Below are 117,544 nucleotides of genomic sequence, written 5' to 3' on the forward strand. Positions count from 1 at the left end.
ATCAGAAAGGCGCTCCGTTATCTGTGCCAGATTTTTGAAGGACACCTAGCCCCCACGCCCATGAGGTTCTTCCCTTCGGCCATCAGAACCCCAGTTTGGGAGGCTCGCATGCGAAGCCTGGAACGGCGCCATCATGAAGAAGACCCCCAGTACCAAGTGGCTACCTACCTAGCCTCCTTGGATCAGCTCTTTGACGAGCAAGCCAACATCCTAAGGGAGCAAGTCCATCGGGCCGAGCAAGCAGAACTCGCGGTAAGACTGCAATAGATCCGGGCGATCCAAGCCGAGGCAAGAGCCGCAGCCACGGTCAGTAGTGAAGTGGTTGCCCAAGAGAGCCTCAGGCAGGCCCGGGACCGACGTATGCAAGAATGGACCAGAAGTGGAACGCCAGTCCCGGCAATTGGGGAAGACCATGTCCTACTTGGGACGCCCGTCATAGGATGGGGACCACTCTTGGGAACTGTGACACCTCAGGTATCAGTACACTTAACTACAATCACTGTACCCATTTTATACTTAAAAGAAAAATGTGAGAAATTAATTCAAAAAGAAAGGGTCAAATAAAAGTCAAAATATACAAAATAAATTAAAGGAGAAAGAAAAAGGAGTGAAAAGCTACTCAAAATTCAATTCAAATTTGTGCACAAAATTTTAGTTGGCTCATGAGAGGTACTTCAATTGATATGTGCTCAATTGAACTTCAGCCAAAAATCAATCAAAAACAGAATAAAACCAAAGCTCTTTTGTGCAAGTTTGCAAATTTACAAATAGTTCAAAATGTGAGTTTCAAATGAAAATTTGCATAACACAAAAGTTGTAGATCTTGAAAAGTTAAGCAAATTTTGTATTCAACACTTTTTCATTTGAGCCCTCTAAGTAGGAGATATTTTTAGTTTATCAACAGGTCCCTGGAATTTCAGAAATCGCAGAAAGGCCCTCACCTCCATCTCTCTCCTCTCTGGTGCTCTGTTTCGCGCCGCCCGCCGTACGCCGCCGGTGGACTTCGTCCACCGCGCGCCCGCGGCCAAATGGACCCGGGGAACCCCTCTAGCGCCACCTGGCCCGCCCCTTGGCACCTTCCCACGCTCACACGTGTCCCAGACGCGCTCCCGAGCCGCCACGCCACCCCCGCCATGCGCAGCACCGCTGCCCGCTCCGCCCGCTCGCCGTCGAGTCGCCCAGGGCCAAATCGACCGCCCCCAGACGCCACTCCACTCGTCCAGGTGCTCTCTGGCCTATAAGTAGCCCTAGAGCCACGCCGTTGCGCCATGGCCGGCGAGATCTAGCTCGCGCGGACCAGCCACCCCGGGCCTGCATTGCTCCATCCGACCACCCCACAAGCTTCTCCACCCTCCATTTAAGCTCCACGCACGCGGAATCGAACCCAGACCCTTCCCGTCGCCGTTCCCCCTTCTGCGCAGCCGCCGGCGAGCTCGGGCTCACCGCGGACCGGCCAGCCCAGAGGGAGACCGAGCACGACAGCTACCCCAGACGCATCCTCACGCTCTCGCGATGCTCGTGCGTGCCCCGTTCCCCTACCCCGAGCCCTCCTTCACCTACAACGCCGGCGACCCGAACATCCGCTCCGCCATTGACGCCAACGAGCTTGATTCCGTGCACCAAGCACTCGAACGCCGACCAGGGTAGGTGTTCCTCGATCCCTACTCTCCCACGAGCCTCCCCGTTGCAGCCCCGGTAAACCCTGCCTAGCAGAACACCACCGGGCGAGCTGCAGCGGCGGAGAAGGCCGGCGAAGGGCCCGGTTGTAATTTCTTTTTTTCGTTCAAGGGTGTGTTTGCAAGAATTCCAGTGTATACCAGTGAACTTCTAAAATACAGAACAAATCGTAGAAAAATCGTAAAAATGTAAACTCAATGGATCTGGAATCCTTGTAACAAGATCTACAAATTTTGTAACAGTCACATCTATAGAAACTCAACCAAATTTAATCTGAGAAAAGGATAAGAAAATCACCCTATGCATGTTCAGGAAGTTCTACTCAACAACTGACCTTGATTTTTGAATATGTTATCACTACTGGAATTTTTAGCTCACAGTAAAAAGATGGCACCCAACCAAAACATTTATCATGTTGGAACAATCATGATTCTCTAATCTGTTGTTGGCTTACTTGATTTAATACTGGAAAACATATGCATGAACTTGCTCTAGAATTTTTACTGCGTACATGTGTAACTGAAACCTTGTTAATACAAAAATTTCAGATTTATTAGAGTTCATTTGCTATATACCATGTTTTATGCTTGTTTAATAAACTTAATTCATCATATATAGTTTTTGTTCTCAGAAAAATCTATTTTTATTTCTGAAGTCTCACTTTAGTTCTGTGGTCTTGACTAAAAATTTTGAGCTGAAGTTACTGAGTTTAGCTTGGGTTAATAATCATGCTTAATATATCATGGTTAGATTTATCATTTTTGTTCTGAGTAAAATACACCATATATGATCATGATATTTTGAAATTTTCTTGTTTAGAGTATTCTCTGTCTGTAATAAAAAGTTCACATGCAGTACTGGTCATTTGAACTGTGAGAAATTTATGCTAACTCATGTTAAATTAATTGCATAACTAATTTATCTGGTGAATATAAAGCTTGATAATTTTTCTGGAGTATGTTTAGGTTATGAATAGGCTCTGTTAAAAATTTGAGAACCATATCCCTAATGTAAATCTCTGTAGAATTAATCTAAGTTAAAAGCTTGCTAAATTTATTCTTTTTTTCACCTCTGCTGTATAAGTGTATAAAATATGGAAAAATTACAGTACTGAGTGTATGCTATGGAGTTGCTCTCGTAAAAGTTGTAGCACCAGAACCGATACAAAACGTTCTGTGCAAAAAGGTGAAGCAACTAGAGTAATCTACTTACATGGATAATAGTGGTAATTGCTTTATGGTTAGAGGCCGGAAATTATACCATAAATACTTAAGTTGAATCTGTGTTGCTTTAGTTTTTCATCACTAGCTCATGAGTAGATTTGTTGTTATGAAATAATGAAAGCATGCTATATGTTATAATGATAAAAAAAACCCAACCACACAGCTCTTTGATGAAGTAAAGTGAAATTAGAAACTACTCTATAAATGACTGCCCATGAAATGAAATGTTGAAATCATCACTAAATTAACTTTTGTTGAACTACAACTTTATCGTGAAGGAAAGAAAACCTTTTATCCATGAGTAACTCATAATCTCGCATTGCATATAGAAGCGGTTAATCTCGCGGACGGGGACTACGAATTGGTGCCCGCGGACTCTCGTGTGGATCAGGAGGTCTCTTTGAACTGTGCTAACTTGTCTCAAGACCTGGGCCAAGCCCCAGAGGCTTTTCTACCTGACAGTGCCCAAGAAGGCAAGCCCCGGAGCATAATCCCACTATTTTCCGAATTATTATTCATTTATCTACTTATAATGTGTTGTAATAGTTTCTTTATGCATTTAAGTTTTCTAGGCGTTGATCGAAAACCTTAGATGCAAGATCCCTAGGTACCTATGTTTGATCCCGGATCTTTTTATCGACTAGTTGCCATGCTAATTAGGTACGGTAGAAGTCGAGGGGTTTCCTGCCTCTCGCGAGCAAATAGGAATTTTGACTGACTTTAATTCCTGCTGAAATATAAGGACAACGGGCGAGGTTGTGTAGTTGTGATACCCCGCTGGTGTAGTAAAAAATGGCTAAGGTCGCGGTGTGTGGCTCATTTCGTTAAGCGTTTGAAAGTACTAGCCACATAGCGAGAAATATGGTAATCGGCAAGCTTAAGTACCTGATTGGACCGGCGAGTGGAACGATCTCGTACCCTCCTGGTAGAAGTAGGGTTTATATTTTTGTCGCGACGTACGGGTGCAGAGACATCGGGCTCTGTAATCGGGGAGGGCGTGCCGGATCCACGGACTGGAAAGAAAGGGGAACTATAGCGTGGGCGGGAGCGAAGTCGATCCCCATGCGTGTGGTCTAGGTTCCCCTGGCCAGGTTGAAATTCGATTCAGAATCGTCCGCCTCTCACGGCATGAGATTGCTTAATGTTTTCGGTCACACAGAGTAACAAGTGGAATATGATGATGATAATACTGCTGGTTGATTAAATGGTTGCTCTACCATGTTTGTGTAGAGTTAGATGCAAATTTAGAATGATTAATCTAACTAGAAGATGGCTAGATAAAATCTGAAAATAAGGACCAACTCTTAGGGGCTATTTTTGGCAAAAGAAACCCCACCAACCAAAAAGACTTGCATGTCTAGTATCGGACTATGTTATATCCGGAGACGGATCAGTCTTGCTGAGTATTAGTATACTAAGCCTTGCTTGTGGCACTGTTTTTCAGGTACTAACTTTAAAGATCTGTTCGCGAGTCTTACTTGGCTGTGTACCTTACCTCCGGGTTGGTCTGTGGAGTGGGATGGTCCTTCAGCTGGTGATGATCACCCTCCTGCTGAGTGACGCTTTCGTACGGGCTTTATCGATGCGTCACGTATCTCGCTAGTTATCTTTTTATGCTTCCAATGACTTTGAGACTTGAATAATTTGAGTAGATGGAACTCTGTAGTACTTACTATTCTGAACCTGGTTTGTAATAAATTTCCTTTCCGCTGCAATCACTCTGAGATGTATGAAATGTTCTGTGTTGTAATCTCTGGGCTCACCTTCGTGTGAGTGTTGTCTGCTGATCCTAGAATAGCGTGGCTTTTATCGAGGCTTCACTCGAGGAACTACCGGTGAGTGCCAATTTGGGTCAGAGTTGCTTAGCAACAAAGATCAGTGCACCCGGGCCCAGTAGTTTTGGGTGGTTCCGCCACAGGAACCCTACAAGCCCCACCCGAGAACCCTGAAGGGTCTACTGCCGCCGTTGAAGGAGAAGCTGCTGGACAACCCCTGGAAAACGGGAACCTAGAGAACGGCGAGCAAGGACTGCTCGTTCCCCTGGAAGCACACTCCGAAGAAGGCTCGCCCCGCGATTAGCATGCCCCGAAGCCACCCCAGCCCCTTTGGCTTAAGTTGTACCCTTATTTGTAACCTGACGTGTAGTACATGTTTGGCCTTGCCCCAGTGTTGTACCCCTTTTACAGTAACGAAGTTGGGTGTGCTTGTCGTTTGCTTGTCTGTGTGCTTGTTGTTAGTCTGTGTGCTTATCGGCAGAAGGTGAATTCAGCCTTTTCAAAAATACGAACTAAACAACTTAAACATCACTTAATCCTAATCTCAATCTCACAAACACCCTACCCAATCTACAGATGGCTTCCCGAAGCGGTACGAGGGCCTCCCGCAATCGGACTCCTGCAGCTGCTGGCGCGGGAGGACAGCCTAACGGACAGGAGCCTTTTCAGAACGAACAGGAAGTGAGCCAGAATGGAGGAGGAAACCAAGGAGAAGTGTCACTGGCACCACCTCCACCTTTCGGGGACCTGGCACAGGCAATAAGCAATCAGACCCTCATACTGGAAGCCCTGGCCAATGCCCTCATCAACAAGCAACAACGAGAACAGACCATGAATGACAAGCTGACAGCTTTCTTGAGGACCAAGCCACCCACCTTTGCAGGATCCAGCAACCCCTTGGAGGTAGATGACTGGCTGCGTGTGATCCAAAGGAAGCTCGAGCCATTCGAATGCCAAGACCGAGACAAGGTTCTTCTGGTAGCTCACCAACTCACCGGAACTGCCTTAGCTTGGTGGGAGAATTACTGTGTCGCCGCCGAAGATGCCACCACCATCACTTGGGACGAATTTGTGAAAGAGTTCCGCTGCTACCATATCCCCGCAGCCACCATGAAGCGCAAGGCGGATGAGTTCCGTGCACTGCAGCAAGGGAGCATGTCTGTGGAACAGTACACCTACCAGTTCATGGAGCTTGCCCGCTATGCACCAGAGGAAGTGGATAAGGATGAAAAGAAGCCGGACATGTTCAAGAAGGGATTGAGCCCAGAACTCTGGACCTTACTTACCCCTCAGATATACCCAGACTTCAATACTCTGATGAACATGGACATCCTCACAGAAACGGCCAAAGCTGAAGAGAGGAAGGAAAATAAACGTAAGTTCCTAGAAAGCAAGGCCCGCCAGCAGGTTCGCTTCCAGAAACCAAGGAGCTCCAGCTATACTGAACCAAGATCTCAGGCCCCAATGCAGTATAGGACCCAGTCACAGGTGACAGGATCTCAGGCCCCTAACACACAGTTCATGAGCCAGAACACCACGAAGGCCCCGCAGAGCAACGCCAGCCAAGTCACCACCAACAACAATAATGCTAAGGCCTGTTTCAACTACCGTGAGATGGGGCACTACATTGCCAACTGCCCATATGCCAAGAATAAGCTTGCTGCATCAGCCTTCTCCAACTCGGTGAATGGGCCTAGGCCACCGGTGTCCGGAGCCAACCGTATGCCCATCGGCAGCAACAACAAGGGCAACAACAACAGCCAGCAGCCTTATGGACGTGCCCGCGTCAACCACATCAACGCACATGAGGCTCAGGGTGCACAAGGAGTGGTACTTGGTGAGTTCCTAGTCAGCTCAACTCTGGCTACAGTATTATTTGATTCTGGAGCATCACACTCATTTATAACGTCAAGTTTTGTGGATAAGCATAAAATACCTAGGGTACTACTAAAAACACCCCTATTAACCCGGACGCCTGGAGGGGACATCAAGTGTCAACTAGGTTGTCTATGGGTAAGGATCAATTTAAGTGGGGTAGAGTTTCTAGCAGACCTAGTAGTACTTAAGTCTAGGGGAATAGACGTGATCCTTGGAATGGACTGGTTAAGTCTACACAATGGTCTCATAGGTTGTACTGATAAGGTGGTACAACTAACGAACCCAGAAGGAGTACGAGTGACCTGCCATACCCGGGGAAGTGGACCAGACCTGATGTTTTTAGCATGAAAGCTAAGTCCTTGGAAGAAGTTCAAGTAGTAAATGAGTACCCAGATGTTTTCCCTGAAGAACTCCCCGGAATGCCACCAGATAGGGATATAGAGTTTGTCATCGACCTTGTCCCTGGAACCTCTCCTATAGCCAAGAGACCCTATAGGATGGCAGCCTCTGAATTGGCGGAATTAAAGAAGCAACTAAAAGAACTACAACGAAGTGGCTTCATCAGACCAAGCTCGTCGCTTTGGGGGAGCCCCAGTCCTATTTGTCAAAAAGAAGGATGAGAGTATGAGGTTGTGTGTAGATTACCATGCACTGAACGAAGTTACCATCAAGAATAAGTACCCTCTCCCCAGGATTGATGATCTTTTTTATCAGCTAAAAGGGGCCAAATACTTCTCCAAGATTGATCTGAGGTCAGGATATTATCAGCTCAAGATAAGAGAAAGTGGCATCCCAAAGATAGATTTTGTCACCCGTTACGGGTAGTTTGAGTTTACGGTGATGTCTTTTGGACTCACCAATGCACCTGCTTATTTCATGAATCTCATGAACAAGGTGTTTATGGACGAGTTAGATAAGTTTGTCGTTGTCTTTATTGACGACATACTCATCTACTCCAAAAGTGCTCAAGAGCATGAACAACACCTTAGAGTGGTTCTGGAAAAGTTAAGAGTACATAAGCTATATGCCAAATTCAGCAAGTGTGAATTCTGGCTTGAGAAAGTAGCTTTCCTTGGTCATATTCTAACCGCAGAAGGAGTAGCAGTGGACCCCAAGAAGGTCGAAGCAGTTTCCAACTGGCAGCAACCTACCAATGTTAGTGAAATCAGAAGCTTTCTTGGATTAGCTGGGTATTATCGGAGATTTATTGAGGGATTCTCCAAGATAGACCAACCCATGACAGAGTTGCTTAAGAAGAAGGAAAAGAAGTTTGTCTGGACAGAATCCTGTGAAAGGAGTTTCCAGAAATTAAAGAGAAGATTGACAACCGCCCCTGTACTCACCCTACCGGACATTCATCGGGATTTTGTCATTTATTGTGACACATCCCGACAAGGTTTAGGGTGTGTCCTTATGCAAGATGGAAAAGTAGTAGCTTATGCTTCCCGACAGCTCAGGCCTCATGAGCAGAATTACCCAACACATGATCTGGAGTTTGCAGCCGTAGTGCATGCTCTCAAGATTTGGAGACATTATCTAATTGGAAATAAGTGTGAGATCTACACCGACCATAAGAGTTTGAAGTATATTTTCACCCAGCCAGATTTGAACTTGAGGCAAAGAAGGTGGTTAGAACTGGTTAAGGATTATAATATGGAAATTCATTACCACCTTGGCAAAGCTAATGTGGTAGCCGATGCCTTAAGCCGGAAATCTTATGGAACCAAAGATGCCCATCTGCAGGAAGAAATGGCATGATTGAATGTGCACATTGTCCCTCGAGGTACCATTCGCAAGATGAGCATTCAACCCACTCTGGAGGATAAAATCAGAAAGGCCCAAAGTTCGGACAAGAACTTGATGAAAATCTGAATGCATACTGGAGAAAATAAGGCACCGGACTTTAGGGTGGATAATGAGGGAACTTTATGGTATAAAAATAGGATTTGTGTGCCCGAGGAAGGATACTTCCGGCAGATAATTATGGATGAGGCCCATAACTCGGCCTACTCCATCCACCCAGGATCCACCAAGATGTATATGGACTTAAAACAAAAATATTGGTGGAATGGAATAAAGGCGGATATTGCACGGTTTGTTGCCCATTGTGATACTTGTCAAAGGATCAAGGCCGAACATCAGAAGCCAGCAGGATTATTGCAACCCCTACCCATCCCGGTTTGGAAATGGGATGAGATAGGAATGGACTTTGTAGTGGGTTTGCCCAGAACACAGAAAGTACATGACTTCATATGGGTAATAGTGGACCGACTCACTAAAACGGCTCATTTCATACCCGTGCGGACCAATTACGGTGGAGAAAAGCTAGCTAAGCTTTATGTGAAAAACATAGTAAAGTTGCATGGTGTGCCTAGCAGAATAGTTTCAGATAGAGGACCCAATTCACCTCTAGGTTTTGAAAAAGTTTGCATAAAGCCATGTGCACCAAATTGGATTTCAGCTCCGTCTATCACCCACAAACAGATGGCCAAACAGAAAGGGTAAATCAGATTATGGAGGATATATTGAGAGCATGTGTCCTTACCTATAGTAAGGATTGGGAGCAGAGTTTGCCCTATGCGGAATTTTCATACAACAACGGTTATCAAGCAAGCTTGGGCATGTCACCATTCGAAGCTCTTTATGGGAGAAAATGCAGAACCCCTCTGATCTGGTCAGAAGTTGGAGAATGTGCCCTAGTTGGACCCGTACTCATAAAGGAAGCGGAAGAAAGAGTGGTCGATATTAGAGAAAAGCTGAAGGCCGCCCAGTCTCGACAGAAGAGCTACGCAGATAAGAAGAGACGAGAAATAAGCTTCAACCCGGGAGAGTTCATCTACCTTAAGGTTTCACCTATTCGGGGAACTCGAAGATTTCAAGTACACAGAAAGTTAGCCTCTCGGTACATTGGACCGTACCAAGTTCTGAAGAAAGTCGGAGGCGTAGCATACCATCTGGAGCTACCAGAAGGAATGTCAGATATACACCCGATGTTCCATGGATCCCAGCTAAGAAGGTGTTTGAGGGTACCCGAGACAGAACACGTGCCAGTGGAGGCAATAGATTTGCAGCCAGACCTGCGATATCAGGAGATACCGGTCAAAATTTTGGACACTGTCACAAAAAAAACAAGAAACTCAGAAGTACGGATTTGCAGACTTCAGTGGAGCAGACACGGAGTAGAAGAAGCTACATGGGAGCGTGAAGATGCTCTGAAGAAATAGTTTCCCCATCTCTTTAGGAACCAGCCGAATCTCGAGGACGAGATTCATTTTAAGTGGGGTAGGTTTGTGATATCCCGAAAAATTTACCAAAATAAATCACACACTAAAAATAATTTTCAAATCTTTTTCATCGTTGAGCTCAATCCTTCCTTAAACCCCTTCCTGTCCGAACTCTAAATTCCATGGCGATCCCGCCGACCCGGCACCGAAAACAATCACCGTCTCATCTCTCTGTTCTCCTCATTCTGCGCATCGCGTACCGCCCGACCGCCGTGTGTGCCCGACCGACCCCGTGGTCGCCGCCGAGAATCTCGCTGCAACTCTCTTTTTCTCTGTCTCCTTTTCTCTCTCTCTCTTTTTCTTTTTCTTTTCCCTTTTATTTTTTTCCTTTTCCTTCTTTCTCCTTTCTTCCGCCCTCTCCTCACGCGCTCAGCCATGGGCAGAGCTCAGCTGCCGCCGTGCCCTTGCGCTGCACCGCCACCACCGGCCACCGCCCTTGCCACCACCCCCGCCTGCGCCACCGTACCCGCTTGCCCGCCTCGGCGACCGGGCTCTCGCGCTGAGCCACGTACGGTGCCCCGCCACTCGCCGTCAAGCACAGCGCCGCCTGCCCCGCTCGTGCCTGCCCGAACTGTCCCGTCGCTCTGTGGCCGCCTCGCCGCTCGCGCCGCCGCTCCACGACGCCGCGCTAGCTCCAAAATGCCATTAATGGCCGCCGGGATGCCCGCCGGCCAGCCGGCCACCATGCCCTTCCCAACCACCTTGCCTCACCTATAAATAGGCCCCTCGCGCAGCCTCTCGCCACCACAGCCACCTCAGCCGCCGCTCGCCGCCGGCTCCCGTGGACAGCACGCCCCGCTGCACCCCAGCCCTTGGTGGGTGAGGGAAAAGGATCCCATCGTCGCCCTCTCCCTTTTGCCCCCCACGGACGCCCGCCCCTAGCCGCCCCTGTCCGCGCCGCCTGCCCGCCGCGGCCATGGCCGTCGCACCCCTCCCTGCGGGCCCCTCCTCTGAAATTGAGGAGGGGAAATGATCCCCCGTGCCGCCTCCTCCCTTTTCCCCTACCCCCGACCGCCGTCGTGGCCCAACGGCCGCCGGCCAGGGCCACCGCCACCTGCCGGTCATCGTGGCCAGACCACTTCGCCCCACCTCCGCCCGAGCTGCGGCCGGGAATCAATCCCCCGTGACTCCCTCTCCCTTTCCCCCCTCCCCACGGCCGCCACCGCGCCTTGGCGCCCCGGCCAGGCCGCCGCCGGCAACCCCCTCGGCCCTCCCCTGTTTTCCAGCGAGAGGAGGAAGAAGAGAGGGCAATTTTGCCCATACCCCCTACTCTTTCCCTGTTTTATTTAAGAACCCCTTTCCTCTTTAGCTCTTTTCCAAAGAAGCCCCCCTCTTCTCCCTTATTACGGATCAGACCCTCCACCATACAGAAAATATTTATGTTTAGATCCTTACTCTTTCTAAGAGTGACCCTGATATTTTCCAAAATTCCAACCAAGCCCCTGTCATCTCAAAAATATTTACAAAAAGGCCCTTGAACCCCCTTCAGCCCCTAAACCTCTCTTTAACCTATCATTTCATGCATCAAACATTCCCTGATTGGCCTGAAACTTTATCACACCACTTCTAACATAATTTTGGCCATGCCATTAGAAAATCACTCAAAAATATTACTTCTATCTTCATATTTTAATTGTTTCCGATTCGAGCTCAACGATAAAACCTTTATTTATTATGTGCTTGTTGTGTGCGTCGTAGATCACGGTGTGAACGAGGCAGAACCCGTCGATGAGCAGTACCGCGAGCAAGCGTGCGTGGACTAGTTCCGCGACCCCGAACCCGAAGGACAGTACCTCGATCAGGACTTCCCGGAAGACTTTGAGAACAGCAAGTTCAATCCCATCCTTTGATGCATGTTTTGTCCTAGTTTTATAAACACAACACATTGACCTATTTTACAAAACTGCATATGTTTTGACTGCTGAAAACATGGTTGGATAGCCACCCATTGATTTGTTATAACCATTCCTTGACCACCTAGATTAATGTCTGAATATGATTTATTCTATTTGGATGTTAATCGGTGCTAGAACACTTAGGACCCCGAACACGGTACAACTTGTTTTATAAAAGAAAAATGTGTGAGTGTATGGGAAGGGAAAATGTGAAATTTTCGAAAGATGAGTTAGATGGGATGGATTGCACTTCGGTGTGAATTGCCAAATGGTGTGCTCGTACCTGTGTGGTTGAGCAAGATTGGGAGATATCCATCTCGTCACAATTAAGAACTGAGTTGATGTGTCATCTTGTCTAACTCCACTATCGTGCAAACCACTCGACCGTTGTATGTGGCAACGGCTTAGCATAAACCCCACTAGTTAGTCTGATAGCCATAAGGAGAGCTGAGAGCAACAGGTGACCAAGGAGAAGGGATAAGCTCTGTGTGACTTATGCCCCGGTTAAACCTCGGTGATAGGTCGATGACCCCTTGGTGGATCCCGTGGTGGCTAGTCAGGTCTAGCTAAGGTGGTTAAAGATTTTGTTAGGATCTGCACCGACACTAAGGTGATCGTGCTGTGGTACCCCGCTTGTAGGTAAAGTTGCACACCTCTGCAGAGTATAAAATCTATTCGAATAGCCGTGCCCATGGTACTGGGCGAGTTATGGTTTGGTCACACAACTAGTGTTTCTTCTGGGAATGTATGGGTTGGCGTGAGTTGTTTTAGAAAAGTGTCCGGCAGTTGTGCCGTGTGCTACGGCAAATGAGGAGTCCGGTAGCAACTTAAAACTAGGATCCTGTGTGGATCAACCCTACGTGTTACTCAGTGCAAGAGAATTGCTTTTGAAAACCCCTTTCTTTCAAATAAACCCATGCATAAAAATTTGCTTTCCGCAAATTAAACTCTAGTCTTATCCTTGATTTACCCTGTGCATTATATTCTGTTTATGCCCCCTCCGTGGGTGTGGTTAGATTTGCTGAGTACGTTTGTACTTACCCCTTTTCTAATTTTTATAGAGAAAGATCTAGACTTTGTTCCCGAGGACGTTGAGTAGGGGTTCCGTTTTGCACCCAACCTTGCCTATGGTGTTGGCCCTGTTCAGGATGCTTTCGCTGGCGCGATACTCTGAGCCTGAGCTGGATCCCATGTGGGTCGTGCTTTGGTGTATCACCGTAGCCTTTTTACTTCTTGTTGTTGTCTGTCTCGAGTGTCCACCTCCTCGGAGGTTTGTACGGTCATGTACCATCTGATGTAATAAATGTGTATCATCCTCCTGGGACTTATATTTGTATCACATTTAAGTTTTCTCTTATGAGTGGACGCTTCATCTGTTTTTGTATGCAGATGATGCTGCACTCTTCCTAAACCCACGCAAAGAAGAAGTGGACATAACCTTGGAAATCCTGGAACATTTCGGTGCTGCTACGGGATTGAGAGTTAACTTGGCCAAGAGCTCGGTGGCGGCAATCCGTTGTATTGAAATTAATCTGCAGACAATCCTTTCAAATTTTTCTGGAATGCGGGTTAATTTTCCATTATCCTATCTTGGCCTCCCTTTACCGTTGGGCAGATTAAAGATGGTACATCTGCAAACATCACTGGACCGAGTCAGAGCCAAACTTGCTGGTTGGCGAGGAAAGCTTCTCTCCGCTGGCGGCCGCAGAGAGCTAGTCCGCTCGGTCCTGTCCTCTATGCCGATCTACCTTTTAACTGCCCTCAAAGTTCCCAAAGGCTTCATCAGAGAGTTGGACAAAGCGCGACGTCGTTTCCTTTGGGCGGGCGACCAAGAGTACCACGGAGGCAAATGTGAAGTCAATTGGCCGACAACATGCTTGCCAACTGCTGCTGGCGGCCTGGGTATTTTGGACCTCGAACGTTTTGGAAGGGCTCTGCGGCTGCGTTGGCTTTGGACAATACTGATAGGGCTCTTTTTGCAGCCGCTACACGAGTACGGGTGAATAATGGAAAAAAAGGCTCTCTTCTGGCATTCAAGCTGGCTGGATGGTCACGCTCCGATCACCCTGTTCCCGCAGCTATACAGACACAGCAGAAGAAAGAAGAGGACAGTGTATGATGCTCTCACGGCTCACAGATGGATCAAGGACATCGCTGTAAGGAACATGGCACCATTTATATCATTTCGAGTGATTTTGGTGATCGAATGTCAACACAACTCTTGGACTAATATGATTGTTAAGATGATCATTATCAGGCTTTTAGGTTCAAGTGATGACAAAGAGAAAGAAAAGATAGGCGTAGCAAGGCCCGAAGGGCCGCCCCTACGGGGGTTCCGCTACCCGGTTAGCGGACGGGGGTCGAGGGGGAGCCGCCCCTCGCGGGTCTCAGGGCAGCGCCAAGGGCATCGGTGCATCTATTGTCGGAAGAACAGACGTCATGGCAAAAGGGAATCAAAGCCAAGTCAGCTTATGGGCACCGGATGAACCGACGGGTCAAAAAGGGGCATCGGTGCATTGGGCGTCCTATATTCCAGAGACGATGTCAAGAGCCCAGGAGAAGATTCTTCAGCACCGGTTGAACCGGTGAAGCATCGGTGCATACCATCGGTGTAATGACGTCAGCTGTCAGGAGAAGATTCTTAAGCACCGGATGAACCGGTGATGCATCGGAACAAAGCATCGGTTCAACCGATGATCACTGTGTCAGCTGTCAGGAGTTCAACGGCTACTTCGTGCTTAGAGAGACCGGATGAACCGACGATACCCATGCCAGAGGCATCGGTTCATCCGATGGTACGCAGAATTTTGCTGACCGTTGGAGCAACGGCTCCACGACTTGGAGGCCTATATATATGGCATCCCCCGGCCATTTGAAGATAGCTGGAGTTGCTGGACATCCCACACCCACCCAAGAACATCTCCAAGCCATACAAAAGCATCAAGATCATATCCTTAGCCCTTAGCACACTTTGAGAGTGTTGTGTAAAGGTTAGCTCTTAGTGAGTGTGATTGCAAGGCCTTGAGCCTTTGTGCTGTGGTTCTCTAATGAACCAAAACAAGAGCTTGGTGCGCCGGCACCTTGGAGCGTGAAGCTCGCCGGCAACGTCATCGACCCTCCGACTTGGTGTGGAGCGGCGACGACATCTTTGTGCTGGGGACGTGGAGACCCCCCATCCTTTGTGGAGAAGCTCCTTAGTGGAACCCGGGGCCAAGGTGACCGTGATTGTGTTCACGGAAGAGACTTGGTGGCCGAGTAGCAATACTCTTAGTGAGTGCTACAACAACATAGATGTAGGTGTGCCTTTGTGGCTAACCGAACCACGGGATAAACACCCGCGTCAAGAGTTTGCTATCTCCTATCCTGCTCATTAAGCTTCCGCATTTCATACTAGCAATTTGTATGCCTTTACTTTCATAGAGTAGTTTCTTGAATATGAAAGGCTATAGGTTGCTAAACTCTTTTGGGATAGGGGTTTCACACTAGAACAATCATAGTTGCACATCTAGATAGCTTGTTTTAGTTTAAGTTTTGTGCAAACTAGTTGGAGACATAGGTCTAAGTTTTTAGAGAGCCTAATTCACCTCCTCCCCCTCTTAGGCTAGAGCACCCGATTCCTTACAGCACATAATTTGACCAATGATCTGATGTCAGAATTCTTTGTTTTTTGGACCGGAATTGATGCTCAAAACCGGAACTTGGACTCCCAGGACGACGACCAGATTACTTGGACACCAACTGCCACAGGCATTTACTCGGCAAAATCAGCCTACAACCTACAATTGCAAGGCAAATGCAGATCGCCGGTGGCCAAAGCGATTTGGAAGCCATGGGGACCAAACAAATGCAAACTCTTCTTATGGCTCCTGCTACAAAATCGAATTTGGACAGCAGACCGGCTGATGCTACGGGAGTGGCCTAACTCATATTTTTGCCCCCTTTGCTATCGGAACCTGGAGACTGCTTTTCACCTGGTGGCTGAGTGCCCCTTCTCCAAACGGGTGTGGTCGGTGGTGGCAACATGGCCCTTTTGCTCTAACCTCTCTCCAGACGGCTGGACTGCTGATCAAGACCTTCAAACTTTTGACATCCGACAGTGGCCACCAAGGAAAGGGAATTCAAACTTTGGTACTGCTGGTTATTTGGTCCCTATGGAAGGAGAGAAACAATAGAATTTTCAAGCAACAGGAGTTATCGTCACCAAGATTCATTGCCATGCTACGCGATGAAGTTAGGACCTGGATTTTTGCTGGTGCAAAACACCTGGACTCACTAGTTGGTAGTATTTTTATTGAGTAATTAGCCTTGTTTTATGGCCCTCCCAGCGATCTGACTGGGCGGGATGCTGTATTTTGGTGTAAACTCTCTCCTCTCTTATCAATGAATGCTGGACATGACCTCGAAAGAAAGGAGACGCCGCCGCCGCCGCTTGCGGCCCCCGTTCCCTCGCCTCCGGCCTCGCTGCCGGTGGTGACGAGGAACGGGTCCGTCTCTTCAACAAATCGCTTGTCTTCGTAGGGTTTTAGTCGAGTCCACCTAGGTCTAGGGTTTGCTCGCCGTCGATGTTCGGCGGTGGAGTTAGGTTTTGCCGGAGGAGTGTGGCTCCTCTGCGGCTTGCTTTTCCTGGCGATGCCGGCGATGCGGAAGCGACGGCGGCGCAGCGGAATAATTTCTCCCAGCCTCTTCTGTTCTCCGATGGCGATCTACTCTGACGTCAACGGAGAGGCTGGGGAGACTTGTCCAGGAGTCGAGGCCGGCGCATCGTCGTCTTCTTCAGGTGATGACGTTGTTGACCCTGTTAACCTCGAGGAAGATGATCTTTGGTGAAAATCTGAGCTTTGCTCGGGTTGCCGGCGGTGGAATCGAAGGATGCGTCGTGGATACGAGAGTTGGCCGATGCGTCTGGGAGGCAGTGTACTCGGCTGATTCGCCTAGAAGTAAGCCCTCCTCTGCGGCTTCCACCTTGTGGAGTTTGGCTCTGGTGTCCGACGACGATTGGGAAGCGGCTTCGGCAGTGGTGACGAACGGATCTTTGAAGGCTTCGAGGAAGATGAACAGGAGTTTTGGACTTCTTTGTAATTTTCCTTTTTTTTGGGGTTCTGTTTGTGAAAGGGCCGGTGTAATGCGCTAAGATCAATATATTTTCCTTCTAAAAAAAGAATGCTGGACATTGCTCCAGGTCTTTCAAAAAAAAAATCATATCCTACAGCTAATGATTACAAAATCATATATAAAGCCAGTTTAGTTCAATAGATTAGGATGTAAGCTTAATTACGAACGTGCTCCACCTGTCAAAAAAAAGTCATTCTACAATTTAAAATTTATTCTAGAAACTAGTCATTTTATCATATTTAGAAAGTACATGCATGCATGTGCATGCAAGAATTAATTAGTATCAAATATTGGTAATAAATAGGCAACCATGGTTATTTTTACCTTCTTGTTGATCTATCCTACAATCCCTAGAATAATTACGTCATATTATTTTCAATAGATAAAATTTTATATTAATTTTTTTGCGAGGAGATAAAGCTTTATATTAAAAAGTATTCTCATGAGGAATTTAGTGACAGCGACCATATATTGTCACTCCATGTAACTTTTCATATATTGATGAGTCAAGTTTAAAGAAGTCTGACCGAATCCTTAATGACCTACATTTGGAATTGGAGGCAGTACCCAAACAAGACTAACAAAATTATGCTATCTCCTTATTATCTTGTTGTGTATCGCCTGGCAAGCTACAACCAACTTTTGTACAAGTAATGTGCCCATCTCTAGTTATGGGCCCAGATGCTAGTGGCACAAAAGTTGAGCATAATGATTCATGGCTTACAAAGGGCCACGGGACCCAATGAAATATTGGCAGGTTGATTGACAGTAAATATTGGCAGGTTGATTGATCCAGCTCTCCATTTCTACCTCCTGCATTGAAATATTGGCAGGTTGATTGACAGTAAATAGGTTAATGGATTGACTGACTAAATTAATTGGTTGACAGACTAAATGGATCAATGGATTCTAAATCGTTGATTGACAGACTAAATCGGTTAATGGATTCGTTGATTGACAGACTAAATCAGCCAATGGATAGACAGTCCAAATCAGCCTAAATCAATGAATGGGCAAGCAAGCAGAGCAGAGCAGCAGCAGTAAGTAGATCTACCCCAAGCGCGCGGCCTCGACACCTGCGGGGGAGCTGCCAGTCCGGCGCATGTGCGGGGCTCCCCAGCCTCCTCGTGCACGGCCTCGGGGCAGGGTGCCACCGGCCCCGTCTGGCACGGCTACGAGGTGGGGCGCCGCCATGCCCACAGCCCCGGGACAGGCGGCCGTCGGGCCGCCGCCGGATTTGCAACAGGTAGGTTTTCCCTCTCTCCTCGAAAATCCATGGCCACCGGAGATGAAAATCGAAATTCCTGGGTGGGGAAAGCTCTGTGGAGGCGCGGGAGGGCCGGCCGTTGGCGCCGTCGCCGGATGAGAGCTCGGTAGAGGAGCTCTTACAAGTAAGAGTCCGAGGGGGGAATGAGGTCTCCTCATCCGTCGTGACTAGGATGAGAGTGCGGTTAGAGAGCGTTTTGTGCGTTTTAGCCCTCATAGATGATGTAGGGATCCATTTGAGAGCTCGGTTGGAGTTGTCATTACATTGTGTAATGTAGTAAGGCTATGCTGTCATTTTATTTGTGGCACACGTAAGCTATTAAAAATTAACATAGACGTTAGCGAGAAATGCGAATGAAAGATGACTATATTTGGATAACCATTTAAAGAAACTGTTGGAGGGTATTTTAAATCAAAATCTCTATTTCTAACAATGGAGAAAGATACAGCTTGTAAACGAATTGCTATTCTCTACCTTATTAATACAAAATTTGCAGCTCTCATCTACATTCGAAACATAAAAGTATCGGTAAAACATATGTTAGTCTGGGCTTAACGAAACTAATTTGATGTGTAGATGTGTTACTATTTTTTTTATAAACTCAGTAAAGGTTAGAGATAATTAACTTCACTGTACACAATCATGTCTCTAATACACCCATTTCTTGACAATGGCCTTGCAGTCAATTTACCTTTCTTCCTCCAATACACTTCTTTATCTTTTTTTTCTTTGGTAAAAAACACAACACACACGTATGCAAACACTCACAAACACGCTCGCAAGCATGTTTCTATGCGCATCTTCGAGAGATTGAGTCAATATCTCTCTGTAGAACCTTCCCTGAGCGTCAATAATTATGCGTCGTGCTCTTCTACAGTACTTCCTTTTGCTGTTTTCGTGCTGCAAATTGTGGAATTTACTATCTGGTCTGTGATGAATACTTGCGATCGCAGACCGATGATAAGAACGATCGCCCAACCGCACAGTATCAGCCTGGAAGTGAAGCCGTTGGAGCACGGCTTCGGTGTGCCCGGGTGCCCACCTCGATCTGCCCGTGCTTCCGCTTCCTTCCAACAACGGGGCTGTCTCGCCGAGTCGCCGAGGTCAGCGGAAGCAGCCCACCCACACGGTCACACGGGCACGGCATAAACAGGAGAGCGGCGCCGAATAAACTCTTCTGCGGCCTCGTCTCCTTCCCCACTTCGTCATCGGCAGCTCCGCGTGCCGGCCGATACCTTCGCTACTATAGCCGCTGCCCGACCGCCTGCTCCCGCTGCGCTCTGCATCCCTTTCCGACACTCGCGTCTTCTACCCCGCGACGCCTCGGCAGCAGCCCCTCGCCCGCAGCGCACCCCCGCCACGCCCTCGGCGCCGGCGAGATGGAGCTCAAGCCCGGCATGTCGGCGCTCGTCACCGGCGGCGCCTCCGGCATCGGTAAGCAGCGCCGCTTCTCCCTCCCCAACTCCGGAAACGTTGGTCGGTGCTGAGTCCTGATGGCGCCGTGCCCGATTTAGTTTAGTCTGCGCGAAGGGGGGGGGGGGGGGGGGTCCGAGTCCAATCCGACGAGCTGGGGGGATGCGTGATTGCGCGTTGACTTGTGGGGAATGGGGACGGGGTGGCCCGATTACGCGGCGTAGCACTTGCATCGGGGGTGCCGGGTGCTTTTTCTCGAAACCCATGGATTCGATGATGGTTGTCACTTGTCAGTCCTAACACTGTTGTGCAGCGTGGTGCTGTGCTGCTTATGGTACAGCAATAATGGGTTAACTATACATTCAGCCAGAGCTAAAACTAAAAGCCTGAAAGTGAACCTTGAACATCATCACATTGACAGCATTCTTAATCTGTGAGGATTGTTATGAGCGTACACAGCAAGAAAGAGTTCTAAAGCATTGTTACAAGATGGTACTGTAGCAGGAACGGGCAATCGCCCCCACCTCAAACAAGTCCAAGCATGCACTTTTCTAGAAGGCCTTGGATTTGGTACCAAGCAATTAGTCTGTATCGGGATGATCTGCGACCGTTGGAGCACTTGGTGAATTATGGTAGAATTGTGCTGATGAGAGAAGCTTTGCTTACAGGATGTTATACTTCGAAGTTCAGTCTGCAGGTTTGCTGGAAATAAAGTAGCCTCATGGACTTCTTTTCGCTTCGCTCGGTACTACCCATCAGTTAACATGCAGCCATGCAACGATCTCTGTCCACAACAAAACCGAAGACTCAAAACTTTCCAGAAGTGGGCATGTAATTGGCAGCAAGGTTCTTTGTTTGGCAAATCCCAGATTGCAAGGTTGCAACTGCAATTAGTGGATATTTTAACCGAAACTGACCATAGATTCAGATTATGCTCTTAGCTAATAATAATGAATAGGCTTGGTACTACACTGATTATCATCTAGATCTTAGACCTTTATTTTAATGCGAGGAAAATTTTATGGTACCTTCTGGTCCCTTTTCTGAGTTTAATTATCCCTTCAATTCAACAGGCTATGTAGATATATTCCAATATATTAACTGAGTTTTTTTAAAAAAATTCTACTTTCAGGGAAAGCACTGTGCAGTGCTTTTGCACAGAAGGGTTTATTTGTCACTGTCGTCGATTTCTCAGAAGAAAATGGAAGAGAAGTTGCGGCTTTAGTTCAAAAAGAAAATAGCAAATTTCATAGAGATCTTAGAGTTCCATCTTCTGTATTTGTCAAATGTGATGTTAGTAATGCAGGTAAGAGGTTTAGACTTTTTAAATGTTAACTGGTGGCACAAGTTTACTTGAGCTTTCAGAATTCAGATGTGCGATATCTTAAAGATACACTATTTTGATATGCAGATAGTCTTGCTGCTGCTTTTGAGAAGCATGTACAAACATATGGTGGACTAGATATCTGCATCAATTGTGCTGGAATTGCCAATAGACCACTAGTTTATGATGATACATCTGATGGAGCTAGAACATGGAGGCATGCTGTAAATGTGAACCTTGTTGCTGTTATTGATGGTACTCGCATTGCAGTAAGTATATTGTTAATTGTTGGGAAAAAATTGACCTTTCAGTAACTCAAATTGTTAATTTGTACTAACAGTAAATACTGGTGTAGTGCGGACTTTATAATTTTAGACATGAATATATCATATGATTAGAAAATGCACATGTTTTCATTGTCTGTTGATACAGTATTTAAGATATAATGTTTGAATTATCCTTTCTTTGCATTTATTATTGGATAACGCTAGAGAAAGTGAGTGTCATTTTTTACAGCAAAATGGTCACCAAGGTGCAACTTAGGCAGCAGCAAAACTTACATATTATGATTTGTTGAGGCACATCTTGACATATAATTTTGTGTATCTCTAATTATGTATTCATAAATACATTCTCCTAGTAAAATTCATAATATACAGATAGCCATAGCCTACAAAGTTTGGCTTCATTCATCTTAAATTATAAATTTATTTTTATTCAGGAAAGCAATAGTTTTGTCAGTATGTAGCATGTCCTCAAGGTTTCCTTAAGAGCCAGAAGTAGGGTACCATTTTGGATAAACTATAATACACAGATCATGCTTTCTTGGTTTAGTTTGATTTCTTCACTTTTGAACTACTACTTTGAATAATGCTATTAATTGTCAGAAATGCCACATGCAATGATTATGGTTGAATTTCTAATCACCAGAGTCAAATAATGCGGTCCCAAAAGAAGCCTGGTGTCATAATAAATATCGGTTCAGCGGCAGGCCTTTATCCTATGATTTTTGATCCCGTATATAGTGCGACGAAAGGTACATGATCCCATATACCCTTTTCTTCTTCCCTCTTTCTGATCAGCAGATTCCATTGCAGTACCAGGCCAATTTTGATATTAACTATGGCTATTAATTTATGGAGAACAATATGCACATAAACCATTTACCGTATAGTTCCAAGGTAACTTGTGACCTACTGACCTCAAAATTCATTTCTTGGCAGGGGGTGTAGTTATGTTTACAAGATCACTTATTCCATTGAAACGTCATGGTGTTCGTGTCAATGTGCTGTGCCCAGAGGTATTAAGAAACTGCATTACTGAATGCAAATATTTATCATTTGCCCTATAATTTGCACTTGCTTTCATTGTATTAATTTGTACTAGTGAATTGTGTGCGCTCATAAGTCCTCTGTGTGAATGGATGCACTTTTCATGTTAGGGTAAATGTTTTGTTTTTTTTAGTAAGGAAAAGGGACCATTCTGTTTTTTGTTTTGAAGAAGGAAGGCTGATGGATGGGCTAACTCTATTCGCTATTGGGCCTTGGGCCTTGATAATTTTCAGTGCCTCTTCTTTGGTTGTTTTTTTTCCTTTGCAGTACTGCCATTTGTAGTTTGGTGTGCAAGCGTGATTAGGTTGAGCGTAGAAATTAGGTCTGGCTAAATGTTTGCGTTACAAAATATTTTAAAAACGGCATTAAGATGTTCTGCATTGTTCACATGCATGATTCAATTCATAAAGCTGTACAGATGCATAGGTCATGGATCATTGAGGTTGAAGGAACATAATAGCACACTTTCTCTACATGCCTAAGGTGCTAAGACCCTCTAATGCTAATTGCGATCCGCTATGGACCGTAGGTAATGTTAGCAAAGGATGCCTCCCAAAATGCTCCTGCATCCAAGTTTTTGTAGATCCGAGTAGCTGTAAAGAGCTAAACATGATGAGTTTAACAAATAATCTGCTGGAGAACATATACACATTTTTTTTGCTTTTCCAGACCTTGAATGTAGGACTGCACTGCCACAACAGCTTTTCCTTAGCCTGAGGAAACCATAGCTGCTGAATGCTCCTGTTTTTTGAGGCACCTGCAAACTTGAGCCAAGAAAATTAGCAATGCAGGTTCAAATATGTCCAGTTCGATGCCATTAACAAAATGAATAACCAGTGGTGTCATTAGGTGCACTAGAAGGGAAGTTTTGACCCTAAACTGCATTGTGCCTTTTGTACTTGGCATGAGCATCCAAAAGATTACAATCCAAATAAATGTGCCAGATGCAATTGTCATGCATATTCTGTTTTGTATGGCATGCAAAATCCATCTAAACCTTTCCAAAGATCATAGTTCGGCTAGGCGGCGACTAGGCGCGATTAGCCGCTAGGCGAAGCCCGTCGCCTCGACTATGGGGGTAGTCGGCGCTCTGGGCGCTAGGCGGCGCCGGTAGAGGTGGAGGAGCGCCTGGCGGAGGTTACTGGTGGGGGAGGAGTTGCGGGCGGCGGCGGGCGCTCGCGCGGGCGTGTGCGGGCGCGGGCGGCGGAGGGCGCGTGAGCGTGTGCGCAGGCGGCGGCCGTCGGGTGCGCGGGCGGCAGCAGGCGCAGGTGCGGGCGAACGGCGGCGTCAGGGTGGGAGGAGACGAGGGATAAGGTGGATAAGGTGGGGCTGGGCCAACTTTAAGGTGGATAAGGTGGGCTGGGCTGTTTTTATGGGCCTTTCTATGCATCTCTATAGCTGTAGTCTTCTATTTGTTTTCTTTTTTTGTGAGGTAATACGTGTATATATGTGTATTTGTGAAACGCCTAGGAAAACGCCTAGGAGCGCCTAGGAACGAGTACTCCCGACTAGGCGCTAGGCAATGGGTCAGCGCCTAGATTCCACCTAGCACCTAGCTGAACTTTGCCAAAGATTTTGGCAACTAATTCTTGAGTGTGGCAACGATCACATTGATGCAATTTGGGGTGTGCCTAGGTTTGCTGAAGTATTTGGTAGTGAGAAAGTAGAACAGACTTTTCCATATAACAGCACCAAGTGTGGCAAGGAAAATAGCAACAGTAAACTTAATTTGGTGCACAAGAAGCTCTTCAACTGGTATCGCAATGATAATGCTTAATGAAGGCCCAAATAAAGCAGCTGAGAGCTCAATGGCAGGAGTTTGAAATCTCCCTTCAGTAAGAAAGCCCGCTGCTATTTCTCCACCATAGCTGCTACCTGGTATAATGCTAAGCTGGCCTGCCCGGGGGGGGGGGGGGGGGCAAATATTCTAACACCAAATGTCTCACACAAGCTACAACACAGGCAATGCTAGCACTCCTGTGTATCTAGGTGTGCAGGTTTGTTGGTGAGATTGCAAAAAACACAATGTATACCACAGTTGATTACTAAGCTTGCAAAAAGCCAATAATTTATACCTTGATGTCTTGATGCTAATGGTTTTGAGGAATAGCTAATGCCCCACTTCTAACGGAAATCTGGCTACCGGCCCCAGCATTGCTGCTAGTATGTGCTTGTGCTGCAGGGCGTGCAAATAGTGAGGTTTACCCCTCTTTGGAGAGGATTTTCTGCCAATCAAAGAGAGTATGGCCTATTAAACTTTGCCATACAAAAACTGTTCTAATACCTATGCAGATCTGTTCTAAAGAAATGGGAAAATGCGATGGCAGCTAGATTACCTTTGGCTCTTGCTCGCACATCCCTTGCAAGTACTTTTGAGGTGCATCCATACCAACTCCATGGCAAGAATCACAGAGGTGGAGTGGTATACATCTTTGAAAGTTTAGTAGTTTTTGGCACATTCGATTCAATGTCATCCTGTATGGGAAAAAGAGGTCTCCCTCATCCCAATCAATGCCCACTCTGCGACCAAGAGGACGAGACGGTACAGCACATCCTCACTTCATGCATCTTTGCCAGGCAATTTTGGTTTCAAATTCTACAATCACTGAACCTGGGCTCTTTGGCTCCTAACCGGAGGTCGACTTCGTTTGCTGTTTGGTGGATGAGGTCCTGGTGGAGGGTACCTAAACAGCATAGAAAGGGTTTCAATACTTTAGTTATCCTTGGAGCATGGATCCTCTGGAAGCACCGAAGCAGTTGCATTTTCAACGGATCTGCCCCTAACCTCCAGGGTGCCCTGCATGCCTTTCATAGTGTAGCATTTCTTTGGCAATTTGCAGGAGCAAAAGGGCTTGCTGCCCTGGGCCTTGGCCGTGTAGGATAGTAGAGCCATCAGTATGTTTGGCTGTGGTCAGTGAAGGCAATGATAATTGCGTATATTGATTGATGATTAGGGTATACAAGGGTGTACATATATAGGGCAATCTCGGTTAGGGTTTATAGAAATAGAATCCCCTGAGATTGCCCACCCTATCATCTAGCAGGCTCGGATGAGCCGCCCATGGGCCTAGGCGTGACACAGCCCAGGCCCAGTACACGCAAGACAAACAATCTATTTGTCTAACCCCCCCCCCCCCCCCCCCCCCCCCCCCCCCCCCGGGCAGTCGAAACGAGACAGGATCGAAAATCAGCAAAGACTGACGATGGCAAGCCCTTGGTGAAGATATCGGCATACTGAGAGCTGGTAGGAACATGTGTAACACGAACAGCTCCAGTGGCAACACGTTCCCGAACGAAGTGAAGATCAATTTCCACATGCTTGGTGCGTTGATGCTGGACAGGGTTGGAAGACATATAAAATGTGCTGATATTATCACAATAAACTAGAGCGGCGTGACTGACAGGCGCAAGCAACTCTGCCAGGAGTTGGCGCAACCAGGACACCTCAGCCACCGCATTGGCAACAACCCGGTATTCAGCTTCTGCACTGCATCGAGACACATCGTTCTGACACTTTGAAGACCAGGAGACCAGATATCCCCCAAGAAGTCTGCATAGCCAGAAGTAGAGCGCCGAGTGTCAGGACAGCCAGCCCAATCAGCATCTGAATAGACAACAAGATCAGACGGAACAGAAGGCCGAATGAGTAGCCCCAAGTGCACTGTACCACGTATGTAGCGCAGGATGCGCTTCAAAGCGGCAAGATGAGGCTCCCGAGGATCATTCATATAAAGGCACACCTGCTGAACAACATATGCAATGTCAGGCCGAGTGAAGGTTAAGTACTGCAAGGCACTAGCAAGACTGCGATAATCTGTAGGATCAGCCACGGGGGGACCATCATCAGCAGACATCTTCCTGTTGGTGTCAACCGGTGTAGAACAAGACTTGCAATCAGCAATACCAGCACGAGCCAAAATCTCCATCATATACTGCCTCTGAGACAAAAGAAAACCATTGCCAGAATGTTGCACATACATACCCAGAAAGTGATGAAGGGCGCCCAGGTCCTTCATAGAGAACTCTCGCTGTAGTGCTGCAATAGTGCGGCGTAGAAGATGCATCGAGGAGGCAGTCAAGACAATGTCGTCGACATAGAGCAGAAGGTAAACAGTGTCTGCGCCCTGGTGGTACACGAACAGAGAAGTGTCCGTCTTAGCCTGAACAAACCCAAGCTGACCGAGGTAGGAGGCGAAGCTACTGTACCAATCACGGGGAGCCTGCTTAAGACCACAAAGCGAGCGATTAAGCCGACAAACATAATCAGGGTGAGCTGGATCCTCAAAACCTGTGGGCTGGGAGCAGTAAACAGTCTCAGACAGAGTGTCGTGAAGAAAAGCGTTCTTCACATCCAACTGATGAACCGACCAGGATCGAGAGAGCGCCAAGGAGAGTACTATGCGCACGGTAGCAAGCTTCACAACAGGACTGAAAGTCTCATCATAATCAATCCCTGGACGCTGAGTAAAACCATGGAGCACCCAACGGGCCTTGTATCTCTCCAAAGAGCCATCTACCTGAAATTTGTGCTTGAATACCCACTTGTCGGTGACAATATTGGCCTGAGACGGACGTGGAACCAAGTCCCACGTGTGATTGGCCAGCAGAGCATCGAACTCCTCCTGCATCGCCTGGCGCCAATTGGGATCAGCAAGACCCCCACGGTAGGTGCGAGGAACAGGCGACAAGGGAGCCGCATGGTAGATGGCCGACAGTCGAAAGCCAGCCTTCTCGCGTGTCACCATGGTGTGTTGGTTAGACACGAGCGGCACGGGGACAGCTCCAGGAGGAAGAATGCGCGGAGGTTGGGGATGGCGCGAGTAGACCTGCAGGAGCCGAGCAGGGCTGGGCGAACTAGCAGTGCGGCCTGCGGGCGAGGGGGCGGCCGGGCTAGGCAGACCAGCCGGAGAGCCATCGGCCTGGCTGGGAGCCGGCCGAGCTGCAGCGGGCGCAGGCCCGGGACGCACGGGCGTGGTCCCTGGGCGCACCGGAGGGGCGACGGGCAGCGCCGGGGTGGCGGCTGAGGACGAGGCCGCACATGGCTGTACGGAAATGTCGGGGGCCGCACATGGCTGTGCGGGAACACCGGGGGCCGCACATGGCTGTGCGGGAACACCGGGGGCCGCACATGGCTGTGCAGGAACACCGGGGGTCGCACATGGCTGTGGGGGAACGCCATGACCTGCAGCAGTAGGCACTTGTACGGGACTAATAGGAGCCGGTACAAAATTAGTGTGATCAAAGAACTCAAATTCCTCTGCGGCAGGGAGGGTGCCGGCCATCGGGCAACGACGGCGAGGAGCCGGTGCGAGATGGGGGGGGGGGGGGTGGACGCAGCGCGAGGGGATCGCGTGCGAGGAGCGGCGCCGGCGGGGGCGCGTGCTAGGGAACGGAAGCGAGATCGGGATCTCTTGATACCATGAAGGCAATGATAATTGCGTATATTGATTGATGATTAGGGTATACAAGGGTGTACATATATAGGGCAATCTCGGTTAGGGTTTATAGAAATAAAATCCCCTGAGATTGCCCACCCTATCATCTAGCAGGCTCGGATGAGCCGCCCATGGGCCTAGGCGTGACACAGCCCAGGCCCAGTACACGCAAGATAGACAATCTATTTGTCTAACAGTTAGGTCTTAGAATTTTTTCTTATCTGTAACAGTTCTTTTTGTGGGTTTATGCTCCGTCCTCATTCTGGTCAAAGCCTCCAAGGTGGGGAGTGGTTTATTGTAATTGGGCCATTTTTTTCTTATTAATACAAAGATGTGCAGCTCTCTTGCGTGTTTGAGAAAAAAAATGTCATCTGTAAATGTTGTTCTCCCGACGGTCAAAGAACATTAATTAAACGGAGACTGAACACGTCACCTAGCTAAAAGAAGGTTACGTGGTACTTACCGACCAATGTGCTGGGCAACGACAGGGGTCAAACGGACAAGCTGAATGGATTTCGGCCTACACGCTGTCAAAAACGGTGGTAAAGTTAGAACAAATGACTCAGGTAAGAAGAGGAGATGCAGGAAACGAAGAACCTAGAATGGAAAATCCAAATCAAATGGGAAGGAAGGGGACATGGGGTGGGGGGGGGGGGGGGGGGACGAAGAACAGCTAGGAAGTGGCCGCATAGATCTAGCTAACCCGATAAGAAAGCTACGGGCACTACAAAATCCAAAACGATTGGAAAGCGGAAAGCATTCAACAGGCCTACGCAACTAAAACCGGTTGTAGTCGAAGAAAGGGACCACAGTAAAAGAGCCACATCAGCTGCAATGTGAAGCCGTAAATCCAGGAAAAGCCAAAAAAAATGAAGGGAATGGAAGAACCATAGTTCGTACACGAATCTGAAAGAACAAGTACATAGTACGCCGTGTAGTGAGAAGATAACCTCAAAATGTCGTACATCCTAGCGCGTAGCCATGGAGCTCACAAGCACAGCAGTGAATCGCCGAATCGCCGGTCGAAGATTTCCTGGAGGAAGTAAGAACTTCTGTTTGGGGGAGAGGAATACGTGGGCGAGGAGCAGCGGCACCAGCAACGCTGCCTGGCCGGTCGCGGGCGAGAAGCAACGGCGTCGGTCTGGCCATGGGTAGGGAGCAATGGCCACTGCCTGGCCGGCCGTGGGCGAGGAGTTGGGGCGCAGGGCAGGTGGCGGCGGCCCCGGACCAGCCCTGGGCAAGGAGTGGCGAAGCCGTGCCGGCCGCGCGCGCCGCCTGGCTAGATCAGCCACGGGCGGGGAGTGACGACCGCCCTAGCCGTCTGCGAGCGAGGAGCCGGGGCGCAGGACAGGCCGTGGGCAGGCAGCGGTAGCGCCGGACCGGCCGTGGGCGAGGAGGTGAAGCCGGGCCGGGCCGGCCACTCGCGTTCGCCTTACCGGACCGACCGTGGGCGGGGAGCGGCGAAGCGGGGGGGGGGGGGGCGGGACTCGCACGCCACTGGCCATACCAGCTGTGGGCGAGGAACAGCGGCGCTGAGGGAGGGGCATTGGCACCGCGGCACGAGGATAGGCTGCCTCGGCCGGTCCGGCCACGGGCGGGGAGAGGAGAAGCCGGGTGGCCTCACGCGCCGCCGGCCATACCGGTCGTCGGCGAGGAGCAGCAGTGTCGAGAGAGGGGCAGCGGCACCACGGACCGAGGATAGGAGGTGGGTCGGCGAGGATGGCACCAGAGCGGCGGCGGAGATGAGCTTGGAAGACGGCGAGGATCTGGCGGGGATCGAGCAGGGGGCGAAGGGAGAGGAGTCGCTGCGGGCTCGGAGCGGCGAACAGGAGAGAGATGGCAGATTGCCGCCCTCCATGGTGGTTCCTCCGGATGGCCGCGTACTCATGGTTTGAGGCGGCATCCTTCGTAAAATGAGAGACTGGCAAAGAAAAGGAGGGCGGTCGCAGTTCCCCATCGGTAGTAGGAAGTTTCGCGGAAGGAGCAATGGACAGTAAAGTTGACTTCGATGATGACGGGGCAGGCCATGACCAGCACGATCTCCACCATATCAAGCGGATCTTACGGCCAGTAAAATTCTAGCTGACGTGACTGCTTTGGCCTTGCGCCGACGCGTGGGGGAATCATATATAGAAATGTATTTTTTTCTAACCTTGTAATATTTTTCTAGGTTTGTATTTCAAAAAAATAATTCAACAGTGCTTCAATTGTGCACCCTGTATTCTCCATTCCGTAGATTCACATATAGACAAACTTAAAAGATTGACCAGATAGTGTGACTGGTCACTATCTTAAGGACCATTGCTGACATCAATAGCTCTGATACCCACCATTGCATGTACACGATCTTATATTGTTCTAGAGGCAAACGTGTATGCATAAGATCACAATGTTAATTAAAACCAAGAGCATTTTGTCTAAGGATGCTAAATAGAGCCAACCTGTCCTGTAGGTGATGCGAAAATAATTCTTGTCTGTCCTACAGAGTGGACCAGATGAGTTGATCTCCATAATTTGTAGAAACTATCATCTTTTCTAATGAATCATGATTAACAGCCAGCAGGGACAAATATGAGGTTGGATTATAATTATTTTTTGTATTGACCTAGTGATGTTCTGATTATGCAGTTTGTTCAAACTAATATGGGGGAACAAATGGGCCGCAGAATTGTAGATTCTACTGGTGGATATTTGAAGATGGAGGATATTGTCAATGGTACATCATTTCATACCTTGTTAAGCTGTAATTTAGTGTCACGACTCGTAGCTTTTTTTTTACCATGATTTATGTGCCACGATTACTATGTGTCATTGCAAGGCTCTGATGAGCTGTCCAATACTTCTCATATTATGTTGTGATCAGATGTTTTAAATGATCGAACTAAACACAAATATCTGTTGAAATTGGATCCATTGATCAATTAACTAGATAGTAGGTTGCTAAACTTGCATGAGTAAGTCACTTCAGTTGAGCTTGAAACTGTAGCAATTGATGGTTACCCCAAACTGTGTCCCCTGGTAGACATGGTTGAGGGATTTATAAAATTTATATATTTTGCATACAATGTTTTCTCTTTCTAGTAATATCATATTTCAAGCACCGCCTTTTTTTTGGCCTCAGGTGCATTTGAGCTTATACAGGATGAGAGCAAGGCTGGTGCTTGCCTTTGGATAACGAATCGCCGAGGGATGGAATACTGGCCAACACCAGAAGAACAAAGAAAGTATATGGTGAACCCCAGCAAGTCGAAAAGGACGCTGACAAATAACATATATCCCAGCATCCAAATGCCTGAATCTTTTGAGAAGATGTAAGTAGTTTTGCTATGTTATGTTTCTTTAGAAGATAGAAGCTGCCTGACTGCCCCAGCACATAGTTGGCTTTTCTGTTCCAGCAATTCTATCACAACTTAAGGCTTAAGACACTAATTCAACCAATTAATAAACAGAAACTAAACACCTTTTGACTCCACACTTCTCATAGCACTACAGCATTTGCTTGGCTGGAAAGGCGCCTCTATTTTTTCTCGAATGACGCAGGTAGCTGTGTGTGATTCCACTAAGGAGTTAATAAAAATACAAGGAAAGGGTGAAAACCCATCCAAAACACACACCAACACACAGGATATGTGCTGCTTCTTTACGCAAAGCTGACATATTTGTTGGTGTATATGTGAGCTCATGTATAGAGACCCATCTAGAGGCCCATGTATAGGATCTATATATCCCACCCTTCTAGGGTTTGGAGGAATATAAGTGATTATTCTCTCCATCATGGTATCAATAGACTAGGGTTAGGGTTCCTCTCCTCCCTCCCATCCCAGCCGCCGGCGCCCCCCTCCTCCTCCTTCCCTCCCCTCCCCTCATCTTCCTCTGCTGCCGGCGCTGCTCCTGCGCCGCACGCCTCCTCTGCTTGGGCCGCCGCCACCGCTGCAGCAGCTGGCGCGGGTTCCTCTTCCTCCTCTGCTCCAGCTGCTGCCCGTGCGCCCTCTTCTTCCTCTGCTCCGGCCGTCTTCCCTGCTGGCGCCGCCGCCTGGCCTCCTCTGGCCTGGCGCGCTGGCCGCCATCGCGCCTGTGCCGGACGCCGGGGTGGGTGCTGCCGCCGCCGAGACCGCGTCCGTGCACCCGCCGCCCGTCCTGGAGCCGCCTATGCTGCCGCCCGTCCTGGAGCCGCCTGTGCAGGCCGCCGCCGCCGCCGCGGGCGCTGCTCCAGGGGGTGCGGCCGCCGATCCCGCCGCCGCTGCTGCCCACCGCGCCGCCGTCGCCGCGGGCAAGCAGCCCGCCGCCGACACCGCGCCCGATCCCGCGTGGACCGGGCTCGGGATGTTGCCCGCGGATGCGCCGCTCTCCGCCGCCGCCCTCCGCGGGCACCAGGCCGACACCGCTCTCGCCGCGGCCCTCCTCGCCGCCAAGTCGGAGGCTTCGGCGGTTCAAGAGTGGGTCCGCGTGGCTGCCCTCGCCTGGGAGCGCGAGCGCGCCGTGGCCGAAGCCTTCGCTCCCCGGGTCGCCGAGGCGGAGCACTTCCTCTGCGTCTCCTCCGGCCGGCCCGTCGTCCTCGAGCCCGGCGCCTCTTCCTCCCACCAGGCCCCGCCCGTTGGATCTGGAGCCCGGTACGACCTGACCGACCCCATGGTCGCCCAGCTCCACATCCAGGCCGCCGGCGTCCAGAACATCAGGGCCCTGGTCACCGTCCTCCTCGACCCGACGTCCTCCTACGGACGCTGGCGGGACCAGGTACTGCTCGCCCTCCGCCGCTACGCCCTCGACGACCACGTCCTCCTCAACACGCCGATCGAGGCGCAGGACGTGGCGTGGTTGTGCCTCGACAGCGTCGCCATGTCCTGGATCTTCGGGACCATCTCCCTAGATCTTCAGGACCTCGTCAGGACCCACGGAGGCACCGCGCGGCAGGCCTGGGTGGCGCTGAGGGGCAGTTCCTCGGCAACGCCGAGTACCGCGCCCTCCAGCTCGACGCCACCTTCCGCACCTTCGTGCAGGGGGACCTCTCCATTGGTGAGTACTGCCGGCGGATGAAGGGCATGGCCGATGCTCTTCACGACCTCGGGGATCCGGTGTCAGATCGGGCCTTGGTGCTCAATGTCCTGCGAGGCCTGAGCAGCACCTATGACCACCTGAAGAGCTGGATCGCCCGCCAGAGGCCCTTCCCCTCCTTCTTGCAGGTCCGGGACGACCTCGCCCTCGAGATCACCAGGGGTCTCGCACCCGGATCGCCCTCGTCCACCTCCACCGCGCTCGTCGCTGCTCCACCGGCTTCCTCCGCCGCCCCTACCACCTCTCCTTGGTGCTGCTCCCGCCGGGCAGACTGGAGGTGGGGGGGGGGGGGGCGTGGACGTCGGCGGCGGCGGGGGGGGGGGGGGACGTGGTGGTGGTGGTGGCACTGGTGGCCCTGCTTCTGGGGGTACCGGTACCGGTGGGGGTCGTCGGGACGCGCCGGCTCTGGCTCCAACTCCCGCTTCTGCCCCTGCCCCTGGAGGTACGCCCTGGCCATCCTTCAGCAACCCATGGTCAGGGCGCATCTCGATGTGGCCGTTCCAGGGTCCGGGAGGGGGGCCTCGTCCTCAGCTCCAGCCGGCGGCCATGTTCACCGGTGCTGCTCCCCTCTCCGCGCCGTACTGGACCCCGCCTGCTCAGCCCAGCCAGCAGCCAACCTGGCCTGGGGGGTAGGACCAGGCCTCTCGGCGCAGTCCTTCAGCACAATGGGACTGACGCCGCCAGTCAGCACCGAGTGGATCGCCGACTCGGGTGTCTCCTTCCACACCACTCCTGATGCCGGTATCCTCTTTTCTGTCCAACCCCCACACCCCTCTTGTCCTTCTTCTATCATGGTTGGTGATGAGTCCTGCTCCTCGTCTTCCTAATGTTCTTGTTGCTCCTCAAATGGTTCACAACATTTTTTCAATTCGCCAGTTTACTGCTAATAACTCATATTCTATCGAATTTGACTCTTCTGGTCTTACTGTGATGGATTCGGCTTCCCGACGTCCGCTCCTCCGATGTGACAGTCCGGGGCCTCTTTACACTTCGGTTTCCTGCTTCTGCTGCCCCGTCTTCGACTTCTTCTTGGTCTACTGCTTTTGCCGTGACGCCTTCTTTCACCACCTGGCACTGCCGGCTTGGTCACCCTGGCCGCGACATTTTTGGCTCAGCTCAGTCGTAGTACCGATGTTCCATGTACTAGAGCTCCTGCTGAGCACCTCTGTCATACGTGCCAGTTAGGTCGTCATGTTAGACTTCCGTTTTCTTCTTCGCATGCTGCGCATGCTTTTGATCTTATTCACTGTGACCTGTGGACATCTTCTGTACTCAGTATGTCTGGCTATAAATATTATCTGGTCATTGTTGATGATTTTTCTAATTACTCTTAGACTTTTTCTTTGCGCGCCAAGTCTGAGACCTTCCCCACTCTCCTCCACTTCTTTGCCTGGGTGTCCACTCAGTTCAGCCTCACCGTTAAGGCCGTCCAGTGTGACAACGGGCGGGAGTTCGATAACTCTACCTCCCGTTCCTTCTTCCTCTCTCGGGGTGTTCAGCTGCGTATGTCTTGTCCGTATACCTCTTCTCAGAACGGCAAGGCTGAGCGGATAATTCGCACGACGAACGATGTCGTGCGCACCCTTCTGATTCAGGCCTCTCTGCCCCCGCGCTTCTGGGCTGAGAGCCTCCACATCGCCACCTACCTGCTCAACCGCCTTCCGTCCACTGCTTCTCCTGCTCCCACTCCACACCACGTTTTCTTCAGTACCCCTCCCCGCTACGACCACCTTCGGGTCTTCGGGTGTGCGTGTTACCCTAACACCTCCGCCACCGCTTCTCACAAGCTGGCGCCCCGCTCGACTCGTGTGTTTCTCGGTTACTCCCCTGACCACAAGGGGTACCGATGCTTTGACCTCACCTCTCGCCGCGTCCTGATCTCCCGACACGTCGTCTTTGACGAGTCGGATTTCCCCTACTCCACCTCCTCCACTTCTTCTCCTGACCCCGAGCTGGAGTCTCTGTTTCCGACTGATCCGGTAGTTCAGCCACCGTTACCTGTTTGTCCTTTCCCTGCAGGTTTTCCCGGCGCACCGGCACCGCTTCCGGTGTACCTGCTGCGCCGAGCGCGGCCCCGATACCCGCGGTCGTGCCACGCGCGGATCCGTGTCTCCCGCTGCGCCACGCGTGGCCCCGGTGCCTTCCCCTGCACCTGCGTGGTACGCTCAGTCGGTGCAGGTGTACCGGCGTCGTTCGGCGCCGACACCGGCGCTGCCTCCTGCTCTGGAGGCTCCTGCGACGCCTACACCGGAGCCGTCGCCGCCGCCGCCTCCTTCGGCTCCCTCTCGAGCCGAGCCGGAGGTGTACCACCCGCCAGTCATCCATCGGGATCCTCGGCATATCCATCCCATGGTGACTCGGCGGATGGCGTCTCAGGCCGCGACTCTCTCCGCCACCGAGGGAGAGCCGCAGGTCTCTCCGGTACCCTCCTCTGTCCGCGACGCCTTGACGGATCCTCACTGGCGTCGCGCGAAGGAAGAGGAGTACGCGGCTCTTCTTGCCAACCAGACGTGGGACCTCGTATCGCGTCCGTCTGGTTACAAGGTGGTGACTGGCAAGTGGATTTGGATGCATAAGCGTCGGGCTGATGGCACACTGGAGCGCTACAAGGCTCGCTGGGTTCTCTGGGGGTTCACTCAGCGACCTGGTGTGGACTATGATGAGACCTTCAGTCTAGTCGTGAAGCCCGCTACGGTGCGCACGGTCCTCTCGTTTGCGTTCTCGCGCTCTTGGCTTGTGCACTAGCTGGACGTGAAGAATGCGTTTCTTCAAGGCTCTCTGTCAGAGATTGTATACTGCTCTCAGCCAGCGGGATTTGTGGACTCAAGTCGTCCGGATATGGTCTGCCGGCTCAACAAGTCTCTATGGTTTGAAGCAGGCTCCTCGGGCTTGGTACTCTCGGTTCGCCACGTTCTTGCTGACATTGGGGTTCACCGAGGTCAAGTCTGACACGTCTCTCTTCATCTACTGCCGTGGGGATGAGACTGTGTATCTGCTGCTCTATGTCGATGACATTGTGCTCACAGCCTCCAGTCAGCGGTTGCTTCAAAGTGTCATCTCCTCTCTGCAGCAGGAGTTTGCTATGAAGGATCTTGGTCAGCTCCACCACTTCTTGGGTGTCACTGTTGAGCCTCGCCCATCTGGTCTTCTCCTTCACCAGCGGCAGTACGCACTTGATATTCTGGAGCGGGCTGGGATGACTGATCGCAAGCCCTGCTCCACTCCTGTCGACACTCAGACGAAGCTGTGTGCTGATCTGGGTGATCCGGTGGTTGATCCTACTGCCTACCGGAGTCTGGCCGGCGCTTTGCAGTACCTCGCCTTCACCAGGCCGGACCTCACCTACGCGGTTCAGCAGGTCTGTCTCCACATGCATGATCCCCGGGAGTCATATCTTGCTGCGCTGAAGCGTCTCCGCTATATCCGTGGCACTGTGGACCTCGGCCTGGTGCTTCACCGCTCGTCTTCTGCTGAGCTGGTTGTCTACACCGACGCTGACTGGGCTGGCTGCCCAGACACTCGTCGCTCCACTTCCGGCTACGCCGTCTTCCTGGGCGGCAACCTGGTCTCCTGGTCGTCCTAGTGGCAGCCGGTCGTCTCCCGCTCCAGTGCTGAGGCGGAGTACCGGGCTGTCGCTAACGGCGTGGCGGAGGCGTCCTGGCTACGACAGCTCTTGGTGGAGCTCCACAGCCCGCTCGCCAAGAGCACGCTCGTCTACTGCGACAACGTCAGCGCTGTGTATCTCTCCACCAACCCCGTCTAGCACCAGCGGACGAAGCATGTGGAGATCGATCTGTATTTCGTGCGCGACAGAGTCGTCATCGGTGATGTTCGGGTACTCCATGTCCCGACTACTTCCCAGTTTGCTGACATCTTCACCAAGGGACTATCCTCCTCGACCTTCTCGGAGTTTCGCTCCAGCCTCAACGTAGCAGGTGGCTAGTTGTGGCTGCGGGAGGGGGGGGTATTTGCCCTTTGTACACTCTTTGTACTCTCTTCTTGTCCAATCTTGAACACCACTGCGCCGGTAGTTCAGACTGCGGGGGGGGGGGGTGTTGGTGTATATGTGAGCCCATGTATAGAGGCCCATCTAGAGGCCCATGTATAAGATCTATATATCCCACCCTTCTAGGGTTTGGAGGAATAAAAGTAATTATTCTCTCCATCAATATTGATTTTGATCTTATGAGATTTACCATCCTTTTTTATTCTTCTTGTCGTTGTTTTAGTCTTGAGCACATGATATTATCTAGTAGGTTGTTTTTCTACAAGATAGCTGAACTTTTACTCTATATTGCTTGTCAGTCATCATGTTTTGCTCATCAGAAAATTCTTGTAGAAGCAATACCCTGCCAGATATTATGTCTCACAGGCTGGAAAATTTGTGGGTTTATTCAGAATTGCATTTACTTTATTAAAGATTGTTTCTTATTGATGCTTGTGTAGAGTTGTTCACACACTCAGCCATAATTTCCGCAATGCTACAAGACTTGAGCGTGTCCGACTGAGATTGCCTGTTGAACCACACAGTGCTCTGGTTAAAATAATATATGCTGGTGTAAATGCTAGTGATGTAAGTCTTTAGATTTTATTTTCATTCACTTCTCTTTTGATGCATGATGGCCATCAATTAACCTTTTGGATGATCTAACGGCCTTGTGCAGGTAAACTTCAGCTCAGGACGCTATTTTAGTGGTAATCCTAAAGAAACCGCTTCACGCCTTCCATTTGATGCTGGTTTTGAGGTAATTGATGTTTTCACATGTCCAAGCTAATAGCATTCTCAATATTGGATGATGCTTTTGAGATATACTTTGGCAACCTATCATTCTTACACACCATAAATTCCTAAGCATAACAATGTCACTGAGTGTGAGAGAAAGTTAATCATAGAAAAGATCTAGCTAACAGCAGCAGGTTAACAGTTCTGCTGTTATGGTTCTACATAGTGCACTAAAAAAAAGTGGACAGTATGTCAATAACTCATGTGTGCATCATGGCATAAGTGTACTTGGCCCATAAAAAAAGGAAAAATAGACACCATATCGTGCTACCTACTTATATTGATACCTGATTGCACATCCTATCATATGATTCAATAATGCTATCGCTTTCATAGGTGTGTTTGCCACTTTCTGCATAGGCATTAGGATATTCGATTGAGTCCGTGAAGTCAGAATAAATTTTTGTGTAACTTTTTTACCTAACTTCCTCAATAATTTTCTTTGCCTTTTTTTTCTTATGAGGAATTTTAATGTATGCAGGGTGTGGGAATTGTTGCCGCTGTCGGAGATTCAGTTAATCATATCAAAGTAGGCACTCCTGTGGCCCTTATGACTTTTGGAAGCTATGCTGAATTCACGCAGGTGCTGCATTTTTTGCACTTCCTTACATGTCAAATTACCTGCTAGTTTCTGTTCTTCTTTAAATGGGATCATCTCCAGCCTATTAAATTTTGAATATTATTATGTTTGTTTGCCAGTAATTATTCTTATCTTTGCAATTTTCTTGTGAAGGTTCCAGCCAAACATCTCCTTCCGGTGCCAAGACCAGACCCAGAGGTTGTTGCTATGTTGACATCAGGACTGACTGCTTCAATTGGTCTTGAAAAGGTTTACTTAATTTAAACCCCGTTTTCTTTTTCTCCTCTATGATATATCTGTTTTCCATCCTGGACTGATTCGGTTAATTCTTTCTGGCTTTAGGCGGGGCAAATGACGTCTGGGAAAGTTGTTTTAGTTACAGCGGCTGCCGGTGGAACAGGACAATTCGCCGTTCAGGTTAGCTGATACAATGTTGATATCATTACTAAGATTATTTTTTTGATGTAACTATCAGTTGCATATATATTTCTATGGATTGCAACGAGGTATAATATAAAATTACTGTTTTGTACTTTTCAAACTTGAACAGGATAATTATTTCTTTTAATTTGCCTGTCATCGAATTTGTCTTTCACAGTTAATAGCTCTTAGGGATGTACTTTGGTAAGTTATTGTGCTTTTCACTGGATTGAGTAGTGAGCCTGATATTTTAGGACATGGGCAAGTTTTCCTGTTTACTTCCTCTGATCGAAATGACTGGGTCTTCAATGGGGCTACTCCAAGTGTTGACACGGCCTTAAGTCTTACTCGGGCATGTCCTCTCTCACTGCCAGCGGGGTAGGGTAAGGGGCCTCCTTGTGGTCTAGCTTCTAGGCCCGCAGGTGTGTGTCCCTGGTCGTTTGTGTAATTGTGTGTGTGTGTGTGTGTGTGTGGCAGGCGTGCGCGCACGCATGTAAAGTTTTTTACCATCGATATCCAAAATTTTATATAGATTGACAACACAAGATTGCGCGCACATGTGTGTAAAGTTTCTTTAGAAAACTTTGACCATCGATATCCAAAATTTTATATAGATTGACAACACAAGATTGTCATTACTAGATTCATTATGAAATGTACTTCCATAATATGTAACTATTTTCATTTGAATAATACATTTTTATTCATCTCGCTAGTCAAGGTTCTATTGGAGACCATGTTGATGTCCTAGAGGACTTATATTTGTGAGCTGAGGAAATACATACTATTCTAAGCAACTGTTGATTTTTAACTCAGGTGAACTATATCCTTATTTGACATTTTAATTTCATATCTTCACAAGCTGGCGAAACTAGCAGGCAACAAGGTTGTTGCCACATGTGGAGGTGAAAGTAAGGCTGAATTTCTGGCTTCCGTAGGAGCTGATCGTGTTATCAATTACAGGAACGAAAGCATCAAAGATGTGAGTTCTTGTTTCAGTTTTTCAGATTGGCTTTCTTTTAAATCACTGCACAGTGTGTGATTTTACTATGGAGCGGTTTATTTGTCAAGTGTCTGAGCTTATTGTCACATCCTTGTACTGGCATAAATGTGCCATATTTATTTTGTAACCTATATGGTTCTGCTGTTTGGTTCTTCCTATCTCTGATTGCAGGAATGCAATGTTGAAGGCATGTTGTCCTTAAACTAGCGTAACCTTTTCCTGTGTCAGACATCTCCCCAAATGTTTGATGTGCATGCTTGAACTACACTCGTGTTTCTGTAGAAACTAAGTTATATAGATTTCTGATATTATGATCATTTTGGATTCTCAAGTGACTGTAACCGTTTAAGTCAATCCCTTGATTGTTTTCTTCAATGTGCTCATTAAATGTCCGAATTCAGGTTCTGAAGAAAGAGTTTCCAAGAGGTGTAGATATCATATATGAATCTGTAGGTGGGGAAATGTTTGACTTGTGCTTGAATGCACTTGCAGTCCATGGGCATCTCATTGTAATTGGTATGATCTCCCAGGTAATTCTGGCAGCTGCTGAAGCCCATGTCTTTTCATTTATTGTATTGTGATTTGTGAGTGACAACATTTGGCGGTGAACATGTCAAATTGATATGCTATTCACCATCCAGAGTTTTAAGGAAAACTGAAGTTGAGGACTTGATGATTCTTGATTTTTTCCCCCGTTTGGTGGGAAAATAGACTCCCGGAATATTTTGAAATATGATGAGTTTAATAAAGAATTTGCCCATTATGCATCTGATTAATAGTTGGAGACTGGAGTTTACCTAATCTATTGTGGTTCTGTTGACACATTTCTGAATTAGTTTTTTTCATCATTCTGTGTTCATTGTTATAATTTTTTTAATAAGATTCTATAGCTTATACCTAAATATTGGTTACTTTGGTGATTTCAGTATCAAGGAGAGAGTGGATGGAAGCCAAAGAATTACACTGGACTATGTGAGAAGATACTAGCTAAAAGTCAAACTGTGGTATGCGTCACCTAACTTCTTTAGAGCAATCCCAACCCATAGTTTCCATGGTAGTTTCTATGTTGCCACATCATCAACACACCACTTGAAGACCTAACTTTCTCAATGCATAGTTTCCATAGAGTAGTTTCTATCCATAGTAGAATTTAATGGTTTCATGCATACTCCCAAACACAGCTTGGTCACCTGTGGCTACCAGCCGTGTGGCCTTTCTACTACTACAATACATTGCAGCGATGCCTGGAGCTCGGATGTCTGGAGGATCACCGACGACTGCGGGGCCGGAGACTAAAGCACCACAGGCGGCTAAAATCTTATTCCTCGTCTGGATCTCAAGAGAAGCTTTGCTCCATACATATTGATCTAGTCTTGTAGCTGCCTGGAGATGCTTAGGTGCGGAGGTCGATTGGGAGTGGATTTAGGTGATTGGTGCCGGCGATCAATCGATTTGCACCACACGCGGACGCCGTAAATCAGAGGCTGTGCGAGGGACGAATTCTGGAGCGTGGGTGCGCCATGGGATGGCAGCGCGCGGGGTGGGTCGCGGTACTGCAGCGGCGTACGGGTGGGCGGAGGGGAGCGCACCGGATCTGGGGTCGAGGGAGGAAATCGAGGATAGAAACAATGTCGTCGCCCCAACGCGATTTCGGCAGTTTCTTAGCGCTTTGGAGCACGAGCAGACTCGGTTTCTCTCCTGAGAAACGATGTCTTCCGTTTTTCTCATCTCTCCTCATTTATTCACATGCCACATCAGCTTCTTTGCCTACATGGCACTATATTTAATGCTATAGAAACTATCCTAGGTGGAGGGTTGGGACTGCCCTTAGCTAATTCTAAAAAAAATCTTTTTTAGTTAGCATGTACTGCATTGATATTTGATGTTCATTAAATAAATATGTAATGAGACTCTGATCAAGTGTGTTAAGAACATCCTTCAGCTTAGATTCTCATGGAATCAGATCATCAAATGAACTTAACATTTGATCTGTCTATGCGCCCATAATATGAACTGCGCTACATTGGCCGCAAAATGTTGGGCATCCAACTTTCTAATACTGAATATATGACTGCGATGTTGAATCCATTAGTAGCTTTTTTTTTAAGTATGCTCCTTCAAACTTTGAAAATTTTCCATTTGAATTGTAGGCTGGATTTTTCCTTGTTCAGTATGCTCATCTGTGGCAAGATCATCTTGACAAACTTTTTGACCTGTATGCCTCTGGAAAGCTAAAGGTATGCTTTCTGCTTATAACTATGTGCAAGTATGTTCAGAAAGGAATAGCAAGACAAGACAACTACCTCACTCAAATTCGTCTGATAATGTTAAGTCCTTTATTTATTCATTTTTTTCCCTTTCTGATGTACCTTTTCATGTCATACCACCATAACGCACGAACAGGTTTCCCTAGACCCCAAGAAGTTCCTGGGTGTTGCTTCCGTGCCAGATGCAGTAGAATACCTTCATTCTGGCAGGAGTGTTGGCAAGGTAGCACAGGTTCCATAACAACTCGAGAAGATATGTCTGTTCATTGTGACTTACAAATTTCCATTCGGTTCATTTCAGGTTGTTGTGTGCATTGATCCATCATACTGTCAGGTCGCTGCTAAGCTATAACTTAAGGACAATGACACGCATTATGGTTCACAGTTGCAAAATAGGTTAGGCTGTTATGGGTACACAGAGATCCTGAGGCCATCTTCTTTGGTTCTCTGTTTCCTGCCTACTCAACATAAGAGCATTTTCCAGGTTTGTTTCAAAAAAGATAGCATTTGCCAAGTGGGTAAGAACCGAATAATTTGCATATGTTGGTGTATGGCTAAGTTTTGTGCATTGTTTATAAGATGCACGACCAAACATGGACATGGAAATCAAATAACTTTATAATCCCAGAGATTATGATCATATTGGGCATTGGTACAAGGTGGTCCGTGCAATCGTGTGATATAGTTCCACCTTCTGTGTAAAACTTTTCTTGAATAAAACAATGTCCTCACCACATGATGCCATTGTGGGATCATTCTAAGCATCCATGAGGGAATCGCAGTAGATGGCAGTTTCTGGAATGGAGTTATGTTTCACAAATGGCATCGTTCTAAATAAATTACCACCGAAAATTTCATCTGAAGCGAGCGTCCTGGACTTCTGCTCATATGTGGAGGATAGAGCTGGAAACAAACTTTGAACCTTGGAGGGCAGAATTTTGCGTGCCAGCCACGAGGACCGTGATGCAATTACTTTTCTTTTTTAAGGAGGGGGGCGGGTTTGACTTCGTAATTAAAAAATTCACTAGTTCTGATTGAAGGCTCTCTAAAGAGTCAACCTCTTGCTCTGGTAACTTCGTGGATAGCTTTTTACTTCCTGCGTAAGTAGGTCTCCAATTTGATCTCTTTCTAGACGCGCCCATCTTCACTTAGTAGAGCTTCAGCCAAAACACCAAGGACCTCTCCTCCTTTCTGTACAGTACTTGTCGTATCTCAAAAAACTTGGATGGAGAGTTTCACAAGACTTCACGATGCCATCAGGATGCAACTATGGTGCATTGAAGCAAGTGAGGTGGAGGTTTGTAAATGGAATTTAACACTATGGAAACACCTAGAGAGACGCACTAGGTTTGGCCTTAACTAGCACTAATGAGGCTTTAAGGTTGAAAGAGGTCTCAATTGTGAGTTGTTAGTGTGTCCTTCAAATATTTTAATGCATGTTATCATTTTTTTAAAGCACCCCGGAGCGTTGAGGAGTCATGTAAGAATTTTAGATGCCCACGCTAATTGAACTCAATGTAGACGAGGCTGTGCGAGTGTCTCGGAACGCGTCATACTGAGGCACTCATACCTCCACACGCGCACACACCCACGCATGCACGCCCACCTCAGCATCTGGTGCGACACCAGCATTGCGATCACAGGGAATCGAACGCTGGTGGGCAGCCTCGCCATCGCGAGTGCTACCACTAAGCCACTGGCTCGTTCGCTATATGTTATCATTTCATCACCAAAATTTTAGCGCGAGTCATTTTATCTTCAGTCTCGTTTACTTTAGATTTTTCTCACACTTGTCTAAGTTCAGCCAAATTTATCAAAAAGTATATTGACATCTATAATACTAAATAAATGCATTGTAAAAATGTATATATAGAAATTAGAGTAAAGTGTATATATAGACACAAAACAAAACAAAACAAGACACACAAATCGATTCTGGACGGAATCCAACGGTCCACGTTAGTGACTTGCGCAAATATAAGTCTCCTTAAAAAGAGTAAATCTCATATAAATTAGGCACTCTCGGCCCCGGCGTAAAGCTCAACCCACAGCTGAACTCCAAATATACGAATCAGCAACTGAAACCAAGCTTGCAAGGCAGCACAGACCCTTTCAGCTCACCATAACCATTTCCACAGACGGACAGACCCCGTGTACATTCCTTGCGATGGTACCCTTCCAATTAACCCAATTCCAAATCTAATGCGTCCCACGGTTCAGACGGGACGGAGATCATCATCATTCGTCAGCGAAAGAGGAGCTCGAGATGACGGAGACAAACAAGTGGAGTGGAGATCGAGCCGGCCGAGGCGGGGCCGGCCGCGCGGCTGTTCCCCCGCCTCGTTGCCGTCGTGCGTCCCCATCTCGGCTTCTCGGCAGCTCCGATACTATGCTCTGATGATCATCTCCCTCCCTCGTCCGCAAGCCCCGTCTCGTCTCACTCCACGCTTCTCCCGAGTCTCGCCGCCTCCGTCACCTACGTAGTACGTACGAGTCCCCTGCCAGACTCCGGCAGGATGGAGCTGAAACCTGGCTTGTCGGCCCTCGTCACCGGCGGCGCCTCCGGCATCGGTAAGTAAGAGCAGCGTCCCCCGCCGCCTCCGCCGTCCGGCCCCGCGCGCGCGGCGCCGATACAGGCGCGGTTGCGTTCCTGGTTTAAATGGGCTGGGCCGGGCCTGATCAGCGAGGACTCACGCTTTGTTCTCTTTTTCGTTGACGGGCCTCGTGCCTGACCCCTGGGTCACGGCCTTCGGCTCCTTGCTTTGCTCCGGCCATGTGGTCGTCGGCTCGTCGCCACCGCCGCAATCGGTGGCTGGATAAGGTGGAGTTTACACCGCCGCCGGTGGCGACCGGAAGTGGGATCTACTAGCCATGGATTTGATTCTCTCCGTCCACCATCACCCTACCTGCGGTGGTGTACCCACATTCCACCTAGCGCCGCTTCGGGTTAGGTAGAGGCATGCTTCGGTGTAGGCGGGGATCATAGCTGGAAGCACGACTTCGTTCCGTTCTAGGCTCGCATGATTTTGTCCAGGGGCAGCGGTTTTATTAGATTCCTTATAATGTATATTGGCTGACAATTCCCCTTTGTTTTTTTTTCAAGGGAAAGCGCTCTGCATTGCTCTTGCAAGGAAGGGTGTGTTTGTGACCATCGTCGATTTTTCCGAAGAGAATGGGACAGAAGTTGCTTCCATTGTACAAAAGGAAAACAAACATATTCATGCATATGCTAGAGGACCATCTGCCATATTCATCAAGTGTGATGTTACTGATGGTGGTACGTTCTCGTAGGGAAGCAGTAAATGAAGATTAATTTGTTGTACTACTTTGCTTGTCTTAACCACTCGTTTGAGCTGTTCTATTGATGCTAGGTTTTAAGACAACATTGATCCTAACGTATTACATGGCAACTCAAGTAACGGCAGCTGACATCTCATAGACTGTTTAACTCTCAAATGCCACTGACTGAAAATCCAATGTGAAACAAGTTAGCGAATTGCAGCACCTGTGATGTTTCTTTAGAAATTTATTAAATATTTAGAATTTTAGTAGGATCATAACTGGAGATGCTATCAAATTGCATGCTGTAGGGGTCATTCGTACCATTTGCGTCAGATATTTGAATCTGCTTCCTAGAATATTGTTAATTTGGGGCTAAGGCCATCAGATTTATTTTTCCTCATTGGATATGGAATCATTTGCTTTATGTTTCCCGCAGCTCACTGGATTCGTAATTTCTCCTGCTGTCCATATCTGCCATGATGTTAATGATTTACACTGGTTTTGGCATGTAGATGCTCTTGCTGCTGCTTTTCAAAAACATGTGGACACATTTGGTGGACTAGACATCTGCATTAACTGTGCTGGATTTGTCAACAAATCTTTGGTTTACGATGATAAGTCTGATGGAATTTCCACTTGGAGGCGTGCTGTAAACGTGAATCTTGTTGCTGTTATTGATGGTACTCGCATTGCAGTAAGCCTCTCATCAACTGTTATAATAGAATCGCACTAACAGTGAGTGTTGCTCCTGTGTGCATTTTATTATTTCAGATAAATGGTTATGAAATACATATGTATGTCAAGTTGTAATATTGTCACTATTGAAGGTTAAGAGGTAACTGTTTTTTTCTAGAATATAGCCTGTCATGTGGTCCATTTAGAGCAAGTAGGGTATACTTTCTTTTTCTCGAACACGCAGGAGAGCTGCGTATCTTTGTACTAAGAGAGAAAGAATGGTCCAATTACAGGATGAACACACCTCACCTTGGACCAGAATGAGGAGCGTATTGTTCTAAGAAAGTATATTTACATAAAAACTCAGACACAGGACCAGACCACCAAGACCAACAAAAAGTAATCTTGGGCCACACTCTGATCGTTGCCAATACAGAATTTGCAAATCTTGCTTGCACTATTTGTGAATTTTGAATTCTTCAAATTTGCACTACTTCGAAACACAACCCAATTTTTATACAAGTTATTTGTACTTGTTTCTTGCCAAAAGAAAACATGTCACTACTAATGTTGGATTGTTTTACCACAGACTCAAGTAATGCGATCCCAGAACAAGCCTGGTGTCATAATAAATATTGGCTCGGTCGCTGGCCTATATCCTATGAGCTATGAACCTGTGTATAGCGGGACAAAAGGTTTGTTCATTATTCTGGAAGACAGATTTACTATCCATATGCTGATTCAGTTGGCACCAGAGCAGTTTGAAACCAGTTTTTGATCTATCTAAGGCTATCATTTCGATAATACAATGATGCGCAGCTCTCCTGCGTATTCGAGAAAAAAAAAGACTATCATTTCTTAGAAAATAATTCACACACTGATTACTTTTTCTATTTGGTCCAAATTACTGAGGATTCACAATCGACAACTTGCAAATGCATTCAATTTTGGTCATGTAAAGCTCAGTGCTATTCTATTGTATTAAATTATTAACTACGAGTACGGGTATTTTCAGACCTATTGGGTGTTGATATTTTTTTTATTCAAAGAACAATCTGTTTGGCACGTATGTACACTATGTGACCTCAAACTTCATTTTTGTAGGGGGCGTGGTTATGTTTACAAGATCACTTGCCCCATTGAAGCGGCATGGCATTCGTGTCAATGTACTGTGCCCTGAGGTATTAAGATTTTGCATGACGTGAGGCATATATGTCTAATTATCTCTTGCATTCGTTGACTTCACATTCATTGCAGTTATTTTGAAACTGTTCCCACATTCCGTATGAACTTGTGAAAATTTACTGATAAGTGCTGCGATCCTCAGGACTAACCTGAAAATCGTAGTGCAGAGCGTATAGTATCCTCTCATTTCAAAATTGTAAGGACAGGATAATAGACATATCAATTTTACCAGAAAGTGTGACTGCTCACTAGCTGGGTTCTCAAGGCAAGGAGCAATGATTCAATTTAAGTTGTATGAACTTGAACCTGAACTACCTTGTGAAATTAAAAGAAGCTTTGTTCTGCAATGAGTGGCTGGAGGGACAAGGGCAATTGGATCGTGGCATTTCATCAGTCTTATTTATCCTAGATATATGTGTTGCGCTAATGTATGCAGTTTGTTCAAACTAATATGGGAGAACAAGTAAATCGTGTACTTGTGGATGCACTTGGTGGGTTTTTGAAGGTGGAGGATGTTGTTAATGGTAAGCTATTTCTTCCCTAGTTACATTTTAGTTATTTGTTTCACTTTAGTGTCTAGTTTTCTTTTTCATAATAGGCATGTCATGATTACAATTGGTTACCATTGAGCCTTAGATAAACCTTACCAATGTTCAATTGAGATGGATTCTTTAATTGATGAAATCAAATGTTGACATTCATGCACGCATGTGAAATATGCATCTATTATTATACATGGACTCCTGAATTACAGCACTTTGGTTCAGAACTTGAGCTGTAGGTTTAACAATTTCGCAACGAATAAAGAATTGAACGGTTAAGTAAGATTATTTCTTGCCAGAATGGATCAATTTGGCTAGGCCAGCCATCTGTTTCAGGTAGGTATGGTTTCGACCTCCCTTTGATTTCCTTGTACAAGTGCAGTCTTAAAATTCAATGAACAAAGCAAACACCTATGTAAGTTTAGGGACCCGCCATGTACTATGTTGTTTTAATGTCCATATTGATAAATATCTCTTGCATGTGATGTTTCCTTCATGTTCGAGAAAAAAGAAGTTTTTCTCTTTCCATATCATCTGAAAAGAACCCCCTCTTTATTTGGACAATTAGGTGCATTTGAACTCATAGAAGATGAGAGCAAGGCTGGTGCTTGCCTTTGGGTATCCAAACGGAAAGGGATGGTTTACTGGCCAATATCAGAAAAGGAAAAAAATTACCTTGTTTATTCCTCGAAATCAAGAAGGAACTTAGTAAAGAATAGATTTCCTAGCATTCAAACACCTGAATACTTTCAGAAGATGTAAGTCCCTGCTATGTTCCATTTATATCTTCGTTTTGGCTTGTTGAATATACTTGTTAATAACAATGACTGCATCCACGGATTGTTGGTGCAGGATATACTGTGATGTTATTTCTATCACTTTCCATGCTATGGAATTTCCCTGTTTCTGTTCTTTAATTTCCCTGTTTCTGTTCTTTAATATTTTAGTTCTTGTCAAGGGCATTGAGCCCGAGCGTGGCTGGCCCTCGACTATGGAGCTCGTAGCCTCGGCCGGTAATGGTGTCGGGGTTTTCCCCGGAGCACCCAATGGTGAAGGGGATGAGATTAAGAGGAAGAGGGAGATTAGGGAATAGTTTGTACTTGCTTAACTGATAATCCTGGATTACATCAAATAAATAGTGTCCTCTAACCAACTTGGAAGGCAATCGCTAGATTAAGGCCCTGATATGGCTGGCAGCTACAGACTTGCTGCATGCGCAGCAATGTACGCGCACTTACAGCGCGGCGGCGGCGGCGTGCGCAGCCCTGGGCACGTCCCTGCGGCGGGCCCGGCGCGTATAGGGCCGCCCCCACATGACAGTTCTTGGGTTGACTGTTACTACAAGAATGTCAGACTAAATAGCTAGGTATTTATTCACTGCTACTTCAACTTTCACATATTTAGATCAAAATATGGATCACCATGGAATTTTGAACCCAATTCTTTTTTAAAACAACATTGAACCATGATATGACTGTAGTTTCAGAAATCTATGTAAAGTATTTCGTATAATAACTAAACAATTTAATTTGTTTGCGATGTGTCATAACACCAATAGTTGGTCTATTTATTACTATAGGATCTAAGTGAACTACATTTCCATACGGTATGTCAGTTCTTATGTATATTTATGGTGCTTCTGCAGGGTTGTTCACACACTCAGCCATAATTTCCGGAATGCTACAAGGCTTGAGCGTGTGCGCCTGCAATTACCCATTGAACCGAACAGCACTCTAGTTAAAATAATATATGCTGGTGTAAATGCTAGCGATGTAAGTCCCTTGTATTTGTATTTTCAATTGTTTCTGTTTTTATTCCCCCATTGCATAACCATCGGAAGATGTTAATGATATGTTTCAGGTAAACTTCAGTTCTGGTCGTTATTTCAGTGGTAATGCTAAAGAAGCTGCTGCACACCTTCCATTTGATGCTGGTTTTGAGGTTACTAATGCTTTTCATATTTCTATGCTCAGTGTTGGATAGTGTTTTTATATGACATTATGTGTAAAAGTATGCGCCATTTTTTCTTCTTGAATTCTCCAGCATTCTAATGCTTCTGATGGCTCAAGGATAACACCTTGCCATATCATTTTTTTAAAAAAAACTGTACAGCAGGGGAGACACCCACTGGTATTCTATTAAAAAATAGAAAATAAAACAAAACTGTACAAAACATGGGGATGAAGAAATCCGCCATATCATGTTCACCCTAAGGTCATATTATTGTTTTATGTCTGCGTCATATTGAGGACCCTAAGGTCAAGGATAACACCTTGCCCTTTGTAAGCAATGTATATTGTGGGGAATGAATGGATTGATTAATAGAGGTGCACAGGGGTGTACATATATAGACGGGATACCCTAGATGGTTTATAGAAACACCACCATCAAGGGGATCCCGTCGCCATCTACCAATCAGGAGGGGGCGGCGCCCCCAGCCAGGAAGGCTGGGCGCCGGCCACCCAAGGCCCAACGGGCCAGCTACTCATAACACTAATTGCCTTGCTAACACGCCCTCGCAGTCTGATTGTCGAAGCCTTGAACGTTCAGACTGGACCTGAACTCCTGAAAGAGTGAAGTAGGCAACCCCTTGGTGAAGATGTCGGCGTACTGTGCAGACGTCGGGACGTGCATGACACGGACATCACCAAGAGCAACGCGCTCCCGCACGAAGTGAAGATCGATCTCGATGTGCTTGGTGCGCTGATGCTGGACGGGGTTGGAGGACATGTAGACAGCGCTGATATTATCACAATATACCAGCGAGGCGCGGCGTGAAGGTGCATGAAGCTCCAGCGGAAGTTGGCGCAACCAGGTGGCCTCGCCCACGCCATTGGCCACGGCACGATACTCAGCCTCCGCCCTAGAACGGGAGACTGTGTTCTGCCACTTGCAGGACCAGGAGAATAGATTGTCGCCGAGGAAGACCGCATAGCCGGAGGTGGAGCGCCTGGTGTCGGGACAGCCAGCCCAATCAGCGTCGGAGTACACCGTCGAGTCAGAGCTCCGAGAAGGCTGAAGCAGAAGACCCATATGCAGTGTGCCACGGACATAGCGCAGAATGCGCTTGAGGGCAGCAAGATGTGGCTCCCGGGGATCATGCATAAAGAGACAGATCTGCTGGACGGCATATGCAAGATCCGGACGAGTGAAGGTCAGCCACTGAAGAGCTCCTGCGAGGCTGCGATAATCCGAAGGGTTTTGGACGGGCGGCCCATCTGCTGGCAGCTTCGGATTAATGTCGACAGGGGTGGCGCACGGCTTGCACTGCCTGCGCGCTCCAGAAGATCCACCATGTACTGGCGCTGAGAGAGGAACAGGCCAACGCCGCGGCGCTGCACATGCATCCCCAGGAAGTGATGGAGCTCACCGAGGTCCTTCATAGCGAACTTAGACTGCAGCGAAGTGATGGTGCGCTGAAGGAGCCCGACAGAAGAGGCCGCGAGCACAATGTCGTCGACGTAGAGCAGCAGGTAGATCATATCATCGCCGCGACGGAAGACGAACATTGATGTGTCTGACTTGGCCTCCATGAATCCCAGGGACAGGAGGTATGTAGCAAATCGACTGTACCAGGCACGGGGCGCCTGCTTAAGTCCATAGAGAGACTTGTTCAGGCGGCATACGTGGTCAGGAAGAGCTGTATCCTCGAAGCCAGCAGGCTGAGCACAGTAAACTGTCTCAGAGAGAGTCCCGTGCAGGAAGGTGTTCTTCACGTCCAGTAGATGAACAGGCCAGCCGCGAGAGAGTGCCAGAGAGAGCACGGTGCAAACTGTGGCCGGCTTGACAACTGGACTGAAGGTCTCGTCGAAGTCCACGCCTAGGCGCTGGGTGAAGCCGCGGAGGACCCAGCGCGCCTTGTACCGTTCCAGAGTTCCATCAGCATGGAACTTGTGCTTGAAGATCCACTTGCCGGTGACGACGTTGGCGCGAGGCGGGCGAGGAACAAGATCCCAAGTCTTGTTCGCCAGCAGAGCGTCGTGCTCGGCTTCCATAGCAGCCCGCCAATTGGGATCGGCGAGGGCGCTGCGGAAGGTCTTTGGGATCGGCGACAGCGGAGCGGCGTGGAAGAGCACCGGCTGGCGGAAGCCGGACTTCACCCTGGTGGTCTTGCCGTGCTGGTTCACCACGGGGGAACGGGCACGGCTCCCTTGGGCAAGGGAGGAGGAGGACCAGCAGGGGGCTGCTGTCGCCGGACGTAGATGTGCTGGAAGGCGGAGGGCGATCGGTGAAGAGGAACCGGGCCAGCAGGCTGCGGGTCTGGTGACGGAGCGGCCGGCCGGGGCTGAGCAGAGGCCGGCGATGGAGAAGGCCGGCTGGAGCCGGCAGCTGGCGCCGGAGTGTCCATCGGTCGGGGTGGGAAGCCAGGCGGCGGCCCAGCCCGTCGAGGAAGAGCCAGGGCGCCTGCCGGGGACGTCGCCTGGTCGCCGTGGGCCGCGCGTGGCAGCGCGGGACGAAGGCAGCGTGTGGCAACGCGGGCACCGTCGAGGCGTCGGAGGCCGCGTGTGGCAACACGGCAGCGCCGAAGGGAGATCCTGTAGAGGAAACAAGAGGTGACGGTCCAATGGGGGCCGGCACGTTAGTAGTAACATCATCCAGGAACTCGAAGTCGGCCTCGCGGGGAGGACGAGACGGCTCAGCAAAGGGAAACGAGCCCTCGTCAAAGGAAACATGACGAGAGATGATGACTCGATTGGTGGAACGGTCAAGGCAGCGGTATCCCTTGTGGTGAGCGGAGTAGCCGAGAAAAACACAGAGTGTAGAACGTGGCGCAAACTTGTGAGCTGCTGTGGCAGCGAGGTTTGGGTAGCAAGCACAACCAAAGACCCGAAGGTGATCGTACGTAGGCGGCACCCTGTGAAGGGCAGAGTGTAGTGTAGTGAAACCTAGGGTTTTGGTTGGGAGGATGTTGCGCAGGTAGGTGGCCACGCCAAGAGCCTCAACCCAGTAAGACGGCGGCATGCTAGCCTGGAAGAGAAGTGAGCGAATAATATCGTTAGTCGAACGAATGACATGCTTAGCTTTACCGTTCTGGGAGGAGGTGTAGGGGCACGACATCCGGAGATGAGCGCCATGAGTCATGAAGAACGTGCGGGCGCTGGAGTTATCAATCTCGCGGCCATTGTCGCACTGAACTGCCTTGATGATGACGCCATACTGAGTAGTCACATGAACAAAGAAGTTAGCCAAAGTAGAGAACGTGTCAGACTTTAGGCGCAAAGGAAAAGTCCACAAGTGGTGAGAGCAATCATCGAGAATGACCAAATAATACTTGTAGCCCGAGATACTAACAACTGGTGATGTCCAGAGGTCACAATGAATAAGGTCGAAATTATTGGACGTGCGCGAAGTGGAAGAAGTAAACGGTAACCGAACATGGCGACCGAGCTGACACGCATGACATAAAGATGTGCTAAGTTCTTTATTACACGAAGGTATGACAGAGGCTAACTTGGTCATGACTTCATGACCGGGGTGACCAAGGCGGCGGTGCCAGGGCGGAGAGGAGCCAGCGACGAGGGCGGCGGCAGGTGGCAGGCGCAGGGGATATAGCGGACCAGTACTATTGCACCTGACGAGAACTCTCCGAGACGCCAGATCCTTCACAGAATAGCCAGCAGGATCAAATTCAACAGAACAATTGTTGTCAGAAATAAACTGGCGCAAAGAAAACAGGTTCTTAATAAGACTAGGTGAAACTAGAACATTATTAAGTGAAAAGGGACCTGGAAGAGTGGCTGTGCCAGTAGAGGTAACCGGAAGTAAAGAACCGTTACCGACAACAATGGATGAGAGATACCGCGAGACAATTATGAGTGAGACTGAAAGAATCGGAGGTCATGTGGGAGGTAGCACCTGAGTCGAAGAACCAGTCAGTGGTAGGGGGCTGGTTCAGGGAGACAGTGCTGAAGGCGGAGGCGAGCGACTGCTGATCCCATCCGGCTGGTGAGACGGCCGGATTCTGGACGCCGAGCGCCCAGGGGAAGTATGCCATCCGACCCTGTGCCGCCTGCGCCTGGGCGGCCTGGAGGGCGTGGGCCTGCGCCGGCTGGGCCAGCAGCGCTTGCTGCTGCGGCGGCGGAGTCGAGGCGACGGGGAGCGGCGTCGAGGGCTGCGAACCGGGCCACATCTGAATGGCCCCGGCCCACGGGTGGAGGAAGGACGGCCAGGTGGCGCCACCAGCACCGCCTGTGCTGGGCGCAGAGGCCGGCTTGCCGCCCCCGGACGGCCCGCTACCGGAGGACGACGACTGCTCGCCGGAGCGAGGCTTGCCGCCCCGTCGGCGGTGGTCCTTGGAGCGCCCTCTGGAGTTCCCACCCCCGGAGTTGGCGCCCCCGGTGCGGGAGGCCTGGGCGGGGCGAGTTCCTGACGAGGACGACGGCGGTGGTGGCGCCCCGGATGGGGCGCCCTTCCCAGCGGCGAGGAGGGCCGTGGGGGGAGTTGGTGCTTGATGCGCCATGGTGAGCTCCTCCAGGATGAGCTCGTCGATGACGTCCTTGAACTTGGGGAAGGGGTGGCCGCGGCGAATGTGGCGTCCGGCGTCGCGGAAGCGCTCGTTGAGCCCTCGGAGAAGGTTGAGGTTCAGCGTGCGATCCGAGACGGGTTCCCCAAGATCCGCAAGCTGCTGCGCCATATTCTTGAGGCGCCTGCAAAAGTCCGTGATGGAAAGATCACCTTGGAGGAGGTTGCGGAACTGGACGTCGAGGTGGAGGGCGCGGGTCTCCCGATTGCCGAGAAACTGGTCCTCCTAGGCGCACCAGACGGTACGGGCGGTGGCGACGCGATCGATCACCATCTCGGCGAGGTCGGTGGAGATCGTGCCGGCGATCCAGGACTTGACAACGCAGTCCATGCGTGTCCAGTCTGGGAAGTCGGGCGCGGGAAGGTCGACGAGGACGTGACTCTCCAGCGAGTACTTGCCGATGACGAGGAGGATCTGATCACGCCACCGGGTGTAATTCCCGGCGTTGATGTTGAGGAGGACGTGGACGAGGCTCCGGATGTTCTGCACGCTGATGGCCTGGGCGTGCAGGTTGACGAGGGCGGCGGCTTCATGGGCCAGGATGGCGTGATGAAGTGCGGTTCCGCCGGAGTCGACGGAGGCGGCGTCCTCCTCCTTCTCCGCGTCGTGATTGGCGTCGGGGGCCCGTTCCCTGGCCGCGCGGGCGAGGGCGTCGCGGGCGCGCTGGGCAGCAGCATCACGCTCCTGCGCAGCGGCGGCGGCCTCCTGCTCCGCGGCCTCGGCCCTGGCTAGGGCAGCCTCGCGCTCCGCCTGGGCGGCGGCGGCGGGGTCGACGGTGCGCGGGGAGGAGGGGCAGGTCCCAACCATGGTGGATGCAGCGGCAGATCGCCGGCACACAGGGTTGGGGCGCAGCCGGATCGGCGCGCTATGGAAACCCTAACTCGTGATACCATGTAAGCAATGTATATTGCGGAGAATGAATGGATTGATTAATAGAGGTGCACAGGGGTGTACATATATAGACGGGATACCCAAGATGGTTTATAGAAACACCACCATCAGGGGGATCCCGTCGCCATCTACCAATTAGGAGGGGGCGGCGCCCCCAGCCAGGAAGGCTGGGCGCCGGCCACCCAAGGCCCAACGGGCCAGCTACTCATAACCCTAATTGCCTTGCTAACACCCTTGATTGGCTAGCTGGGAGACTCTGCCTTCTACTATCATACGATGCTCTGGCACTGCTTGTCTCTTGTGGATGAAAGGATAGAGAGGAAGGCTTCTTTCCTTTCATTTCTTTCTTAGACCCAAAAGGATGGCAGCGCCTCTTTATTTTTGAGTTTCAAATAACAGAATCTCAGAATATGGGAATATAGAATTGCCTAACGAAGCTTTCCAACTGGACAACAGGGGACTCATGTCCATTCTTGCATCAATCAAATTGCAGCTTGCTAATTGCTGTGATATAATACAGTTTTACGAAATAGATTTTTGAATTACGGTATTTAATTGGATTGTTCCATGCTAACTCAGAAACATGTTTCTGTTCTTTTTACCACATTACCACATTTATTTATGCATAATTGTAGCACAGGGAAATTGTTGATGACATTTTATCGGAATTTCCCTTGACCTTCTAATACTTCCGTTTTACCCGATTTCACATTTTTAAAAAATAAATGCAGGCTGTGGGAATTGTTGCTTCGGTTGGTGATTCAGTGAAACATATTAAAGTTGGCACTCCTGTTGCCCTTATGACTTTTGGGAGCTATGCTGAATTCATGCTGGTACTGCATTCTATGTCTCTTTAGTCTTTACACAGCAGGGTGACCGTGAATTGCAATGGATCTTGAATAAACTATCAATTGAGCCATTAGCACTTGAAAATAGCTATTGACGCATTGATACGACGTGCAAGTTACGAAATGATAACTAAGCCATAAAAAGCCCACACTTGCATAACTATGTGCAGAGAATCATCAGTACCCACACAAATGCATAAACAAGCAATGCGTAGAAAACCCTATACCATAGAACCAACCACCACGCCCAAAAATCTCACTTTTTTTTTACATAGTAAAGATAAATTACCTATCGGTATGTGAGCTGTATCCTCCGTATAGTGAGATTTTCTCTAATCTGTTGTTTTTTGGACACCATTACCTCTGACAGTAACAAACATTTTTCTTTATATCTTTCTGGTGGAAGATTCCGGCCAAACGTCTCATTCCCGTGCCAAGGCCAGACCCAGAGGTGGTCGCTATGTTAACATCAGGATTGACTGCATCAATCGCTCTTGAAAAGGTTATATTTCTCTTCAGTTCTGTCTGTTTTCTTCACCGTTTGACATATGTATTTTGAACTCTATATTTTGTTCAGATAAGATTCAAATTCTAAGTTGGAAGATATAACTTACTTTGTTTCTGATGTGTACTCGATTTATTCTGCATTTGTTCCTTTAGGCTGGTCAAATGACGTCTGGGCAAGTTGTTTTAGTCACAGCAGCTGCTGGTGGAACAGGACAATTTGCTGTTCAGGTGAGCTGATGACATTTATGACTATGCCCATTTTATGTAAATGCTCAGTGGCTTGTCTACTTGTATAGTGTTGTAAAGGTGGTTAGATTATGGTGCTCTGCATTATTTTTCAATTTGCACAAAATGACTATATCATGAAAACTGGAACACATCTTTCCTAGTTAACTAGCACTTAGGGTCATGGCCACTTGATTTCCCTCTCACCGCATTCATGATTCAACATGATATTTGGAGGATATAGGTAACTTTATCTTCTATCGTTCTTTTCCTTCATGTTTATGGTTCTCTACTCGACACAAATGTCATAGGCATTTAAGACTGAATGTTCCCATGGATGGCCTTTTAGTTTATGGATTGGCTTTCAATAAGCATGCTTCATAAATTAAATACATTGTGAGAACGTGGTGTTGTTGCTACTGCTTGTAATAAGGTCGGTCTGATCCCCCCTCGATGAGGAGGGTGAAGCCGGATAATCTTTCCATTATCTAAAAACAATAAGACTGAATGTACTTTTGTTCTGAATATACAGCTTGCAAAATTAGCAGGCAACAAGGTTGTAGCCACATGTGGAGGTGAAAGTAAATCTACGTTTCTGTCTTCCTTAGGAGTTGATCGAGTTGTCAACTACAGAAATGAAAATCTCAAAGATGTGAGTTTTTGTTTCAGATTTTTGTATTTACCTTTCATACTCCAGCTTGATAACATTTCTTTGGTTCCTGTGCCAACATAAGTATGTCGTATTTATTGGTAGTCTCTACTTACCAGGTAGCAGGATAATATCGTGAAAGTATGTTATCCTTACATTGGAATGACCTTTGACCATGTATAATGCATGGATTTTCTCAAACGTGTTTGAATTACATATTAACATTTATAGTCAAATCCATATACAATATATATAGAGTCAGTCAGAGTACTGTTGAATACGGATTGTTCTAATGTTCTATTCCAGGTTCTGAAGAAAGAGTTCCCAAGAGGTGTGGATATCATATACGAATCTGTAGGTGGAGAAACATTTGATATCTGTTTGAATGCCCTAGCAGTCTATGGGCGTCTCATTGTAATTGGTATGATCTCTCAGGTAAACTTCTGAGTTTTGAGAGACTCTGGACTTTACATTCATTGATTTACTATATGCTCTGATTGGCGACTCCAGTGGGTGAAACAGAATACATGAAAATTATTCTGTGCTTCTGAAGAGAAAAGATTACACATATTAAAACAGTGAGGAGTTGAGGGGCTGATCTGACAAAGTCATTAGTGACTACAGGTGCTTAGACATGTACAAAATTCATCTGGTGGACATAACAGACATGTTTTGGAATTATGCTGAACAGCTGAAGTGCTATTGTGAACTGTTATTGTCAAAAATGTCCATTGTGCATTTGCATTAAAGTTTTTTTGAATGTGCCTAGGCATCTGCATTAACAGTTGGGAGACTTGGGAAATATTATCTGTTCCTAGGAAAGATTATTGATATACTGAGATCATGCTTAATGTTACCTGAGCTTTTTTTGCTGGTATACCCTAAATTATTTTCTATTTCGGATTATTTCTTTTTCAATAGGATGGATTTCATCCTCTTTTTGGAGCAAACGGTTAAATATTCCCCTATTCCTTCATATTTTAAGTATTCGGTACATTGTAGCAGAAAATATATCAGTTGGCAGTGAACATTTTTTTTATATGTTCACTTTTCAGTATCAAGGAGAGGAAGGATGGAAGCCACAAAATTACACTGGATTATGTGAGAAGATTCTTGGGAAAAGTCAGACTGTGGTATGTGCATGCGTAATAATACCAGAACTCCCCAATTCGCATGCACTGAGCTTAGTATGTTACTTAGCAATTGTTGACAAAGTGACATTTAAGTTTCAAAAATGCGTTCAGTCATAACTCATAACAGTATGCATATCACAGATTTGCTCAAAATTGCATGCATATTGTTCACGCACTGAATGGGATAGACCCTGAGTCATATACACAGATCCTAGAAGTACTTTTAAACAATGTTAGCCTAAACGTTAAACGGTGAACGGTCGGTGACCCACCATGTAGCAAATAGTCGGAATACACGGCCGTTTAAACGGCCTTATAAACGGTAAAAACGGTTTTATACGGCTAATCAGCCTACATGGCTACCCATCGAGTAGTGTTTACACGCCGTGTAAACGGTGTAAACGGCCGTGTAGGTGAACAGTGCTTTTAAAGCCCGCCACCACAATCACAAATGAAGCCTAAAACTGAGAGATCTTTTCTTTCCACTTCCAGGCTGGATTTTTCCTGATTCAATATGCACACCTGTGGCAAGGCCATCTTGAAAAACTTTTTAACCTGTATGCCTCTGGAAAGCTAAAGGTAATGCTCCATATTTGTGCCTCTCGCTACAACGAGCAACGGTTCCTTGCTTGATGCAAAAACATGACTTTCATGTATTTTCGTTTTCTATTTTTGAAACCATATTTGACCCTTTTTTCCAATTTGATGCTGCATGCAACAGGTTTTCCTTGACCCCAAGAAATTCCTGGGTGTTGCTTCCGTGGCAGATGCAGTAGAATATCTCCATTCTGGCAGGAGCGTTGGCAAGGTACGGCTGTTTTTACAGGCCTACAATAACAACAGACGAACCTATTACTTTTGCAGTAACACATCTTGCAATTTTCAATGTTATCTTTTCAGGTCGTCGTTTGCATGGATCCATCCTACAGCCAGACCCTTGCTAAGCTATAGTGCGCAGACATATGAGCTGCACTGTCAACAGAAAGATATTCTTCTTCGGATTCCTCGTCTGTCAGACTGAAAGATGGCCGCAGAGTTCCGCCGTATGTTCAGACTTGGCAGCATATAGCTGGCTTGTCCGATTAGTTGGCGGGCACGTGAGTCGGAGGGGCGAAAATTGGACAGGAAATCGAATAAGCTGCTAAGCCGGGTGACTGTTTGAATAAATTGCTCTGCTCAATTATTGTGCAAAGCATTTTTTTTCCCTGGTTAACGTGTGCAGATCCCCTTTTTTCTGTATCTGGTGCGCAGAACTTCTTGGATCAATAAAGGAAACTTCACATTCTCAGTCTCCTGTTGTCCATATGGACAGGAGATGGAACTGGAAGAACATGTGTTTTCGAGTCCTATTTTCTACCACCGGAAGTCTTGAATTTTCTCAAACCGTACGGGATTTTGTAATGTCTATGGCGAAATTCCTATGAGCATTTCGTGTCCCAAGTAAACAATTACAGTTTTATGAGATATAAGAAGACAAAAGCTGTTACAGTTCAGCAGAGGAGAAGTTTGTGTGGGCCTGAATGCCAAACACTCTGTTTCATTGATATGATCATATGAACGGGGAACCGACAAATCGAACATAGCGACAAGTTACAGCTTCTTTTTCCTGGGCTACACATAACGACATGTTAACCAAACGCTAAGTTACAAGGGGAACATCCACTGACGTAGTGAGGTTGAGGCTTCACATGATTAGCCCTCTCGTGAGCATAATTACAGCTAAGAGAAGTGTTACACAGACGGTAAGTAGCTAGTACGGTACAAGGGAAATCAACACCGAAGCGGACACGGGCGTGGGCCTCTTCTCTTCGATCTGACGGTTGACTGGCCGAGCGGCCGTGCGCGCGATCGTGTCACGGGCCCACGCGGACCCACTCGCACCGGCCGTCCCTGGGAGCGTCCTTGACGACGTCATAGTTGTACCTTGAACATGACCAAAAAGATCCAAACGTTAAAACGCACTGCCAACATGTGAACAGTTTGCTGAGACTCGGCAGACGAGTGGGAAAAGGTGAGCAGTTTGTTTGGAATTTTTTTTTTAAGAAACGGAAAGGGAAAAAGGAGGCCATTGGCCTGTGGAAAGCTTCACAGCCTGTGCCTACGCGAAAAGGCCAGCGGCAAAGTTGGAGCCATCTCACGATCCCATAAAAGCTCCATTTGTTTAGCAGCACTAGAGGCCATATTCCTTTCAGGTTTCAGCAGAAAAAAGGAGGGATAACTTCACAGTAACAGCAGGAAACCAAAATTACAGACCAGGCAAAGCTACAAGCTAGTGTTCAGTATCAGCACAGTAACTTGTTTGGCACTTTTTAACTGTCTAGTAGCGCAACGCAAAGTGTGCATAAGAACCACACTGACAGTTTTCAGAGATTGAGCAGCAGCATGCATCATCACGGAGGTCAGAGGCCCACGGCTGTGCCTTGCATGCTGCTACTGCTACTGTAAGCTATATATGGAAGCTCTGAAACTGGAAGCTCGCAGTCGCAGAGACAAATAAAGGGTTGAAGCTGGAAGTAGGAGGGGAGCACGAGCACTGCAGGGTGCAGGCTATACTCACTTGGCCGCGAAGCGCCGCGCCAAGCTGCTCTCCGCGGCGACGAGGAACGCCTCCACCTCCTCCGGCGGCGGCGGCGTCCCTCTCTTCCCCTTCTTGGGCCTGCGCGACGGCACGAGCATTAGCCACGGCGAGATCGCGCACTGCACAGCTGCACTGGAGCTAGCAAGCACAGCTTCGTGCCTTCGTACGAGGAGCTAGATAGCAGCTTGGCTCGCTCAGCTCGGGTGCTGTCTCGAGGAGAAGCGAGAAAGAAGGCAGGACGCAGGAGAAGAGCGAGGTCAGAGAGGGAGACAGCTGGTGACTGACATGCCGGCGTCCACAATGTCGCGCTCGCGCTTGCCGCAGCTCGACACCGCCGTCACCGTGGCAGCGGCGGCGGCCATACTTTTTCCTTGTTCGCCCTCGTGATGTTCACTCCACGAGGACGGATGACCTCTCCTCCTGTGGTTGGGGCCTTAGACTGTTTGGTGTTACGGGTCCGGTTGGGGCGTGGGTGGGAGGAGATAACGATGGGATTAGGTGGAAAACGGCGGGACAAGCCGGGGCTTACTTATGCCAGCGGCTAGCCGGGCCTCCCCGTCCTGGGTAGGAGTGGGTGGCCGCGGAGGCGGAGCGGGAGATTCCCATGGATCTTGGAAGGAGTCGAGTCGTCGGCCACAATAACAGCAGCCGCCTACCGCGGCGCAGACGCCGGACGGGACGGGGAAAAAGTGGGCGAGCAACCGCAGCGGGGCCGGGCGTGTACGTGTCGCGCGGCCGCCGGGGGCCGGTGCGCTGTCAGCCATGGCTGTACTTGCCCTCGGGCGCGCCAGGCTGCCGAAGCGCCGATGCCGCCGGGCTGGCGGCGTTGGCCGTTGGGTGGGGGCGCCGCGCGCGCGCGGGGGCTGTCTGGCCTGTGGCGGGAGAAGGCGAGAGGGGTGAGGGGTCTGGGGCGATTGCGTCGGTGCCTCCCGGTGGAGTCTGGCTGGGGTAGACGAGGATCGCATCGGTGCGCGCGTGGGGCTTGCTCGCCCGTCCCCCCACCCCCCGGGCCCCGATGCTGATTTTACATCGACCGGTGATTCTTTTGCTTCCGGTCGACGACGCGGACACGCGTCCGGAGCTGGGGCCCACCATCCAATGTTTCTGCTGGCCGGGTGATTGGAGTACTTGCCACGTGAAAGTGGGAAGCGGTGGGCAAGCTGCTGCTTTGACACCGCGCGTGACGAGCAGATGCTGCAGATCGGCATGCTCCGACCAGCCGGATAAGTGCTCCAGCCCGTCCGTCAAACTCCGATTCATGCGCCGGCGAGGTAAAGCTCACCACCTGTTCTTTTTTTATCTTTCCAAAGTTTGTTCTATAACATTTGTTCGTAATTTTTTTATCTTCCCAAAGTTTTGCTCCAACTTTTTATTTTAGGATTTCTCTTTATATTTTTTTCTGATTTTTTGTTTCAATTTTTTAACACAAATGCTTGTCTCCAAAAGTTTTTGTCCAGATATTTTTGTGTTCTTTTTTCTCTCCCACACATCTCGATTCCAATTTTTTTGTGCAAAATGTGTTTCTAAAAATTTTGTTTCCTAATTTTTACTCCAATTTATTTTTTCCATTTTTGGCGTTTGTAATATTTTTGGACAAAAAGTATTGATTCAAACTTTTGCTTTTCTCTTTTTTCCTCAAATTTTTCTCTTTTTCACAAAGTTTTGTGTGTTTAATTTTTTTCCTTGAATTTTTGCTCTGTCACAAATTTTGATTTCAATTTTTATCCAAAATTTATTCGGAATCTTTTTGTACAAAAAAATTGATTCAAACTTTTTGCTTTATCTCTTTTTTATTATATAAATTTGTTTATAATTTGCATTATGTAAATTTTTTATACTTATATAGTTGTATTTATCAATGGGATCCATCGTCACGAATATAATTGGAGGAGCTTACCAAGCGTGGGAACTAGATGAATCCATGCACATTGCACATGCCTTAGAATAGTTTGGTAGGAACTAGCAGATGAATCTATGCACATGCATGTGGAATAGGCAGTGGGGTGCGATTTAATGTTTTTGCGTGCAGCTAGACTTGTTTCCCGGAAAACAAGGAAAGAAAATCAATTTCTTACCTAAAACGGAAATCTGCGCGGAGAATCGACCGCGCAGTCCAATCCTCACGCGCGACCGTAAATTAGGCGGACCCCCCGGTACGGCCGCGGTAAACGGGCAGGTAGAGGGAGACTTGGGGCCGGGTCAGCGATGACCGGAACTCCGGAAGGACGATTCTGCCATTTTTACTGCCATGCAAAAAAATTGGACTCCAAATTCAAATTGTATGAGAGACAAAAGGTCGAATTCGAACCCGGGGCTGCAATGGTGATAGCCAATTGTTCAAGTTCAACGCAGCAAAACGAGCTCTACCTGAACAACTTAGTTGCTCTAAGAGCAACTCTAGCAGACCCTCTATCAAACCCTCTACCTCAAATTTGAAGGGTAAAATCAAGAATAACAACTCCAGCAGGCCCTCTACTTGAGTCCCTAAAGTAGGGAGGCCTCCAAATCTCCCCATCCACCCCCTAGTCCTGGGGGTCTCTAGGGAGCCCTCCATCCGTGGGCCCCACTCACCAGCCCTCTAGACTTGGACGAGGGCTCAAATATGAGGGTTTTTTGCTGGAGTTGGATGTATTATTTGAAGGGTATGAGATGGAGACTAGCCTCCAAAAATTATATGAGGGCTGTGATTTGGGGGCTATTGCTGGAGATGCTCTAAGATTACCCGGGCCATCTTTCCTCGGCTCATAAGTGAAGTTGTCAAGTTGGAGCTAAAATCTTAACAAATCCATGCTTGCGTTGAGATTATTCCTTCCATAAAGGACTTTGTGCGTATCATAAGAAGCAAAAGGAATTGAAGGGATCCAAGCCCAACTTGCAAAGAAGTAGCTCCATATTTTCAAAAAGGTGATGCAAATATGCAACACCTCTGTTCCTCATTTTTTCACAAGGAATATTTCCATTCCTCTTGATGTCTTAGCAAATAATTGTTCAAGAATTACAACTTTGCAACCTACAAGAATCCTTATCCCCATCAAGTATATATACTACATATCTATAGGTAATGTTGGTCCAAATCCGCTGTTTACTTAGAGCCTAGCCCAACGCTCACCATTCTCTGCTCTCTCCCCGGTTGCTCTTCCCAAACCCTACCTTGCTAACACCATCTTCGGCGCAGGTGTGGCCCACCGTCAGGGCGGTGATACTATAATTCAATTCAAGAGTAAATTGCATCCATCATACAACAACTTGGTAGATGGGTACAAATTGGTCCAACAACTTGTAAAATTCTCAATTTAGTACAATAACTTGATAGCTGAGTGCAGATTGATCCAACAAGTTAGAAAAATCTTAATTTAGTACAATAACTTGGTAAATTGGTGCATTCACAGTCCAAACATTACACGACAATATACTTGCTAACGTCAAGTAACAATAAAGTGTATATTCACATCGGAACGTATTATTTGACTGTAGATTTTTGTGTCGCAATGGACACCAATAATTTTATTCTCAGAACAAATTAATTATGGTTTTATTAAAATTATATATTATTTAACCACCATTACAACATCAACATATTAAGCAAAGTAGATGAAGGTCAATAATTCTTAAATTTTATAAATGGAAATTATTGATGGTGATTCGGTTGTTGCTTTTCAACTATGTACAATTTTTTATTAGTTCAAATGCAAAAAATAATAATTACACCATTAGCATCACTCAAACATTGAAGTTGATAAGAGAGACCCTGAAACCTTAGGTTTCTTCTGCGCTTCTGCTCATGTATTCAACAATGCCCATATTTGTTTCTGTTTATTTAGCTTATTTTTCCTTTCTAACGAATATATGAGGCTTAACATATGTACCAAGCTCCAAAAAGATATCAATAGTTTATATCAATGTATTGATTTTTTTAGTTTAACTGTGCATATAATCAAATAAATCGTAAACAGTGAGGGTGAATTTTTCAATATTGAATATCAAATTAAATAGTTTAATTAAAATTAAATCACTATACAAAAATAATTAATGTAAAGACATAACATTAATTTCTAAACAGTGAGGGTTCTTATCCTGGCCAAATACATTGCCACACAGGCGCAACACAAAAAATCAATGGTCAAATAGTACTTAATAATTTGTCCTAATATGAATATACTCTTTATTGAGACTTTGCGTTAGTTACATTACCGTGTAATGTTTGCACTGTGAATGCATCTATTTTCCAAGTTATTGTATTAAGTTGGGCATTTTACAAGTTGTTGGGCCGATTTGCACCCACCTGTCAAGTTATTGCACTAAATTGAGCATTTTATATGTTGTTGGACCAATTTGTACCCACCTGACAAGTTGTTGTATGGTCGGTGCAATTTACTCTCAATTCAATACCACCGATTATCTATACTATAAATGTTAAAACAAGATGATCCCACACCACAGGTCTCGAGATGGTGATGGATGAAAACAGGTATTTCAAAAATATTTCCACCAGAACCCTCTAATTTTTTTTTGCTTTCCTACTGTCATACGTACCCAACATGCCCGCCCATCAAATTTAACAGTTATTTAGGCAATATCAACATTAATTTACGAAATATCAACATTAATTGATCATGGCAAGAGGACGCGGCCAATAATCATGGGTCTCATATGGAAAGTCTACAATCATCAATCATGAGAGATAATGCATTCTTTTCTTATTGTGTTGCTTATGAAAATATTCAATTAAACGATTGACTGATGGAATTTTTTGGTACTTAATCAAGCAATTCTTATGACTATGATTGTTATGAAGAAAGAAAATATTTTTTGCTTACAACTGATTGACGTGATGGGTATGTATTGTCTTTCTTATTGTGTTGCATATATAAATATTTCATTAAGTGATTGATTGATTGAAGCATGGATACTTTCCTTTAGATTAGATATATACTATAGCTCGTGTATATAAGGTGCTACGGATAGCCCAAACGAAAAAAATATGGAACATAACTTATTCTCTAGAAAAGAAGAACACCATCTTGGTTCATTTTACCAACGGAAAGCAAAATGAATGTTTTATTTTAGATTACTATATGTTTAAAATAGCGGTGGTAGGATTTGTTGGTTCGGTGCATTCCATCTCACTTCATGAAAAAATAAATGTTTTATTTTAGATTACTATATGTTTAAAAAAATTTAGATAAAATAAGAGTTGGTTTGTCTGGTATGTCTTTTGTATAATATAAATATATTTTTTGTTGGTTTTTTTAAATATGTACCCGTGGCACATACATTTCCAATAGTTTTAGGAAAAAAATTGTAACAAGCACCTAAAGTCATCTCTTTCAGCGCTTAATGGGCCCATCTCCCCCTCCCCACCCAACGCAACGGCCCACAAATGGGCCCGTTGGCACTTAGCCAGACGACCGAGCCGAGTCCGAGCGCTCTCGGCTCCCCACCACCCCTCCCTGCTACCTGCCCACTCGCCCGACCGAACCCTAGGCGGCGCGGCCAAGCTGCCCGTCCCTTGCCACCTCCGCCACCCACCGTCTCCCACTTCCCGGCTCCGGCAGCACCCTCGCCGCCTCCGTTCCCCCATCGTCTCTCCCGCCTCCACCGCCAGCCGGCGAGCTGCCCGAAGCTCCCTCTAGTCCCGCAGGCCACAGGTAACCAAAACGCTGACCCCAAATCCTCATCCCCATCAATTTATAGTACGAATTTGGCTGATTGATGGATAAAAAAGATATCAACTGGTTGATGAGGACTGTAAGTCTATTTAATTATCGACATTGTGAACTAGATTTTTATTTTTGGATTGGACATTTTGTTTTGGCTTAGGAATTGAAAATATCCTGTTGCAAAATCCTTGCTCTGCCACTTGTGTTAAAAAAAACACGGCTAAGTAAATTTCGTGCTAGTCATGTGATGATTTTACACGAAAATCTGGAGTGCACAGTTATGTTCGCATGACCATTTCAACATAGAAATTGAAAACCGGAATGGTGTAGGGCATGTTTGGTTACCACACGTTTTTTTACTAAGGTGGCTAGCGGCTAGCCTAGTGTTGGTGATTTAGATTGCTTGCTATTCCTAAACCAAAATTGAAGTTACATGCCTCTTTGTAACACTTATCTCAGAAGAAACAAACCAAATATAAATTGGTGGTACTTCCAGAGTCAATTTCTTAGTTCAAACCAAGATCTGTTTACCTGATAAAAAAGTTGTTTCCTTAAATTTCAAAATCTGTAGAAACAAATAGCACACATTGCATTATTTTCATCATGATATTATTCATACAAAGATGTGTTTTGGCATATATTACATGTTCAGGATTTGTTGAGTGCTTAATTGTTTCCCCCCCTGCATACAGTGGTCCAACTTCCCCAATGGTTCTAGGCAGCAACATTTCCATCCAGAAAACCTTATACGAGGTTTTATCTGTGAGTGAAGATGCTACATATGATGAAATCCGTGCAGCATACAAGTCTGCTGCTCTGAACACACATCCTGACAAAGCACATATAACTCTAGAGTCATCTGTGCCTTCCAGTGAGCAGCAAGAATTTCTGAGCGTGCAGAAAGCTTGGGAAATACTACGTCATCCTGCATCTAGAGCAGACTATGATAAGCAGCTGCAATCATCCAGACAGAACCTTGAGATCATTGCATCTGAAATCGAAGTTGGGGATATGATCATCGAGAGCACTGCTGATACTGTGGAGCTGATGTACCCATGCAGGTGTGGTGACTATTTTTCCATCACTTCGTGTGAACTTAATGAGATGGGAATATTGGTCAGTGGAGATGGAGAAGTAGAACAGCAGGTGTCTGGTTCTGAATCAGCTTCTGTCGTTCTGGGCTGTGGCTCTTGTTCTCTCAAAGTTCGTTTGGTTATAAATGAAACTTCATAATACATTTCAGACTCTGGTTGTATGTTTCCCGGCAGTGATAAGTTTGAGCAAATGACCTCAAAATTATTGAAGAATATGCCTCTGGTTTTCCTGAAAATAGTGCAGACTAAGATTATTAGTTCTTCTGGGAAGTACTGTGAGATCCTGATGGGGGTTGCATTGTGATAAATGACGCCTTGACCGTTGTAATCAGCTAACCACCATTGTCAATTGCAGACGCTGGGAATTTATAATTTAAAATGCCCCCGAGGTGGTTATCCGGTACATCTTTGGTTAATGTTGTTTATGGGCCGATTTAATGGTCGCACCTGCCAGTCATTCGCCTGAACAACAGCTAAATTACTGCTTGTTGCTCTTGGTCCTGATACCTGACGACAAGTCCCTGTTGCTTGAGGCCATCTGCTGCCTGTCTTCAATAAAAAGGATGGTTCAGCGGGCTGCGGATCTCCTTGGGTAGTTACAGTACAGTGTGTTACATTCTAGGGTTCTTGAGATAAACAATATCGTGCTCTGTGTGCACAGATCGGGCACGGGTACAAGTTCTAATAGTACAACAACAAGTAGATCTTGCGCTCTTTCCTATCTCTAGTACAAGAATGAGAGAGGGGGGTAGAGGACAACCAGATCCGCCAGTGGCCGCCGCTGGTGGAGGAACAGAGGAGTGGCCGCCGCTAGTGGAGGAACAGAGGCGCTGGCGCTTGGGGAAGACATGTCGATGATGGCGGCGACGAACTCCGGATCGGTGAAGAGGAGGACAACCAGATCCGCCAGTGGCCGCCGCTGGTGGAGGAACAGAGGAGTGGCCGCCGCTGGTGGAGGAACAGAGGCGCTGGCGCTTGGGGAAGACATGTCGATGATGGCGGCGACGAACTCCGGATCGGTGAAGAGGGCATCCGGCGGCGGCGAAGGTCGGCATGGGAAGCGGTAGCCCTCGGGCCTCCACCGGCACTGGCCGGCGACGGGGACGAAGGGGCGCGTCCGGGAAGTAGCGTCGGCAGAGCTTCCCGTCGCCACTGCACTCCCTAGATCGGGTTAGGGGTTAGGTCTGTATGTGGGGAGACTGCGGCGGCGAACTTTGGTACTCGAGCTGTGGGGTCCCCCACCCCCTTTTATATGCGTAGCGCGACGGGGCCCCACCAACCACAGAAGGGTTGGGCGCCCCCGATCAGGGCGTTCAGGGTCGTGACCAAGGCCCGATCTGGCGTATGGGCCAGATCGACGATAGATCAATCCAACACAGTGCTCCATGTTGTGCCCGTATCTGTACTGCTAAGCAAGGACAGCATCCCATGCACAAGCAAAACGGGAGTGTACCTTTCTTAATGCTAGCGGATAATCTTTCAGCACTAGATGCTTGCAAAATTGTGCCTGCCGTTACCGGCAAGTCATTTGTACAAGACAACGAGGTTAAATTAATCTCCTTGTTTGCTCTACTTCCACTGTCTCTTCCTTTTGCTCTTCACGGGTGTATCTGCATGGTTCTCCGTCAGGAACTGCTTGCCATCCACGGCAAAATGAGTTGCAGGACAAGCTAAAATCTTGCTTGGCCTTTTCCACCAGCGCAATTATTCCAGTATTGTATCTCAGGAATTTTCCGTTCAGAACCAGATCCTCGTCGCACGAGATCCTCCTCGCCTCATATCGCATCGACAGAAGAGATCTTTAGCGCATCCTGATCTTTGATTCTCCATGCCCCTGAAAGCTACATGAAACCACTACCTGAAAAATGCCACGCTGCAGAAGCTTGCACGAGTCCCACACCTCGGTGCTCGATGACCTCACCGTCGCCGAGAGACTCGAGAGCCTACGCGTCGCGTCGGGCCTCGCCTCACGCTCGGCGTAGCTAGAGTGGGCTTGCGGGTGAGCGGTTGGCTTAGCGTTTGCTTCAAGAGAGGCGCGAAAACAACGGCCACGGCCAGCTAGCGCATCCCCGCCCGCCGCGAGGACGGACACGAGCAGCGGCCTCGGCTTGCTCTGATGCCGCCACGGCAACCGCCGGAGCACCCGCCCGGCGGGCGTTTTGGCCGGCCGGCCGGCGGCTCCCAAGTCCGAGGTGTCGCTCTCCGTCCCTTCGCGTGTGGATCACAGGATCCGGCCGCGAGTGCTGGCCGGTTGAGTGTGTAGATAGTCAAAGACTCGAGAACGGCGAGTTCATCCGGGCCGCGACGTTTCACCCGTAAAAGCAACCCGTTTTGGGTATGCCTTTGGGAGTTAGGACCGAGAGTAGTGTAGGAAAACGGGTAGGCTACGCTAGCATCACTACCGCATAAACCCAAGATACTTGCGAGTAGAAGATCATAGATCGTTACCACTAGACGCGCAGCGCAGCGGAAGAAGTCGCGCGTCGATGTAGAGGAAGTAGTCGATCACGTCCCACGAACCGAGCTCCTCGTACTTGATCCCAGCAGCCGATCAGCACAGCAGTCGCAGCAGCGCCTCCACGGAGTCCACACGTACGGGGATGAAACGCCGGGCGTCGGTGTGCTAGCACCGCACGCACGGCAAGAGCGGCGGCCGAGAGAGAGGGAGGGGCGGCGGCTAGGGAGGTGGCGCGGCTCAGGTCATCGCCCCCCTAGCCCCTCCCTCATATATATAGGGCGTACTAATGGGCTTCTATCTCATAGGCCCATTAGTAACCCTAATCCCTCTTGGATCAATATCCACTTTGGCCTTTAAACCGTATTGTGATGATGGGCTCTTGGGCATATCACCAACAATCTCCCACTTGCACTAGAGACAATCATACATGCAAGCTTTCCAACATTCCAAACCCCTTAAGTGTGTGACCCGTTAGGTTCATATGTAGGTGGTCGTGATCGGAAATCATTTCCGAATCACAAGTCAATAGCGGCACCTAGCAGGGCATAGTGACTCACAAATACACATAAAGATCATATCGGCCGAACCATAGATATACTCATACACCGATCCCTTTGCCACACGATACCAGTCAAGCTCAAAGCGAGATGCGTGCCACCTTTGTGATAGCTCGACCATTCTCTCGATCTAATAGTGGATTCTATTCATAACTAACTTTTAGTCATCATGATTAACTCTTTAATCACTTTGGCATGGCCATGCACTTTCAAATCCAACTATCTCGAGGGGCCCAGAGATATCTCTCCCGTTATCTAGGAGGGGCAAATTCCATCTTGATCCGCTCACATCTCATTTCATGTTTCATGACATACCTGTAAGCTGCTTTTATAACTACCCAGTCACGGAGTAGCGTTTAGCAGCCCCAAGATGCACCACTACACACAGTGAGAAACAATGGCGATCTCATGTCTAAGGATTCAGTAGGTATAACACTCAAGAACAACTGATGGCACATACAAAATAACAATCCCAACATTGTCTTGGAGTGGGTCAATCCAACACCATGTTCACCAACATGTGTCCACATCATTAATCCGATATCTCCATATCCATGATCCGTGAAACATGATCATCAATTAATGCATGTGCTAGTCTCAACGTCGTTGTTGTCCCACACAACGACATAAACTAGGGATAATTTAGAATCATATCATTTTCAACAAAGAGTTTCACGAACAAGTCACATACTTGATAATCAATGTAAAATAATCATCCATGGAACAAATAATTATTATTTATCATTACATAAACATACTCATGACACAAAATCTCCCACGCACACTAGAATCACTGATGTAAGTATCTAATACCCATAGATCTCATGTGCGCCTCATGCTTTGGTTGTGGGAGAGGCTTCGTCAACGGATCAGCAATGTTTGAATCCATGTGCACCTTGCAAACCTTCACATCACCTCTCTCAACAAAGTTACGGATGAGGTGATACTTTCGCAGTATATGTCTGGACTTCTTAGTTGTTCTAGCCTCCTTTGCTAGTGCAACGGCACCACTATTATCACAATAGAGGTCCACTGGACTGGACGCACTAGGAACAACACCCAAGTCAGAAACAAACTTTCTGATCCAAACAGCTTCTTTTGCAGCTTCGGAAGCTGCAATATACTCGGCCTCTGTCGTCGAATCAGCCACCGTATCTTGCTTGGAACTCTTCCAGCTCACTGCCCCACCATTGAGGCAGAAAACAAAACCGGATTGCGATTTGGAGTCATCTTTGTCTGTTTGAAAACTAGCATCGGTGTAACCCTTTACAAGGAGCTCATCTTCGCCTCCAAATATTAGGAACATATCCTTAGTTCTTCTCAAGTACTTAAGGATACTCTTTACAATTGTCCAGTGAGGTTCACCGAAATCTGACTGATACCTGCTCGTAACACTTAGAGCAAAGGAAACATCTGGGCGCGTGCAAAGCATAGCATACATGATCGACCCTATGACTGAAGCATAAGGAATCGTACTCATCCTCTTTTGCTCATCAGGTGTCGTAGCACACTGACTCTTGCTTAGAGTAATGCCATGTGACATTGGCAAGAAACCTTTCTTAGAATCTTGCATATTGAACCGATTCAATATCTTGTCAATGTACGTGTCTTGGCTCAATCCAATTAGCCTTTTTGATCTATCTCTATAGATCCTAATACCCAGAACATAAGCCGCCTCTCCTAAATCCTTCATCGAAAAACTCTTTTTCAATGAGGTTTTAACGGCTTCAAGCATTGGAATATCATTTCCGATCAGTAATATGTCATCCACATATAGGACCAGAAACACAAGTGCGCTCCCACTAGCCTTTTTGTAAACACAAGGCTCATCTTCATTCTTGATGAAGCCAAACCCTTTGACTACTTCATCAAAACGAATATTCCAACTCTGAGATGCTTGCTTCAATCCATAGATGGACCTCTGAAGCTTACATATTTTCCCAGCATTTTTAGGATCGACAAAACCTTCAGGCTGTGTTATATACACATCCTCACTTAGATGTCCATTAAGAAAAACGGTTTTGACATCCATTTACCATATCTCATAGTCATAATATGCGGCAATTGCTAGGAGAATCCGAACAGACTTTAGCATTGCGACGGGCGAAAAGGTTTCCTCATAGTCAATACCTTGAATTTGTCGGAAACCTTTCGCCACCAATCGTGCCTTATAGATGTGAACATTTCCATCCATGTCTAATTTTTTCTTAAAAATCCACTTACAGTCGACAGGTCTTACACTGTCAATCTGATCGACCAAGTTCCAAACTTGATTATCATGCATGGATTTTAACTCGGATTCCATGGCTTCAAGCCATTTGTCGGAGTCGGGTCCCAGCATTGCTTCTTTGTAGGTCAAGGGCTCATCATTTTCCATCAATAATACATGGCGCTCCTCCGTAATAAGGAGGTTGAGCTTGTCAGTAGCGCGACGTGCCCTTATAGACCTTCGTGGGGCTGGTGCCTCAACTATGGGTTGTGCAACATCTTGCACATCCCGTGGATCTTCAGTGGGTGCTGAAACAGTTTCGGGTGTTTCCTGAATTTCTTCAAGTTGCACCTTGCTCCCACTAAATCCTTTTGAGAGAAACTCCTTTTCTAAGAAAACACCATTGCGAGCGACAAACACTTTGCCTTCCGCCTTATTGTAAAAATAATATCCTTTGGTTTCCCTAGGATACCCCACAAAGAAACATTTGTCTGACTTTGGAGTGAGCTTATCTGACATCAAACGTTTGACATAAGCCTCACATCCCCAAACTTTGAGAAAAGATAATCCGGGACGCTTCCCAGTCCATATCTCATATGGTGTCTTCTCAACAGACTTACTTGGAACCCTATTCAGTGTGAACGCAGCAGTTTCAAGAGCATAACCCCAAAATGACTCTTGATCTGATTTATTCTGATGTGTGGGGGCCTGCACCCATCTCTGTTGGAAGTTATAGCTATTATGTTAGCTTCATTGACGACTATAGCAAATACACCTGGATATATTTGTTGAAACATAAATCGGATGTCTTTCGAGTTTTCCAAGATTTTCAAAACTTAGTAGAAAGACAGTTCTCTAAGAAGATTCTTTGTGTTCAATCGGATTGGGGAGGCGAGTATGAAAAATTAAATTCTTTCTTCAAGAAAATTGGGATCACACACCGTGTGTCCTGTCCTCATGCTCATCAACAAAATGGTGCTGCTGAACGCAAACATAGACATATTGTTGAAGTTGGTTTAGCTCTCCTTGCTCATGCTTCCATGCCTTTAAAATTTTGGGATCAAGCTTTCCTTACAGCCACCTATCTCATTAATATTCTTCCCAGCAAGGTTATTGATTTTGAAATTCCTAGTACTCGCCTTTTTCATGATGCACCCGATTATAGCAATCTCCGTGTTTTTGGTTGTGCTTGCTGGCCCAATCTGCGGCCATATAATTCCAGGAAGTTATCTTTTCGATCCACCCAATGTGCTTTTCTTGGCTATAGTTCCATGCACAAAGGTTTCAAGTGCCTTGACATCTCCACCGGACGCATTTATATCTCCCGTGATGTCGTTTTTGATGAAGCCGTGTTTCCCTTCTCAAAGCTCCATCCTAACGCCGGTGCCTCCCTAAGAAAAGAAATTGTTCTACTGCCTTCTTCCCTTCGAAATCCAGGGGATGATGACTGTACTGCATTTGATATTACTAATACTACTAACGTACCTGTTGTTTCTAGTGAATCTCCTGAGAAAATTGCAGGTCCCATGCCTATGCTCCCAGCGCTACCGGCACAAAATTGTGCACATCGCCTGGACTGCAGCTCACAGGTGGAAACGCTGTCTCCTTCCAGCTCGACGAATGGAGCTGTTTTGCCTACTACACCGCCTGGGGGAACATCAGTACCGCTGCCCACCACTGTTGTTGTGCCAGAGGAAAACAGTGCGGCGACAGGTGGGGGTAATGCGGTGGTGCCTGAGTCTCCACCTGGAACATTGCATGCGCCTGAGGAATCTTCACCTACGACACCGCTGCATGCTACAACATCAGGTGCACATGAATTTGTGCCACCCGGATCTTCTACAACATCTGATTCTCCAGCAGCAGCACCTGATCCTCCGCGTCACCAAACACGGTTGCAAAGCGGTATTACTAAACCAAAGAAGCTATATGATGGTATGATTCGATATGGCATGTTTAGTGCTACTGGTGAACCTAATTCCGTTGATGAAGCTATCTCAGATCCAAAGTGGCGTGATGCAATGGAAGTGGAATTTCAAGCTCTAGCTAAGAATAAAACTTGGCATCTCGTTCCAGAAAAAACTGGACAGAATATTATTGATTGCAAATGGGTTTTCAAAATCAAACGAAAAGCCGATGGGAGTATTGATAGATACAAAGCTCGGTTAGTTGCCAAGGGATTCAAGCAACGCTATGGCATCGACTATGAAGACACTTTCAGCCCAGTTGTCAAGATAGCTACAATTAGATTGGTACTCTCTATTGCAGTGTCAAGTGGATGGTGCCTCAGACAACTTGATGTGCAGAATGCGTTCTTGCATGGTGTTCTAGAAGAGGAAGTTTATATGAAGCAGCCTCCGGGTTTTGAGGACACTAAAACACCGGGATATATATGTAAGTTGGACAAGGCTATCTATGGGCTGAAGCAGGCGCCCAGGGCGTGGTACTCCAGGTTAAGTTCCAAATTAATCACTCTAGGTTTCGTGCCGTCAAAATCAGACATGTCTCTTTTTATATATCATAGGGGTGGTACAACTATTTATATGCTTATCTATGTTGATGATATTATCGTTACAAGCTCATCACCTGCAGCGGTGACAACTCTTCTTGCTGATTTAAAAGAAGACTTTGCATTAAAGGATCTTGGCAAGTTACATTACTTCTTGGGTATAGAAGTTAAAGAAGAATTAGATGGCATAACTCTATCTCAAGCTAAGTATGCACAAGACTTGTTGAAGCGTGTTGGAATGCTCGGCTGCAAACCCTGCACGACTCCTTTATCTGCCTCTGAGAAACTGTCGAGCTATGATGGTGTTCCTCTCAATCCAGAAGATGCTACTCGCTACAGAAGCATAGTTGGTGCTCTTCAGTATTTAACAAATACACGACCAGATTTATCCTTTGCTGTCAACAGAGTTTGCCAATTTCTTCATGCACCGACCTCAGTTCATTGGACTGCAGTTAAAAGAATACTTAGATATGTACAACACACCATTGGACTCAGGATGCATATTCAAAAGGTATTGACGTCATTCATCAGTGCCTTCTCAGATGCAGATTGGGCAGGTGATACAGATGATAGGCGTTCTACTGGAGGCTTCGCAATATTTTATGGAAGTAATCTTATATCATGGAGTGCTAGAAAACAGCCAACTGTTTCGAGATCTAGTACAGAAGCAGAATATAAAGCAATGGCTAATGCTACTGCAGAAATAATATGGCTTGAGCAATTGTTGATCGAACTTGAGGTTAAAGTGTATCGCACCTCAGTTCTTTGGTGTGATAATCTTGGTGCAACTTACTTATCAGCTAATCCTGTGTTTCATGCTAGAGCAAAGCATATTGAAATTGATTTTCACTTTATGCGTGAAAGAGTTATGAGAAAACAGCTACATGTTCGGTTCATCTCTTCTGGAGATCAGGTGGCGGATGGATTTACAAAAGCCTTACCGGTTGCAAAGATGAATACATTTATTCGCAATCTCAAACTTCAAGGTGGTTAGGAAAGTTTAGATTGAGCGGGGGTGTTAGAGATTGTAAACGTGTTACATTAGGATTTCTGTAACCGAACGATAGATGGACTCCTGTAACTTACTATAGATAGAATAGAACTCAAGTTAGGAGTCCTAGTTTAGAACTATCTATATCTGTAAATCTTGCTCTATATATAAACATGCAACCTATGGTGAGCCATGTCAGGCAACCATAGTTACTCCATAATCTTTCAGTGTAGGCTACAGAACAAGAGTGTCCTGCAACTGTTTAGCCCTGTTGACAGAGGTCATGTTTCTTTCATGCTAGACTTCTTCGCACCGAACCATCCGGAGAATGTTACAAAAAAAAAAGAGTTTGACATGTAATGCTGCGGCGACGATCAACCATGTACCAACTGGACACGGGCACGTAAGTTTCAGTAAGTACGTCGTACCTGTATATCTGCAATGTGACGCCGCAATTTCTAGTCTGTTGTCCAACTCAAATACGGCCAGTATTTCGTCTTACTTAGCCTTCAACCCAAAGGATTACGTACGAATTCCACGAACGCCAGCACACGCTCTCCCACAGCAAGCCTCTCCTTTTGAAGTTGCCGGGCACCTGTCATGCACGTCCACATCCCTCCTCCGGGAACCCATTCCATTCCTCCTCCGATCTCCACACACCCCGACCGAGCTTCCCCATTTATATCCACCACTCCTCGCCGATCGGATCACGAGCTGATCGGATGAACGGCGCGGACAAAGAATCACTCGGTCCGTAGCCGCACGCGGAAGAATCACTTGATCGGGGAGCAATGCCTTGCTTGGCGCAGGAGCTCCACCCCAGGCCGCCCCCCGCCGCCGCCAGCCACTACTGCAAGTCCCTGTCGTCGCTCATCCGGGAGACCTACGCGCACTGCCACGTCCCCTGCGTCGGGGTCCCCGCCGGAGGCGCCGGCTGGAGCTCCGGCGAGGACAGCGACGACGACGACAGCGGCCTCGACGAAGCGCTCGACACCAAGCAGGTAACAGCGCAAGGGCCGTGGTAGCGTACGTGTTGAGAGTTCTTGATCGATCCGTTCGGGGAATTCATTTGAGCGCGCGCCGCGTTTCTTGGCGCAGGTGGTGCTCACCGAGATGAGGAACCGGCAGATGAAGAAGCGGTCGAGGTGCAGCCTGGACTCGCCGCCGCTGCCGCTGTCCAGCGCGGCCTTCGCCTGGTCCTACACCCCGCTCGATCCGAGGACCGTCCTCGAGAAGGTGTCAAGTCCCAAGACGTGCGTCGTGGTGGAGGGGGCCGAGGAGAAGGATGAGGCACCCGAGGATGACGGCGACGGCGACTGTGACGCGGACGACGAGAGCGAGGCCTTCTTCTCGGTGAAGAGCTTCTTCACGCGCAGCACGAGCCGGGCGGCGACCGTGGCGTCGTCGGCGGCGGGCATGATGATGGACCCGCCCCCGCCGATGCTGCGGTCGCCCGAGGCGTGGGAGCGCTTCCGGGACTGCGAGGGGTGGCCGTTCGGGCTGTGCCGCCGGCCCGCCGTCCTCCCGCTGCCGCCGCTGCCCAGCACACCGGCCGACTCGTGGAAGTGGCGCAAGAGCGCCAGCAGCGGCCTCGCCGCGAGCCCGGCCCCTGCTTACACCCACAAACTTGCCAGTAAATAACTGCATCGCCATTGATTAGCCAACAAGGACCTCGAACCGTCCGTCTTAGAAACGCTGCTGAGACGAGACAACGTTTGCAAGATCTTCAGCTGCTAGTTGACTGTGTGTGTGCTTGATGAGTGTTGCCAGCAGTGGTGGCGCTTCTCGTAATCTAGTCCTGTTCTTCCGGCCTCCTCTCAAATGTGAGGGTTTCATAGGAATTCTACAGGACACGGGACATCCGGTTCGAACAAAAAAATGTGAAGTTTCCTAGGAAATTCCTACGAAAATGTTGCATGTTTGAGGAGGCCTTGATCTTTGGGAGGATTTTCATCAGGTGTACGTGTTCTGAATAATAAACTCAGGTGTACTTTCAGGCCTTGCGCGTCGAATGCTGCAGTTAATTTGGTCCGTGATGATCAGATCCTCGCTCATTCTTCATCTAAAGTTCCAACAAATGATATTTCCTGTTCCAATTCACTTTCTTACCCCTCCTTTCCTCCCTTTAAGAAAGTTCATAAAGTTCTTTGTTCCATTTGTATGAGGTAAAGACAGCTCTGCACTCCGACAAGTAAAAGCAGATGGAACGAAGGCAGAGCAGGAGCGCACAGTTGGCTACCTTTACTCGGCGACTTGCCAACTGATGTGACCAAAAGAAAAAGGGAAATTCTAATCACTGCTGCACTGGAGTCTACAGCTCTGGTTCCGAATTCGTCCAAGTTGAGAGGCCAGGATTCCAGAAACGCAGCTGTGGGGAGCCAACAGCCAACTGCCTCGTCTCATCTGTCAGTCTGTAGCTTTGCTGTGGGGAGATGCTGCAGCGTGTGCGGGTAACCGGGTACGTTGTGTGCGTTTGGCTTCTTAGCCAACCAACCTGTTCTTTCGTACTAAATCAACACCAGTCTCCAGCTACCAGCCAGTCAACAGTACTATTCTCTCATAATAAATCAGTACCAACCATCAACCACAGCCAAGCGAATAGCGTAGTCACCGGTGCAAGATCTTGTTCGTTTTGCCTTTGCATTGCATCACCGACTCGGCAGCAAAAAAGGTGCATTTGCTACAGTCTAAAGATCTTGCACATTGTAGCTACAGCTCACTCAGCAGCCGTATTACTCCATTTTTTTGCGGTAAGTATATTACTCCATGATGCACAACGATATGATACGATATACCAAACATGAGTTGCTCTTTGGAGATTTCAAATAGAGAGAAAAATATACAGGAAGCAATAAGGGCCTAACAATTCAGGATTTCAAAGGGACACCGCACAAATTCGCTCACGGTGCTCAGATGCAAACTTTATAGTGTATTTCCCGTTACAAAATATAAGTTTTGTCATAAGTCAAATTTCTCTACACTGAACGAAGTCACTAGAAGAATATATTGGCACCTATATACCAAATTAATGCACAATCAAGATATATTTCAGGGTAGATTTAATGAAAGCTAACTTTGCTTTTGAAAAAAAAAGGAAAAAGTCTAGTTTACAACTATCACAAAACTTTGATTTTTTTAACCTTTAACTACGAATCCGGATAACATAGGCCATTCAATAGTTGAAACAAAGTAAATTTGGCCCATAGGTGGTTTTCCATTTTGTGAGAATTAAAAATATTCAAATTTAAACTAAAAATTCATAAAAAATCATTTTAAATCAAAACAATACAAAATTGGTGTAAAACTTTCTAAAAAAGTAACTTTTCTATTGGCACGATATTTTTCAGTTATTCAGATCTATTTTTTTTATGTTTATAACATTTGGTTGCCTACATTATGCCTATTATTTGTGAATAATTAAGATCTAAATAGAGCAATAATAGATAGTTTACATTTTTAGAAAAATTTTAGTACTAGTTTCATATTTGTTTAATTTAAATTAAATTACTTTTGATTGTTTAGATCTAATTAGAATTTTTTTATTTTCTTAATACAAAACAACCTTCAAAATCACCCAAGGGCCACAAATTTGTCCGGTTTTGATAGTTGGATGGTCTTTGTTATCCGATTTTGTAGTTGAATGTTGAAAATCAGACTTTTGCGACAGTTTGAGAGTGTAAAACAGACTTTTCCGTTGAAAAAAAAGACAACTAACTTATGCTGCAAAACGTCTTACTTACTTTTGAAATAGAGGGAATATTTGTAAATTTGGATCCATATGCTGCAAATTCTTTTCTTCTAAGGTTTCACCCATGAATCAGCTTTGTCGAAAACAGAAGAGAAACATAGCAAGGAAGAGCATGAATGAAAGCTTAGTCTCATAAACAAAAATGGCGTGATCCAATTTACACATAAACCATTACGACATCAACACGGTCTTCATAGTAAGACTTTGAATACCAATATTTATGTAAATGTTTGTTCTAAATTGAGTATACATGTGCTGTATGGGTCTGATTGGTTCGCTTTCGCTTCCAAAACGTTGGTATGCCAAATGTTAGCAAGGCAATAAGTTTTGGCACTTGTTAGGTTGAAATCCCAAAAAAACTGCCTACCAAACTAAGTTCAATTCAAAACTTACCGATATTTTGGTAGAAAAAACTGGCATGCCCACGTTTTGGCATGTCAATATTTTGGTACTAAACCAAACAAGCTCTATAATCAAATTACTTTGCACCTGAATCTACTAACATCAATGTACCAGTCAAAACCAAAATATTCAACCAACGTCAATTCTATATGAACATAGTATAGATTAGAGGTACCGGTAACAAGTCAATTGGCACCAGAGGAATTTTCGATGAGGGCCTTTTCTTGGGCCAAACAGTTACAGTTCCCATTGCTCAACGTTCTGATCTGACTCACCTCCCGCTGTTTTCCGTCTGACGGGGCACCCATTGATTGGCCGAGTACACATCAGCACGTACTGAGTTGGCGGCCTCCGCGGCAAAAGGAAAAGGAAAAGACAAAGGGGACGTCAGCACCCTTCATCCAAACCGTCCAGCCTGCTACCGCGTCAACACCTCGACCTCGTCCGTCCGATGCCCCCCGCGTTCCCTCGCCGATCCGGGCCCCACTGCACGCAGCCTGCGCCACCTCACCCTTCTCCCTCCTCTGCAAAGCCGTCTCGACTCGGCTCCCAACTCCTCGCTCTCTTTCGATCGCATCGCGCGGCGCCCTCCTCGCCCTCAGCCGCCTGGCAAGCCTAGGCTCCCGACTCCGGTCGCCGCCGCCGCCGTCCCAGCTCTAGGAGCTGGGCCGGCACCCCTTCAGTACTTTGACGCACGCTACAGGTGAGCCGCCTTCTCTACTCTCTAACTCGTGTTTGAGAAGGTGCTCGCGGTCTTGGAGATCTAGGTTGTTGGCGATTCGGTTCGAAATTTCCATGATGCGGGTGGTTGCTGCGTGGTAAATTGCGGTAGGATTTGGCATACGACAAATCGACAAGTGGAAATGAGCCCTTGTTAGTTTTCCAGGCGTAAACTCCAGCTCTGATATCTTAGGCTGGTTTGGAATTTGAGTCTTTTTGTGCGTGTGTGTGTTTTGGACTTAATTTCGAGCTGCGGGTAAATGTATTGAATTATGCGCCCGTAATACATCTATAAAAGTTTGTTGATCGTTAATGCTCTTACTGTGGGCAAAGCTGCGGATTCAAGAATAATTATTTATTGGTTTGATTCTGGGGTGTATATCTGCAGGCTGAGTGTAAATTCAGTTACACATTTTATTTATTTCCAATGATGCTAGGCACTAAGCATTTGTTTGTAATCTCATTTCGTGCTGGCATTTTCACTGTCTACCATTTCAAATAAATCTTCACAATATCTACAACTTGGTGATATGGGATACCAAAAAAGTTATTAGAAAAAAAAAGGTTCAAACCCTGGTTTTATGACCAGGAAATTGTAACACTATAATTGTACTCAGAATTTTTACGAAAAATCCACTGCCCACTGTTACTAGGTCATAGCTGCAAAAGAGCACATGCATCCTGGCTTGTGGCACATAACCTTAACACTTCTGGCCACCTGTGGTGCCACATTGCGGTGTACAAGGTGTGGCACAGGCAACATGCCAACACGGCATCACGGATTGGGATTGGCCCATGCTATCAAGTCAGGTACTCAGGTTGGGTCTTCTTGAGGTGGGGTTTGGTAAAAACAATAAGACCATTACCCTTGGGGTTATGTGTTTTAAGCCAAGGCACCTATGTTTCTGCAAAAAAATAAAGGACAACCACAAAACATGTGGTTCTATGCACTTTATTTTGTAAATTCAAGGTAATCACATTTTAACTTAAAAAGGATATTCTGCTATATGAGCAACAGTTATAGTCTCACAGTTATAAGATGACATTCGGTTAGAGAACGTTTCAAAGCTCCAGAACAGAGTTTGCTGGTGTCCGGTGTTCCTTGTGGTACTTAAGCTGATTGAATTGTGATTGGCATCCACTTTAAGGGTTTTGTCTGCTGTTTCTGTTTTAACTATTGTTCATGGCTGCCAGTTTTCACATACCCTACTGATTGATATTTGCAGGATAGATTCCTTTGGACGAATTGTGGAAGCCTTATACACTGTTGTACAAGGCAGCTGCATTGAAGATGTCTGAGTTCCTTGACCTAGAGGCACAAGATGGGATAAGGATGCCCTGGAATGTTATTCCAGGCACAAAGCAGGAGGCTTTGAACTGTGTGATTCCTGTTTCCGCTATCTATACACCTCTGAAGTCAATTCCTGATATTCCGGTTCTCCCATACTCACCTCTTCGCTGTCGCATGTGTCGTTCCATCCTCAATCCTTTCTCCATTGTTGACTATGTTGCTAAGATCTGGGTCTGTCCATTCTGCTTTCAGCGCAATCAATTCCCTCAACACTACTCCTCCATCTCAGAAAATAACCTCCCTGCAGAACTCTTTCCTCAGTATACCACCGTTGAGTACATGACGTCAACCGAAACTGGTCCTGTAGTGCCACCGGTTTTCATTTTTGTTGTAGATACTTGCATTATTGAAGAAGAAATCGGTTATTTGAAGTCTGCATTGGCACAAGTTGTTGAGCTATTACCAGATAATTCCCTTGTTGGATTCATTACTTTTGGAACGTATGTGCAGGTAAAAGCTCACTGTTTCTCACTAATGCTCCATATAGTTGTTCTGTTCGATGTTTTATTGGTTAGTTTAGTAACATATATAATACATGTCCATTCAGGTTCATGAATTGGGTTTTGGCTTGTTGCCTAAGGCATATGTGTTTAAGGGAACAAAGGAGGTCACCAAAGAACAAATATTGGAACAAATGTGCTTCTTTGCAGGGAAGAAAATGCCCACAACTGGGGTGATTGCTGGTACCAGAGATGGTCTTTCATCTGAGAGCATCTCTAGGTTCCTGCTGCCTGCTTCTGAATGCGAGTTTGTGTTGAACTCAGTTAAGAACCAGTTACATTAAAATAAAAAATAATCATATTCATACCATATGATATATCCTCAATGTTCAGTATTGCAAATTTCACTACTTGTAGGTTATAGAAGAAATGCAAAAGGACCCTTGGCCTGTTCCAGCTGATCAGCGGGCATCAAGGTGCACTGGAGTTGCCTTAAGTGTTGCAGCCAATCTCCTTGGGGTTTGTGTCCCTGGATCAGGTGCTAGGATAATGGCATTTGTTGGTGGTCCATCTACAGAAGGCCCTGGTTCTGTAAGTCCTAATTTTTTCAACTGGATGCCATTCTTTTAAAGCCATCCTGGGTTCCTTTAAGTACATCATTCCTGGATTAACATGCCTAATAGAGGGCCAATTGGGAAGGTTCCTTCAGCGATGTACAACCTACATATTTCTCTGGAAATTTAACATATGTTCCTATAAGCGCTAGAAATGTTACTGTCTGTAACTTCTCCAACATCATATTCTGAAGTGGAATGGATTATGCTCACATAACCTGAACATATCTGGATCTGATGCTCTAAATTTTATATAAGATTTACACGGTTTTATCTTATTTCCCCAAAATGGTCTGCTAGATGCTAAAATGCTAACTTAGTGTTAATAGCCATGATTCTGGGAGCAGTTATTTAGCTGTATAGTTCACTATATGCCTGAGTGTTATCTGTTTTCATTTGCTTGGGGATTATGTTGGAGTACACATAATAGTATAAGATAAGTACTTGCACCTGCTTTAGACTATGAGATGTAACCATAATTGATTTATGATGGAATATTGTAATAGTATAAGATAAATAGTTGTTCTATTGTTGTACAAGTTTTTTCAGAAGACGCTGTTGTATATTTTCTTGAAATGACGAACTCATGTTTATATCACTACTTACGTTGGATTACATTTACCAGAATTCTCCTCACATCACTAGGTGATATCATGGAATAACACCTTGCCCCAGTTTATTTGTTTACAAACTCGCATTGCTCTTGCTACAGATAATAATTAAGCTTTAGCTTTAGTGACAACTATGATTTTCGTACCACGTAATTATATGATTCAGAGATGCTCCTGTAAAATGCTATCTTGTGCAGTAGAATGACTATCTTGCACAATTTCCAGATTGTATCCAAATCCTTATCAGAGCCAATTCGCTCACACAAGGACCTTGATAAAGACTCGGCACCACTATACGACAAAGCTGTTAAGTTCTACAATCAAATAGCAAAGCAGCTTGTGCACCAAGGGCATGTGCTGGATTTGTTTGCCTGTGCAGTAGATCAGGTTTGCCACTGATTTCCTTTTTTCAAGTATGAAGTTATAATTCTTTAGGGACAAAGCCGAGCATGCTTAACTCCTTCGACGACATCCTATTATGAGCCTATACATCATTATTACACTTGTTTTTGTAATTTTTTATTTTTTTTGCTGTTGGTTTTGCTAAAACCCCATCTTTATCACATACAGGTGTCTATGCATCAGAGTATATCATGCATACACGCAATTTAAAACATGCTCTGTATTGCTGATTGAAATCAATAACATCACAATGCATAATATTTTGATATATCCATTAACAACCTGCCAAATTTGGTCACCTAAGAAACAAGGCATTTCCAATGTTTACATGTAAGACAGTGTACACAGTTGATTCTAGTAGTAGGACAAACAATCAGTGTAATTAACAACAACAACAACAATAACAACAACAACAACAACAACAACAACAACATAGCCTTTTGTCCCAAGCGAGTTGGGGTAGGCTAGAGATGAAACCCAAAAGACATAAAGGTCAAGGTTCAGGCACGTTGATAGCTAGTCTCCAAGCGCTCCTATCCAAAGCTAACTCCTCAGAAATATCCCAATGTAATTAAATACACTTATGAAAAAGAAATTTGAGTGGGCAGATCACTATAAGCACCACTGCACAGTATTTTAAATGTGAAATTGAGATGTGTGGCTACTTGTTCTGAACTAATAAATTTCTTCTTTGTGGTTTGATTTTATAGGTAGGAGTAGCTGAAATGAAGGTTGCAATTGAGAAGACTGGAGGAATGGTTGTGCTTGCTGAAAGTTTTGGTCATTCTGTTTTCAAGGATTCACTTCGCCACATTTTTCAGTCAGCAGATGACAACCTTGGTCTATCATACAAGTAAATATTCTTTTGTCATCCTTAATTTAATTGTTGTTGTAGCATGACTTTTATATGATTGTTTCTATAGAAGATCAAATGTAATTGTAAGGACTTGAACTGGGTCACCTTTATTTTTTTAGAACTTTATACATGCAAGATGCAGTTCTGAATTGGCAGAGCTACTGTTTCCTTATATCTCTTTTGAGAATGGTGCATTAGAGACACTTGACACATTTCCCTTTTTTGAATACCACAGAATCACACCTAGTCATTCTTCAATACACCAGGAAATATATGTTGTTGTTCGTAGTACAATTGAAAGGTTTCAGTGCATCACAGCTGTTTTCCATGTCAAGGTGTTGTACAGTTGCTTAAAAGTGGTTGACTGCTAATCGCTCTGACTGCTAATTGCTATGCTTAAAACATAGCATCTAGTGCTTTGGTTGCACTTGCATATTGACCATAACTGAAGCTGACTGGTTGGCATGTTAGTTAAGGCATTGTCTCGTTATTCCTTGAATAGATGATCCCATGTAGGTTGCTAATGGCAGGTTTAGATTTTGAAAGACTATACTGGAAGATTTCACTTGTGATAATTGAACCTGAGATTTCTTAGTTTACATGATACTCCCTCTGGATACAAATGTAAGTCGTTTAGGACATTGACATGGTCCAAGATGTCACTCGTGATTTTCATGAAATTATGTTACTTCAGATAAAAGGAATCGGGTATTGTGAAAACACTTTTATGTTGAAGTAATAGAGTATCTTTGTGGAACGGTGGCATTCTGATTTATAATATGGCTAAATTGCCTCTGCAGTGGTATTCTTGAAATTAATTGTTCAAAGGATGTCAAGGTTCAAGGCATCATTGGACCTTGTACTTCCCTGGAGAAGGTATGACACTATGGCCACTGAATAGCTACTTCGTTATTTAGGCACACAACAAGCTGCGCGTGTTTTTCTGTCATTTCTAATATCGCTGTCATGTCACGCAGAAAAGTCCTTTGTCTTCAGACACTGTTATTGGTCAAGGAAACACTAGCGCTTGGAAAATGTGCGGTCTTGACAAAAAAACATCACTTTGCTTTGTATATGACATTGCAAAAAAAGATGGCCCAGATTCAATTGGTCAATCAACAAGCAATCTGTTCTACTTTCAATTCTTAACCTAGTAAGAAGTTTTTTGGTTTCCTTTGGCTTATCATACGTAAGTAGCTATTTCTGTTTTGGATGAATTTGTCTGCCTAACTTGAGGGTGTCACATTCAGCTATCAGCACAATGAGGGTATGATGAGATTAAGATCAACCACAATATCCAGAAGATGGGTCTCTGGCACCGATAATGTGGAGGCAAGTTTCCTTTTCTTTTGTTAATTTAATAATGGTAAATTTTCAAGCACTTTGCTTTTACAAGCTATAGTTAGTTTGTTAGCAGCTCAATTTTCACTCTCATTGAGCTGAGAGGATGACACTCAAGTTGGGGAAGTTTTCTGGGTTTTCTTCATTCACACTCACAATGTCATGCTCTCCACGGGAGAGGTGGGTACATATTTATAGGCAGCCAGGTGCAGGCAGCCAAGGCACATGCCAAACTAGTCTAAGATGCTAGTCTAAAAGCTAAAACTAACCAGTCAAATATGCTGTCCTCTAAGATGCTGTCCTAGGGGCAGCAAGACCACTACGTGCTGCAGTAAGGAAAGATGCTGCAGCAGCCCCACAAAGACCACCAGTACAGACTGTCCCTCAAGGACCATGTGCTGCAGCAAAGAGATGCTGCAGTGGTACAATGCTGACTAACCAGCAAAGACTTATCCATCATTCTCCCCCTAAGTCTTGCACGTCGTCTTGTGGGAAGATTGGACCATCCTAGTCCTGGAGCAAAGCTCAAGAAACTTGATCCTCCCAAGGGGCTTGGTGAGCAGGTCCGCAAGCTGATCCTTGGTGTTGATGTAGCTCTCCTTGATGCTTCCTTCCTCCAAGCAGCCTCGGATGAAGTGATACCTCACCCGGATGTGCTTGCTCCGTTCGTGGAAAACGGGGTTCTTCGCCAAGGCCAGAGCGGACTTGCTGTCCACCCTGAGCTCCACTGCTCCAGTGTCTCTGCCGAGTAGATCACCAAGCAGTCGAGCGAGCCAGAGCGCCTGAGTCGACGCGGTGGAGGCCGCTATGTACTCGGCCTCGCAGCTGGACAAGGCCACCACCTGCTGCTTGACCGACTGCCAGCTAACGAGGCACTTGCCGAGGAAGAAGAGGATCCCGCTCGTACTCTTGCTGGTGTCGATGTCGCCGGCGTGGTCGCTGTCGCTGTACCCGACGAAGTGTGCCGCTCCAGGGCACCTCGGGTAGTGGAGACCGTGGTCGAGAGTCCCCGCAACATAGCGGATGATCCTCTTCACGGCCTGCTGGTGCTCCGTCGTCGGTCGCTGCATGAACCGACTAACGTAGCCGACGGAGAACGCCAAGTCCGGCCGTGTGTGGGCGAGGTAGCGGAGGCTCCCCACAAGACGCCGGTACTGAGTAGCGTTCACCTCCTCCGCCGTGCTGTCACGGCTCAGCTTCAGCCTCTCCTCCATCGGAGTGAGAGCTGGGTTGCAGTCGGTGAGCCCAGCGAGCTCGACGACGCGCTTGGCGTAGGCGGTCTGCCGAAGTGTGATTCCGGAGTCGTCCTGGTGCACCTCGATCCCCAGGTAGAAGGAGAGAGGCCCCAGGTCGCTCATCTGGAAGGTGGCCTTCATCTCCTCCTTGAACGCCACCACCTCCGCATCCTTGGTGCCGGTGATCACCAAGTCGTCGACGTAGACACCCACCAGCAGGGCATTTCCGCCATTGCCCCGCCGGTAGATGGCCGCCTCGTGCGGGCTTTGCTCGAAGCCCATCCCCTTGAGCGTGGAGTCCAGCTTGGCGTTCCACGCCCTCGGGGCCTGCCGCAAGCCATAGAGGGCCTTGCGCAGACGTAGCACCTTACCCTCCTTGCCGGGGATCGCAAACCCCGGCGGCTGGTGCACGTAGACCTCCTCCTTCAAGTCGCCGTTGAGAAACGCCGACTTGACGTCCATGTGATGGACACGCCAGCCCTCCTGGGCAGCTAGCGCAAGGAGTCGCACGGACTCCATCCGTGCCACGGGAGCGAAGGCATCGTCGAAGTCGACTCCCTCCTGCTGCACGAAACCTCGTGCCACCAGGCGAGCCTTGTGCTTGACGACGGTGCCGGCCTCATCCCTCTTCAGCTTGAACACCCACTTAAGGGTGATCGCGCGGTGACCGCGAGGGAGATCAGCAAGCTCCCAAGTGCGGTTCTTCTCAACCGCGTCCATCTCCGACTGCATCGCGGCACGCCATGCCGCGTGTCCCTCGGCCTCTGCAAAAGACCGAGGCTCGCCGTCGTCGCACGCGAGGTGCAACTGCGCCTCCAGGTCGTGAGGCACCAGTCCCGGCACCGGCTGATCGCCGAGAAGGTCCTCCATCGTACGGTACCGCAGCGGCTCACCGTCGTGGTACGCGTCGATGCGCTCCTCGTCGTGAGAGAGCGGAGTAGCGAACTCCAACGGGCTGTGAGCAGGTGCTGGAGTAGGCGTGCCCGGAGGAGTGGCTGTCGGTGCTGGAGTGCGCGGCGTCGCCGGCTGTGGTGGTACAGCTGAGGAACTCGGCGCAGCCGGAGTCGTAGCTGAAGGGCGTGGTGCCGCCGGTGTGGCGGGCGCCGGAGTCGGTGGAGGCTCGGGGACCGGGGTAGGCACGCTCGGCGAAGAAGAGCTGCCTACTCCCCCAGCTCCCTCGAAGTGGACGTACTCGACGGTGAAGTCGTCGTACGTCGGAGCCGAGCCGTCGTCCACCGCCTTGTCCCACGCCCATCCTCGCCCTTCGTCGAACACAACGTCGCGCGCCGTGCGCACACGCTGTGTCTCCGGGTCGAGAATGCGGTAGGCCTTCGAACCCGCCGCGTAGCCGATGAACACTCCCGGAGTGCTCCTGTCGTCGAGCTTGCCGATGTGGCCAAGCTCCTTGGCGAACGCGAGGCAGCCGAAGACCCGCAGGTGGGAGACCGCCGGCTTACGCCCATGCCAAGCCTCATACGGCGTTATGCCGTCGAGTGCCTTGGTGGGCGAGCGGTTGAGGATGTAGACAGCCGTCACCACCGCCTCTCCCCAGAAGACGGCCGGCATGCCCCTCTGCTTGAGGAGGGCCCGGGCCATCCCCACCACCGTCTGGTTGCGCCGCTCGACGACGCCATTCTGCTGCGGGCTGTACGGCGCAGAGTAGTGGCGCTGGATGCCCTCATCCGCGCAGTACGCCGTGAACTCGGCCGCCGTGAACTCGCCGCCGTTGTCGGTGCGCAGCACGCGCAACTTGCGGCCGCTCTCCGCCTCCGCAGCGGCCTGAGCACGCCTGATGGCGTCCGCAGCCTCTCCCTTGCTGCCGAGGATCATCACCCACATGAAGCGGGAGAGGTCGTCGACGAGCAGCAGGAAGTAGCGCCGTCCTCCTGGTGTGACCGGTGTCACCGGGCCACACAAGTCCCCGTGTACGAGCTCGAGCCGCTCCTTGGCTCGGAAGCTCGCCTGCTGGGGGAAGGAGTGCCGCCTCTGCTTCGTCAGCACGCAGACGTCGCAGAGCTGCTCCACGTGGTCGAGGCACGGGAGGCCTCGCACCATCTCCTTGGCGCCGAGCCGCTTCAGGGCCTCAAAGTGGAGGTGCCCAAAGCGCTCGTGCCACTGCCATGCCTCGTCGTCCCTGCGAGCTGCAAGACAAAGAGGCTGGGCCACCCCGACATGGAGAATGTAGAGGCGGTTCTTCCCTCGAACCACCCTGGCGAGAAGCTGGCGACGGTGGTCCCAGATGCGGAGGACCCCGCTGTCGATCACCATGCGGGAGCCGCTCGCATCGAGCTGCCCAAGGCTGATGATGGAGTTCCGCAGCGCCGGGATGTAGTAGACTCCGGTGAGCATCCGGTGCTCTCCGGACTTGGCGGTGAAGATCACGGAGCCCACGCCCTTGATCTCCACGGCGGAGGAGTCCCCGAACCTGACGGAGCCACCTACATCGACGTCCAGGTCGGAGAAGAACTCCCGCCGCCCGGTCATGTGGTGCGTGGCGCCGGAGTCGAGGTACCAGCCATCGACCCTGTCGTCGCCGGAGCCGTTGCCGAGGAGAACTCGGGCACGCGGCTCGTCGAGGTGGAGTAGAGCGGTGACAGGCGGTGCCGCCGGCTGCGGCTCCATGTCCCCGTGGAGTAGGAACAGAGCCGGCTCGTCATCCGGCTGGGCCTCCGCGACGTGGGCTTGGCCCCCACGCCTCCGCTGCGGGCAGTCCCTGGCCCAGTGGCCGGGCCTGCCACAGTTGTGGCAGGCATCGTCTCGTGCCGTCTTGGGCCTGTCAGCGGCGCCGCCCTGAGCATCTCCGCGGGCGCCACCCTCGGCGCGCCCTCGTGCCCCGGCTGGGGCACCTCCGCGCCCCTTTCGCGGCTTGCCGCGCTTGCGGCCACCAGTCGAGGAAGAGGGCTTCCCCCTCCTCCTGTCACCGCGCCGAGCCTCCCACTGCTCCTGAGTGAGGTGGAGCTTCCCACCGATGGAGATGCCTCCCGAGGGAGGCTGTGGCTCGTCGCTGTCGACGACCTTGAGGCGACCTATCGCCTCCTCGATCGTCATGGTGGAGAGGTCCAGCAGAGACTCGATCGAGCGAGCGGTCTGCCTGTACCTCTCGGGGACGCAGCGGAAGAGCTTCTTGACGGCTCTCTCCTCGTCGTAGGTGTCGTCGCCGAACTGCACCACCTTCTGCAGCAGAGTGTTGAGACGGAGGGCGAAGTCATCAACATCCTCACCTGGCTTGAAGGCCAGGTTCTCCCACTCCTTGCGAAGTGCCTGGAGAGTGGTCTTGCGGGCGCGATCGCTGCCGATACGTGCCGCAGCGATGGAGTCCCAGGCCTCCTTGGCAGTTCGCTTCTTGGAAAGTGTGAACTGCATCTCGGGCGGGGCTGCTGCGATGAGAGCATCCAGCGCCCGTCGATCCTCATCGTAGTCGACGTCGCCGTACCGGACTGCCTCCCACATATGCCGCACCTGGAGCTTCACCTCCATGACCGCGGCCCACTCGACGTAGTTGGTCTTGGTGAGGGTGGGCCACCCACCGCCGGGACCGACGTCCCTGGCCACCGCCTGGAGGCCGTGGTAGCCGGGGGCGCCGCCGCGCGCACCCCAGCCAGGAGCGCCGCCACCGCCCTGCGCGCCGCCTCCGCCGCCGGGTGCGCGGCCCCCCTGGACCGTCGCCGGGCGCACCGCCAGGCGCGCCGCCGTCCAGGCCGCCGCCGGGCGCGCGGGCCCCTGGACCGCCGCCGGGCGCGCCGCCGTCCAGGCCGCCGCCGGGCGCGCGGGCCCCTGGACCGCCGCCGGGCGCGCCGCCGTCCAGGCCGCCGCCGCCGGGGTGGGCTGCTGCCCACCGCGCGGTCCGCTCTCGCGCTCTCTCCCTCTCCAACTCCTCAAGGTCCTCGTCGGCGGTGGCGTCGCCGGCGATGGAGCCGCTGAGGCTGCCGCGCAAGGTCTCAACCTCGACCTCCGCCGCACGCGCTGCATCCTCCGCCTCCTCTGCTTCCACCTCCGCCCTGGCCGCTGCCAGCTCCGCTGCAGCCAGCCTGGCCGCCCTCGCCGCTGCTGCAGCGGCTTGAGCCGTCGCTCGCCTGCGCTCCTCTGCCGCGGCGAGCTCGGCGTCTCGCTGGCGCCGTGCGCTCGAGGCGACCGAGCGCTGAGACGGTGCGTCGGACATGGCGCGCCTCCAAGGGGCTGTTGCGTGGAGAGGGGGAAGGGAACGGGGAAGAAGAGGCAGCCGGAGCTGCTGCTGCTGGTGTTGCAGCGGCTGCTGCTGCTGCTGTTGCAGCGGCGGCTGCTGCTGCTGTAGTTGCTGGTGGTGGTGGCTGGGCTGCTACCGCGGCTTGGGAAGGGGAGGAGCAAGAGATATCCAACCTACAGGAAAGTACGGCTCTGATACCAGATGTTAGCAGCTCAATTTTCACTCTCATTGAGCTGAGAGGATGACACTCAAGTTGGGGAAGTTTTCTGGGTTTTCTTCATTCACACTCACAATGCCATGCTCTCCACGGGAGAGGTGGGTACATATTTATAGGCAGCCAGGTGCAGGCAGCCAAGGCACATGCCAAACTAGTCTAAGATGCTAGTCTAAAAGCTAAAACTAACCAGTCAAATATGCTGTCCTCTAAGATGCTGTCCTAGGGGCAGCAAGACCACTACGTGCTGCAGTAAGGAAAGATGCTGCAGCAGCCCCACAAAGACCACCAGTACAGACTGTCCCTCAAGGACCATGTGCTGCAGCAAAGAGATGCTGCAGTGGTACAATGCTGACTAACCAGCAAAGACTTATCCATCATAGTTTAGTTAATACAATGAAGTTTTCTGTATTCAAGGCAGGTTTATGCCTGTTTTTTTATTTCTTTCCTGCGTTCATTTTCCCTGGTGTTTCCACTTTTTGAGTTTTGAAACAAAGCTATGGTATTTGTTCCTTAGCAAGTTCATTTGTGTTGTAGGAATTAGTAGCTGGCTTTGATCAAGAAGCTGCTGCTGCAGTCATGGCACGCTTGGTGTCATTTAAGATGGAAACTGAGGTACCCCCAGCATATTTCACTTTAGCACAATGCAAAATGTTATTTACTTTATGTTTTAGCTGTTGTAGTGTTGTACAATGAGTCTCTTTGCTGTTTTGATGAGAAATGGGAATTGAATCAATATAGATCATTCTGACGACACACGTTCTCTCTGTAAATAATTGCTGGTCACTGTAGTGTTATGTCAGCTCACAACAATTAACTTTTTTTTTGGTCAAGCTGGCTGCAGAAGTTTATAAGGGCAATATCAATTCATTTTTGGCTATTTCTGCCTATACACAGCATTTGGAGTATATAGGTTGAGGGATTCACGAAGGATGCACAATAAATTTAGTAATTGAGCTCATCTTAATGTAAAATTTACCTGTCATGGATTATTCTGTTAAGGATATAAGAGTAAATGAGTCAAGGGTAGTTTAGTCTTTTCCTATTCTAGGGTTTGGGGTGTCCTATGTACTCTATATACTGTCCAAAGGGCCTCTCTCTCAATATACCGACAGTTTCGCTCATCTTCTTCCTCTTCTATATCGTAACATGGAATCAGAGCTTTAGGTTTCGATCCGGTTCGCCACCCTCATTCATCTCCGCTGCACCGTCCCCGGGAGGATCGATCTTCCCTCCCGGGGATGGGATCTCCAGTAGCCCCAAACCCGTAGATCGAGTCGCAGTAGCAGAAGAGCAGCAGTACCTATTTTTTTTCCCTTTTCCGGCGCCCCCGTCCTGGCCGTCGCGGTCCTCCTCCGTCTGCCGGTCGCCGTCGTGGCTTCTTCCACCCCGCATCGTCTCCGCCGTCGTGGCCTGTCGCGGCCTCCTCTGCCGCTGCTCGTCGGCCGTCGCGACCCTCCGCTCCGCCCGTCGTGGATCCGGCTACCGGAGTCGAGAGGGGGAGCTGCCCGTCGCAGCTCGTCTTCCTCTCCGTTCGCCGCCCGCCGTCGTCCTTCACCGCGCCGCCCTGTCGCGGCTCGTCCCCGCCGCCCGTTGCGGCTCGTCCTCGCGCCGTCCCACGAGCACCGCGCGTCCGCCTGTCCGGCAGCCGCACGTCCTCTGATTCGCCCGCCCGTCGCTCTCTCGCTGCCGTCACACCGAGGTGTCCGGTCACAGTCGCGGCCGCCTCTGGAGCAGGGGCGGGGAAGCTGGGGAAGAGGAGGAGGCTGCTCAGCTCCAGATGGCGCGGCCCGTCGCTGCCGCCGTCGATTCGTCGCCGCCCTTCCGTCCATCCTCGCAGCGGCTCGTCATCCCATCCTCCTGTTGTTCTGCTCCGCCTGGAGCTGCTTGGGCATCCGTCCACCCACTGCTTGGTGCTTATCTTGCCAGCTCGAGTGCTCCCCTCACTCTCTCTCATGGATCCGTGGTTCCCGTGGGGAGGAACAGGGGGTTTCTGCAGTTTGGAGCCTTGGACTGCTAGTCACCGTGGCTGTCTGGCTCCTCTGCCTTCCCGATGGCAAGCTGACTGGCTTGGCTGCTTCTAGGCCAAATACTTCGCTTCATTTGGGCCTGCATTATGCCTTTGTGTTGGGCTGCATCTTGAGCTCCTCATTCCATCTTTTGCTTGTGCTCCTGCTTGCTGCTTGCTGCTGCATATCCATAGTATATTGTTATATATTTCCACTGTTCATTTATCCAAGTCCATCCATATGTTCAGTTTGCCATGTTGTGCCAGTATATGATCTAAACCATTGTCTATCCAAGTCCAATTGCAACTCCAATTCGTCAAAGTCGTGCGTGTTCACAAAATTCATATTGTCAGATCAGCCAATTTCTTTCTTTTATTTTATGGTTAGCTGAGTCCCGTCGATTTAGCTAATCACATCATCATCGTTGGTGCGACAATGCCCTCTTGGTCCCTTTCGGAGCCGTCTTGCTCCACGTCATGATCAATGGCCGTCTATTTGTCGTCATCACCTTCCTGTGTCACCACTTGCCGTCTTGCAGTGGTGCTTTCTATCTTTGGCTGGTTTGACACATCTCATTGTTCTTGTCGTGTTCAATTCTCCAAAGCAAGGCTCGTGTTTGAGGAGTCGACGTACTGGTTTGTGAAGACTCGAGGTATTTGCTCAAGTACTGGTTTGTGAAGGCAATACCCTCTTGTGGAGGAGCTCATCTACATGACATGTTCAAGAGTTGCGCGCTTCGACAATATCAAGATTTTAGACTTGGATGTATCTTTTTCTTGTTTCTTTTGAGTCTAGTGCTTAGTGTTAACTCTCCAAATGCAACGTCATTGCATTCACGTTGCATTTGAGAGGGGGTGTTAAGGATATAAGAGTAAATGAGTCAAGGGTAGTTTAGTCTTTTCCTATTTTAGGGTTTGGGGTGTCCTATGTACTCTATATATTGCCCAAAGGGCCTCTCTCTCAATATACCGACAGTTTCACTCATCTTCTTCCTCTTCTATATCAATATACCGACAATTTCACTCATCTTCTTCCTCTTCTATATCGTAACATATTCTAGGTTGATTTTGACCCAGTAAGATGGCTTGATCGAGCTTTGATACGTATATGTTCTAAATTTGGAGACTATCGGAAGGAAACACCCTCGTCCTTCAGTTTATCCCCACGTCTATCAATATTTCCTCAGTTTATTTTCAATTTGAGGCGTTCTCAGTTTGTTCAGGTACACTTTTCACCTTTTGTTCATTAAGCAATGCTTAAAATATGAAATTTTTACATCTCTGGATATTAATTATTTATTTCATGTGCAGGTTTTCAATAACAGTCCTGATGAAACTGCATATTTTAGGATGATGTTGGACAGAGAGAATGTAGCCAATGCAGTTGTGATGATTCAGCCTTCACTTATATCCTATTCATTTCAGTCAGGACCAGAGCCAGTTCTCTTGGATGTAACTACAATTGCTTCTGACAAGATCCTTTTGTTGAATTCTTATTTTACTGTTGTCATATTCCATGGGGTAACCATTGCACAGTGGCGAAAAGCTGGTTACCAAGATCAAGAAGGTCACGAGGTAACCCTTCTCACAGCTTTATAATGTTAGTCTGCTAAGGTACAAAACTTTTTTTGCCTGTGCATTACTTTTCCAAACACATTTTTGTTTATTACTTCACCTTCACATCAAATCAAATTGTCATTATTTTTATGTTATTGTGATCAAGGTAGATCACAGTGCATTGCGGATTACATGCTATAGTTGTCATCTGGTGCTTACTTGTACAATGTTCAGGCGTTTGCCCAGTTGTTAAAAGCTCCACACGAGGAAGCTAATTCAATAATAAAGGAGCGGTTTCCTGTGCCCCGTTTGGTAGTCTGCGATCAATATGGATCTCAGGTATTTTTTTTCTTGTCCATTTTGAATTTCTTTGGTTCTGTTTGGACACGATGCGGTGGGGTTGATAATTCCTAGTTTTTTAATAAGCAGTTCATGCCTTCATGGGTTAGTGAAGTAATCCTAACTTTCATTTGAGCATGTAAGATAAATACTCCTTGTTGTGGATTCAGGGGTATTTGCACAATACAGGAACAATGAGCCATTGCCTGTATATAACTAGTTCTATGGCATGAAAATAATGTAGTGTTCAACAATTGCTGCTAAAAAAATATCTTGTATTAATTTTAGTTGCCAAAAATCCCAAAACCTCATCTCAACCAAACAGTGTTAATATCCAACGACTTGGTCATGCCGTTGGTCACACCTAGCCATCAATGCTCAAATAAAGCCCGTGATCCTTTACTTTGATTCAAGGTCCCTGATGTTTCAGCAGTCTCAGAATCAAGCCATTTGTCATGTCTAACCACCAGTGCTCTAGTGTGTGTTTGAACCATGAAGTGTATTATGGTTTAGGGGAACGGTCAATATTGACCAAGGAAAAGGAACTACCATTTCCATCGATAGAACCTTATGTTTCAACTGCAGTCTCATCCCAACCTTTCTGTTGGTATACCTTTCCCTATGCTATTATTTGCCCTAGAAAGAACTAAACATTACTTCTGAAACTGCAGGCTCGATTTTTACTGGCGAAGCTAAATCCATCAGTGACATATAACTCAGATAATCCCGCCCCTGGTGGAGATGTAATCTTCACAGATGATGTGAGCTTCCAGGTTTTCATGGACCATCTCCAGCGGCTAGCAGTCCAATAGCACATGGATCTCTGTAGAGCAGTGCATAGAGCAATTTTGTACCACCATTGGTCACTTCTGCTGTACAGTAAGGAGAATGCTTTTCGTTTGTAATGTCTTACAGGCTCGTTGTAGCTGGTTTTAAATTATACACTTTTTTCCTTTATTAGTGCATTGGTGAATGGGAAACTGCACTTTCAGTAAGATGGCTACATTTCTACGGATTCACTAAGGGGCATCTTTTGAACGAGCAATCGTGTGTTCTGTCATTTAGGAAGTTGCCAATTTGCTGAGGCATTCTGTCACGACGCCTCTCCATTTTCCTTTAGACCAACCACAGCCTTATTAGGTGAAGGCACTGTTCTGCTAAGTGACGTGCACGAACGCAGAAAAATACGCCTGTTCCGAAGAGCTGTCTGCTGCAGCGCTTCCTATACCAACAACGAATTTTCTTTCTTCAATGTCGTCTGGATATTAGATGATACACCTCAAATAATAAATAAAGAAAGCAAGCTTTGAGAACTGACTGTTAGCTTGGTTGGTAGCGCTGCTGGTGTGCAGCCTGCCTGCCACCGTTCGAACTTGGAATTTGATTTGATGCTGATATTTTTCACTGGTGCTTTCGCCAAATAAAATCTGCAGCCTCTCACAAGTGGGGTCAAGTTATGAAAAGGATTGCACGCACCCGTCACCTACGGAATGCCTTAGTAAGTTTTTTGCGTAGTTCAAAGATGGTCCGAAATTTTGCTTTCCTAAATCCAATTGAAAACTCAGTCAAATCAACTCAAAATAAAAATTTTACATGCACTTGAAACAAGCCAAAACAAAAATAGTTCAAAGATGGTCCGAAATTTTGCTTTCCTAAATCCAATTGAAAACTCAGTCAAATCAACTCAAAATACAAATTTTACATGCACTTGAAACAAGCCAAAACAAAAATAGTACCACAACTTTTTTTTAAAGCTATACAGCGAACTGATAGTACAACAATTAGATCAGTTTTTTAATCAAAGTTGTGTTTGTTTGAGAGAACAAAAATGTTGTGTTTTGGGTTATCAAGACATTTTAAAGATGAATTTAACAATTTGATGTTATCGATTTTGGTATAATTTTCTATAAATTTGATCAACATTTTTTTTACTTCTAAGCATCTCCAAAATCTGCCGCCTCTCACAAGTGGGGTCAAGTTATGAAAAGGATTGCGACGCACCCGTCACATACGGAGTGCCTTAGTAAGTTTTTTGCGTAGTTCAAAGATGGTCCGAAATTTTGCTTTCCTAAATCCAATTGAAAACTCAGTCAAATCAACTCAAAATACAAATTTTACATTCACTTGAAACAAGCCAAAACAAAAAATAGTTCAAAGATGGTCCGAAATTTTGCTTTCCTAAATCCAATTGAAAACTCAGTCAAATCAACTCAAAATACAAATTTTACATGCACTTGAAACAAGCCAAAACAAAAATAGTACCACAACTTTTTTTTAAAGCTATACAGCGAACTGATAGTACAACAATTAGATCAGTTTTTTAATCAAAGTTGTGTTTGTTTGAGAGAACAAAAATGTTGTGTTTTGGGTTATCAAGACATTTTAAAGATGAATTTAACAATTTGATGTTATCGATTTTGGTATAATTTTCTATAAATTTGATCAACATTTTTTTTACTTCTAAGCATCTCCAAAATCTGCCGCCTCTCACAAGTGGGGTCAAGTTATGAAAAGGGATCGCGACGCGCCTGTCACCTACGGAGTGCCTTAGTAAGATTTTTGCGTAGTTCAAAGATGGTCCGAAATTATGCTTTCCTAAATCCAATTGAAAACTCAGTCAAATCAACTCAAAATACAAATTTTACATGCACTTGAAACAAGCCAAAACAAACATAGTACCACAACTTTTTTTTTAAAGCTATACAGCGAACTGATAGTACAACAATTAGATCAGTTTTTTTTAATCAAAGTTGTGTTTGTTTGTGAGAACCAAAATGTTGTGTTTTGGGTTATCAAGACATTTTAAAGATGAATTTAACAATTTGATGTTATCGATTTTGGTATAATTTTCTATAAATTTGATCAACATTTTTTTTACTTCTAAGCATCTCCAAGAGCTCTTGTATACTTGATGAGTTAGCTAAAAGAAGAGAAATCTCATCAAATCTTGGTTCCAACAGACTGTATTTTGCTCAGCTAACTATCCTGTTTTCTATTTGCTCCCCCTCGCTGGGCAAAAAAAAGAAGACATGTCCCGCTTGCCATCTTCAGTGGCTCGCTCCCCCGTGCACCTCACGCGGCCCGTTCCCCCTGCATGTCTCGCGTCGACGCTGTCGAGCGCCGCCCCCGCCATCCCGAGCCGCTGGCGAGCGCCGCCCACGTCGTCGAGCACCGCCCCTGTCCCCGCCGTCCCCGGGCCGCCACTGAGCGCTGCCTCCACCGTTCTGGGTCACTGTCGAGCGCCACCCCCGTCCCGGCCGTCTCGAGCAGTTGCCGAGCTCCGCACACGCCGTCCCGGGCCGCCGTCGAGCGCTACCCGCCCTGCCATCCCGGGCCGCCGCCGAGCGCCGCCCTCGCCGTCACTGGCCGCCGTTGAGCGCTGCACCCACCCCCGCCGTCTCGGGTCCCTGCCGCGCGCGGGTGCCAACTAGGTTGCACGACTGCAGGAGGCCTGGGAGTTGGCAAGGAGGAGGTGAGGGGTAGCAGGAGGCGGCGCACAACCTGAGCGCCCTCGCTGCGCCGGCTGTGGCGCAGGCGAGGAGGAGGGCAGCGGTGCGGCAGCTCGCCCATCAGGAGTAAGACGAGAGGTGGAGAAGAAGATAAGGAAATGAGTATGACTTGCGGGGTCTACTACCTTAGTAATATATAGAGAGTGCAGTTTTAAAACATCTGTTGGTTTACCTACTCTATAGGAGGTTTTCTATTTTTTTTATAAAGTTTGAAAAACTTTAAATTTAGCTAAGATTATATAAGAGATGTTGGAGATGCTCAACCACTAACCACTGGGCACTGGCCCGAAGGCCGAAGCACGTGTGGTCACGATTCACTCCGAAGATGGGGCTGAGCTGATCGCTCCCCTTATCAACAATCGGATGCATGCTCTTTGCCACAAGATCGCAGCAATTCCATGCTGTGGTAGGACCGAGCGTCGGATTTTCTCTACGCCATGCATTCCAGCGATTTGGCCGGGTTCAGTAGCTAACGGAAAAAATCCATCTCATCATCTTTGGAAGCCTGCCACTATCTCCGCCAAGGCCACACCGATGCCTTCCTCCACGTCCATGGAGCCCGCCGCAGACGAGGTGGTCGTCGAGTCCCCGGCGCACTTCCGCATCTACAAGAGCGGCAGGATCGAGCGCCTCAACCGGCCTCCGATCCTCCCCGCCGGCCTCGACGAGGCCACCGGGGTCACCTCCAAGGACGTCGTCCTGGACGCCGGAACCGGCCTCTCAGCGCGCCTCTACCTCCCGAAGCTCCAGGAGCCGTCCAAGAAGCTCCCCGTCCTCGTCTACTTCCACGGCGGTGCGTTCCTGCTCGAGTCAGCCGACTCCGCCACGTACCACACCTACGTCAACCCCCTCGCGGCCGCGTCGGGCGTCCTCGTGGTGTCCGTGAGCTACCGCCTGGCGCCGGAGCACCCGCTCCCGGCGGCCTACGAGGACTCCTGGGCCGGGCTCCAGTGGGCGGCGTCGGCGGAGGACGAGTGGATCGCCGAGCACGGCGACGTGGCGCGCCTTTTCCTCGCCGGCGACAGCGCCGGCGCCAACATCGTGCACGACATGCTGCTGAGGGCCTCCGCCAACGGCGGGCCGCGCATCGAGGGCGCCATCATGCTCCACCCGTGGTTCGGCGGGAACACGCCCCTCGAGGGGGAGCCCGAGAGCGCTTCAGCGGCCACCGCTGGGCTCTGGACGTACGCGTGCCCGGGCGCGGTCGGCGGCGCCGACGACCCCAGGATGAACCCGCTGGCGCCCGGCGCGCCGCCGCTGGTGAAGCTCGGGTGCGCGCGGATGCTGGTGTGCGCCGGGAAGAAGGACGCGCTCTACGTGCGGGACCGCGCGTACTACGAAGCCGTGGCGGCCAGCGCGTGGCCCGGGGACGTGGTGTGGCTCGAGTCCGAGGGGGAGGAGCATGTCTTCTTCCTTCCGAAGCCCGAGTGCGAGAACGCCAAGATTCTCACGGACCGCGTCGTGGCCTTCATAGCCGGAGCCTGATTTGCTCTGCCTGCGCGCTCGCAGCATGATTCGAGGTTCGAGCCCCCATTGAACTTACGCTAGTTTTCTGATTGAATAAATCGGTCGTGGTCCGTAGTATTGAACTCGTTGAAACTGAAACTTTTAAGCAACTTGAAATTTCTATTCAGTATTCCAGCTCTGCCACCGTCGAGTAACACAGCAGAGTGTTGTCATGTCCTGTACATCTCTGCGATTTTTTTAAGCAACAGGAGGGGTTCAAGCCCCCTTCTGAATTGGTCAAAGCCCTGATTTCATTATTTCACAGCAACGAAATTAACAAAGTTTGGTAGCACGAACAAAAGAAGCCAGCGTCGGGGCCATTACGGAGTCGAGCAGGGGACTACCAGAGTTTAAAGGCTATCTATCTGAAACCAACAAGACAGCAGCAGAGTGCTGGTATACGGCCGCAAAGCAAAAGACAGAAAGAAACTGCTAGCAAATGATGAAGCACATCCGCCAGTAAGCGATGCAAAGGCAAGACAGTAGACCAAGCTTTTTCAGGCGACCTCGATCATTGTAGCAGGTCAGTGTAGTAGAACCACCCCAGTATCATTAGCAGAGGCCGTAGGAGGGTGGAATTGAAGTGCCGCAGATTTGAGAGCTTCAGCTCCCGCTTCCAGGATCGCCCAGTCAGCCACATTTTGGAGTTCTGCCCAGAATACAAGAAAGGATGAGGCCAAACAAACGATCTCAGTAGGAGATCGAATCAGCTTTTTTTCAAAACAAATATTGTTAAGAGCTCGCCAAATGGCCCAGCAGATTACGGCCAGACCCACCATGTGGAATTTTGATCCAGTAGGCATGTATTTTTGCACCCATTCCCAGAATTGGTCAAAAGAGCAAGGTCTGCAACTTGAGCCAACCACCATGGCCACTAGACTCCACACAAATTTAGCCATGGAGCACTCAAAAAACATATGGGAGATGGTTTCGAGTTCAGGGCAGAAACGGCATTTAGTATCTCCCTGCCACTTCCTTTTCAAAAATTTGTCTTTAGTTAGTATGGCATTCCGTGAGATAAGCCACATAAAAGTTTTAATTTTCAAGGGGATTTTAGCTCTCCAAAGTTTTTTATTAGGAAGATCTGGATCTTCTACAAACAGGTGAGAATAGATAGACTTAACCGAGAAGATGCCATTTTTATTCCAGAGCCATTTTGGTTTGTCCTCCTCCTCAGACATTGCAAAGACAAACTAAATCTTTGAGTTTCCTAAGATTTATCTGATTGTGTTCATCTAGCTATCTTCTGAAACTAATACTCCAGTTTTTGCTAGCCATATGATGGACAGTACAGTTTATTTCATTACTTATTGCAAAGAGAGTAGGAAATTTTTCTTTTAAAGGAATTTTGTCACACCATTTATCAGCCCAGAAATCTCTCTACTCATTCCATTTCCTATTCTCATCACTCTTCCTTTTCGATATAAGTCTCTGACTTTTAACAGATTATTCCAGACTGGAGAGTTTGTGGGTTTTCTTTTCAGCTGTGCGATAGGTATCATTTTGATGTACTTTTTCTTTACTATTTGCTGCCATAGACCATCATTGTTCTCTAATTTCCACCACCATTTGTACAACAAACTCTCATTCATTTTCCTCTGATCATGAATGCCTAGGCCTCCTTTTTTCTTTGGTTTGCTAATTCTTGACCATTTAACCAGAAAGTATTTTTTCTTTGTGCCACCTCCTTGCCAAAAGAATCTTTTCCTAGTTCGGTCTAATCTCTTAATAATTGTTTTTAGAAGTAGGTACATTGACATACAGTAGATGGGAATACTACTTAAACAAGATTTAATCAACACAGTTCTTCCACCAATTGAAAGCACACTCCCTTTCCATCCATCTAATCTCTTAACTAGCTTCTCATCAAGAGGAACCCAGTCCATTACATGTAGTCTTAATCCAGAAACTGGCACTCCCAAGTATTTTATAGGCCAGGATCCAATCACACAATTGAACATCTCACCTTAGATTTGTCCAAATCCTCAGTCACCATTATAATCTCACTTTTATTGAAATTAATTTTCAGACCCGACATGCTCTGAAAAAGATACAACAGGTATTTCATATTTTTAGCTTTCTCTAAATCATCTTCCAGACAGAGAATTGTGTCATCAGCATATTAGAGAATGACCACTCCATTCTCTATGTACTCAGGGATGAGTCCAGTGATAAGTTTATTTGATTGTGCCAGGGCTATCATTTTAGAGAGTGTATCCACTGCTATATTGAACAGGAGGGGAGACAGAGGGTCCCCTTGCCTGACTCCTTTTCCATATTTGAAATAGCTCCACATACAGTCATTTACCTTCACACTTAGAGTGCCACTGGTCATTACTTCCCAAATCCACAAACACCATTTCTAATCAAAGCCTCTTTGTCTGAGGCAATCCATCAGGAAGTTCCAACTTATTTTGTCATAAGCCTTCTCAAAGTCCAACTTGAGAATTAGCCCTTCTATTTTCTTTTGTCTAGTATCATGTAGGATTTCACTTAAGCACATAACCCCTTCCATAATGTTTCTGCCCTTAATAAAAGCATTATGAGCAGTGTTTATTATTTTATTCATGCATCCCTCCAGTCTCAACATCATGGCCTTGGTGATAATCTTATAAATTATATTTAGTAAGCATATTGGCCTATATTGTTGGATCACATTTGCCTCTTTTAGCTTTGATATCAAGATTATGGTCCCATAGTTCAATCTTTCTATATCTAGTCTGTGGGCATGAAATTCTTGGAACAAAAACCAAATGTCTGATAGCAGGAAGTCCCAACATGATTGGAAGAACTCAATGGGCATGTGATCAGGCCCAGGAGCTGTGTTCATTTCCATAGAGAAAACAACATTCTTAATTTCTTCCATTTCAAATGGTCTGGTCAGCCAAATATTATCATCATGTGAGACTTTTTCTTCATTTTTTCAACAGTTTTGAGTCCATTTTCGGAGAAGGGGGTGCAGAGGGCCCAAAAGGCTGTTTATAGTATTGAGTAGCATGATCTAATATCTCCTCATCTCCTTCAATAGGGAGATTATCTTGTGTCAGGCTGAAAATCCTATTTTTCCTTTTCTTTCCATTTGCCCCTCTATGAAAGAATTCAGTATTATTGTCACCTTTTAAAAGCCATTTGGAGTTAGATCACTTGTGCCAAAACTGTTCTTCCTCAGCCAACATCTTAAGAAGCTCTGTCTGAATGTCTGTTTTCCTTTGTAGCAACTCAGCAGACAGAGAGTTATCCTCTTCCAGAATTTCGATAAACAGTAATTCGTTTTGCAAATCATTCTTTTCTTTCCTTCTGTGCCCTTTAATATTTTGGGACCAATCTTTCAAGAATTTCTTCACCCTCTTAATTTTAATGTTCCGGATATCAGTAATACTGTGACCTCTAACAGGTTTTTCCCAAATTTCTTTTTCTTTTGGATGAAAATAAGGATGGTTGATCCAACCAGTTTCAAAGCAAAAGGCAAATTCTGAATATATATTTATATAGATAAAAATAAAAAGGGCGTTTCTACATAGAAGTCTCAGGAAACCAACAAACAAAGGAAAAAAATCCAGGCCACCAAAAAAATTAGCCAAAGGAGCTGATCCATTCTTCCAGACACTTTTTTGTGCTTTGCTCTCACTCAATGCTGAAGTATTGCGAGTTCCTTCTTGAAAGCTTCCTTGCAGTGCTGAAGACAGGGTTGTATACCTTGAAAGATGAGATCATTTCTTGTCGTCCAAATAATCCAGCAATTTTACTCAATCTGCTACAAAGCTTTACATAATCTTTTGAGTCTTTTACGTATGTGCCATTACAAATTATCCAAATTACATATGTACCATCAAAATTTTGAAAAGTTCCTCTGTACCCTTGTTTAAAGTTTCTTTTACATATGTGCCACTTCCATCAATTTTACCCGCAGCAAGTGGAAAAGATGATTTTGCCCTCAGTCGTAGAATGCAGCAAATCTTTTGTTCTTACTCTAATGCCACTGTACATTTTTTTATTCTTCACTCTATTGCCAATGTACATTCTCACATGTTGTATAACAAATTCCGCCCTCAGCACAACATGAAAATGTAATATTGCAAGATAGCCAAAAATTTGCTGCATTTTACAAATGAGAGCAAAATTGTCTTTTTCGTTGCACGTTAACTTCTGTTACAGGTAAAATTAATGGAAGTGGCACATAGGTTAAAAAAACTTCAAACAAGGGTACAAAGGGACTTTTCAAAATTTCGGTGGTACGTATATAATTTCGATCTTTTTTAATGGCACAAGGTAGAGGTCTCTAATATTTGAGTTTCATGAATGACAAAGTTTCTCTTCCATGTATTAGGCTATTAGGTACCCCCTCCATTCAAAACTATAGGTCATTTTGACAAATTTAGATACATACGTTTCTCATTATTGTACACAGCATGTCTGAACAAGGAACCGTTGGGGCTTAATATTCAAAATAAACAATTTAAGGGTAACTAGTCAGCATTATTTGCTCTCAAATTGATTGGCTTGGTTTTCTATCCGTGGATTTCTTTTTCGAAATTTGTTTGAACTGGCCCTCGCCTACACCATACCTAAAAGACAAAAAGGAGGGGGGGGGGGATGTAAACAGAGTGAAAAACTGTCAAACGTACGAATATTCAGTAACAAGAGCAGAACTCATGGAAAGACGAAGAGTGTAGAAGCATAGCTCATCATGTTAAAGTTAAAGACAATAAGTTCCAACCTCGAAAATAGCTTCGGTTCTGCTGTTCTCGATTATATTTATCTCTGGACGTATGGGAGAAAACCTTGCTTTAGTTCTCGAGGACGGAGAGACTGACGCAGCACATAGCTGGCTATCGCCACTTGGCTGTATTGCTTGCTGTTTTCATGCACGGCTTGGCGGGTTGCTCATCTCCACATCTCATTAGGTCTTCAAACCATGCTGGTATCGGATCGAGCAGCACAAGTACATCTCCTGCATCTTTCACCGTCGCATCGCATCGCATGGCTCTCTGTACTACGAGGAAGAGGAGGAGAAAGAAAGGGAGCGCGGCAGCATTACGGTGCACGGAGGGCCGCGACCGTCGAGACTCCGCCGTCGACGAGCACGTCGGAGTGCGGCTCCCCTGCCAAATCGGGTTGGAGCACAGCAGGTAGGGCGGACGGCACGGCACTGTCGGAGCACGCTTGCCATTCGTCGCCTCACACGGCGGCTGCATTCCGGAGATGCGGATGGCGCGCCACGGCACCCTCGCGCTGGAGATCGTGGGGTCGCCGTGGCCCCATCGAGGAGACTGGACCAAGCCTTCAGCTCAAGTGCTCAACAGGACGCAACTGACGACAAGAGCATGTCCTCTCGTTTCCTCAAGCTTGCCAATCCGCAATCCTCCACTGCACAAGTGCACGTACGACGAACTCAAGCGACAGGCTAACTAACCTCTGCGTTTCTGAAAGTGCCGAGCGTAACTCAAACGAACGATCAGCATTCAGATTTCAGAAGAGAAGCGATACCTGACCTCCAATCAGAGACAAAGCCATGCTGACACTCTACAGAACTCACTTATTTCTCCGCTGCAATTTTGCCAAGGCCTTGTTTAGTTGCGCAATTCAAAATTCCAAATTTATCACATCGAAAGAGAATCTTACATGTATGAAGTATTAAATCTAGACGAAATAAAAAATAAATTACATAGTTTACTTGTAAATTGCGAGACAAATCTAATGAGCATAATTAGGCTATGATTAGACACAAATTGTAACATTAATTACTACAGTACACATGCTCTAATGATAAATTAATTAGGCTCATTAGATTCGTCTCGTAGTTTATAGATGAGTTCTGTAATTAGTTTTGTAATTAGTCTATATTTAATATTTCAAATGTGCACAAATTCTATTTTTACAACTTTACACAGTCAACTAAACGAGGCCTAAAGCTTGTTGAGCCTCCATCGGTGCTGTAGTCATAACTACCACTGTATATCTTCAAGCAGATAAAGGAAAAGTTACAGGTCCCATTCTTCATCGAAATAATCATCCTCATGGCCTGGACTATTTTGGGTCACCAGGAACAGTTGGATGTTGAGAACTTGGACCCGTCTATAGACCGTTGCAAAAGACTTTTCATGGTTGAAATGTCTTTACTTCTTCATAGAATCAAATCTTGGTTCTTTCTTCTCCTTTTTTTTCTTCTTTATTTTTTCTTTCCCGTCTCTCTCTCTCCACTTACTTTGTACATAAACCTGGGGTCTTTCTTTGAATCAATCTCAGTAGAGTAGGGGTGTGCCCCTCCTGTTTCTTAAAAAAAAATCAAGTTCTGCTGACACTCTGACAGAACTCCTTCCAATACACCTATGTACCGTTGTGTCTGCGAGTCCAATCCGTAGAAACAAACCCTTGTCATCCCGAACCAAGGCCTTATTTAGTTCTTTATCAGTAAACGCAAAAACGCCGTAAACGCATTATTTTGCGAAGAAATCTTATTAATTTGAAGTACTAAATGAAGTCTATTTATAAAACTTTTTGCATGGATGGACTGTAAATCGCGAGACGATTCTAATGAGTCTACTTAATCCATGATTTTGCAACAGTGATGCTACAGTACCATCCGCTAGTTATTAATTAACCATGGATTAATTAGCATCATTAGATTCGTCTCGCGATTTACAACCTATTTATGCAAAAAGTTTTGCAAATAGACTTCATTTAGTACTTCGAATGACCAAGATTCCTTTACAAATTTTTTTTGCAAAATAAACTAAACAGACCCCAAGAATACAATGGAGGATAACAGACCCCAAGAATACAATGGAGGATAACAGACCCAGTGCGATAGTCGTCAATCCCTCCATGTCATCCCGTTCGGCTGACGAGGGCCTTGTTTCTTTCCCATCCTATTCCATTCTATAAAAGAATCTCGCATGTATGGTGTATTAAATAAAATCTATTTACAAATTTTTTTCAGAAATCGGTATAATTTTTCGTGACGAATCTAATGACAGTAATTAATCGACGATTTGCTACAGTGATGTTACAGTAACCATCCTCTAATCGCGCGGTCAAAGGCCTCGTTAAATTCTTCAGGGTCACTAGCGCGGGATTCTGAAGTTGATTTTTGTAAACTGTCTTTATTTGACATCATAATTAGTGGTCAAACTGTCACTATTTTACTAGCACACAAACGGGCCGAGGGACACTGATGAACTAGGCTCTGGGAAAAAAAAATCTTAGGAGGACGTCAGGGGTCACGCACCTTGCATTTGTCACGTTGTCACATAAGAATTATCGCCACAGCTGCGCGTATTTACCCCGTCCTTTCTCACGTCCTTTGTCTTCAAGTGCGGAGAAACCAAATAAAGCCGGCTTCTATTCCTGAAGCAGTGAAGCTTGCAGATTAAGCTGCAACGCGAAGCCAGCCAATAGCATCCTGACAGGAAGCCATGGATCCGGACTCCGACGAGGTGGTGTTCGAAGCCCCGGAGCACTTCCGCATCTACAAGAGCGGCCGCATAGATCGTTTCCACCGACCAGTGCTCGTTGCCGCGGGCGTCGACGACGATGCCAGCGGCGTCGCAACCAAGGACGTCGTCCTGGACGACGCCACCGGCCTCACCGTGCGCCTCTTCCTGCCCAAGCGCCAAGAACCTTCCGGCGAGAAGCTCCCCGTCCTCGTCTACTTCCACGGCGGCGGGTTCATTCTCGAGTCCGCGAAGTCCGCCACGTACCACAACTACCTCACCTCCCTTGCCGCCGCGGCCGGTGTCCTCGCGGTGTCCGTCGACTACCGCCTCGCCCCCGAGCACCTGCTCCCCGCGGCCTACGACGACTGCTGGACCGCGCTCCAGTGGGCGGCGTCCGCGCGGGACGACTGGCTCGCCGAGCACGGCGACGCGTCCCGCGTCTTCGTCGCCGGCGACAGCGCCGGCGGTAACATAGTGCACAACGTGCTGGTGAGGGCGTCGTCTGCGGAAAACGCGGCGAGGATCGAGGGCGCGGTCCTGCTCCACCCGTTCTTCGGCGGAAGCACGGCCATCGAGGGGGAGCCGGAGCGCGCGGTCGTGATCACCGCCAAGGTGTGGGCGTGCGCGTGCCCGGACGCGGCCGACGGCGCGGACGACCGGAGGATCAACCCGACCGCGCCGGGCGCGCCGGCGCTGGAGCGTCTCGGGTGCGAGCGGATGCTGGTGTGCACGGCGGAGAAGGACTGGCTGGTGGCGAGGGACCGCGCGTACTACGACGCCGTGGCGGCGAGCGCGTGGCCCGGGAGCGCGGCGTGGCTGGAGACGGAAGGGGAGGAGCACGTGTTCTTCCTGCTGAAGCCCGAGTGCGACAGGGCCAAGGCGCTCATGGACCGCGTCGTGGCGTTCATCGCCGGAGCATGATGAGCTGCTCCACGTTCATGGAGGAGCAATTGTCTTTTGATGGAACGACGACTGCTCAGAATAGCAACGGAGCAAGCTGGGTATCAGGATATCAGCAGTGGCCATGGTTCCCATGCATTCATAAGAAAAACTAAAATAAAAAGTTTTTTCTATTAAAAAGACTTAGGGTCCGTTTGGATGTCTGAATTGGAGGGTATGGAATTGAATTGGGTTCAATACCAAATCAGCCGTGGTATTGAAATGAGATGCGATTCCAATTCTATTGTTTGGATGTCATTGCATTGGCGTTTAGAATCTTAGGAAAGAACTCAAATTAATTTTCTGTTTGGATGTACAAGCGCATAGAATTGGTATTTGTTCTTCTTCGCCCCGGCCCGATCCGTCCGAGCTCGGCGAGGCGGAGCTCGAGGTCGGCGAGCTCGATGCCGCCGAGCTCACGGCGGAGGCGTGCGCGGTCCCCTGGGCGAGGAGGCGTGGCAAGGAGGCGGTTGAGAGGGAGGGATGGCGCCACCCGGTGCTGCTGCTTCTGCCGGGGAGCTCGAGCCCGGGGCAGAGCTGCTGCTGCCCGCGCCGGGAGGGACGAGGAGGGGCGAGGAGGGAGGAGGGCCGAGCTTGCGCAGATCCGCCGCCGCGCGATGGCCTCCACTGCGCCTCACCCCGTCGCCGTGGAGGGAGCTCGGCCGCCCGCGGGCCGCGGCGGCGTGGAGCTCGGCCACCCTCGATGGAGGGGGTGGAGGAGCGCCGGAGTCCGCGAGGAGGGAGGAGAGCCGAGCTCGCGCAGATCCACCACCGCGCGATGGCCTCCACCGCGCCTCGCCCCGTCGCCGTGGAGGGAGCTCGGCCGCCCGCGGGCCGCGGCGGCGTGGAGGAGCGCCGGAGTCCGCGAGGAGGGAGGAGGGCCGAGCTCACGCAGATCCACCACCGCGCGATGGCCTCCACCGCGCCTCGCCCCGTCACCGTGGAGGGAGCTCGGCCGCCCGTGGGCCGCGGCGGCGTGGAGGGGTTGGAGGAGTGCCGGAGTCCGCGAGGAGGTGTGCCGGGGAGGGCCGAGCCGTGCCGCCGGAGTGGAAGGCGCGGGGCAGCGGGGGGATGCGAGAGCCAATGCCGATGAATACAGAGGGTAAGAGCTCCGAATCGAGTGAGGGGTGCGGCTGAAGGCTAATGCCGAGCTCGGTATTGGAGGAGATTCCTAATTCCAATACCAAGCACATCCAAACACCAGGTATTGAAGGCAGCTAATTCCAATACCAAATCCCAGCCTTCAATTCAGACATCCAAACGGGGTGTTAAAGATTTGTTGTGGCCTTTAGATATGCTTTGTGATGTGTGCTACGATGTTCGCAGATTTATGTTGTGTTCTCTCAATTCCTCTGCTTCTTTTGTGGTATTTTGGTCTATAGAGTTGGCTTGGAAATGAGAGGTCAATATTTGCTTTGTAGAGTTCGCTTGAAAAAAAAACCAAAACGACTAATAATTTGAGACGGAAGAAGTACGAGACAAGAAGTAAGGGCACATTTACTCCTATTTGAAGAATCCTTGAGTTGTTTTTCTAGTCAGAAGAAACATATGAAATGATAGGCAAAAGTTTACCTCCGGTCATGAATTTTGGTGCTAAATTTAACATACTGTACTGCAGATGGTGTTTAGTTGCAATAATCACGACTGTCCCAGAATGTTAGATTTTGGCATGAGTCCGATGGGAGTTACTCTGCTTTTTGTTCTTGTGATGGCTGTAGTTTTGGCCCCATTATTTGCATAAGGGCTGCTAAGAAACAACATGTGAATCTACATCTCTATTGTTCTCTTTTGCATGCCTATATACATGGTTGCTAAATTAGTGAGCTATTGTTTTGAAGCTATGAGCTTGAATAGTGTGTAGTTGTTGATCAATTTGCTGTTGAAGAGTTGAGCAACTTTGCTAGGACCAGGTTCTATCTATTGGTGTGCCGAGCAACCTGTGGGAGCATTATTGATTTTTTTTTGGCTATTTCAAGTTTGGAGCTCAGTTCAATTTCAGCTCGTGCTCTAGTATTGGGGACCCATTTGTTGACGATTAGTTGTCTGACGAGTATATGTGGTTGAGCTGCTGTCATCTTGTGTTTGAATTTATTTAATTTCAGGCGCGATTACAGAAAAAAATATGGGTACCACAATTTCCATTCCTAATTAAAACAACTAGTGAGGTGAACTGCGCATTTGCGCGGCTAGTATTGATATTCTATTGCAATTTTTTATCTAATTATTATTTATAAAATTAAATCTTTCTCATCACATGCTATTTGCTTCAGTAATAAGAGTGCTTCTCTGCTGCTAGTGCATGTAGGAATATGGGGGTAGCAAAAATAAAAATTTTCTACCGCATAACCAGGATTACTGCAGTTATAGATCACGGGATTACCACTAGACACGCGGTTGCGGAACTTCTGTAGCGCGTCGGTGTAGTGCAGATGGAAACCGGCAGTGCAGTTGTGTGAACCACCTCACGAACGGCTCGTTCTTGTGCAGCAAGCGCAGCACCTCCACGAAGTCCACACATACGGGAAGAAGCTTCGCACTCCGGATTGCTAGATCTGCGAGAACGAACTAGGGCTAGATGCACGAGGAGGAGGAACATGGGGAGCACTGTAGCGCGCCGTTACTGTTCATGGTACTGTTCATCTGTGTGAATAGTAGCAAGGGTTATGGTTTTTAGGCGCCCCTTCTGTTTATATAGCCTCTTAGGTGGGTTGTCTTGGGCCCCACCTTGGGCGCCCCCTTTTGGGCCTACCTAAGCCCAGTCTAATTTGGATCTTATCCTTATCAGGCTTCTTTCCCTTAAGTGTGTGACCCTATGGGCTCACATACGAATAGACATGGCCCAAGTACTCTTACTCGGCCCAATAGTAGACCACTCCTTGTCAACTCCTATACGCACACAAAGATCATATCAGACGAGCCGCCACAATATCATATACATGTTGTTCCCTTTGTCTTATGATATTTGGTCTAGCTTGAAGCCGGCCACTCTTTCTTGATCCAGTGATTCGGAATCCTTGGTTAATTCTTAACCCTAGCATGACCGTGTATTTCCTAATCCGAATCACTCGAGGGGCCCAGAGATATCTCTCTCTTGTAGAGGGGCAAATCCCGTCTTGACCGATCATGTCTCACAGCATGCTTCTTGACAGACCCGAAAGCCACTTTTATAACTACCCAGTTACAGTGCAGCGTTTGATGGCTCCTAAGTAAGTCGGTTCACATTTTGAGTACATACGACGATCTCAGGTCTTAGGACACAGTGTACATATTGTGTAATGAGAAGTCATCATCACGTGTTGGGTCAGTTCAATCTCATGTCTCACATGAGCCCACATTATTAGTTTGACATCCCCATGTCCATGACTTGTGAAACATAGTCAATCAACTAATACATGTGCTAGTCTAATATTCATGTGTGTTCTCACATGAACTCCGACTAGGAATACTTTAGAATATCCATACAAGTAAAGAGTTTCACAAATACTTCACATAAGCATTAATCAATACAAGTTGTCATCCATGGATATTCAAGGAACACTTTATTAATCATGAATACAAGGAAATATGATTGTCTCTAGGGCATATTTCCAACAGTGCAGTGGTGCCTCCTTTTGCCTACATCTTTCTTTGTCAGTGATGTGGCCGCATGGCAAGCGCACAACCCTAATCCTGTCCCGACTGCCTATCTTCTCGATCTTAGCTACTACCATTCGCTAGTAGTAGTAACATGTTTCTTATTTGCCAGCCCTTGCAGTAATGCTACCCACTGCTCAGTTCAACTGACTCAGTTGTTCTTTTGCCAGCTTCCCTACTTTATGATTCTCTCGGTCGTCTGTTGTTGCTATGTTAATTTTTGTCATCTGTTGCATGGCGCCATGCCTCCATGGACTAGTTTTTGTTGGGGAACAATCGATCCAAATTTCTTGCTTTTTGGAAGCCAACATCAACCATCCCGCTCTCCATACATAGATGCCTTGGCAAATGACCAAAATACCCCTCCATTAAGCATACAAACCAAATACCCCTTAGGGGTAAAACCGCCCATCTTTTCCTAAAGCATCAGATGGACACCACACCTTCACGATTTCGCTTCGCCTCGACGCAAGCTTCGCGATAACGCCACGTGCCTTTCGCAATAGTCATCTAGCTGCACCAAACGCGCCCCCGGTTTTGAGGTCCAAACCGGTAAACCTGCCATTTCCGATGTCGACGCATGTCCGACCTCCCGCCAAGTGCCACGATGCCTTCAAGATCTTTCGCGCTCCCACCGCAGGGGCAGGTTACTCGAAATTACCATCGTCTTCCTCCTTGACTTAGCCGACGCCGTCTTCATCACTATGTTACTCTCCATGTACTCTTGCTTTGATCGCGCACCATGTGGACCGCTCGGACTCCTCGGGTCCCTTGGCGCCAAGCCTCCACTTGTCCTTCACCCACCGCATGATGCATCGGTATCAAGCTTCTTGCTTGCCCATCATCACTGCATGGTACATTGCACCCAAGCTGGAGCTCGCCCTTCACCATAATGCCGGCGACTGTCACATCGCATCCTACATCTACACATCACGAGCCAAGAGATACATCAAATCCACTCAATATTGTCAATCATTCACCATCCAAAGGTAACCACCATTGATCCTCACAAACAGCTATTTATAATAGTTTTACTAGCTAGTTAATTTAATAGTTAAGCAATATATGAAGTGTTGAAGACTTTTCTATTATTTACCCCCTAAGTCTTGAGACTTTGATCATCCCAATGCTGCTGCGCATTTTCTGAAACACTGTTCCTTGATGGGTTCGCCAAGTGCGCCGAGCATGCTAACTAAGCCGGTGAGGCGCAGTGCAAAGTCATCGACGGATTCTCCATCTTAGAAGGCAATCATCTCGAAATCCTTTCTCAGCTATTGTGCCTTGGATTTCGGGATGCGATCGATACCGACGCACACATCACGCGGATGGCATCCTAGACATCTTTCTTTGTCTTCTTGGCGCGAATGGAGCCGATCCTCTCAAGCAGGAGCGCTTTCAGGATGGCCTCCATTGCCATCTAGTCTTATTGCACATCTGCATCTTCAAATTAGAAGGGTTGACGAACCTAATACAATATATTTCAGAAACTCAAACTTACAAACTTATGAGGGGTACATGTCTTTTAATAGTACATCTAAGTTGGGGCTACACTAACCGACGTGATATAGTGTTTCAAATAAAGCAAAACTCAAATTTGCTACTACTACTGCTTGTTGTCAAACAGCTGTTTTACAATAATTTACTAACTATCAAACAACTGTTTACTAGCTAGCTAACTTAATAGTTAAACAATGTATGGTGTGCTTAAGACTTTCTATTACCTTATGGTTTTGTTAACTGAAATCTCAAATCAATATAGATCGCTTTTCTTTAGGGTAGAGGGCATCATAAAATGAGACATGTTGCACATTACTCAGCAGTTATGGTTCACATGTCGTCCACTACTAGCTCTGATTTTGGAGAAGTAACTTTGAGAGGTTTAACTGATGATATCGGAGAGGCTGAAAAGCTTATCAACAAAATTGTTCAAGAGGTTGTTTTATCCATTACTTTTTATTAGAGGCAATTTTTTGTTTATTAGAGGCAATTTTTTGTTTATGATTATTTTCTAACTAAAATATTTTTGGCAGACATTGGTTGAAGTGGTATATATCGGAAGGAATGCTGAGCTGGTTTGTGCAGCCATTGACAACATACAGATTAGGTCTGGGACACATGTAAAGGTTCGCATGTCTTAAATATATTTTCAACTTAATATTCATTTCACTGGCATGTTATATTCAGATGAAATTATCTCCTAAATGTAATATGATGACAGTTCTTCTGCAAGACAACAAAACTAAAGCTCTTGATTTTCTCGTAGGTCCAAGGCATAAAGAATGTTTCTTCTGAACATCCAGTTGAAATAATTGGTACCTCCGAAGAGATACGAATTGTCAAGCAAATGGTTGTGCAAATTGCTAACAAGAATGAGGTAATGTTCTAGACATGTACGTTTAATATTAGTATTACCAGGAAAACTTTCCATTCTTGCTAGAATACAGAACTAACTTGGTTAAGCTATAAGAAACAATTTTTGCTGTTATTTTTCCCGACCAAAGTTTACATGCTTTGATATTTTATTAAAGTGTTAGTCAAAACCTGTTGTTATGCTTAGTTACGTAATGTTACTTTTATATTTTACAAAGGTAGGACCTGTATTACATACTGTCATATCATTGATGGGAGTTTTGTCAGATCAGTCTATACAAAGTATTATCCTCCATAGAATGTAGGATATAGAACCTGCTACTGCACATTCTACAAATTAGGAATGCATTAGTGATACTAGCACACAGGCGAGACACCAGAGTGGAGTTGTGTTGGTATCATTATATATCATTGGGAAATTAAACTTTTGTGTGAAGATGAATTACAAATTGAAACTATAAGTGTTGTTCCTTTAGCTACATCGATAACTATTTAACTTATCTCATTAGGTGAAGCAGTGTTCACAAATAGATTTCTAGGCTATGGATATTTTGCAATTAGAATTATCCGGTCTCATCGTGAAGACCCTAGGCTATGGATATTTTGCTTAACCCAATATCTAGCTTTCTTGTGTATGCCACTGTTGATAACATACATTTTATTTATCATTTGCTTTATTGGATATGTATTTTAGCATAATGATAATGTGTCTATTTGTATTTTAAATTTAGGTAAATTTAGAAAATTCTATCACAAAATTCATCTTATATGTAAAATACCATCAGTGTCTCTTATTAGCATGTGGACGCAGTGCCCACAAGTCATCGTCACATCCGATGGTATTTTCCAAATATGAGCATCTTTGCGATAGTATTCACCTAATTTGACCTTTCTTTGTACGCATTTATTTGTTACCCTCTCAGTCCCCTTTTATTTCTTGTTTAGTTAAGCACGCGTGAACTCATTTCATGTTATGCACGAATGGTGAAAAGGTTTTACTAGGTAGAGGAGGTGGTCACTATGCTTCTCGTGACATGGGTATTGTCATGTAAGCACTGAGATGAAGTTATTCTTGAGAGCAACTTCTAATTGTATATAATCTCCCGTGTATATTTTCATTTATGTTTTCAGTTTTTGTAAGTTAAAAAGACCAGATTAATTTGCTTTCTTGAAGTGAGGGGGGAAACAAATCCTGATGAAATACTGTCTCTAGCTACTCCCAGCCTTTTGATGAAATAACAAATTTACATGAATTTACCACAAGGTCTCGTCTATCCCTAGAAGGTGTTGTTAGAAGCCAATTCATCAGTATGCCAGGCATTGCTATAGTATTGTACAAAAATCATGGTACTCATGGCGTTGCCTAGGGGTCCCCTAGGTGACAAGGCGCTCCTCTTGTTTTGGGCTAAGGCAGTGGTGGAGCCACCGGTATGGCGAGCCATGGCGGCCGCCACACCTGGTGGCCAACAAACCGCCCACCCTTGGCGCTAGTTCCTACGAGTTGCACCCGCCATGGAAACCTGTTGTGGTCTGTTCGTTTAGACTTTAGACTTTTGGGGCGTCACCCCATGATCAGGACGAGCCCACTAGTACTGCAGCCCATTTCCCTGAAGCTAAATCGTAAAAAATTGACGTACAAGGCGTCGTCGCCCGTCATCAGTTTGTCACCCTCGACTACCTTCGCGGTTCGTCGCCCTCGGCCACCATTCCCGCGCCTCCGTCAGATGAGTAATGGTGGCGGACGGGAAGCAAGGCCGGTGCAGCCTTAGCCTGCCCTCGATAGCGTGGAAATGGAGCCGCCCAGTCAAGCTTCGCTAATCCTCCTCAAGACCCTGATGGCGCTACAGTCGCTGCTAACCGTTGACGTTGCCCAATTTTAGATGCAAGCAGGAATG

The 117,544-nt window shown here is 47.5% G+C and overlaps 8 protein-coding genes and 1 long non-coding RNA gene across 14 annotated transcripts; 7 read left to right on the forward strand and 2 right to left on the reverse strand.

Annotated features, from left to right (window-relative positions):
* Positions 1-17,322: 17,322 nt before the first annotated feature.
* On the reverse strand, positions 17,323-18,277 carry LOC120660891. Its single transcript, XR_005669759.1, has 2 exons — positions 17,921-18,277; positions 17,323-17,657 (listed from the first exon to the last, which is right to left on the reverse strand). It is a non-coding gene; the product is annotated as an uncharacterized LOC120660891 (long non-coding RNA).
* A 947-nt stretch (positions 18,278-19,224) lies between these two features.
* On the forward strand, positions 19,225-42,474 carry LOC120660892 (prostaglandin reductase-3-like). Of its 2 annotated transcripts, XM_039939554.1 has the most exons (18): positions 19,233-19,545; positions 20,657-20,830; positions 20,936-21,117; positions 21,779-21,884; positions 22,072-22,148; positions 30,243-30,330; positions 30,736-30,925; positions 37,113-37,239; positions 37,331-37,411; positions 37,931-38,032; positions 38,183-38,278; positions 38,372-38,446; positions 39,312-39,431; positions 39,854-39,982; positions 40,379-40,456; positions 41,603-41,689; positions 41,856-41,942; positions 42,021-42,474. In XM_039939554.1, the coding sequence occupies exons 1-18, from the start codon at positions 19,491-19,493 to the stop codon at positions 42,069-42,071; spliced, it is 1,905 nt and encodes a 634-aa protein (XP_039795488.1). In that variant the 5' UTR covers positions 19,233-19,490; the 3' UTR covers positions 42,072-42,474. The 2 variants fall into 2 exon arrangements, with proteins under 2 accessions (XP_039795489.1, XP_039795488.1); XM_039939555.1 differs by lacking the exons at positions 41,603-41,689; positions 41,856-41,942; positions 42,021-42,474 and adding an exon at positions 40,634-41,001 and having other exon boundaries at positions 19,225-19,545.
* A 1,659-nt stretch (positions 42,475-44,133) lies between these two features.
* On the forward strand, positions 44,134-59,511 carry LOC120660893 (probable quinone oxidoreductase). 3 transcript variants are annotated; one of them, XM_039939556.1, is made up of 18 exons: positions 44,134-44,290; positions 44,823-44,996; positions 45,514-45,695; positions 46,266-46,371; positions 46,781-46,857; positions 47,298-47,385; positions 47,972-48,161; positions 49,049-49,175; positions 49,264-49,344; positions 55,549-55,650; positions 56,072-56,167; positions 56,326-56,400; positions 56,930-57,049; positions 57,353-57,481; positions 58,102-58,179; positions 58,672-58,758; positions 58,901-58,987; positions 59,080-59,511. In XM_039939556.1, exons 1-18 carry the CDS (start codon positions 44,236-44,238, stop codon positions 59,128-59,130), a joined length of 1,905 nt encoding a protein of 634 aa, XP_039795490.1. In that variant the 5' UTR covers positions 44,134-44,235; the 3' UTR covers positions 59,131-59,511. The 3 variants fall into 3 exon arrangements, with proteins under 3 accessions (XP_039795490.1, XP_039795491.1, XP_039795492.1); XM_039939557.1 differs by lacking the exons at positions 44,134-44,290; positions 45,514-45,695 and adding an exon at positions 44,413-44,670; XM_039939558.1 differs by lacking the exons at positions 44,134-44,290; positions 45,514-45,695 and adding an exon at positions 44,424-44,540.
* Positions 59,512-59,684: 173 nt separating this feature from the next.
* LOC120660895 (cyclin-dependent kinase inhibitor 6-like) lies at positions 59,685-61,626 on the reverse strand. Its single transcript, XM_039939559.1, has 3 exons — positions 61,043-61,626; positions 60,737-60,835; positions 59,685-60,102 (listed from the first exon to the last, which is right to left on the reverse strand). Exons 1-3 carry the CDS (start codon positions 61,117-61,119, stop codon positions 60,033-60,035), a joined length of 246 nt encoding a protein of 81 aa, XP_039795493.1. The 5' UTR covers positions 61,120-61,626; the 3' UTR covers positions 59,685-60,032.
* Positions 61,627-66,163: 4,537 nt separating this feature from the next.
* Positions 66,164-67,914, forward strand: LOC120660897 (DPH4 homolog). The gene is made up of 2 exons (XM_039939562.1): positions 66,164-66,405; positions 67,110-67,914. The coding sequence occupies exon 2, from the start codon at positions 67,126-67,128 to the stop codon at positions 67,648-67,650; it is 525 nt and encodes a 174-aa protein (XP_039795496.1). The 5' UTR covers positions 66,164-66,405; positions 67,110-67,125; the 3' UTR covers positions 67,651-67,914.
* Positions 67,915-76,446: 8,532 nt separating this feature from the next.
* On the forward strand, positions 76,447-78,236 carry LOC120660896. The gene is made up of 2 exons (XM_039939561.1): positions 76,447-77,236; positions 77,334-78,236. Exons 1-2 carry the CDS (start codon positions 77,027-77,029, stop codon positions 77,874-77,876), a joined length of 753 nt encoding a protein of 250 aa, XP_039795495.1. The 5' UTR covers positions 76,447-77,026; the 3' UTR covers positions 77,877-78,236.
* Positions 78,237-80,904: 2,668 nt separating this feature from the next.
* LOC120660898 (protein transport protein SEC23-like) lies at positions 80,905-97,279 on the forward strand. Of its 3 annotated transcripts, XR_005669760.1 has the most exons (15): positions 80,905-81,088; positions 82,332-82,906; positions 83,004-83,219; positions 83,314-83,487; positions 84,347-84,508; positions 85,234-85,376; positions 86,180-86,255; positions 86,357-86,532; positions 86,630-86,711; positions 92,890-92,967; positions 95,422-95,583; positions 95,672-95,935; positions 96,152-96,256; positions 96,928-97,135; positions 97,218-97,273. XR_005669760.1 is itself a non-coding variant. In XM_039939563.1 (14 exons), exons 2-14 carry the CDS (start codon positions 82,397-82,399, stop codon positions 97,066-97,068), a joined length of 2,289 nt encoding a protein of 762 aa, XP_039795497.1. In that variant the 5' UTR covers positions 80,905-81,088; positions 82,332-82,396; the 3' UTR covers positions 97,069-97,279. The 3 variants fall into 3 exon arrangements, 2 of the variants coding, with proteins under 2 accessions (XP_039795497.1, XP_039795498.1); XM_039939563.1 differs by having other exon boundaries at positions 96,928-97,279; XM_039939564.1 differs by lacking the exon at positions 95,422-95,583 and having other exon boundaries at positions 96,928-97,236.
* A 2,759-nt stretch (positions 97,280-100,038) lies between these two features.
* On the forward strand, positions 100,039-101,426 carry LOC120660899 (2-hydroxyisoflavanone dehydratase-like). Its single transcript, XM_039939565.1, has one exon. It carries the CDS (start codon positions 100,129-100,131, stop codon positions 101,248-101,250), a length of 1,122 nt encoding a protein of 373 aa, XP_039795499.1. The 5' UTR covers positions 100,039-100,128; the 3' UTR covers positions 101,251-101,426.
* A 7,199-nt stretch (positions 101,427-108,625) lies between these two features.
* On the forward strand, positions 108,626-109,793 carry LOC120660900 (tuliposide A-converting enzyme b1, amyloplastic-like). Its single transcript, XM_039939566.1, has one exon. The coding sequence runs from the start codon at positions 108,687-108,689 to the stop codon at positions 109,626-109,628; it is 942 nt and encodes a 313-aa protein (XP_039795500.1). The 5' UTR covers positions 108,626-108,686; the 3' UTR covers positions 109,629-109,793.
* Positions 109,794-117,544: the final 7,751 nt, after the last annotated feature.

Source organism: Panicum virgatum, chromosome 2N (assembly GCF_016808335.1).
Source record: "Panicum virgatum strain AP13 chromosome 2N, P.virgatum_v5, whole genome shotgun sequence".
Taxonomy (NCBI): Eukaryota; Viridiplantae; Streptophyta; class Magnoliopsida; order Poales; family Poaceae; genus Panicum; species Panicum virgatum.

Coding starts and splice junctions, on each gene's coding strand:
- LOC120660892 (XM_039939554.1), top strand. CDS start 19,491: ATGGAGCTCAAGCCCGGCATGTCGGCGCTCGTCACCGGCGGCGCCTCC. Junction 20,831..20,935: donor ATGTGATGTTAGTAATGCAG/GTAAGAGGTTTA, acceptor TTTGATATGCAG/ATAGTCTTGCTGCTGCTTTT. Junction 38,279..38,371: donor CTTCAATTGGTCTTGAAAAG/GTTTACTTAATT, acceptor TTCTGGCTTTAG/GCGGGGCAAATGACGTCTGG.
- LOC120660893 (XM_039939556.1), top strand. CDS start 44,236: ATGGAGCTGAAACCTGGCTTGTCGGCCCTCGTCACCGGCGGCGCCTCC. Junction 45,696..46,265: donor TTGATGGTACTCGCATTGCA/GTAAGCCTCTCA, acceptor GTTTTACCACAG/ACTCAAGTAATGCGATCCCA. Junction 56,168..56,325: donor CATCAATCGCTCTTGAAAAG/GTTATATTTCTC, acceptor TTGTTCCTTTAG/GCTGGTCAAATGACGTCTGG.
- LOC120660895 (XM_039939559.1), bottom strand. CDS start 61,119: ATGGCCGCCGCCGCTGCCACGGTGACGGCGGTGTCGAGCTGCGGCAAG. Junction 60,836..61,042: donor GACATTGTGGACGCCGGCAT/GTCAGTCACCAG, acceptor GCCGTCGCGCAG/GCCCAAGAAGGGGAAGAGAG. Junction 60,103..60,736: donor GCGCGGCGCTTCGCGGCCAA/GTGAGTATAGCC, acceptor GTCATGTTCAAG/GTACAACTATGACGTCGTCA.
- LOC120660897 (XM_039939562.1), top strand. CDS start 67,126: ATGGTTCTAGGCAGCAACATTTCCATCCAGAAAACCTTATACGAGGTT.
- LOC120660896 (XM_039939561.1), top strand. CDS start 77,027: ATGCCTTGCTTGGCGCAGGAGCTCCACCCCAGGCCGCCCCCCGCCGCC. Junction 77,237..77,333: donor AAGCGCTCGACACCAAGCAG/GTAACAGCGCAA, acceptor TTCTTGGCGCAG/GTGGTGCTCACCGAGATGAG.
- LOC120660898 (XM_039939563.1), top strand. CDS start 82,397: ATGTCTGAGTTCCTTGACCTAGAGGCACAAGATGGGATAAGGATGCCC. Junction 85,377..86,179: donor AACCTTGGTCTATCATACAA/GTAAATATTCTT, acceptor TTGCCTCTGCAG/TGGTATTCTTGAAATTAATT. Junction 86,712..92,889: donor CTGGCACCGATAATGTGGAG/GCAAGTTTCCTT, acceptor TTTGTGTTGTAG/GAATTAGTAGCTGGCTTTGA.
- LOC120660899 (XM_039939565.1), top strand. CDS start 100,129: ATGCATGCTCTTTGCCACAAGATCGCAGCAATTCCATGCTGTGGTAGG.
- LOC120660900 (XM_039939566.1), top strand. CDS start 108,687: ATGGATCCGGACTCCGACGAGGTGGTGTTCGAAGCCCCGGAGCACTTC.